This window comes from Salmo trutta, chromosome 38 (assembly GCF_901001165.1).
Source record: "Salmo trutta chromosome 38, fSalTru1.1, whole genome shotgun sequence".
Classification (NCBI taxonomy): domain Eukaryota; kingdom Metazoa; phylum Chordata; class Actinopteri; order Salmoniformes; family Salmonidae; genus Salmo; species Salmo trutta.
Window position 1 is genome coordinate 16,986,067 of NC_042994.1, and position 121,896 is coordinate 17,107,962.

At 43.6% G+C, this 121,896-nt stretch overlaps 4 protein-coding genes, 1 long non-coding RNA gene and 2 other non-coding genes across 14 annotated transcripts; 2 read left to right on the top strand and 5 right to left on the bottom strand.

The window, feature by feature from the left end:
• Positions 1-19,176: 19,176 nt before the first annotated feature.
• trnaa-ugc (transfer RNA alanine (anticodon UGC)) lies at positions 19,177-19,252 on the bottom strand. Its single transcript has one exon. It is a non-coding gene; the product is annotated as a tRNA-Ala (tRNA).
• Positions 19,253-20,000: 748 nt separating this feature from the next.
• On the top strand, positions 20,001-32,555 carry LOC115177786 (malate dehydrogenase, cytoplasmic). Of its 3 annotated transcripts, none has more exons than XM_029738745.1 (9): positions 20,001-20,054; positions 23,543-23,641; positions 23,857-23,953; positions 24,852-25,027; positions 26,759-26,881; positions 27,202-27,378; positions 28,088-28,201; positions 28,602-28,691; positions 32,111-32,555. In XM_029738745.1, exons 1-9 carry the CDS (start codon positions 20,001-20,003, stop codon positions 32,231-32,233), a joined length of 1,053 nt encoding a protein of 350 aa, XP_029594605.1. In that variant the 3' UTR covers positions 32,234-32,555. The 3 variants fall into 3 exon arrangements, with proteins under 3 accessions (XP_029594605.1, XP_029594608.1, XP_029594606.1); XM_029738748.1 differs by lacking the exon at positions 20,001-20,054 and adding an exon at positions 22,495-22,666 and having other exon boundaries at positions 32,111-32,268; XM_029738746.1 differs by lacking the exon at positions 20,001-20,054 and adding an exon at positions 22,926-22,964 and having other exon boundaries at positions 32,111-32,268.
• LOC115177787 (uncharacterized) lies at positions 23,260-38,082 on the bottom strand. 3 transcript variants are annotated; one of them, XR_003872500.1, is made up of 4 exons: positions 37,998-38,082; positions 24,828-25,097; positions 24,453-24,522; positions 23,260-24,283 (listed from the first exon to the last, which is right to left on the bottom strand). It is a non-coding gene; the product is annotated as an uncharacterized LOC115177787 (long non-coding RNA). The 3 variants fall into 3 exon arrangements; XR_003872501.1 differs by having other exon boundaries at positions 24,840-25,097; positions 37,998-38,078; XR_003872502.1 differs by having other exon boundaries at positions 37,867-38,035.
• LOC115177785 (UTP--glucose-1-phosphate uridylyltransferase-like) lies at positions 35,635-53,207 on the top strand. Of its 2 annotated transcripts, none has more exons than XM_029738744.1 (10): positions 35,635-35,810; positions 38,033-38,148; positions 42,587-42,694; positions 49,566-49,751; positions 50,412-50,545; positions 50,910-51,207; positions 51,541-51,738; positions 51,990-52,232; positions 52,399-52,503; positions 52,676-53,207. In XM_029738744.1, the coding sequence occupies exons 2-10, from the start codon at positions 38,050-38,052 to the stop codon at positions 52,781-52,783; spliced, it is 1,479 nt and encodes a 492-aa protein (XP_029594604.1). In that variant the 5' UTR covers positions 35,635-35,810; positions 38,033-38,049; the 3' UTR covers positions 52,784-53,207. The 2 variants fall into 2 exon arrangements, with proteins under 2 accessions (XP_029594604.1, XP_029594603.1); XM_029738743.1 differs by lacking the exon at positions 35,635-35,810 and adding an exon at positions 36,768-37,039.
• A 292-nt stretch (positions 53,208-53,499) lies between these two features.
• Positions 53,500-71,497, bottom strand: LOC115177783 (vacuolar protein sorting-associated protein 54). 2 transcript variants are annotated; one of them, XM_029738741.1, is made up of 24 exons: positions 71,362-71,497; positions 69,678-69,849; positions 68,642-68,886; positions 68,158-68,242; positions 67,932-67,966; positions 67,552-67,683; positions 67,057-67,442; positions 66,552-66,678; positions 66,253-66,300; positions 65,727-65,834; positions 65,429-65,484; positions 61,503-61,599; positions 60,645-61,000; positions 59,213-59,342; positions 58,828-59,009; positions 58,598-58,710; positions 57,647-57,710; positions 57,418-57,523; positions 57,201-57,288; positions 55,877-55,998; positions 55,675-55,755; positions 55,459-55,566; positions 55,166-55,260; positions 53,500-54,831 (listed from the first exon to the last, which is right to left on the bottom strand). In XM_029738741.1, exons 2-24 carry the CDS (start codon positions 69,817-69,819, stop codon positions 54,726-54,728), a joined length of 3,012 nt encoding a protein of 1,003 aa, XP_029594601.1. In that variant the 5' UTR covers positions 69,820-69,849; positions 71,362-71,497; the 3' UTR covers positions 53,500-54,725. The 2 variants fall into 2 exon arrangements, with proteins under 2 accessions (XP_029594601.1, XP_029594602.1); XM_029738742.1 differs by lacking the exon at positions 66,253-66,300.
• Positions 71,498-73,197: 1,700 nt separating this feature from the next.
• On the bottom strand, positions 73,198-118,947 carry LOC115177823 (E3 ubiquitin-protein ligase pellino homolog 1-like). 2 transcript variants are annotated; one of them, XM_029738808.1, is made up of 7 exons: positions 118,611-118,947; positions 92,291-92,519; positions 79,192-79,321; positions 78,908-79,009; positions 78,286-78,501; positions 77,865-78,053; positions 73,198-75,075 (listed from the first exon to the last, which is right to left on the bottom strand). In XM_029738808.1, the coding sequence occupies exons 2-7, from the start codon at positions 92,374-92,376 to the stop codon at positions 74,488-74,490; spliced, it is 1,311 nt and encodes a 436-aa protein (XP_029594668.1). In that variant the 5' UTR covers positions 92,377-92,519; positions 118,611-118,947; the 3' UTR covers positions 73,198-74,487. The 2 variants fall into 2 exon arrangements, with proteins under 2 accessions (XP_029594668.1, XP_029594667.1); XM_029738807.1 differs by lacking the exons at positions 92,291-92,519; positions 118,611-118,947 and adding exons at positions 88,045-88,332; positions 88,472-88,511.
• On the bottom strand, positions 97,982-98,056 carry trnaa-ugc (transfer RNA alanine (anticodon UGC)). The gene has a single exon. It is a non-coding gene; the product is annotated as a tRNA-Ala (tRNA).
• Positions 118,948-121,896: the final 2,949 nt, after the last annotated feature.

Below are 121,896 nucleotides of genomic sequence, written 5' to 3' on the forward strand. Positions count from 1 at the left end.
TTTAATTACTTGTCTCCATACAGCCCCAAGCAGAGTATTCTATCCAAGAACACAGCAAACAAATATGTCGTGCAGAGCAGTTGACAGGTGACAAAACTCATTCAATTCAAAATGTTGACGTGTACGAGTGTCTGTTTATGTGCCCTTTGGTCTAGTTGGCCTTCACACCTAGGTAGATCGCTGTATCACTGTGTTCCTTAGAGTCTAATGCGTGCCTGTACTTTCATCAACATAGGTGTTGATTGACTTGAAATAACTTATATGATCGTTTCAATTAAAGACTCTCTTCTCTGTATATATCAATGATGTCGCTCTTGCTGCTGGTGAGTCTCTGATCCACCTCTACGCAGACGACACCATTCTGTATACTTCTGGCCCGTCTTTGGACACTGTGTTAACAACCCTCCAGACGAACTTCAATGCCATACAACTCTCCTTCTGTGGCCTACAACTGCTCTTAAATACAAGTAAAACTAAATGCATGCTCTTCAACCGATCGCTGCCTGCACCTGCCCGCCCGTCCAGCATCACTACTCTGGACGGCTCTGACTTAGAATATGTGGACAACTACAAATACCTAGGTGTCTGGTTAGACTGTAAACTCTCCTTCCAGACTCACATAAAACATCTCCAATCCAAAGTTAAATCTAGAATTGGCTTCCTATTTCGCAACAAAGCATCATTCACTTATGCTGCCAAACATACCCTCGTAAAACTGACCACCTTACCGATCCTCGACTTTGGCAATGTCATTTACAAAATAGCCTCCAACACCCTACTCAACAAATTGGATGCAGTCTATCACAGTGCCATCCGTTTTGTCACCAAAGCCCCATATACTACCCACCACTGCGACCTGTACGCTCTCGTTGGCTGGCCCTCGCTTCATACTCGCCGCCAAACACACTGGCTCCAGGTCATCTACAAGACCCTGCTAGGTAAAGTCCCGCCTTATCTTAGCTCGCTGGTCACCATAGCTGCACCCACCCGTAGCACGCGTTCCAGCAGGTATATCTCACTTGTCACCCCCAAAGCCAATTCCTCCTTTGGCCGCCTCTCCTTCCAGTTCTCTGCTGCCAATGACTGGAACGAACTACAAAAATCTCTGAAACTGGAAACACTTATCTCCCTCACTAGCTTTAAGCACCAGCTGTCAGAGCAGCTCACAGATCACTGCACCTGTACATAGCCCATCTATAAATAGCCCAAACAACTACCTCTTCCCTTACTGTATTTATTTATTTTGCTCCTTTGCACCCCAGTATTTCTATTTTGCACACTCATCTACTGTCAAATCTACCATTCCAGTGTTTTAATTGCTATATTTTATTTACTTCGCCACCATGGCCTATTTATTGCCTTTACCGCCCTTATCTCACCTCATTTGCTCACATTGTATATAGACTTATTTTTCTACTGTATTATTGACTGTATGTTTGTTTTACTCCATGTGTAACTCTGTGTTGTTATATGTGTCGAACTGCTTTGCTTTATCTTGGCCAGGTCGCAGTTGTAAATGAGAACTCGTTCTCAACTTGCCTACCTGGTTAATTAAAGGTGAAATAAATACAATTTTAAAAATTGACAATGCCAGAGACAAATGTGCTGCGCTTCGCAAAGCCGTGTGATATACTTTTGGTCTATGGCAAACTCTTCAAAAAAAGGGTTATTAGGCTGTCCCCATAGGAGAGCCCTTTTTGGTTCCATGTAGAACCCTTTGGGGAAACGGTTCTACATTAAACCCAAAAGGGTTCTACCTGGAGCTAAAAAAGGTTTGTCAAAGGTTCGTTACCCATGGGGACAGCCGAAGAGCACTTTTAGATTCCAGATAGCACCTTTTTTCTAAGAGTGCAGAGAAGAAAACTGGCATCTAACCCCAATTTGCGTCACACTAATTCCAAGTTTTCATACTATCTTGCATTCTCTCTGTCATACTTTCTTGTCCTCTCTCTCTCTCTCTCTCTCTCTCCCCTCCCTTTTTGTCGGAGCCCTAAGGGTAGCCGCTCATTGAGAGAGGAGAAGAAAGGCGACATAAAGGAGAGAAAGTAAAGGCTGAGGAGGAGCAGAGGGGACACAATGCTCTCCAGAGGAGACAGTCACACGCTCCCAATTGAGGAGGGGACAGGGACAGAGTGGCGCCAGGGCTCGGGGCGGACACGTTCATAATCACACATGGCAAAAGAGAGAGAGAGACAAAGAGAGCTAGAAAGAGAAAGTGTGTGTGTGTTAGATTAAAGATCACACACTAAGGTGAGCTAAAAGTAATACATTACTGTGCACATGCGTGCATGCATTCTTGCACATCTGTGATATGTCCTCAGATTCATCACATTGAATACAACAGAAACTAGCATAAACCACAGGTCAGGAGGTGAGTGAGGTTGATTGGTGTTGGTGCGTGAGAGTGTGTGCACGTGTGTCAGTCTGTCCGTCACTCACGCAGTCGGACCCCAGTCTACTTCCAACATGGCTGCAGGGCTCTTCAACAGATAGGCATGAGGTGACATGATGGCATAGGCGTGAGAGACCGCCAGCCATCTTAAAAGGTCACTGAGGACCAATCCTCTAACCCATCTGATTGCTGTTGTCCCTTAGGACAGGTCCAGAGTTGAAAAGTTCACCCAGGGAGAAAGGTGAAGAAGCCAGTCATGCAAATATGAGAAGGTGACACAGGAGAGGATTAGTGAGACCAGGTGACCGAGAAAAAACCAAGACGAGCACAAAACCCTGCCCTAGGATAAGTGGCTACAGAGTAACTTAAGATGTTCTATGTTTTTTGTGTGAAGCTTATTATAATTTGTGAACCAAAGTAATCGGACGTGGAGTGTGGGTTGAGGGTCATTAAAGGCCAAATGCAGCCGTTTTATCTCAATTCAATCTCAATCAAGTCATTTCTTGGTAACATTTAAGTACCTTACTGTGATTGTTTTCAATTAAAATAGCTTCTTAGCAAAGAGCAATTTCTCTAGGACTGCTAGGGGAGTGTTCTGAGTGGGAAGGGTAAAACTGAAAACTAGCTGTTATTGGCAGAGAGGTTTGGAACTCTCTTTCTTATTGATATATAAACTAATTTACTGCCTGGTGTTGTCACCAAGCAGGCCAAAACTCCATCCCACCAAAACAGGCAGAAATTTCAGGTGATCTTTTCAAATAAGGGCATCACTATACTTTTTACAATTTAACAGTATTATTCCAATGTCATAGTGTGGGAATATATGCAAAACACGCCCGTTTATTCGTGGTACAAGTATATTTAATGTACCGCTGTATTGTTTCTATACAGGTGTTTTTTCGTGTATTAAATACCTTGTCCACACATCTCAACTCTCCTGCGCCTGACTCCTTTTCACCAGTTACCCAAAGCCTTGACAGAAACAGGCACCCGGAATGGAGTCAGCAGGAGCAGGTGCCCCTGCAGTAGGGGTCGAGGAGCGAGTCCAGCAGCACGCTACTATGCTCCAGCATCTCGGCAGCGCCATGGATCACGTGCTGCAAACCATGGAGCACTGGGAGAGAAGAAGAGTTCCTCCAGCTTCTCCACCAGCACCACCAGTTAATTACCACCCCATCGATGGGGGGATTGTGCGATAAATCTCCTGGTAGACGCAGCACTTCCCAGGAGTCACGTGTATCCCCTGTCGCAAGAGGAGACGGCGGCTATGGAAACATATGTCTCCGAATCTCTGGGGCAGGGGTACATTCGGCCCTCCACTTCACCTGCCTCCTCGAGTTTCTTTTTTGTGAAGAAGAAGGATGGAGGTCTGCGCCCATGTATTGACTATCGAGGCATCAACCAAATTACTGTGAGGTACAGTTACCCGCTGCCTCTCATAGCCAGTGCGATCGAGTCAATGCACGGGGCGTGCTTCTTCACAAAATTGGATCTCAGGAGCGCTTACAACCTGGTGCGTGTCCGGGAGGGGGACGAGTGGAAGACGGCATTTAGTACCACCTCAGGGCACTATGAGTCCCTTGTCATGCCGTACGGGTTGATGAATGCTCCATCAGTCTTCCAATCCTTTGTAGACAAGATTTTCCGGGACCTGCACGGGCAGGGTATAGTGGTGTATATCGACGACATTCTGATATACTCCGCTACACGCACCGAGCATGTGTCCCTGGTGCGCAAGGTGCTTGGTCGACTGTTGGAGCATGACCTGTACGTCAAGGCTGAGAAATGCCTGTTTTTCCAACAGTCCGTCTCCTTCCTAGTGTACCGCATTTCCACTTCAGGGGTGGAGATGGAGAGTAACCGCATTACAGCCGTGCATAATTGGCCGACTCCCACCACGGTTTCTAGGGTTTGCCAACTACTACCGGAGGTTTATCCGGGGCTTTGGTCAGGTAGCGGCTCCCATTACCTCACTGCTGAAGGGGAGACTGGTGTGTTTGCAGTGGTCAGCTGAGGCGGACAGGGCTTTTGGTCAGCCGAGGGCTCTGTTTACCTCGGCTCCCATGCTGGCCCATCCGGATCCCTCTTTAGCGTTCATAGTGGAGGTGGACGCGTCCAAGACTGGGATAGGAGCCGTGCTCTCTCAGCGCTCGGGTACGCCACCAAAGCTCTGCCCCTGTGCCTTCTTTTTGAAGAAGCTCAGCCCGGCGGAGCGAAACTATGACGTGGGGGACCGGGAGTTGTTGGCTGTCGTCAAGGCTTTGAAGGCGTGGAGACATTGGTTTGAGGGGGCTAAACACCCTTTTCTCATCTGGACGGACCACCGCAATCTGGAGTACATCCGGGCGGCGAGGAGACTGAACCCTTGCCAGGCAACGTGGGCCATGTTCTTTAGCCGTTTTGTTTTCACCCTGTCCTACAGACCAGGTTCCCAGAATGTGAAGGCAGACGCACTGTCCTGGATGTATGACACAGAGGAGCAGTCCATGGATCCCACTCCCATACTCCCGGCCTCTTACCTGGTGGCACCGGTAGTGTGGGAGCTGGACGTGGACATCGAGTGGGCATTACGTACAGAGCCCACTCCCCCCCAGTGTCCAGCTGGGCGTCTGTACGTTCCGTTTGATGTCCGCGACCGTTTGATCTATTGGGCCCACACGTCACCCTCCTCTGGTCATCCGGGCATCGGTCGGACAGTGCGCTGCCTTAGTGGGAAGTACTTGTGGTCCACCTTGGCTAAGGACGTGAGGGTTTATGTTTCCTGCTGCTCAGTGTGCGCCCAGTGCAAGGCCCCTAGGCACCTGCCCAGAGGGAAGTTACAACCCTTACCCGTTCCGCAACGGCCGTGGTCGCACCTAACGGTGGACTTCCTGACGGATCTGCCTCCCTCACAGGGTAACACCACGATCCTGGTCATTGTGGATCGGTTTTCTAAGTCCTGCCGTCTCCTCCCTTTGCCCGGTCTCCCTACAGCCCAACAGAATGCAGAGGCCCTGTTCACACACGTCTTCCCGGCACTACAGGGTGCCTGAGGACATATCTGATTGAGGTCCCCAGTTCGCGTCAAGGGTCTGGAGGGCATTCATGGAACGTCTGGGGGTCTCGGTCAGCCTTACCTCAGGTTTTCACCCTGAGAGTAATGGGCAGGTGGGTAGGTTTCTGTGGTCTTATTGCCAGGACCGGCCGGGGGAGTGGGCGGCGTTCATACCCTGGGCAGAGATGGCCCAGAACTCACTCCGCCACTCCTCTACCAACCTCTCCCCTTTCCAGTGCATACTGGGGTACCAGCCGGTTCTGGCGCCCAACCCAGCATCAGAGCCAGATCGAGGCTCCTACGGTGGACGACTGGTTTAGGTGCTCGGAGGAGACATGGGACGCCGCTCATGTGCACATTCAGTGGGCCGTGAGGCGTCAGAAGGCCAGCGCAGACCGCCATCGCAGTGAGGCACCGGTATTCGCACCGGGGGACCGGGTCTGGCTCTCGACCCGAAACCTGCCCCTCCGCCTGCCCTGCTGGAAGTTGGGTCCGCGGTTTGTGGGGCCATTCAAAGTCCTGAAGAGAGTGAACGAGGTATGTTACAGTTTACAGCTTCCCCCAGATTACCGTATTAACTCCTCGTCCCATGTGTCTCTCCTCAGGCCGGTGGTAGCTGGTCCACTCCAGGAGTCTGAGGTGCGGGAGGTTCCTCCGCCCCCTCTGGACATCGAGGGGGCCCCGGCGTATGCAGTCTGATCTATACTGGACTCGAGGCGTCGGGCGAGGGGCCTTCAGTACCTCGTGGAGTGGGAGGGGTACGGTCCGGAGGAGAGATGCTGGGTGCCGGTGGAGGACGTGTTGGACCCTTCGATGCTGTGGGATTTCCACCGTCTCCATCCGGAATGCCCTGCGCCTCGCCCTCCGGGTCGTCCCCGAGGCCGGTGTTGGCGCACAGCTGGAGCTGCGCGTCAAGGGGGGGGTACGGTCACGACTTCCGCCGGAGTCGGTCCCTCTCCTTGTTCGAGCGGCGTTCGGCGGTTGACGTCACCGGCCTTCTAGCCATCACCAATCTACTTTTTATTTTCCATTTGTTTTGTCTTTGGTTTTTACACACCTGGTTTCAATTCCCCCATTACATGTTCATTATTTAACCCTCTGGTTTCCCCCATGTTTGTGTGCATGTTTGTTCTATGTTGATGGCTGTATCTGACGGCTGGTATTTTGTTACCGGGTTTTGTATTTACGCCCGTTTATTCGTGGTACCGGTATATTTCACGCACCGTTGTATTGTTTCTATACTGGTGTTTTTTCGTGTATTAAATACCTTGTCCATACATCTCAACTCTCCTGCGCCTGACTCCTTTTCACCAGTTACCCAAAGCCTTGACATATGAACTGTAACTCAGTAAAATCTTTGAAATTGTTGCATGTTGCGTTTATATTTTGGTTCATTGTACAATCCAAGTGTGCAAAGCTTTTAGAGATTTACCCAGAAAGACTCAGTATTGACTCAGGGGTGTGAATACTTATGTAAATTAGATATTTATGTATTTCATTTTCAATAAATGTGCAAACATTTCTAAAAAAAAAAGTTTTCACTTTGTCATTATGGGGTAATTTCTGTAGATGGGTGAGACAAAAAATCTATGTAATCCATTTTGAATTCAGGCTGTAACACAACAAAATGTGGAATAAGTCAAGGGGTATGAATACTTTCTGAAGGCACTGTGTGTACATGCATAGCAATGCTTCAATACAATGAATTGATAGGACTCATTTGTTGTTCCAGTTTCTGATTTGTTGACTATTTCAAAAGTAATTTTCCATTGATGATTCTGTGTTCCATCATGTGGCCATTGAATCCATTCTCAAGGGTTAAGCAGTGACCTTAACTGACTCACAGATTTATCCAACGATCCTCACGCCCCAGCTAGCACGGCGAACTGATCAGGGCGGACAGAGCCCAAATTCTTCACATTGTTCAATTCATCTCAGGGAACATGACTTGTCTGTCAAAGATGCTCTCTGGAGAGAAAAGCCTTGGTTTAGAAGCTGGAATATGCCTTTCTCCAATCCCTTACACCAATCCCCAAACCTTATAGCCATCATACGCTATAGACAACAACCACCTTGGCTGGGAACCAGCACTTAAGGGCACTTTCTATCAGCAGCGTTCCAGGCAGATGGGGAAATGAGTGTGATTGGCAGAGAGGGGCAGAGGAAGACGAGGCGACTGACTGAGAGAATACTGTTGCCAAGGAGGCGAGGATTGGGGTGGGGGGTTGTGGGGCGTGACTGCTCTTAATTATCCGATATGGTTGCCAAGCGTTGGCACGGTGACAGGTTCAGAAATCGAGTGACAGCTCTGTGGGAGAAGAGCCAATAGGTGCGTTCTTTGGGTTTCGAATGACAAACAGCAAGTGACTAATGTTTTTGGAGCATCGGGTGGGGACCTATGCGCCATCAAGCACGCACCAATGGATCTCCCCACAGTCGTCAGTCATCATCACATGCAGTACAAAACAGCAGTTGAGCAACAACACCCGTCCCAGACCCGACCGATGCCAAACGTATCTGTTTGGTTGTGAGGCTTCCCTATCAGTCCGATCTGAATGGCCCCACACTTTTAATCCTTGGTTTAGATTAGTTTCCCGCTCCAATCCCTTAAATCCTTCTAGGAATGTTTCTGTTCTGCATGTCACTCTCACCGAGATATGGATCGACTGTTAGAGCGATCGGAGATTGGTCATTGACTGCAGTCACCTCATGGAATCAGTTTCAAAACAAAACAAATCCGGCCTCCATGTTGCATGAAAGATACTGCATGCGTGGCGCGACTATCAGGGGAGGCACCGAAATGGCAGATCAGTGTTGGGTTCATAGCGGGCAAAGAAGAGGCAGCAGTAGACACTGGCTAACCTGTCCTTTTTGCCGGCCTTCAGGAACTACTTTCTTTCAATCACTCAGGGATGGGGGATGGGGGATGGGATGGAGATAACCCGGCCATAGCAGGTGAGATCACCGACTCTGGGTTCAACTGCATGTCAGGTGAAACTCCCACAACGCCCTCTGTTTTCACAGTCCACACAAATATGGAACTCAGATCCAATCGCCCCCCTCTTTTGTTGTCTTTCAAATCTTTTCTTGTATTGTTGTGGCGTTTTGAGGCCTGAAAAGATTTATAATCCCCACATAGCAGACACACAAGACATAACAAACAACCGTCGAAAGACCGCACTTAATGCCAGTAGTGCCCTAAAAACAGTCATTGTTTGGATTGACTTGAAAACGACAATGTTGAGTCCATATAAGTTCAACTGGCGAGCGATTAAAGCTAGGCTAATATCCAAGCTCACTGGTTGGTCAGAAAACGGCATTCCGTACATTCCTCTCCCTGTTCTGTCAGCTTAAGCTCGGCGCTGAGAGACTTTTTCACTAGTGCCGTAATTACTGTGGATGGAAGGCAACAGGAAATTGTTATTCGCAAACTACTTTTTCTCTCTCTCCGTTGAAGTGTGCGGAGACGCAGCCGTGGTCGGTCAGTCATCCCCCTCCTCAGGCTTGTCTCTGTGACTGACAAGGGAAGCCATGTTTGGGATGGTAGACATTGTGTGGTCATGAGAGATGTGGTAAACAAGCTAGGCCATGCCTCTATCGCTGCTACACAGCCAGGCATTAGGTGTCAGTCATCGGGAATGACGCTTTGTTAGCACGTCAACACTTGAGAAGGGGGCCAGAGAGGAAAGAACGTCTTATTAAAAACTATTTGTGATTAATATTTCCATGTCGTTGCTGAGTGATTGGAGAAGTGTGTGTGCCCCTGTGTGTGTGCCAGTGCATAATGTGTTTGTGCATGTGTGTATGCACGCGTGTGTCTGTGCGTGATTGTGTGTGTGCATGCATCTGTGTTTGTGCATGTGTGTATGCACGCATGTGTGTCTGCGCGTGATTGTGTGTTTATGTGTATGTGTGTGTGTGCCTGTTTCAATCCGGAATGTGTAACATATTACACACACATATACACACACATACAGAGACTGACTGAAGCATGGCAGGCTGAAACCTGCTGAGCAAACTACTCAAGGCTGCCTAATCATGCGTAGTCTGTTGTAGATGATGACTTTGGAGAGGAATGAAAAAGTTCACCTCCCTGTCTAAAGAGTCACAGTCAGTGAGGCCTAGTGGATTCACTCAGACCCTATATGTGAAGACAAGTTGACGAGGTCACGACGACTACAGCTCCTCTTCTCTGTATGACCATCAATATCATGCCTAGTTTGTCTTTAAAAGTCATAAACACCAGGAGAAGTTTCTTCACTTCACTGTATCCCTTTTGATCTGCCGTCCAAGTGTCAAGGAATCTGTGTTCGGTCAGGATCGTTCACATATGGATGAAAAATTTAAATGTGAATTATACACATCCCACTTCTGACTCCAATGCGCTTCTGCCCAGTGTCAAGGCATTTACGCTTAAGTACGTAGGATAGGACTTAAACTTTTCTATATTTACCAATGGTAAGGTTATTGTGAAAGAAGAAGTAGTGGGAATAGCAGCACTTTCCACACTGCTACAGCCTATCGTTTTTCTCATGCAAGTGGCGACCTCTGCTGGTATAAGAACCAAACATCAACTTGTTTAGCTTTCTTGAAACCAACACTCTCTCGACATTTTGTTTACATTGCACCTTCCTGAATAGACCACTGGCTTCATGAAACATCCTTTCATCTGTAACCACAGGAGGTTGGTGGTGCCTTAATTGGGGAGGACGTGCTCATGGTAATGGCTGGAGCGGAATTAGTGGAATGGTATCAAATACATCAAACACATAGTTTCCATGTGTTTGGTGCCATTCCATTTGCTCCGTTCCAGCCATTATCATGAGCCGTCCTCCCCTCAGCAGCCTCCACTGTGTAACCATCAAACAATATAGACTTGTCTAGACTAGACTACTGTTTTCCTCTTCATGAGCTGTTATCTGGGCCCTAGCCTGTATTTTAATGTTGAAGATGAGTATGTCGCTCACTATATTGTGCAGGTAGTTAATGACAAAATAAACAGACACCTTTATGTTAATCGAGAATGTAAACAATCAGTGGTGATTTTAGCATGTAAATCTTGATAAGGCGAAAAAGAACGTGGGATGCATGCCAGCAAATCCACTACACTACACAACACTAAACAATAGATAAATTGCACTATAACGGTGACAAACGGTGCCCACAAACTGTTAGGGCCTGTCCCAACAGCAGAGTCCCAACAGCAGTCCCAACACTTTAACACTCATTTTGTTCGTCAAGCCTACTAGCGGTTTTCCCCTTGCTACTGTCTGTTTCTAGTTCCTGTTTTCTAGTTTTCCCTGTTTGGACCATTCTGCCTGCCCTGACCCTGAGCCTGCCTACCATTCTGTTTCTTGTCACATCTCACTGGATTACTGACCTCTGCCTGCCCTTGACATGTCGTTTTTCCTGCCCCCTGTTCTAGTAATAAACTTAAGTTACTTTGACACTGTCTGCATCTGGGTCTTCCCTAAAACGTGATAATATAACTATGTACAGTGACAGAATTCAGAACATGGGCCGTTCTTACAGTATTCTCCCTGTACACCAAGTTAGAACCGTAAGATAAATAAAAGGGACATATAAGCAGACAATGAAAGCTCTTACAATATTAAATGATTACATTTCTCAAAAACAGGTTATAGGCTACATGTGCACCACCAAGTCAGATCAGTGGACGAAATTAAGTGGTGAAAATAGACCAAATTATTAGGGTAAGGCACATGGGCTACTAAAAGCTTAATTCACACCATACACTTAGTATTACTTTCTTAGCTACAGTATACATATCTCCCTGGCATATTACATCATTTATGCAGCAGCATACAAGACATTTTTGGACTCACCTTGTTGTTCTGTGCTCACTTGAACAGGAAGTTTGTCATCAAACTTTGTCATCAAAGTCTGGCATTCTCTGGATTTATGGTGCTTTCAAGACAATTGGGAACTCGAAGAAAAAAAAAGGTTGAATCATGATGACTTCAGTGATCTTCAGGTCGTAGCTCTAGAAAGAGGCCTGACCCGAGTTCCCAGTTGTCTTGAAAGCACTAAAGTCAGATTTTGCAGTTCCGAGTTAAGTTGTTTGGAGCGCGTCACAAATCATGCGTCATTGACAGTATGGCCAATGTTTATAATTTTAAACTAGGAAAAGAGACCCTTAATCTTAGACTTGGGACCACAGAGACACTCCACTAAATAGCAGGCTAATGAGTGCTTTGCAATGCTTGCAGTTATCCACTGATTCCTTCCAAACCGCTCATTGTTGAATTTGCGATTTCCAACTTGTGTAATGTTTTTGGCCGATGAGCACCAATATGTTTTATCTATAATTTCGATTAATTATTTCTCTTCATATGACAAGGATTAAAAAGCATTTGCCAGTAGATTGTTGACTTGATTCATGACTGCTAGCTAAGATTCTGAAAGTATAATGTTGACATGATCAGTCCAATCAAAGCTACTGTTGATATGTGATTTGACGTCATTTTATCTGTGGCCAATGATCTTGAGCCTTCTTGGATGGGCACTTCTAATGTAATTTTTATTTGTATTTTTTTAATTTAACCTTTATATATCTAGGCTAACTAGGTAACTATTGCAGCACCCAAGGGGCTTGAATTTTCGAGCTCTACCCTTAAACTTAGCGGTGATGTAGTGTCCCCATGAGTGACAGAACACTGAGCCAATCACGGCGCAACGCTCTGTATTTTCTGCTGGCTTGCCCCACCACCACAGAAAGCACTGAGCTAGGCTGAAAAACCTGCATTTTGGAGCTCACTTACAAGAAAAACAAAGACTGTTTGTATGCGGCTTTATTAAATCAATTATATTTTTTTAAATGTACATTGTTTGCAAACTGATATGGGACACATATTTATTAAGTTCCCCAGTTTCTGTGTTGTGGTTTTGTAACGGCTGTCGTTGGGTAGAGAGGACCAAGGCGCAGCGGGTTGCATGTTCATCATACCCTCTGCCACGTCCTGACCAACCTACAAATACAAATAACCCCTATACTGGTCAGGACGTGACAGGTTTGTGTATTTGTATGTGTGTGTTTCAGGATGGCTTCCTGAAATTAACCCAAGCAGCTGATTGGTCGGCCCATTGCTAATTGGAGAGCTTACCCCGCCACCTCGTCAGGATACAGCTGTATCACATTAAAGACTCCTTCTCCAGCTATATAAGCCAGTGTTCCTTTGTAAGAAAGAGAGCTGAGGGTGGTGTCCCGTGTTGGTTGTTGCGGAGATAAGAAAGCGCAGGGTTATATCCTGTGTTGGATTTTTCTCAGATAGAGCTGATGGTTATGTCCTGTATTTTGGTTAGTGTTGCTGAGAGATGTGTGTGTCCTGTCTTGGTTGTGGCTGAGAGACAGGTTTTGTTAAGTATTTTTGTAGCCGCTGATTTGAGGTATATGTGTGCCAATAGAACTGTGTTTTTGATTCTTGAAATTGTTTAATTACGTTTGGATTATTCTGTTTCATTTGTTCCCAGGGGGGAAGGGGAAGGCACCTTGGGAGTGCTTAGGCAAGAGGCCTGCGGGCATACATATACCCGTAGTATATACTGTCTATGCACACTAGGTAAGACCTGGGCGGACCATCCCCTGTATTTTGGTTAGCGCACCAGGTGGTGCTAAGTTAGGTAAGTAGTTGGTAGGCAGGTAAAGTAGGAGAGGGGGCTTCGATATTTAATTTCTTTGCTTTGGTTCCGTCCAGCCCCTTTTCCCCAAAATTACCGTGTGATGGAATAAATTCTCTGTAAACGGTAAATTCTCTGCCTTTCATTCTTACTCGCACCTACAGTCCCATACCTCTTTCGCTCCACGGGGAGTTGAGTTGTAGCAGGGTGTTGCGTTCCCTCTTCCTAGAGGCGTACGTAACATAATTTATATTGCTTCAGGAGTCTGTAATTGAAGACAGCTGTTTCTGACGAGAGGGCGGGGTCAGCTCCAATTTGCAATGGGCCGACCAACCAGCTGCTTGGGGGAATTTCAGGAAATACCAAAACAGGCAAGCCCCATTTTTGGCTAAGAAAGTGGGGCTCAAAACAGGTGGGGCTCTGCATTATTATTTAATGCAGTAACATGAATTGTTATAACTGAAACACACGTGCAATTCATGCATCATACATGCAATATAGCCTACAGGCCAGTAGATGCATAGGCTAGCATATACGGCATAGCAGCAGCAAAAATGCATACTCCTGCTGTATACGGTTGGAGTCATTAAAACTTGTTTTTCAACCACTCCACAAATGTCTTGCTAACAAACTATAGTTTGGCAAATCAGTTACAACATCTACTTTCTACATGACATGAGTTATTTTTCCAACAATTCTTTACAGACAGATTATTTCACTTATCATTCACACATTTGAGCCAATTGGAGGTGTACCTGTGGATGTATTTCAAGGCCTACCTTCAAACTCAGTGCCTCTTTGCTTGACATAATGGAAAAATCTAAAGAAATCAGACCTCAAAAAAAGATTGTAGACCACAAGTCTGGTTCATCCTGGGGAGCAATTTCCAAACGCCTGAAGGTACCATGTTCATCTGTACAAACAATAGTACGCAAGTATAAACACCATGGGACCACGCAGCCATCATACCGCTCAGGAAGGAGATGCATTCTGTCTCCTAGAGATGAACGTACTTTGGTGCGAAAAGCACAAATCAATCCCAGAACAACAGCAAAGGACCTTGTGACGATGCTGGAGGAAACAGGGACAAAAGTATCTATATCCACAGTAAAACAAGTCCTATATCGACATAACCTGAAAGGCCGCTCAACAAGGAAGAAGTCACTGCTCCAAAACCGCCATAAAAAAGCCAGACCACGGTTTGCAACTGCACAAGGGGACAAAGATCGTACTTTTTGGAGAAATGTCCTCTGGTCTGATGAAACAAAAATAGAACTGTTTGGCCGTAATGACCATTGTTATGTTTGGAGGAAAATGCGGAAGCTTGCAAGCCGAAGAACACCATCCCAACCGTGAAGCACGGGGGTGGTAGCATCATGTTGTGGGGGTGCTTTGCTGCAGGAGGGACTGGTGCACTTCACAAAATAGATGGCACCATGAGGGATAAAATTATGTGGATATATTGAAGCAACATCTCAAGACATCAGTCAGGAAGTTAAAGCTTGGTCGCAAATGGGTCTTCCAAATTGACAATGACCCCAAGCATACTTCCAAAGTTGTGGCCAAATGGCTTAAGGACAACAAAGTCAAGGTATTGGAGTGGCCATCACAAAGCCCTGACCTCAATCCTATAGAAAATTTGTGGGAAGAACTGAAAAAGCGTGTGCGAGCAAGGAAGCCTACAAACCCGACTCAGTTACACCAGCTCTGTCAGGAGGAATGGGCCAAAATTCACCCTACTTATTGTGGGAAGCTTGTGGAAGGCTGAAACATTTGGCCCAAGTTAAACAATTTAAAGGCAATGCTACCAAATACTAATTGAGTGTATGTAAACTTCTGACCCACTGGGAATGTGATGAAAGAAATAAAGCTGAAATAAATCATTCTCTCTACTATTATTCTGACATTTCACATTCTTAAAATATAATGGTGATCCTAACTAACCTGAGAAAGGGAATCCTTATTACTAGGATTAAATGTCAGGAATTGTGAAAAACTGAGTTTAAATGTATTTGTCTAAGGTGTATGTAAACTTCCAACTATATACAGTGGGGGAAAAAAGTATTTGATCCCCTGCTGATTTTGTACGTTTGCCCACTGATAAAGAAAGGATCAGTCTATAATTTTAATGGTAGGTTTATTTGAACAGTGAGAGACAGAATAGCAACAAAAATATCCAGAAAAACGCATGTCAAAAATGTTATAAATTGATTTGCATTTTAATGAGGGAAATAAGTATTTGACCCCCTCTCAATCAGAAAGATTTCTGGCTCCCAGGTGTCTTTTATACAGGTAACGAGCTGAGATTAGGAGCACACTCTCAAAGGGAGTGCTCCTAACCGCAGCTTGTTACCTGTAAAAAAGACACCTGTCCACAGAAGCAATCAATCAATCAGATTCCAAACTCTTCACCATGACCAAGACCAAAGAGCTCTCCAAGGATGTCAGGGACAAGATTGTAGACCTACACAAGGCTGGAATGGGCTACAAGACCATCGCCAAGCAGCTTGGTGAGAAGGTGACAACATTTGGTGTGATTATTCGCAAATGGAAGAAACACAAAAGAACTGTCAATATCCCTCGGCATGGGGCTCCATGCAAGATCTCACCTCGTGGGGTTGCAATGATCATGAGAACGGTGAGGAATCAGCCCAGAACTACACGGGAGGATCTTGTCAATGATCTCAAGGTAGCTGGGACCATAGTCACCAAGAAAACAATTGGTAACACACTACGCCGTGAAGGACTTAAATCCTGCAGCGCCCGCAAGGTCCCCCTGCTCAAGAATACATATACATGCCCGTCTGAAGTTTGCCAATGAACATCTGAATGATTCAGAGGACAACTGGTGAAAGTGTTGTGGTCAGATGAGACCAAAATGGAGCTCTTTGGCATCAACTCAACTCGCCGTGTTTGGAGGAGGAGGAATGCTGCCTATGACCCCAAGAACACCGGGGGTGTTTTTCTGCTAAGGGGACAGGACAACTTCACCGCATCATTTGATGGGGCCATGTACTGTCAAATCCTGGGTGAGAACCTCCTTCCCTCAGCCAGGGCATTGAAAATGGGTCGTGGATGGATATTCCAGCATGACAATGACCCAAAACACACGGCTAAGGCAACAAAGGAGTGGCTCAAGAAGAAGCACATTAAGGTCCTGGAGTGGCCTAGCCAGTCTCCAGACCTTAATCCCATAGAAAATCTGTGGAGGGAGCTGAAGGTTCGAGTTTCCAAACGTCAGCCTCGAAACCTTAATGACTTGGAGAAGATCTGCAAAGAGGAGTGGGACAAAATCCCTCCTGAGATGTGTGCAAACCTGGTGGCCAACTACAAGAAACGTCTGACCTCTGTGATTGCCAACAAGGGTTTTGTCTCCAAGTACTAAGTCATGTTTTGCAGAGGGGTCAAATACTTACTTCCCTCATTAAAATGCAAATCATTTTATAACATTTTTGACATGCATTTTTCTGGATTTTTTTGTTGTTATTCTGTCTCTCACTGTTCAAATAAACCTACCATTAAAATTATAGACTGACCATTTCTTTGTAAGTGGGCAAACGTACAAAATCAGCAGGGGATCAAATACTTTTTCCCCCCACTGTACAGTACCAGTCAAAGGTTTCGGACATGTCACGGTTGTCGTTGGTAAAAGAGGACCAAAACGCAGCAGGTATGTGTATGCTCATCTTGATGTTTATTAAATTCAAAATGAACAACAAAAGAACGAACGATCAACAAAACAGTCTGGCAAGGCACAAGGCTAAACACAGAACAATCTCCCACAAATGACAAACACACCCTAATATATGGGACTCTCAATCAAAGGCAAATAGACAACACCTGCCTTCAACTGAGAGTCCCAACCCCAATTAACCAAACATAGAAACAGACTCACTAGACTAAACATAGAATACATGAATATCAAACAGTGCCCAAACACCCCGGAATACTTAAATCAAATGCCCCTTCAACAAACACACCACCCTGAACCACATAAAACGAATACCCTCTGCCATGTCCTGACCAAACTACAATAACAATTAACCCTTATACTGGCCAGGACGTGACAGTACCCCCCCCCCCCCCCCCCCCCCCCCCAAGGTGCTAACCCCGGAAGCACCTCAAGAATAACAAAACCCCAAACAACAACAAAAAATCCCCCTAAACTAAAGGGAGGGAAGGGAGGGTGGCTGCCGTCACCGACGGCACTTGTGCTACACCCCCCCTCCCCAACCCACCTATGCAGGTGGTGGTTCAGGCTCCGGCCTATTGTCCTCCAGAGTGCCGACCGACCCGATCAGCCTCGGACCGTAGGCAGACTCCCCCTGCTCCGGATCATGGGCAGACCTCCACCTCTCCACCCTGTATGCAGACTCAGCAATTAAACAGTTAATCTCTGTAAGTTCTACTCATTTCAGGGTTTTTCTTTATTTGTACTGTTTTCTACATTGTAGAATAATATTGAAGACATCAAAGCTATGATATAACACATATGGAATCATGTATTAAACAAAAAAGTGTTAAACAAATGAAAATATATTTATATTTGAGATTCTTCAAAGTATCCACCCTTACGCTTGATGACAGCGTTGCACACTCTTGGCATTCTCTCAACCAGCTTCATGAGGTAATCACCTGGAATGCATTTCAATTAATAGGTGTGCCTTGTTAATTTGTGAAATTTCTTTCTTTCTTAATGCGTTTGAGCCAATCAGTTGTGTTGTGACAAGGTAGGGGTGGTATACAGAATATAGCCCTATTTGGTAAAAGACCAAGTCCATATTATGGCAAGAACTACTCAAATAAGAAAAGAGAAGTGAGAGTCCATTATTATTTTAAGACATGAAAGTCAGTCAATCCGGAAAATGTCAAGAACTTTGAACGTTTCTTCAAGTGCAGTTGCAAAAACAATCAAGCGCTATGATGAAACCGGCTCTCATGAGAACCGCCACAGGAAAGGAAGGCCCAGAGTGACCTCTGCTGCAGAGGATAAGTTCAGTAGAGTTAACTGCACCTTAGATTGCAGCACAAATAAATGCTTTACAGAGTTCATGTAACAGACACATCTCAACATCAACTGTTCAGAGGAGACTGTGTGAATCAGGCCTTCATGGTCGAATTGCTGCAAAGAAACCACTACTAAAGAACAATTGAGAACCGCAGAGGTGTGGTATGTTTTGAGGGGATCACATAGGACGCCATAATGTACAGTACCAGTCAAAGGTTTGGACACACCTACTCATTCAAGGGTTTTTCTTTATGTTTGACTATTTTCTACATTGTAGAATAATAGTGAAGACATCAAAACTAAGAAATAACACATGGAATGATATATTAACCAAAAAAAGTGTTAAACAAATCAAAATCTATTTTATATTTGAGATTATTCAAAGTAGCCACCCTTTGCCTTGACGACAGCTTTGCACACTCTTGGCATTCTCTCAACCAGCTTCACCTGGAATGCTTTTCCAACAGTCTTGAAGGAGTTCCCACATATGTTGAGCACTTGTTGGCTGCTTTTATTTCACTCTCATCCCAAACCATCATAATTAGGTTGAGGTCAGGTGATTGTGGAGGCCAGGTCATCTGACGCAGCACTCCATCACTCTCCTTCTTGGTCAAATAGCTCTTACACAGCCTGGAGGTATGTTGGGTCATTGTCCTGTTGAAAACAAATGATAGTCCCACTAAGTGCAAACCAGATGGGATGGCGTATCGCTGCAGAATGCTGTGGTAGCCATGCTGGTTAAGTGTGCCTTGAATTCTAAATAAATCACTGACAGTGTCACCAGCAAAGCAACCCCACACCATTACACCTCCTCCTCCATGCTTCATGGTGGGAACCACACATGTGGAGATCATCCGTTCACCTACTCTGCGTCTCACCAAGACACGATGGTTGGAATCAAAAATCTCAAATTTGGACTCATCAGACCAAAGGACAGATTTCCACCAGTCTAATGTCCTTTGTTCATGTTTCTTGGCCCAAGTCTCTTCTTATTATTTGTGTCCTTAAGTACATTTACATTTGTCATTTAGCAGACGCTCTTATCCAGAGTGACTTACAGTAGTGAATGCATACATTTTCATACATTTTATTTTTCCTCCGTACTGGCCCCCCGTGGGAATCGAACCCACAACCTTGGCGTTGCAAACACCATGCTCTACCAACTGAGCCACAGGGAGCCAACAAGTGCTCAACATATGTGGGAACTCCTTCAAGACTGTTGGAAAAGCATTCCAGGTGAAGCTGGTTGAGAGAATGCCAAGTGTGCAAAGCTGTCATCAAGGCAAAGGGTGGCTACTTTGAATAATCTCAAATATAAAATAGATTTTGATTTGTTTAACACTTTTTTTGGTTAATATATCATTCCATGTGTTATTTCTTAGTTTTGATGTCTTCACTATTATTCTACAATGTAGAAAATAGTCAAACATAAAGAAAAACCCTTGAATGAGTAGGTGTGTCCAAACCTTTGACTGGTACTGTACATTATGGCGTCCTTATGTGATCCCCTCAAAACATACCACACCTCTGCGGTTCTCAATTGTAAGCTAGTGATGTCATCAACCAAACCCTCGTCTCAACCCAGACTTGATCATTAGGATAGGCTACACTTTATGCAACAGTGCTCATTAATGGGCAAAAGATTACGGCGCAGTCAATCTATTTTAGTCTACTAAAGCTTATTAGCGGACTAGACTGTAGTGCGAGAGAGAGTGGGGGTGACTCCTGGGTGAGACTGATAGATAGCGGATCCGAGTATAACTGCATAGCGGAGCGCGTTTCTGTCCTCGGGGCTCGCGTTTCCCTGAGGTTGTTGCACCACTCTCTTGGTCCTTCTCTCCCCGACTCGCCCTAAACTCTTTTCGGCTGGACTCGCAAAGACAGACGGGCTGACATACTGTAGCGAGGGGGACGGATCCGGGTTCACCATGTTGACTTTGTTGACAGCGATGTACATAGTGGTGCGCGCGGCATCGTCGGAGGTAAGACACTTACTTGTCCTTGACCGCACCAGCCACCAGCATACCAGAGGGGCTCGCAAACGAAAAATTAAGGCTACCTTTGAATAAACTACAGTTGCCAATTTGACATTGACTCTCCTCCCTATAGCCTATGTCTTGTTGAATTACCACGATAAGCTCTTACAAACCTAATCCTATAGGGTAGCCTAGTGAAATATTGGTTTATTCGGGTCCCGGTTAGTTTTTGCCGAAGCTTCATCTATTCTTTCTGGGTAGTAGACACTGTCGACTAGAAAATGATAGGCCCATAGGCTACTATTTGGGGGTATCTCTCCTCAGTCAACAAGACATTGGAATTGAGTACACTACTGTGAGGCCTACTCATTCATAATACCCTACAGACTTGAACAAAGTGTCTGTGGCTGGACAGTCCTGTCTGTGTGACCACATCATCATTAATTCACTGACTGCCTCCCCTCGGCAGCTTTGGTAAAGAACGCGAGCGGGTGTTCATTGCAGATTACAGCATAGCTCCTTGCCACCCGGTGCGACAGACAGGCGCTGCCTCCATAGGGAAGCCAACTATTTTCACCTGGCGATTATGTAACATTAATACCCCACTTCCCACAATCCTAATGAAACGGATCTAATTAAGCAATAAAGCACGAGGGGTGTGCTACATGGCCATATACCACGGCTAACGGCTGTTCTAATGCAAGGACGATGCAACGCGGAGTGCCTGGATACAGCCTTTAGCCGTGGTATATTGGTCATATACCACAAACCCCTGAGGAGCCTTATTGCTGTTATAAACTGGTTACCAACGTAATTAGAGCAGTAAAAATACATGTTTTGTCATACCCGTGGTATAGGTCTGATATATCACGGCTGTCAGCCAATCAGCATTCAGGGCTCGAACCACCCAGTTTACGATTCGTTTTTATATCCGTTTGCATAACAATAATCACATTTGTAGCCATGTAGCGTTTTGTTAGATGGTGTATACCGTGTATATCCTGTATATACGACTAATACAACTAAAGTAATGGTAAATAATAACTAAGTGACATGTTAAATCTGCTGTGGCAAATACTCGGCTGCATGTCTGTGTTAGGTCCTGGTTGCTTGATGTAATAGAGTGGACATTAATTATAGATAAAAGTCAACAGGCTTAGTTCTTGAAACGAGTTATTTTGAAACCTCTGAATGCATCCACAGAGGGACATGCCAGAAACGATGGAATTATGGTGCATCCAAACTAAATTGGATTCACTAAACCTAACCTTGTCCTTACCCCGCCCTAGAATAAAAAGCTCTTTAGTCTGTTCTATTGCCAAGCAGCTCGTGACTAGTCTACCAGAGCCACATCACTGCACTTGACTTCAAATGACCCCACTCGTGCCCCAGTGGAGGCTACAGACAGACATCTTGTTCCAATAGTCTTCAGTTAGAAAAAGTTAGGTGGACATTATATTTACTACTTGAGGATGAATCGTATTTTCTGTTTGAATTAGGCTACCAGTTGGCCTACTACCTATTTGATTTTACCCACCTACTAAATAAAGATGCAGGTAGTAAGGCTGGGAGAGGACAGTGGTATTCAAGTTAAACCAATATGGACAAATCTTGTCCAGCACTTTCACTTATCGGTGGTCATGAAGCAATGAGGCAATGAAAGAGAAGTGTCTCCATCTTACAGACAATGGCCATTAATAGTTGCTTAGTAGTAAGTCACAGAACCAACCTTTGACTCCGTCTAATCAGGCTTTTGTTGGGTGGTTGAATTAATCATTGCTTGAAATATTGTTAATCATGTCTTATCATGTCTTAGTCTTATTAACTTTAATTATAAGCCATTAATAGATCATTTATAAAGCATGTTTTTGATTTGCTAAACATTTATCCTGTCGGCAGGCTCAATCTTTATAGGAAAATGCTGTGTGGTGTAATGTAGGTGTGATGCATTTGTAAAAGCAGACATAGATTGATGTCAGGGTATAGGCAAGGGGTTAAATTCATTGGCTGAATTCAACTTGGCACAGGCTACCAAAAATCCACTAATAACATCCCAACGCAACTCTAATGTATATCTCTGAATAATGAAGTGTATATAGATGAAAATGTTGTGTTTTCTTAAAAATAGATACAAAAAAAAAGCTTGGCCAAGTGTTAATACTATGCTATCCTCCTTCATTCAATGATTAGGCTACAGTAAGAATGGCTGTGTACAGAAAATCCCTAGGATACTGTCTATCCAGTCCTTCTAGAGGAGTGATGAACGTCTGCTAATTTATTTTTTAAGCAAGGTATTTGTAAAAGGAGATATATGAACGCTGCCCACACTCAGGTTTTTTTTTAGATCTATGGTCCATGTAAGGTCATATGGGCCTGGCCTACGATAACAACGAGCTGGCGCTGCAGCGGTTTGTCATGGGGAATGTGTTCCTTTTCGTGACTTCAGCGGGTAAAAAGACCAGCATCAGCGAATATTCAACTACAGATCCCAGGACAGGAATCCAGTGCGCCACCGTCAGACATTTCAATACAAGCGCAGAGGTGACCCTTCTGTCTAGTCCTAGCGGGAGGAACAGTGTCTGCAGGCTTAACTAGATCCTCTATCTCGAGTGAATATGGTAAGGTGTATGTTTATTTAGTTGCTGCCAGTTATGGCTAACTGTTAGTTATATGAATGATGCATCGAAAGTGTTTTGCTAGGTAGGAAAACAGATGCTTGTCATTGTTGATGAGCAACTTGGTGTTTTGGGTCCACTTGTCATTGAAGCCGGGAGCTAGGATCAGCGGTTAATCTTATGTTTGATCAATAGATTAGTATGTTGTTTCAGCAAAGATTTCTGGCTAACGTTCACCATCTCTTTCTGAATTCATTCGCTAACGTTAGTCAGAAAGATGGCCAACCAGCCATCTTGTGAGGTAACCCCTGTATTAAAAGCCTAGCTATTGTTATTTTACTGCCGCTCTTTTTAATTAGTTGTAATTTTTAGTTCTTATTTTCTTTTAGGTATTGTTTTGTAGGTATTTTTTCTTAACTGCATTGTTGGTTAAGGGCTTGTAATTAAGCATTTCACTAAGGTTGTATTCGGCGCAGGTGACAAAACGTTTGATTTGATTTTAAGAAATGAGGATGCTGGATTTTTTTTATAGTCTCTAGACTACAATTCCGAAATGAAGAAGATAACGTAAAGTGCCCGATTAGGAAATTGTTTCCGCTTTTTCACTCTAGCAACAATGTAGCCGCGGTGTGGTCAGCATGTAAAGACTTTCGCGCGTGGCATTTAGTAGACAATTGCATCATCGTCTTTCTTTCATTCAATCCTCTGCCCGCAAATGCAAAGTGCGTTTCCATCTGTCGACACTGAGTTTTGTCATTTTAATCAACATAGCAGTCAGACGCGATCACTGCCGCTTCATTTGCTTATCCCTGCTATGTAGGTCATTACTGCTGTGTTGGAAGATTGCACAGAATGAGTATGGTGTGTGTTGTTTTGCAGGCCGACCCAATCCGTGTGCTGGTGACTGGCGCTGCTGGACAGATCGCCTACTCTCTGCTGTACAGCATCGCCAAGGGAGATGTCTTCGGCAAGGACCAGGTAACACGGCCAAGGCCTACTTCTTATCCGCACGCTCTCTCTTTCAAATCAGCTTTGTCCTCGAGCACAGGAGGCAGATGGATGTTGTAACATGTCGTTACATAAGCGCGTGTGAATTATACATGGGATGTGCATTGTTTGGCACGAGGTCGGGAGGGGCCGAGTGGCTTGAAGAAAGAAAGAAAAATCCCTCTTTGCATTCGTTTCTGTTCTAGCCCATCATCTTGGTCCTGTTGGACATCCCTCCCATGTTGCCGGTTCTGGATGGGGTTGTGATGGAGCTGCAGGACTGTGCTCTCCCACTCCTGAGGGGTGAGCAATGCTTTTCTATTCTGCCTGGGCTGGTGGTGAGAACATATGCACTTTTAATACATAGGTATGCTTTTTGGCATGATTTACATTGTGTCCTCCCAGTGTGGACTGTATTTGTGCCTCCCTGTCGCTGTGGTACTAACTTCACAGCAGCAGGAATGGTCCACAACAGACCGCTGTGGGAAGGAGTGTCAGAAAGTAGGCCTCCTATTAGTCGGTTCCCAAGGGCCTGTAGGAAATTCCAACCAATCCTGGGAGTGGTGGGGCAACAATAGGGGAGGTGGGGTACAAGACATCTCGTACACCAATGAGCCCTGACTGAAGTTCATCCTGATAAAACAGGGAAAGAGTTTTTCAGTAGTGGCCACAGAGCAAACATTATCTACAAAATCAGCACATTTGGCAGGGTTTCAAGAAAGGAGAGAATTTATCAGTAAGGTGGAGCCACTGAGTGCTAGACTATCTGTTTGGAAATAACCTGGTGTGTGTGCACAATTACCTACGGGCATTTTCCACACAGAGACTGTTTGTCCTTCCCTTATCTTGAATTCATGTACACCCAGATGAGCCTGAAATTATAAATACTGTCAATTTAAAAAGGTAAATAAAAGGTTTAGCTACCACCACAAACAGAAACTGCCACCACACCTACTATTTTACTAACTTTAGCAGACATTCTTTGCTTAATTTGTCTTATAGAAATTGTGTTTTTTAACGCATCTTAAAATCATAATTGTATTGCTTTTATGTAAAATCAGAATTTTATGTTCATTGCTGAATCCAATACAAACATGCATCTCTCTACAAATGGGACAGTAACAAAACGTTGACAACCACATCCACTCTATCCAACACAAGATCCATCGTAACTAACCGTCACCCCCACCTTCATCCACAGAGGTCATCCCCACCGACAAGGTGGAGCTGGGCTTCAAGGATCTGGACGCAGCCATCTTGGTGGGTTCTATGCCCAGGAAGGAGGGCATGGAGAGGAAGGACCTCCTGAAGGCCAACGTGGCCATCTTTAAGACCCAGGGGGCCGCCCTGGAGAAGTACGCCAAGAAATCCGTCAGGGTAAATGTCCCTCTGCGTGTCTATGACTCGGCATGTTTCAGGCCACTGCCACAGAGCAGCAGCAGCCTGGCTAGAGAGAGGGAGAGACACACACACACACACACCCCGCACCAAACAGATAGCTCTCATTGCTAACGATAATCAAAGGACATAAAGGCACAACAGTACTGCAAAGGCCAGGTTGTGGGGTGTTGAATGATGTTAAAGGGTGTTTTGGGGAAAGGTTCATTTGGTTTTACAGATGTAACATTTTAGTGAGATACATTTTTGATTCGTGTTAAAGACTTGATGCAATACCTCTAGGACATTTGACATGAACCAGATTTTACAACTTTCCTTCCTTTAAAGTCATACAAACCTTTTTGACAAATCAGACTATAGTTTGACCTTTTCACATTTAAAACGGGCCCGTTTGTTTTGGACAGCCTTATACTTCTATGGTATAGGCACAAGTTCACATCTTACAGGCTATTAATCCTGTGTGGAATGGGCTGGGTTCCAAAGCCAGGGATGAAAACTACTCCACGCTGTGTTGTGTGTGTACACACTGCAGTCACTGGTGTCACAAGGGGCCCTTTGGCCACTGCGGGTTTGCAGCAACAACTAGACATCAGTGTGACGAACAAAGCCTCACCTCTTCTATGGCCAAGGTCGACCACTTCTGATCCAGGAATGTGTGTGAATTTGAATGGGAAGGTTTCTATATTATCTATATAGCTACATAAGAACTGAATGCCCGTCCTCTAAAGTAAGTGTGTTTTTTAGAAGAAGAATACTTTATTGATCCATACCAGACGGAAATGTGGATTCTACTTTACCCAATCCCTCCTATATACGCACACACAAGTACCCACGTTAGCCAGAAACAGTACAGCGGCACGGTGGGTAGTTTAGGGGTTGAGTGCCTTGCTCAGGGTCATAATGGCGGGAGATGTTAACTTTCTAGGATTGGCGCTGGCAGCCGTAACACTCGTACACACAACAATCCCTTTAAATCGAGCTAATCCTTGACCTTCATTTAAAGGGGATGTATTCTGTGCGTGACATCTGTCTTATATTGATTTATAGGCCATTTAGAAAGTGTCAGCATTTCCCTTAGTCGTGACTCATGTTTCTCAGTTGCACTGCTACTCTTTATTTATATATATATATATATATATATATATATATATATATATATATATATTTGCATTTTTTAAATATATATTAATTTTGTGATATCCAATTGGTAGTTAGTCTTGTCCCATCGCTGCAACTCCCGTACGGACTCGGGAGAGGCGAAGGTCAAGAGCCGTGTGTCCTCCGAAACACAACCCAGTCGCGCTGCTTCTTGACACACTGCTCGCTTAACCCGGAAGCCAGTCGCACCAATGTGTCAGAGGAAACACCGTACAACTGGCGACCGTGTCAGCGCCACAGAAGTCGCTAGAGTGCGACGGGACAAGGACATCCCGGCCGTCCAATCCCCACTGCAGTGCCTTAGACCGCTGCGCCACTCGGGAGGTCTCTGCTACTCTTTCTGAGGATGTGCCATCTCTGCTTGCATAAACCATGTGTATTCTTTTAGATGTATAAATAGTCACATACAATGGCACAAATGAAGAGGACTTAAAATAGGACTTATTCTATTCTTGTTTCCTACTCTGAAATGGAGCTGTACTTGAATCTGTAGTTTGGGTGAGTGATGACTCTTTGATGTTTCTAACCTCTCGCTCTCTCTCTTTCTCTCAGGTCTTGGTGGTGGGAAACCCTGCTAACACCAACTGTCTGATTGCCTCCAAGTCTGCCCCCTCCATCCCCAAGGAGAACTTCTCCTGCCTGACCCGTCTAGACCACAACAGGGCCCGTTCCCAGGTAGGCCAAAGCCAAAAAGCTCCGTCCTGAAAAAGACACTAGTTCCTAGCCTCTAGGCACTTGATGTAATGTCCAATCCCAAATGGATCCCTATACCCTATGTACTTCTGGATATCTGAGAGGATTAAGTGTGAGCAATATGATTGGCTAGTTGGAAATTTTACCATATTGCTTAAACCTAGTCAATCGTCTTATCTCTAGAAGTGCATAAGGTGTAGGGGCTGTAAGTCAATTTGGAATTAGATTTGAAACAATTGAATGGGTATACCAATATGGTCAAAAATCCCATGAATTGCGTCACAGCCTGTGTCGGCCTCTAGGTGGCGATGCGTTGCGGCGTGCCCGCCGACGCAGTCAAGAACGTCATCATCTGGGGCAACCACTCATCCACCCAGTACCCCGACGTGCACCACGCCATGGTCAACGTGCACGGCAAAGAGGTGGAGGCGTACAACGCCGTGAAGGACGACAGCTGGCTCAAAGGAGACTTCATCTCTGTAAGTGAACTGTAGTTTTGGCTCTTCTGACCTAACCCATTTTGACATCATTTCCCATAAAACATGTACTATAGGGCGTTCTAACAATTTGCTTCAAAACCCATTATTCTGCCATTTTAAAAAAATAAAATTTTATGGCTTCATTTATGAAAATGTTCATGGCCTCAAACTGTACAATGTACCAAGTTTCATGCTTTTAGGAAAAAGTAAACAATTCGACACCCAAATCTGCACACATCGCTTGGACTACTGCTCACAATCAAATCAAATTTTATTAGTCACATGCGTCGAATACAACAGGTGTAGACCTTACAGTGAAACGCTTACTTACAAGCCCTTAACCAACAATGCAGTTTTAAGGAAAATAAGTCTTAAGTAAAAAAATAAATAATAATGCTTTATGAATGTAGTTATACATATTAAGGATCAGCTATTTGCACCTATGTTGCGTATGCATAGCTCATAGGTATTATAAATGTGCAATCCTTACCTGACTGAATCCCTATTCATGGAAAAGCGAGTGTAGGTTGTGGGTGTCATCTGGACCCCATATCTCATCTTTCAATAATATCTGATCTGAATACCAAGCATTTTCACTGAATCTATTAGTCTCTTTAGTCCAGTGTTGTTCCTTTAGTTGTAATGAAGCAGTCCTAAATCCCTCTCTTCCCCCCCCGCTCTCTCTTCCTCTCCTCTCTGTCTCCTGCAGACGGTGCAGCTGCGTGGTGCCGCCGTCATCAAGGCCAGGAAGCTCTCCAGTGCCATGTCTGCCGCCAAGGCCATCTGTGACCACATGAGGGACTGGTGGTTCGGCACTCTCGATGTAAGCCGTGTGTTTGGGAGGTGGGGTGGAATGACGTCAAGGGTCTGCAGCGAATCCTTTTTTTCCCCCCAAACACCATAAAACACTAACATTTAATGCTAAACAACTAACATTGTTCAAATGTTTATATTTTGAAAAGTGATATCTTGGAACAGAGCACTGGGACTCTTTATTTTCAATCAGGAAGAATCCACAAACGTGCAAAGCATTTTGTTTGGATGTCTCAGACAAATTCATTTTAATTGGCAGTACTCTTAAGTGGGACTCTAATATCATGGGGTTGCATAATTCTGCTAACTTTCCTAGGATTTCTGGGAATTTGGGGGGGAAGTTACCAAAATGTTGTGTTTTGTGAAGCTGAGTCCCTGGCCTGACTGTTTTGTCCTGTTGTTATTTTCAGGGTGAGTTCATGTCTATGGGTGTATACGCTGGTGGAAACTCCTACGGAATCCCCGAAGACCTAATTTACTCATTCCCTGTTCATATCAAGGTAAGGCATAACCATAGAGATGGATAGAGGGCTCTTGTGCCACAGTTTATTTATGAATTGCCAAAACTTGTCACTCATAGCCCTCAATGGCACTGCTCGTTCTGTCACAGAAGAGGCCATTGTATACATAGGAGATGGGTTGTCTAGCATCTCTATGGACATAACTAATCAACCCTGGCAAGGTGTATTAATATAACATATAAACTCAGCAAAAAAAGAAACTTCCCTTTTTCAGGACCCTGTCTTTCAAAGATAATTCACAAAAATCCAAATAACTTCACAGATCTTCATTGTAAAGGGTTTAAACACTGTTTCCCATGCTTGTTCAACTAACCACAAACAATTAATGAACATGCACCTGTGGAACAGTCGTTAACCTGTTGAGGACTCCCCCTCCTAAGCCCGGTATTGGGATTTATTGTCAAGAGACCATGGCGGGGAATTCAAAACTGCAAGAATCTAATAATTTCAAATACTCAAACAATCAACTATTTTTCACCATTTGAAAGATAAACATCTCCTAAATCCAACCACATTGTCCGATTTCAAAGAGGCTTTACGGCGAAAGCATAAAGTTAGGTTATGTTAGGAGAGTACATTGAAAATAGCTGTGTGTAATGTTTTGTCAATTCAAAGACAGGTGTCACCAAAAGCAGATAACCAGCTAAAATTATGCACTAACCTTTGACAATCTTCATCAAATGACACTCCTAGGACATTATGTTATACAATACATGCATTTTTTGTTCCATCAAGTTCATATTTATATCGAAAAACAGCATTTAACAGTCGCGGTGAAATTCAGAATTTTTTTCCCCTCAAATGTTTCCGGGGAATCAGCGTTACAATTTACAAAATTACTATTCGAAAACATTGGTAAATTATAATATTGTCATTCAAAGAATTATAGATTATCATCTCGTAAATGCTATCTCATTGCCAGATCTCAAAATAACTTTACTGGGAAATCACATTTTGCAATAAACGGGGTACAATGCTAAGAACAATAGGCTAGGATATACAGGTTAGCACCATCTAATATCGATAATAAAATTGTAAATATCCCCTTACCTTTGATTATCTCCATCAGAAGGCACTTCCAGGAATCCCAGGTCCACAACAAATGTGGTTTCTTTCGACAAAGTTCATAATTTATGTCCAAATAACTCCAACTTGTTAGCGTTCAGTAGGCTCCCACAAAACGTAGGGCGGGGGGGAGAAAAGTCACGACGAAAAGTAAAAAAAATCTAGTAAAAAATCTATTTACGTTCATTCAAACATGTCAAACGTTGTTTAGCATCAATCTTTTGCTCAATTTTTAACGTGAAACATCAGTAATATTTCAACCCGACCTCTACTGTGTCTTGAAAAACGTTTATGAAAAATGTATCGCCTCACATGCACGCGCAGGCGCGTGAAATAATGAAGTGACGACATCCCAGGGACGTCAACTTCCCTGCATCCTAATTCGGTCTCTGTTCATCATAGACACTTCAAACAACTTTATAAAGATCGTTGACATCTAGTGGAAGCCGTAGGAAGTGCAAAATGAATACTTTGTCACTGTGTGATCTATTAGCAATGACTCAAAATAGTACAGCCACAAAATTCAATTTTTTTTTGGTTCTATTTTTCTCAGGTTTTTGCCTGCCATATGAGTTTTGTTATACTTACAGACAACATTCAAACTGTTTTAGAAAATTCAGAGTTTTCTATCCAAATCTGTTAATAATATGCATATCCTAGCTTCTGAGTTGGTGTAGGAGGCAGTTAAAAATGGGCACATTTTTTTCAAAATTCTCAATACTGCCCCCTAGCCCGTAGAGGCTAAGACACTAACGGCTTACAGACGGTAGGCAATTAAGGTCACAGTTATGAAAACTTAGGACACAGAGGCCTTTCTACTGACTCTGGAAAAACACCAAAAGAAAGATGCCCAGGGTCCCTGCTCATCTGCGTGAACGTGCCTTTGGCATGCTGCAAGGAGGCATGAGGACTGCAGATGTGGCCAGGGCAATAAATTGCTATGTCCGTACTGTGAGACGCCTAAGACGGCACTAGAGGGAGACAGGACGGACTGATCGTCCTCGCAGTGGCAGATCACGTGTATCAACACCTGCACAGGATCGGTACATCCGAACATCATACCTGCGGGACGGGTACAGGATGGCAACAACAACTGCCCGTGTTACACCAGGAACGCACAATCCCTCCATCAGTGCTCAGATTGTCCGCAATAGGCTGAGAGAGGCTGGACTAAGGGCTTGTAGGCCTGTTGTAAGGCAGATCCTCACCAGACATCACTGACAACAACGTCGCCTATGGGCACAAACCCACCGTCGCTGGACCAGACAGGACTGGCAAAAAGTGCTCTTCAATGACAAGTCGCGGTTTTGTCTCACCGGGGGTGATGGTCAGATTCGCGTTTATCGTTGAAGGAATGAGCGCTATACCAAGGCCTGTACTCTGGAGCGGGATCGATTTGGAGGTGGAGGGTCCGTCATGGTCTGGGGTGGTGTGCCACAGCATCATTGGACTGAGCTTGTTGTCATTGCAGGCAGTCTCAACGCTGTGCGTTTACAAGGAAGACATCCTCCTCCCTCATGTGGTACCCTTCCTGCAGGCTCATCCTGACATGACCCTCCAGCATGACAATGCCACCAGCCATACTGCTCGTTCTGTGCGTGATTTTCTGCAAGACAGGAATGTCAGTGTTCTGCTATGGCCAGCGAAGAGCCCGGATCTCAATCCCATTGAGCGCGTCTGGGACCTGTTGGATCGGAGGGTGAGAGCTAGGGCCATTCCCCCCCAGAAATGTCCGGGAACTTGCAGGTGGCTTGGTGGAAGAGTGGGGTAACATCTCACAGCAAGAACTGGCAAATCTGGTTCAGTCCACGAGGAGGAGATGCACTAACAGTACTTAATGCAGCTGGTGGCCACATCAGATACTGACTTTTGATTTTGACCCCCCCCCTTTGTTCAGGGACACATTATTCCATTTCTGTTAGTCACATGTCTGTGGAACTTGTTCAGTTTATGTCTCAGTTGTTGAATCTTGTTATGTTCATACAAATATTTACACATGTTAAGTTTGCTGAAAATAAACGCAGTTGACAGTGAGAGGACGTTTCTTTTTTTGCTGAGTTTATATATCATTCACCGATGGGTGGTTATTGAAAGTCATTGTTACCCAACACCCGCTTTTCAGAGTTTAGGTTATACCAACATAGGCCTAATATTGCAAGCCTGCAGTTTACACAGACTTTTGCCGCATTCATTTGCAATTGGAAAATCGTGAGACAACTGTGTTACGCAGAGCATTATGGGTACTGTAGTCATGTACTGTAGTTGTAATCCTGGACTAGATGAGATGTGCTAAAGAGCCCCCCGTTTGATCCTCACCCATATTCTCCCCACAGAACAAGTCGTGGAATATCCATGACGGTCTGCCTATCAACGACTTCTCCCGCGCCAAGATGGACGCCACAGCCGCCGAGCTGGTGGAGGAGCGAGACACGGCCCTGTCCTTCCTGAGCCAGTGACTCGCAGTGCCACCTACAGGCACACCGCCACAACAGCAGCACTTAGAAGACCCCCAGAACCCTCCTGACTCACGTCTGTGACCAATACCCCCACTTGAGTCCCCTGCGCAATTGGCGTGTGTGTGTACCTCTCTGTATGTATGTGTGTGTTTAAGGTAACGGTTATTAATAATAAACCTGTAATAAAAAAATGCTATCTTAAACGTTGGCCTTTGTCGGAAGACACTGGAGGATTGTCCTTTGGGTAGATGGTAACGCACAATAGTTCTACTGTACTTGTACATGTTATCTAACAATAAAAACAGATACAACTGAAAACCCATTCTGTGGATTGTGGTTGGTTATTTGACTAAATATCTTTAAAGCTAGGGTTTTCTGTTATTTTTCCAGTTAATAGAAATATGAAAGTTGTATTTCTATATATATATATGGTAGTTATATCATGACTAGTGAAATGTTGAGTAATAATTTTTCTACCCCCTCTTTCCGTTGAGCCTTCAAACATGTTGAACTCAAAGTATTGTGATCAAAGAGGGTATTTCTGAAGTTAATTATCTTGTCAGTCAGAAAAAAGACAGACAATCACTAAATGTAGGATGTTGGTGATGTCAAGGATGGTGAGGTTCATTGCCCTTTGCAATGAAACGTTTGACCACATGGTGGCAGTGTGGACAGCGTTTTACTACCCAGGGACCCTTTCAAATCGATCAAATGGTAGTTTAACCATATTAGCAAGATTCAAGCAGTAAAAAGCCTAAGAGTTCTAGGGGATTTTAATTTCCCTGTTACCCAATAATTTCTTACCAGGAGTTATCAATGTTTCAAAAATAGCCGTTGCATGTAAAGTAATTTTTTTACAACCGTCCGAGAACCTAGTAATTTAATCAACCATCCTGGACTGCCTGGTGGAAGGCACTCTGCCCCTTTTGCAGTGCCTGACAAACTGCACAGCGGCCAGGGGCTGAACTTTGTCTACCGTTTGGTGAGCTGTGCTATGCAGGCAGAGGGTGGTCCGGAAGACCCATACACCCCAGTCCAGAGAAAAGGAGAAGAGGGACACAGTCTCTCGCATAGAGATCCAATTAAATTACATATTAATTGTTTTAAACATTTTATAATATTTTCTCAATTGCTGAAATGAAAGTGTTCCTTCACCAACACAGCGCGTGCGGCTGTCACTGGTGTCTGGTCTCTCTCAAGTCATTGATGTCCATCTTTCATTGAGTGTCAAATATTTGCAATCAAATTACAGAAAGCGATCAAAGACTATATAGGCTAGGTTTTTTGGAGCTATTTGAAGAGATCACATAGAGATCTTAGTTTATAGTATTTGATCAATTTCTGGAATGTATTTTCAGGCTTTTGGTCCCTCATCCCTCATCAGCTAACCACCAGAACCAGGGAGTCTGGTGGGCCAAAAAGGCATGGTACTGGGCCCAAAAACAGAAGGCCTCCACTGAGGTTTGGGGTGTATTTGGGGATTATTTGGAGGGGTGGATTAAGCCTCAAAGATGTTTGAGAAGAAAGGCTATTAAAGGGAAAAAGACTATCTGAGAATAAAATCATTTAGGCAATCTACTGAACAAAGTCATTCTTGACTAATACTCAGATTAGTCAGCAGAGTTGCCATCTGAAAGGCAGACCACCATAGTCCCTGTGCCCAAGGAAGCGAAGGTAACCTGCCTAAATGATTACAGCCCTGTAGCACTTACGTCGGTAGCCATGAAGTGCTTTGAAAGCCTGGTCATGGCTCACATCAACACCATCCTCCCGGACACCCTAAACCCACTCCAATTCGCTTACCGCCCCAACATATCCACAGATGACGCAATCTCAATCGCACTCCACACTGCCCTTTCCCACCTGGACAAAAGGAACACCTATGTGAGAATGCTGTTCATTGACTACAGCTCAGCTTTCAACACCATAGTGCCCACGAAGCTCATCACTAAGCAAAGGACCCTGGAACTAAACACCTCCCTCTGCAACTGGATCCTGGACTTCCTGACAGGCCACCCCCAGGTGGTAAAGGTAGGCAACAACACATCTGCCACACTGATCCTCCACTCTGGGGCCCCTCAGGGGTGTGTACTTAGTCCCCACCTGTACTCCCTGTTCACCCACGACTGTGTGGCCAAACACAACTCCAACACCATTAAGTTTGCTGATGACAACAGTGGCAGGCCTGATCACCGACAACAATGAGACAGCCTATAAGGAGGAGGTCAGAGAACTGGCAGTGTGGTGCCAGGACAACAACCTCTTCCTCAACATGAGCAAGACAAAGGGGCTGATCGTGGACTACAGGAAAAGATGGGCCGAACAGGCTCCCATTCAACATCGACGGGGCTGTAGTGGAGCGGGTCGGGAGTTTCAAGTTCCTTGGTGTCCACATCACCAATGAACTATCATGGTCCAAACACACCAAGACACACTATTCCCCCTCAGGAGACTGAAAAGATTTGGCATGGGTCCCCAGATCCTCAAAAAGTTTGATAGCTGCACCATCGAGAGCATCCCGACTGGTTGAATCACCGCTTGGTATGTCAACTTCTCGGCATCTAACCGTAAGGCGCTACAGAGGATAGTGCGTACGGCCCAGTTCATCACTGGGGCCAAGCTTCCTGCCATCCAGAACCTATATAATAGGCGGTGTCAGACACAAGCCCATAAAATTGTCAGACTCCAGTCACCCAAGTCATAGACTGTTTTCTCTGCTACCGCACGGCAAGCAGTACCGGAGCGCCAAGTCTAGGACCAAAAGGCTCCTTAACAGCTTCTACCCCCAAGCTGAACAATTAATCAAATGGCCACTGGACTATTTACATTGACACCCCCACTTCCCCTCCATTTGTTTTATACACTGCTGCTACTCGCTGTTTATTATCTATGCATAGGCACATCACCCCTACCTATGTGCAAATTACCTCAACTAACCTGTACCCCAGCACACTGACTCGGTACTGGTACCCCCTATATATAGCATCGTATATATAGCACTTTTTATTATTTTTTACTTTGGTTTATTTGGTAAATATTTTCTTAACTCTTCTTGAACTGGTTAAGGGCTTGTAAGTAAGCATTTCACCGTAAGGTCTATTCGGCGCATGTGACAAATAAAGTTTGATTTGATTAGGTAATTTGTCATTCATTTCATTTAAGAGTAATGCTTTTTATTTTGATGGAGAGCCTTTGTTAGAAAAATATTTTTAATAGATTAATAAACTGTAGAGACAAATTATCCACAGTCAGCGAGAAAGTCGGAAGCCCTCAGGTCCACCCTCGTGAACAAGATTCTGATTGGGGTAAGTGGATTTTCGCATGCTTTGATTGGCCACTGACTCACCAATCGTTTGCCCTCATTAACTGGCCTGTCAAGAAGTCAACTTCGACATTTCCGGTTTTAATTTGGCATCGCGTGGTGCAAGAAACCTGTCAAAAATAAATATTCTCCTCAGGACGGTGACAATGTACATTTTAAAGTGTTAATTTTTTCACAGGACGAAACCCAGCTCGCTAAAGTAGCCAAGCACCTTGGAGTTCTTTGGTGGATTGATATCAAAATAATTTTCATCAGGTGGGTAGCCAATGCAATGAACGACGTTTGAAACATTATGCTTGAAAACGTGGTGCTTGTGATGTAAAATGCACTACTAGAGCCTTTTAAACAAAAACATTGCCTGCTGGCATGGATATTTTAGTTGCTACCGCTGCTGCATAATGGCTAGCTTGCCCTTGCCACTTCGTCTCCCAAGTTTACCGGCGCATGTAGTCAAGATAGCGAATCGTGTGGCTAAAGTCAATCCAGGGTCAAATTAATCAATACAAATAATGTATGAACCATACTCCAGCGTGCCAAACAGCCGCCTGTTAACGGCGGGGTAGGTCCAGCCATGCTATTCAAGAAACTGCGTTATGGGGAAATGTGGACAAATCATGTATTTGCCTCTAACGTAACATATTTGGCCACGAGTATATGCGTGTTCCATAATAAATTAACTCCATATTCTATTTAATTCCTAGCTCTCTCGGCTGCTTGCTGTGCTATAGGTCTGCGTGTTGGTACTGTAGCCTACATATAAAAACATCGGACTTATCAAATAACGTCAGGCGGTCTAATGCAATGCATCTCAGTGCTAGAGGTGTCACTACAGACCCTGGTTCGAATCCAGGCTGTATCACAACCGGCCGCGATTGGGAGTCCGGGTTTGGCGCACAATTGCCCCAGCGTCGTCCGGGTTTGGCCGGGGTAGGCCGTCATTGTAAATAAGAATTCGTTCTTAACTGACTTCCCTAGTAGTTCCGTTGGTGAGATATTTTGCTATTGTTTCCTGCTAAAGAGCGGTCGTTACTCGCTACCACATCCACGAAGTCATAAACCCCGCCTATTTCTACAATTGTTCTTCTTAAATTAGGATTTTAAACCTAAACCACACTGCTAACCTTAAATTAACACACAAAAAAAAAACTTTTTTTTTTTCTTCAGGAATTTTGACGATGTAGCTTTGGGTTTGTGTGGCTGTGCTATCTAGTGGAAACCCAAAAGAGGTGGGAGAACTGAGAATGGGTGGTGTCGGGTGTACTGATGGATTGATACATTGTTTCTTGGGACTGTAGTTCATTTTCTCAAGCGCGAGTGGCTGGTGTCAAGCCATTGATGTTTATCTTTTATTGAACCGTGTCTAATATTTGCTGGCAAATTACAGAAGACTATCGAAGGCTATAGGCTAGGCTTTTGGGATCTTATTTGGAGAAATTTTCTTGGCACATATTTTGTCATACGTCCAAAGATGTCTGTTTTGGATGGTAAGTTTTCTGTACCTGTCTGTAATGAATCGGATAGCTACTTTCCCATTGCTATTGATTGGTCTTGACAGTTATCTTTTCCATGACTATAAGTCACTTCTTGACTTCTTTTTAGTTTGTAATGATTTCAACTTTTTCGAACGCAGTGCATTCTTTTTACTTATCTATATTTCTGATGTCTTGAATTTAGGCTACTGAGAATGTAGATTTCACCACATCGGTATTATGCAATACTGGGAATTGAAAAATTAGGCTACCAATCTCTTAGTGGGGGATATTTTCATCTTGAGTGATTTGCATGTCAATTGTACCCAGAGCTTGGTTGCAGCTATATTTATATTTTATAACATAATAAAACCTGTATAGAACACAGGGTGAACAAATCACAATTGACTGGTTCAATAATGGAGGGGCAGGTAGCCTAGCTGTTACCGAAAGGTCGCTGGTTCGAATCTCTGAGCCGACTAGGTGAAGAAATCTCTGTGCCCTTAGGCAAGGCACTTAACCCTAATTGCTCCTATAAGTCGCTCTGGACAGTACATCTGCTAAATGACTTTTAAAAAATATCTAATAATATTGACCCAATAGGCTTGACTTGGTCATGGCATAATGGATATAGGAAGAAAATTCTAGATGTCCATTAAAATAGATCAATAAGCCAACATGTGGGTAGACATTTGCATGGCATCATATGTAACGATGTTCCATTTCACCTATTGTAAAATAATGTGGTGCTTGCTTATTAATGACTAGAAGCTGCCTCGCTCATTAGAACACAGGCATGCAGTGGTTTCAAGAAGGCTATGACTGAACGTCTTTAAACTGACCTTATCCTCCGTCTGATAGTTTTGAATTGTTCCAGCAGAATGAACGAACTAGCCCTCTCCCTTTCATTCTCTCCTTTGGTCTCATACTCTGATTGTTTCGAATGGTTCAAGCGGACTGAATGATGAAATACCTCTGTCGCTTTCTTTTTCTCCTTTCTCCCGGGAGATATCAGCAAAGCCGGGATGGCAGAGTTTCAGGAGAAGCTGCGGCTGCAGCATGAGACCTCCATGCACAAAGAGCTGGAGAAGCTGCTGACCACAGCCAAGGGGGCTGAGCAGGAGGTGGGCCAGGGGTTTGGAGCGAGAGTACCTGGTGCATGTTTGTGGATCCAGGGTGGTTGTTTTGGAGGAGTGAGGAAATGTCTTGGCATGCTGGACTGAGTTCTGAGAGGGTAACAGGATGGTGAATGACCTGTGTGTCTCTCGATGGGTCAAACACAGATGCACACACTTCACGATTTCACAACATGGATTCACTCTTTCTACCTCTTTCTGCTCCTCTCCCCATTTTGTTCACCTCCCCACTCTTTGCCCCCCTGTTTACTTTAATCCCCAGCAGGCTTGATGTTAAACCCTTTCTCTATATATGATGTAGGCCATACATTCCCACAGAAATCATTGTCACTTTTCCTCACCACTGAGCCCTCACCATACAAAGCATCAGCTATTACCATGCCATCCAACAAGCACAGCGCACAACCCATCAAAACAACCCATTTGACCAGAAACTGGAAAGACAATTCTCCTCCCTGCTTAGCAAACAGTTTGTATGCAGTTAGCATTGCTACTGCTAACTACAGCATTGGCATGATGGCAAAAGCTTACAAGATAATAATTCCCACTCCTGGTTTCACTTCAAACACAACACATTAAAGTTAGATTGCGGAGGGGGGAGAAACGCAATTAAAACCCACTAAGGAGCCCGGAGGGTTGAGGAACGAACAGTGAGAGGGCTAGGTGGGAGATCTAATGATTTTCCCAATGGGGGCATTTAGAACACACTGAACCGAAATGTACATGAAAGCCATTAAGCAAAGGTCAGAAAGAAGGGTTGCAGGCAGAATGCTTTGATTATAGGGAGTGGGCAGGAGAGGATGAAAGTCTACGCTTCACCAAACAGACTTCATCAACAGACTAGATAAATAATGATGCATATCTTTTGGAATAGAAATATTGAGTTCAGATTAGAGGTCGACCGATTAATCGGAATGGCCGAATAATTAGGGCCGATTTCAAGTTTTCGAAATCGGTATTTTTGGATGCCGATTTGGGCGTGTTTTTTTATTGAATTATTTTTTTACACCTTTATTTAACTAGGCAAGTCAGTTAAGAACACATTCTTATTTTCAATGACGGCCTAGGAACGGTGGGTTAACTGCCTTGTTCAGGGGCAGAACGACAGATTTTTACCTTGTCTGCTCGGGGATTCAATCTTGCAACCTTACGGTTAGCTAGTCCAGCGTTCTAACCACCTGCTTTACATTGCACTCCACGAGGAGCCTGCCTGTTACGCGAATGCAGTAAGAAGCCAAGGTAAGTTTCTAGCTAGCATTAAACTTATCTTATAAAAAACAATCAATCAATCATAATCACTAGTTAACTACACATGGTTGATGATATTACTAGTTTATCTAGCCTGTCCTGCATTGCATATAATCGCTTAAGTACACGTTGCTCCAATGTGTACCTAACCATAAACATCAATGCCTTAAAATCAATACACAAGAATATATTTTCAAACCTGCCTATTTAGTTAATATTGCCTGCTAACATGAATTTATTTTAACTAGGGAAAATGTGTCACTTCTCTTGCAACAGAGTATATGCAGCAGTTTGGGCCGCCTGGCTCGTTGCGAACTGTGAAGACTATTTCTTCCTAACAAAGACAGCCGACTTCACCAAACGGGGGATGATTTAACAAAAGCGCATTTGCGAAAAAAGCACAATCATTGCACAACTGTACCTAACCATAAACATCAATGCCTTTCTTAAAATCAATACACAGAAGTGTATATTTTTAAACCTGCATATTTAGCTAAAAGAAATCCAGCAGGCAATATTAACCAGGTGAAATTGTGTCACTTCTCTTGCGTTCATTGCACCAGAGTCAGGGTATATGCAACAGTTTGGGCCGCCTGGCTCGTTGCGAACTAATTTGCCAGAATTCTACGTAATTATGACGTAACATTGAAGGTTGTGCAATGTAACAGGAATATTTAGACTTAGGGATGCCACCCGTTAGATAAAATACGTAACAGTTCTGTATTTCACTGAAAGGAAAAACGTTTTGTTTTCGAGATGATAGTTTCCGGATTCGTCCATATTAATGACCTAAGGCTCGTATTTCCGTGTGTTTTATAATTAAGTCTATGATCTGATAGAGCAGTCTGACTGAGCGGTGGTAGGCAGCAGCAGGCTCGTAAGCATTCATTCAAACAGCACTTTCGTGCGTTTTGCCAGCTGTGCTTCAAGCATTGTGCTGTTTATGACTTCAAGCCTATCAACTCCCAAGATTGGGCTGGTGTAACCGATGTGAAATGGCTAGCTAGTTAGCGGGTTGTGCGCTAAGAGCGTTTCAAACGTCACTCGCTCTGAGACTTGGGAGTGGTTGTTCCCCTTGCTCTACATGGGTAACGCTGCTTCGAGGGTGGCTGTTGTCGATGTGTGCCTGGTTCGAGCCCAGGTAGGAGCGAGGAGAGGGACGGAAGCTATACTGTTACACTGGCAATACTAAAGTGCCTATAAGAACATCCAATAGTCAAAGGTATATGAAATTCAAATCGTATAGAGAAATAGTCCTATAATTCCTATAAAAACTACAACCTAAAACTTCTTACCTGGGAATATTGAAGACTCATGTTAAAAGGAACCACCAGCTTTCATATGTTCTGAGCAAGGAACTTAAACATTAGCTTTTTTACATGGCACATATTGCACTTTTCATTTCTTCTCCAACACTTAGTTTTTGCATTATTTAAACCAAATTGAACATGTTTCATTATTTATTTGAGGCTAAATTGATTTTATTGATGTATTAAGTTAAAATAAGTGTTCATTCAGTATTGTTGTAATTGTCATTATTACAAATAAATGCCCAAAAAATCTGCCGGTTAATTGGTATCGGCTTTTTTTTTGAGGTCCTCCAATAATCGGTATCGGCATTGAAAAATCATAGTTGGTCGACCTCTAGTTCAGATGTAGCTTATATGGCACATCCACAACTGCGTATGCTGCTATAGGTTTGGTCAGGCCAGCGTTTTCTTGAATAACCTCCGCCAGCTCCATTTGATTTGGTCTAGGTGTCATAATACCCATAAAACCAGGGAAATGGTTCCAATTGTTTTTCTATTCATTTTTCCCATAGGGGATTTTAGAAGCACTTAAAATAAGGGATGTTTCATGTAGTCTTACACTGGTGTGACGCTTTGATACCAATGTAAATCTCTCTTGGACTTGGTGACTTCTCAATAAGTTCGGCTGGATTTACTCTCAAATTCGAAAATGCTAATTAGCATCAAAGTAGACATCATGCAAAACTACAAATCCCTGGAAGCTCCTGCACGTCATCGCTAGCTGACACCTTTGTTATTAACAGGTATTGTGTCAATTTTAAAACTTGCACAAGACGGTTCACAGAATTGTCCATTTAAAGAAATGTAGCCAATTTATTCATTACTACATTTAGCTAACATTAGATAACTAATCCACATTTTCTTACCTTTGCCTCAATTCAGCGGTCTCGTCCAGATCATGTCATTTGTAGTTCTTTATGACAGCCACATTGGCAGCTAATTAGCGTTTCATTGGGGGGGGGTAAATACAGGTGAATATATTGATAAGTCACCTTGTCTTAGATGTTTTACATGGTTATCAAAACCATTTCCCTGTTTGACCACTAGGTTTTATGGCTCATACTGTGGTACTATATTCCAGTATAAGCACACCTGATTCAAATGTTTTACTAATCATCAGACTTTTTGGAGCCGACTGGAGGTGTGGCTCAGGGAACTCTTCTGGGCCCTCATCTCCCTTTCAGTCATTGACAGCGCAGGCCGGGATGTCGACAGTAGGTGGAAATTTGTTGAAGATCTAAATCTGGTCCCGTGCCCTCTCCTGATTGAGGGCCAGGAGCTCCAAGTGTGTGAAGATTTTAGGGGTAATGGTACAGAAAGACTTACAATGGGGCGAGCAGGTTGCTACTATGGTAACCAAGATCAACAGGAAACCCTTTGTCTTTCGCTGTCAGCCTCCTAAAAAATCTCAATTCAGAGTCTGGTTAACCCCTGACTGAATCACAGTGACAGGCAGGAACACCTGCAGCCAAAACAAACTGACTATACCAAAGTCTAGTTTACCAATCCTATATTTCTGCTCATTGGTTAATTATTCTCTTTGGGACGTTACTGATTTAGATTTTTGTAAAAAATATATATATATAAATAAATGTTGCTCATATCCATTAATATTTTGTATGCTCATGGATTTGTATTGAATTAGTTGAATCAGGTGTGCTGATTCTGGAATACATCAAATAAATGGAGATGGCTGAAGTTACTAGAGGTTTGGGAGATACTGTTTTAGGCTTTAGTAATGTTCTGATTTCAACAGGGTGTCTTATCAAGCTATGTTTTGTGAGAGGATTGGATGCCATTATGAATAAATTAGGATTTTGATCATTTGCTTCCATTCAGAGTCTGATCCTTGGCACTTTCTGTTTCAGATTTCCAAAAAGGACTTTGAGGGTTTTAAGAACCTCTTCCACAGATTCCTCCAGGTAAAAGGACCCTCTGTGAAATGGGACAAGATCCACAAGCCCCCAGAGGATCTGGTGAGTAGTTCGGTTTTAACCCTGGTTGTCTACACGCCACAAGCTGAAAGCTCAGGCATTTGTTATTTGCATAAGAAATTACAAGATATTGTCATACTGATCAGCCTATGTCTAAAAATGGTTCCCTTCCTTACCATTGGAAATCCATTGTTTCTGCAGGTGCAGACCTATTTTCATGTTGCCCCTCTTGTACAAGGGATTATCTGACCTGTAGTTTCTTTTGTTTTTAAATCAACTTTGTTGCATGTTTAGTGCTAGTCCACAAACTAAGGTCTCAGAAACACTGTTTTGAGTGTAGCATCTCTGTGTATGTTGGATGAGATTGGATCTCTAGGCCAAAGCCCTCTTCTACAATGAACATCCACACCCCCATCTGAGCAGATAGATGCCAACGCGGCTCCTTTCAACTGAACATGAGAGCTGTGGAGTTAGTGGCTGTCAAGTGACACTGGCTCTATGGGGGCAGAATGCTGTGGTCCTGTCGTCCTGCAGCAGACCAGGGGAGAGTCCGGGACAGAAAGCCCAGCCAAGCGCCAGTACACCGCCCCCATCCTCTCCCAGCTGACTGGAACATGTGAGGCTCCAGTCAGAGAGGGAGTGTTAGATCTGAAGGGTCACTGGGGTGTGGGCTTTTCCCAAGTCTAAACGTCTAAGAACTTAGCGGTTTTGAGTAGTGCTGGACAAGAGACTGCGCCTATGGTGACAGGAGGTAGACTCCGTTTAAAGGAAGGAGGGGAGAGTTTCAGGGAGACCTGGGCTGGAACCACTGACCCATGGAACACTTAGGCCACATGCAGAAAGGCTACATCCAGTTGGTATATAGTTGCACACGCTTGTTTGTGAGTCGATACATTCCCAAGCGCGTGAAGCCCACAGATCTTAATGAGTACGTAGTAAAGGATGGAAACAAGCACCCCACACCAACAGAACTGAAACGAGGTAACCAGATCCAAGAACACGGTGTGTAGCTATGGGCCAAAGCAAGCCAGCTATTTATCACCTGGGTGACATTTCAGTATCTCAGAGCCTGCCCCCCCCCTTCCCAAAATAACCTCTAGCTCATAGGTTACCTATAAATAGCCTGGCCTTTACAGCATTTGAAAGCACAGCCTTGAGGGAGCAGGATTCTGGCCTGGGGAGATATTTGGCTTACCCTGCCCCAAGCCCAAGTTCACTCTTTCTACCCATGTGCATGGGTGGGTGTGTAGGCCAATCTGCTCTAGCAGCCTCACTGTAGGACTGTCTTTGGACAGTCTTGTTTTGGGACGTGGTTCATGGTCACGACCATAAGGAGGGAATTTGAAACCGTATCTGGACTCGTTCCACACTTGTGACACAGAGACAGGTCACCTTGGAGACCTTGAGGTTAAGTTCAAACAACTCAGTTCTAAGTTCTTATGAGTTAAATCTCATGTTGTATTTCTTGTTATCGACAGAAGCTGTATGGCTCTGAAAGGGTTAATCGTTTATCTTATATAACAGTAATGTCAGTCTTGTGCAATAAATCTGCATAATATTGACTTGTGAGTTAATGTACCTAATTGAGTGAATCTCACAAACAGTCTATGCAAAGTAAAGTGGCTTTCTATTATTCGATGGATACTGTCTACTTCTCTACCAGATTCCCACAGATTCCCCATTCCCTCCCAGTTATGTAATTGCTCATAGGTCAATATTGCTTGTTCTGCAGAGATTGACTGTTTGAATGGTTGAAGTCCATGGCTGCTAATACGCACCTCGAGTTTGCAGTCACAATATTTAGTAGTTCTAATGCTCCATCAGCTAGCTAAGTGCATGGAAAGAACCCTACATTTTGAGTAGCCTAGTGAATAATACCGGCCCAAGAATGGAACCTTGGGGCACTACAGTATTTATTGGAAGCATTTCAGACATTGTACAATCAACCTGTACACATTTTTATTTGGTCGTTTTCCACATTCTAAAGGGATTATTCAGGTTCTTTGCTGTTTTACTCTAGTAAAACTCTAACTAATGAATAAGTGAGATATGCGTTTCCCCTTCTCTAAATCTAGTCCAGCTTGGACTGTCTTACTTTGGCCCAAACCACATTTCTTCCATGAATTAACTCGGTTAGATCCCCAGAAAACCATGGATTATCTGAACCCTTATGACTTTGAGCGACTGAAATTCTCTTGTATGATCACACAGGAAGCCAAATCAAATGTTCAAAAATTCTGTTTCCTAATAATGGGTGGATTTGCCTTTTTGTAAAGAGAACTACATAGCTCACAATGAAAGTAACCTGTGTCACCGAGAGTAATGGCACCTCACCTCAATAGCCCAGACTTGGGTAAACGCATCTTATTGCACTGTGTTATGACGGACGTTGGAGAACCCACACCTTCAAACGCTGTGGTCTTGGCTCCAACACAGCCATGAGACTGTTGTGTGTTGGGAAGGATCCCCATAAGGTAAGAAACATTTGGTATGTCTTCGAGAGCAAAATGTTCATGGTGATCATGGCAAGGAAACAAAACACGAAGCGTATTTAAATGATTTAGGAAAACAGCCTTAATGTTGTACACAAACGTCATTATGGTGTCATCCAGAGTCACGTTTATTTATTTTTCAAGCCATGGCACACAACATTGTACATATAGCAGGTTTTAAAAGACCAAAGTTTTTGTTCGGCTTCGTGTTTTCATGTTTGCCATGGAAAAATATCCCAATGCTGGTATCATCCCCAGTGGTGTGTATTCATGATGCCAAGGGAAGCCAGGCTTACCCCAAAAATGTACCAACATTTCCATCAATTCGCAAGACGCTGAATGTATCTCACCAGAGAAAGCATACGAGCGAGTGAAACAGTGCCCCTCTGTGTAGACCATCTATCTGATGCTGTCTGGTCAAAAAGAGTATGACATTGTTGCCACCCGTAGCATTGAATGCAAGGGAAGCCAGCGAGCATTTGGCCTCCCTTGATCAAAAAAGAAAAAAGTATGGCTATTTTAATCAGCGAACTGAACTATGAATGGTCCTGGCACACCAACAAAAAGTGTCAAGGGAAGTCTATTTGGATTTGGCTTCACTCCAATCACATCAAGAGCAATACATCATTGACAGAAACTTGATTTGTTTAATCTTGTGTTGTCCTCCAGTGGCTAGCTAGCTAAAATTGACCCTTTCCTATACTGAACAAAAATATAAATGCAACATGCAACAATTTTACTGAGTTACAGTTCATATAAGGAAATCAGTCAGTTGAAATAAATTCATTAGGCCCTAATCTATGGATTTCACATGACTGGGCAGGGGCGCAAATACTCCTCAGTTTCATCAGATGGCTGGTCTCAGACAATCACGCAGGTGAAGAAGTCGAATGAGGTCCTGGGCTGACATGCTTAATGTGGTCTGCAGTTGTGAGGCCGGTTGGAAGTAATGCCAAATTCTAAAATAATGACGTTGGAGGTGGCTTATGGTAGAGAAATGAACATTCAATTCCCTGGCAACAGCTCTGGTGGACATGCCTGCAGCCAGCATGCCAATTTCACACTCCCTCAACTTGAGACATCTGTGGCATTGTTGTGTGACAAAACTGCACATTTTAGTGGCTTAGCAAAAGGTGCACGGTGTAATGATCATGCTGTTTAATCAGCTTCTTGATATGCCACACCTGTCAGGTGGATGGATTATCTTGGTAAAGGAGAAATTCTCACTAACAGGAATGTAAACACATTTGTCCAACATTTTAAGAGAAATAAGCTTTTTGTGCATATGGAAAATGTCTGGAAGGTTTTATTTCAGCTCATGAAACCAACACTTTACATGTTCCATTTATATTTTTGTTCAGTGTAAATTAGCCATGGATGGAGAAGGATTTGGACTTGTGGTTTTAATTAATTCTCCGTACTGGCCAATGATTATAACGCTAATTCTGATCGAACCATAAATTCATACATTGTGCCCCATGTGCTCGATTTTTATACACCTGTCAGCAACGGGTGTGGCTGAAATAGCCGAATCCACTCATTTGAAGGGGTGTCCACTTGAAGGGGTGTCCATTTACTTTTGTGTGTATCACAAGGCGTATGAACGAACAGGTTATAGAGCAAACAAGGCAATTATCAGAAAATGTTGTAATGTGGCATTTATTTTCTGGTTTGGCTTCCCTAGTGATCTTACGCCGCTAATGATTGGACCGGCCCTAATCTTGATGTGACTTTCTGACATTAAACAGTTGTGAGGTCTTGGATATTGTAGAGCTTGGGCCAGTCTTTGGTAATGTCAAATGGGGACCAACATGAAGATTTAGCCTAAATGTTGTTTGTTAAATCCTTATTGAAGATTATTATAGCCTGTATGTCTTGAGGGAAGTATAATTGTAGAAAGATACGGCTCTCCAGACTCCTATTCATTTAAAAGGGGGCTATGTTTGTGGTGATAGTCAGTCTAATAGTAGTTGAGCTATAAAAGTGTTCTGAACCCTCTGCCACCTAACTCAGGTGAGCTTGTAGCTTCTGTCAATGGACCAATACGTGTCTTTTTAGTTTTTTCTTAAGGAGTTCCCTATTCCTGTGTCTTACACGTTGCTTCGTGTATTTTCCAATAGTCCATACACACTGAATACAGTACACACTGTCAAACAACAAATTGGGTTTGTTGGGAGAGTGCGTACAGTCTGCCTCTGTAGCCTATAGAGCCGTTTTCCCAGACAGTAGGCCTAGTCAGACTATTTATTTAATTTAACTAGGCCGTTAAGAACAAATTATTATTTACAATGATGGCCTACCCCGGCCTAACCCTAACCCGGACGACGCTGAGCCAATTGTGCGCTGCCCTATGGGACTCCCAATCACGACCGGTTGTGATACAGCCTGGAATTGAACCAGGGTCTGTAGGGACGCCTCTAGCACTGAGATGCAGTGCCTTAGACCGCTGTGCCACTCAGGAGTGACTAGTAAGAAGTAGCCCACCACTTTCAATGGTGAGTCTCAATTGAACATGTTTTTTAGTGCAGGACTAGGAATTCTCCTAATATGTCTGGTCCTGGAGAACACTGCCCACAGCATTGGGAAATCACATTTATAAGGTAGATTTGAAATGGCCTATCTGTGGGAAGACATTGTCAAGATACTGCGAGGCAGTTTGAGTTCCTTCATGGTCGCTCTCTCATCTCGATGGCTCGTCTCATGAAGGTGTGAGCGGTAAGGAAGAGGCCTGGCTGCCTGTTACCATGCCAACTCTGAAACTGTAGCCTCCCTCCGACGGTGCAGGAAGTGTGTGTGGAAAGGTAGTGCAGGAAGTGTCATCATACTCTCCTGCGTCTGTCTATGCATTTGAGGATGATGGGGTGTATGTAAGTTGAGAGTTGAAGGCAGAGTGTAACGGATTGTGTAAAAGTTAAGGTCTTGAGTGTGATACCACACACACACACAGTCTATAATTACTCCCTGTCCTTTTTTGTCCTCTTGTGTTGTACATCTGTCATCTTTCCATTTGCCAACAGCAGGGCCAGTAAAGGCCAGAGGGCATGTTCCTTCTCCCTGGGAATTATTCTAAATGGCTGGAAGTACAGGAAAGGAAATGGAAGTGAATAATACCCACAGTCTGACTATACCACATCTAGCTTACACTGTATTCAGTTCACAGTAAAACATACCATATTAAGTTTGCCCTTTTCTATTATGTAGGCTACCGCTGTACCTTGATGTAGGCCTACAATAATTAAATATAGTAGGCCTATTGTTTTTTCCTATTGGACAAATGTATGTCTATAGTTACTCCAGGCTTTCAGTTACTGCATGTGGAAGTTCACCCAGTGTGGTAACACACTAAAACTTGGCAAGAAATGCATTTTCTCTGCTTTTCTCTAACAAGTCGTTGCTTTGTATTTCGCCCCCGTGTGGTGTTAATAAAGCTCAGCTAGCCAATTTTACCCGTAAGTGACAAAATTGTATTTGAAAATGTATTCTGTCTGTTGTAGGCCTAAATGTTTTGTGGGTTTGTTGCATTTATAGGACAAGTGGGAGCATGGACACAAGCCACGCATTGCGAAGCTCTTTACCTTGACATATGCCTATTGATAGTTGGTCCACAGCAATGGCTTTTTCTGGACCCTTCAAGAGGCTCTGTGTTTTTAATTTGGCATGAAGATACCATATGTCATATTGATACACAAATAAAACGCTGACCAGATACATAGTTAACACCAGCGTCATCCTTTACCACTGATAACACTTTGTTACAGCCTTTGTGGCTGTCCCTCCTTTGTCGGGGGGGGGCATTTTCTGTAGGGGTGTTTTGTTCTCCCCTCAGTCCCTGTGTGAGGATGTACTTTATCTCCACCGCTCTGGGTTTTGACAGCTGTCGCCATGGCTTCACTGAACAGCACTGTTACATAATAGGAGTCTGGAGTGATGCCAGCTCCCCCCTCTCCACCCCTCCTATGCTCCAAAACAGAGCACACAACCCCCCCTCACCCTACCTTGAGCAACCCCAATACTGCCCCCCAGCTGTCACATGCTGAACTGAAGATCCAACTTTCACAGGGATTGATATAGAAGGTGGCTCTATTGCCCGGGGCAAGTGAACTGAGCAGTCGGCAAGTTGAGTCTTCTCTGTGGTTACCCCATTGGACAGGTGAATTATTTTATTGAAAATGACCAAACTGCAAAGCATTGTTGTAGCCTAAACAGAGTTCTTGATCCTCCCAATTGTTTAATTGAAAATCGGTCAATGTATCATTTCTGTGTAACTTAGTACTTTGTTAATGGAGGAACGTAGGGCCTGCACTGAAGCGTTGTAACATTGCCAGTCTGTGTGTAAACATCTATACATTTTTGGGCAAGTGACCATACTCTTCAGGCTACTCACAGTATCTGACCTGCACCTCTTTCCCTCCCTGTTGCAGATCCACCCCTATGACAAGATCAAGGCCCAGGGGCTGCCGGACAGCGTGGCGGCCAGCCTCAACAAGCTGGTGGTGGTCAAGCTCAACGGAGGCCTGGGCACCAGCATGGGCTGCAAGGGCCCCAAGAGTGTCATCAGTGTCCGCAATGAGAACACCTTCCTGGACCTCACCGTCCATCAGATAGAGGTAGAGGATAGGATATTATATTGTACTGTAGGATACAATTTTTGGTCTGAGAGAACATAACACTCAAAACAAAACATATACAAATATTCAGTATGAGACAATGTTAACTAGAGCTAGTTATTGTAGTACTAGATATTAATTTCTACATTAAACATAATTTAGGATGAAATGACAGTATGATAAGAAACTATTTGGGAGCCAAACTCCAGTCATAAAAATGCCTCCTGAGTGGTGCAGCGGTCTAAAGCACTGCAATGCTAGCTGCGTTACTACAGATCCTGGTTCGATACCAGGCTGTGTCACAGCTGGCTGCGACCGGGAAGAACCATGAGGTGACGCACAATTGGCCCAGGGTCGTCCGGGTTAGGGGAGGGTTTGGCCGGCCGGGGTGTCCTTGTCCCATCGCGCTCTAGCGACTTCTTCCTCCGACACATTGGTGCGGGTGGCTTCCGTGTTAAGTGTGCAGTGTGTCAAGAAGCAGTGTGGCTTGGCGGGGTTGTGTTTCGGAGGATGCACGGGTCTCGACCTTCGCCTCTCCCGAGTCCGTACGGGAGTTGCAGCGATGGGACAAGACTGTAACTACTATTTGGATATGACAAAATTGGGAAGAAAAAGGGGTTAAAAATAATAATACAAAAAAACAAATGCCTTCCCTCTCAGCACTTAAACAAGACATTCAACGTGGATGTGCCTCTTGTTCTCATGAACTCCTTCAACACCGACGAGGACACCAAGAAAATCCTGCAGAAGTACACACACCACCGGGTGCACATCCACACTTTCAACCAGAGCAGGTAACACACGCACACAGATGTCCGCACCTACACACCTGGGTTGTGTCCAGCAGGGCACACTGTTTTACAATGTAAAATCCTAATGAGCATTGCTCTTGGACAAGTTCAGGTACATTCCTGTTTCGAAACATTTTCTCTGTACTGGACATGATCCTGTTCTATTACGATCCTCCTTGACTCTTTCCTGAACATCCTCTCCCTCTTTTTACACTCATCCATCTCTCCTCCATCTCTCCATTTCACTCTCTTCTCACCTCTACCTCACTTGACAGGTTGTCATTGTAAATAAGAATCAGTTCTCATTGACTTACCTGTGTAGATAAAGGTAAATAACGTTATTAAAACTCTCCTCCTGCCCCTCTAGATACCCGAGGATCAACAAGGAGTCTCTGCTGCCCGTGGCAAAGGACCTGGGAATGCACGGCGACCACGCCGACGCCTGGTACCCGCCCGGCCACGGAGACATCTACGCCAGTTTCTACAACTCCGGCCTGCTGGACCAGCTGATCGCCGCGGGCAAGGAGTACATCTTCGTGTCCAACATAGACAACCTGGGCGCCACCGTGGACCTGTTCATCCTCAACCACCTGATGACGCAGCCCAAAGACAAGCGCTGCGAGTTCATCATGGAGGTCACGGACAAGACCCGTGCAGACGTCAAGGTGAGCAGAGGTTTGTGTGCTAGCTAGAAGCAGGCAAGGGGCACTGCAGCCCAGAGTACTGCTGGTTTTCCATTCTCCCTGGTGGTTCATTAAATTGTTAATGTCGCTGATGGTCAGAGTCCACCCACCTCGGCAGTATTTGGGGACCTTGGGGCTAAAGATATAAGACCGTTAAAAAGAGTGATAAAATGATCATGATGAAAGGGAATTCCCTACAATTGTATGATCCATTTTGCGATGTATTATACCTCAATGTAAAATGGCATACAGCCTACCATTTTTTAAATTTCCCGACTGCTCATGGTTCTGCCACGCCTCTCAATCTCTCCACAGGGTGGCACGCTGATCCAGTATGACGACAAGCTGCGTCTGCTGGAGATTGCCCAGGTGCCCAAAGCCCACGTGGACGAGTTCAAGTCGGTCACCAAGTTCAAGATCTTCAACACCAACAACCTTTGGATCTCCCTGGCCGCCATTAAGAGGCTGCACGAGAAGAACACCATGGACATGGAGATCATTGTCAACCCGAAGGTGAGGACAGGGGAAAGGCGAGTCTTTTAAATGAAAACTGGTATCTGTATCTAGAGTGGGTTTAGTTCGTAGCCTTGTGTTTTTAGGGTTTCCTTTGCTTTTACTCTTAACCATCCCATATGAATTCATATTTTTCGGATGGCTGTCACCCATGGCAACTCAACTACGATTAGATTTGCATAACGTTGAAATAGCCGCCACAAGCTCACTGAACGTTAGCGTCAATTACCCCTCAACTACCTCCTCCCCAGACGCTGGACGGTGGTCTGAACGTGATCCAGCTGGAAACAGCGGTGGGCGCCGCTATCAAGGCCTTCGACAACGCCCTGGGCGTCAACGTGCCCCGTAGCCGCTTCCTGCCCGTCAAGACCTCGTCGGACCTGCTGCTGGTCATGTCCAACCTCTACAGCCTGGACGCCGGCTCGCTCACCATGAGCAAGAAGAGGGAGTTCCCCTCCACGCCACACGTCAAGCTGGGCAGCTCTTTCACCAAGGTAATGGAACCAAAATTTAGATTAATGCATGTTGAGTCATTATGGCAGACATTTTGATTTTCTATACATTTGTGGGTCTTTTATTGAAGGAGGTAGTCATTCATATTTTATGGTTTGAATTGTTATAGGTTCTTGACAGTATATAAGTGACCTGTTATGGTTGCAGGTCCATGACTTCCTGACGAGGTTTGAGAGCATCCCAGACATGCTAGAACTGGATCACCTCACAGTGTCAGGAGACGTCACCTTTGGAAAGAATGTCTCTCTCAAGGTAAAGGCTTCATACCCAAAATGGTACCTCATTCCTATTGCATAGTATCTACTTAGAATAGAGAAAATTGATTTTGGGCTACTTTTGCTTGACATCTCTATCCAACTGTCGATGTTTTGTTGTATTTTGGGTTACATTTGTCTACGTCCCCTCCTCACTATCCATTCCACAGGGAACTGTCATCATTATTGCCAATCACGGAGATAGGATTGATATTCCTGCCGGAGCAGTGCTGGAAAACAAGATTGTATCTGGCAACCTGCGCATCCTCGACCACTAAGGCCTTCAGGACACAAGCCAGTTGCACAGACAAGAGACTCAAGGACAAACTATACCTAGGACTGTTTTAGAGCAAGAAAGGTTTTTTATCACTGTGATCGATCATTTATCTGCAGCTTACAAAGAAAGACTTGACCACAATCAGGGTAATTTTAATCAGATTAAAATGAGTGGGATGGTCCTCCTAATGAGCGTTGTGGTTCAGCACACCGTGCAAACACAAGGCTTCTGTTGGAAGCGAAAGCTGTTACAGGCTTCTAAGGCTGTGTTTACACAAGCAGCCCAATTCTGACAAAAGAGCTGAGCTAATTGGTGACAAGGCATATTAGTGGAAAAAGATCAGAATTGGGCTGCCTGTGTAAAAACAGCCTCTGTTGCAAATTCTGAGCCAACTTTGACCTGAATAAAGTGCAATATTGATTCAACGTGTCAGACCGGTCTTGATTTTAAAACTATTCTAGTTTAGTGGCAAATCACAATCATATAAAGGTGCGGCCTCTGAAGTGCCCATCTCAACACTCCAATGTAGGGCTCTCCAACCCTGTTCCTGTAGGTTTTTGCTCCAACCCTCAACTAGCGCACCTGGATGATAAACTGAATCGGAAACCTACAGGAGGGTAGCTCTCCAGGAACAGGGTTGGAGAGTAATAGTTCTTGTCTGGATGATTCCATCTCGGGCAGCAGATGGACAGAGAGAAAAGGCCAAAGTAGAAATGCTTCCATATTGTCCCATGTTTTATTCAGTTTCCTGGGATTCAAGACAAACACTAAGGCATGAGGTCAGATTTTCAGTTTGCCACACTTCCTTACCCATCTTAACCAGAGCAGCAATGAGTGCCCAACAGTCATACGCTCACAGACAAACATACACAGGCACTCAAACAGTATACTATTGTAAAGTCTGTCTGATATTTATCAAAAGTAGGCACTTTTGAAGTAGACCACTTTTTACTGGATGGTGCTTTTTGTTATATACACCATTAGATCCTCTTGCATAAGGTGTAATGCTCACAGTGTAGACAGGCAGTGAATAGAACTAGGAAACAAGACTTTTGGTTGGAGCTTGACTACTTTAAAAAATACAAACTAATCAGAGGCTAATGTTCGTTCATGCTTTAAATAGAATGACTTCGCTCGGGCATTAGGGAACAATTGTGCATATAGTCGCTCAAAGTGGCATTGTACAGTAAAGGTTTAATTTAGGGCCATGGAAGGGAACGCTATAACAATTGAGGATTGAAAGGAATTTGTATGCAAATTATGCTCCATCTGAAGCTCTCTTTAAAGAACAATGTTTTAGTCAACTTAAATGCCATTTAGCTTAAACACAGGTCTGAATCCGTGAGTGTGTCGAAGTGGCCTTGTTATTCCTTACTTTGTTGACCGACGCAAGAAAAACTATGCTTTCAACCTGAAAAATAAAATGATTCTCCAGTAAGTGACATGTTCTGAACCATGTCAGCATTTCAGTCCAATCAAAGTCCATTTATTCATCTGTTTTTAATAAACCAACTATAGTTGAATTACAGTGTGATGAGGTAACGGCAGCAGTTGCATCCTAAAAGTCTCTTGTAGCCCCCCCAGAGAGCTGCTCTTTAAAAAAAAAAGCCCATGTCAGTGTCTGAAATGGCACCCTATTCCCTATATCATGCACTAGTGGTACACTGTATAGGGAATAGGGTGCCATGTTATGTAGCCTGTCCTACACAATGGCCGCTTCAGTGTTTGGTCCCACACCGTTGCTGCCTGGGACAGTTTCTCCCTTGAGGAAGCACCACTACCAGACCTCCGCCACTCTCTTTCTGTACCCAGACAGTGTGGGCTTCAGTGAGATCCCTGGGCAGGCTGGCTGCTGGAGGTGCAGTCTCTTTACAACAAGAATCTGATTAGAGTTAGTTTCTCCCCTCCCTCCAGGGTGGGTTAACATGGCGTTACTACCCCCATCACCTCTTCTGCTCCCAGATCTCAGCCATGTTCAAGTCTAGCTTTTCAAGTGTCCTCAGTGATTGAACGTTCTCAGTGTAAAACGCGACATCCACCGTCACCAGCCTGGAGCGGGGTGAGAGTCATTATGTGGGGGGGAGAGAAGAAATCAGAGAAGTGCTTTCAAGTCATCAACAAGTCCATTGAAATTGTCCTTTAGCTTTAGTGACAAGAAGCTGTTTTATCAGACACATTAAGCCTAGTTCTGGAAAAATGACTTTCATTAGAGATTCTCCATTGAGCATGCTTTTTAGTCCAGGAGTAGGTTAAATCTGTGTCGTGTAAATACATGTTTATTACTCTATTTTTGGTATGGTCAAGCAGAGATAATAACTGTAGGACAAATTTTGGGGGCAATATTACAGAAATGCTCTCTCTCAACCCCCACAGAAACACTCACCCGTGTTGAGGTCCACCGTCGTGGTGCACCCCGAGACGGGCCAGCTGCCTTTTAAGGTGAATTTTAAGGCTGGCGTTGATCCTCAGGAACAACATCTAGGCCCAGAGAAAACAAACAGACAACGTTACCCTCAAAACTCTACATATCTAGTCAGCTGCGAATGCAATGAAGACAACCTGGACCATGCCCAGTATGTTGTAAAAGCGCATGAGAATAGTACATTTCATTATTACACATTTGAATAATTAGAAGTCATTGAATAGGATCTCTGTGGTATTATTGGCATATATTACCTGTGCCTGTTCCTCAGGTAGCAGCTCGTAGAGGGCTTCATGCATTTTGGCCATTTGTTTACAGACGTTGCGAAAGCAGGCCGAAGGCATGGGGGCCTTGACCTCATACTGGCGGGAGACGAAGTAGATATATGTTGATACACTGATTGACATTGGCTACAGCGATCTTATAAAGTGGTATTGTAGGTTAGAGTGGTTTGGACCTGTAGAACTCACCTTAGACAGCACCTTCTCAAACATGCTGTCCATGATCGACACCAGTTTAGCGGAGATCTCTGCTATGTGATCGCTGTAGTCCTGGTAAAAAATAAAAAAGATTCTTAAAACTCAAAAAAGGCCTACACGTCATGTCACTCACGGCTTACAAGTGAATCTCCGAACTAGAGTACTGTCGTCGCGCGCGGAGGTCTGTGCTCACCTTAGTGATGTGGTCAAAGTGCCTGAGGACGCTGTACTGCTTGGGCGTCAGCTTGGTCTCAAAGTGGGCCCTGATGACGGGAATGTAGTGAACCACCAGCTGAAGACAGCGAGAGGCCAGGGCTGAGGAAAGACGCACACTATGGTTATTTCTACACGGACAACACAGACAGGAACAAACAGCTATACTAATGTAGAGGTAACCCTGTAGTGGGGCAAAGCCCTACGGTTCATAGCAAAGCACTGGGTTGTGTTAAGTAGGGCACACTCCATAGCGAGACGTTCTGAAATGGAAAATGAAATTGCTTGTCTTATTGGACACGCCCAAGTAGTACATAGCAGAGTATGTGAGTGGAGTTGAGCCAACTCCTTTCTAACCGCTCCACTAAAAACTGCCACTCCTCACTCACAGAAAAAACTGCTGGTAAAAATTCACTCCGTTCATTAAAAATCACAATTTAACCAACACCCGTCGATTTGTGAGACTACCGGGACCTACCATTTGGCTTTGAAGTACTGAAAACAAACCATGTGATTGAAATAAAGGTGAATGTAAGAAGCGCACATTTCAAATAGGCTACATGTTATATTAAACATCAAATAGGTCAGGAGCCAAACAGGGAGCCTAAGAAGGAACGAAAATTAATGATTTATATTATTTCAAGGCTATAGCCTACAAAGAAATACATGGTGAAGCATTTGCGAGTGCGACACAATTGGCTGGTAGGGACATAAAGCACTCAGCATTTAAACATTTTGTTGTATTAAATCATTATAGTCTATAAATTGCGCCTACCAGGGAACAGTGGGTTAAAGGCCTTGTTCAGGGCAAGAACGAATGATTTTTACATTGTCAGCTCGGGGATTCGATCCAGCAACCTTTCGGTTACTGGTCCAACTCTCTAAGGTTAGAGATCTGATTTTTAGTTTAGAAATACTTTTCTACAATGACACACTTAGTTATCTACCCACATCGTTCCTTTCTTTAAGCATGTGCATGTAGTAAGTCTACCATCATGCTTTAGGGATACGTATCTTTTCAGATTCCACAATGATTCTTTAGTTGTGGGGACTACATCACCACACTCCCTCGCTTGCTCTTTGTAAGTCACCTTGATTCAGCATCTGTGTTCTCAGTTTCTTTATTAAAATATTTACCGAATTAAAGCAAGGGGCTCTAGATAGCGTCGCACAAGTAGACTACAAATGCATGCTGGGCCGGGCATGCCCTGAGCTCGTGACGTGAGCGCTACTGACGCTCCGGCCTTTGGGAATCGCACGCTCCACTCCTCGCTCCAGCGCCGCTCACATACTCTGGTACATACCCAGGTTTTTAGTGGTGATGGTCTTGAGTCCCACCACTTGTAGTGCTCCTGCCCCCAGGACCAGCTGGCAGCTCCGCGAGTTGAAGTGCTGTCAGAGAGAGAGTCAGGGACCATTCAATAAAACATGGCAGTTTGTTAGTGGGATGCTTGCCAGGTAAATGTAGCCAACTCTCAGACCATCCTTCTAGACTGTTGCCATACAGTGGTGTGTTGTTACCTTGAGTAGGTCTGAGAGGCGGGTGAGCATGTCTGTGGAGATGGAAGGGATGTCGTTGACACACTGACAGTACTCCAGGAAGATCCGGATCAGTAGTAACACCGTGCTGATGAGGAGGACACAGAGGTCACCAGTCAATATGGGTCCTATCATTTTTCCCTACATGCATTCTGTTTTGAATGTGGGAGTGGAAAGGCGCATTTATCGTAGTTAGTAAATCAAAACTCACCCGACAACAGCATATTTCTGGCCATCAATGTGTAAATAATCACTTGGTTTCCTTTCTTCTGTGCCTGGTGTTGAGAAGACAGAAAATAAACTCAGTCAGTCTAGGGACAGCCAAATATTTTTGGGGGACTGACCATCGGGAACCTGGACTGACAGTTGTGCAGAGCGTGGGTCAGTGACAGACTAAAATTCACTTTATGATCCACCAGACACTGTGGCAGGTAGATGAAAATATCTACCAGCCACTCAGGTCTTTTACCAGCCAAAATATTTTTGCCATAATTACATTAAAAAAAAAATGTAAACGCTTTGTAATGTTTCTAAAAACCAGAAATGTATTAGTACGAAGTAATGTGGTATATTGCTGAATTTCATTTCATTTTTTTGTGACCTGAGTCCAAAATATCATAGACAAAATGTTCAGCTGCCCCTTTAAGTGTCTCTGAGATTTGGGATCTCTCTCTTTGCTATCAGTCTAAGCAGCAGACTCAAACTAACGTTGAAAAACAACCACGCAATGTAAATAACCAAAAAACACGAGGACAGAGTTTCACTTTGTAAACTTGAGTAAATTAGACCAACTTTCATACCTGTGCACAGCGCCTCCAAAAATGAATCTATCAGCACTTAATTCAGTGTGCACAGCTCACCTGCCAGGCAGTGTTACAGCGAGAGGTGGGATATAGGATTCCTATATATTTGAGCGATTAGCAGCTATGAAACAGAACAGCAGAAATACTTCATAAACAGATATCGCAGCATTTTTCAAACCCTAACTGTGCTCATACTTGACTTTTGACCATTTTTATTCGCGAATGTAATGCTCGCACTGTAGAGCCCTGCAAATTGACCACCCGCCAACATGGCTGGTGAAATAGACATTCTTACCTGCCAATATCTAAATCTACACGTGGCTGGCGGGTGTTCATTTTATGCTCAAATGGTATATTACCTTGGGGTTTGCGTTCGGGTAGTGTGATCCTGCCATCTGCTATGGAGTTAACCAGGTCCTGGAATTCTGCAGGAACCTCTGCCTGTTTCCACCGCTCATTGTCCAGCAGCAGACTGGAGAGAACCCACACACAAAGTTAAGATAGACGGTTTTCAAGTTCCTGAAGTATTGCACATCTATTCCCTACTAAGGTGTGTGTGTGTGTGTGTGTATACTCTCCAGTCTAATACCTAAGCTTGGTCTTGCGCTCCTCGTGGAAGCGGTGGACAAAGCGATTGGCCTGGCTCTGTAGCGCCCCCCTTAGGGACACGCTGCGTCTGCAGCACAGCTCCTCCGTGTCCTTCACAAAGCCTTCCACCGCCTGGGACAGAAACACAAACTCAGCCGAGCTCAGACGCTCCAGGGAGCCATCCTGGCGGAGAGAGAAAGTGATTATTCAAGGTTACAAACTACTACCAGCAGGGTTGGAGTTATTCCAATGTTACATTGTCAATTCAGAACATCAATGGAAATTCAAACCCTGCCTGTACAGTCACACATTAGCCATCCGAGAGTGCATTGGTCATGCTGTGTGTTGTTCATCCTGTCATGGCATGCATTAAGCTAGCTAGCTACCTTGGCTCTGGCCATGAGGACTTTGACACAGCGGTCGTGGCTGACGTCTGAGGCGGTGTAGAGCAGCTCCTGGATGTTATTGGCCACGCGGCCCAGCTCCAGGTCACTGGGCATCATGTCCTCACTGGACCTGCAGCCGGACAGACAACATAGAAATACAATTACTAGAAAGACAATTTTTTTTTACATTCTATTTCTATTGTACAGAATACAGATGGCACTGAGGAAGGGACACTCCATTTATGTATTGTCTACTACAGAGTATAAAAAGGTCCCAGCTGGTCCCAACCCTCAAACATGTATACACTCATTGGGCAGTTTATTCGGTACAGCCATCTAGTACCAGGATTTGCATTGTCTAGTACCAGAATTTGTTTGAACTCGTACTGGGCTACCTTGAGACGAGTCTTGTGAGGCATCATATAGTCTCACCTTTCCACAGAGGGGTCATATTAGTGTGTAGCCCAAACTGTTCGGATGCTACAGACAGAAGTTGGCATATCGGCAGTACCGACTTTAGACGAGTCCCGTGACGCTTGTGGGGGGGTCGTAGGGGAAAATGGAGCTTGTGAGTCTTTATATAAAAAAGGGGTTATTATAGTTTTGTAGGCCAACCTGTTTGGACGCTACAGACGTTTGTGAGGAACCGATTTTCGGGATGTCTCCTGGTCTAACAAACACTGCTGTAGCTCGGCCAGCTTCCGCCTTCAGAAGCAGAAGGCTGACATCAGTGGGTGCGGTGGATATCTCTAGCTTAAACAGGGGGATTTTTTTATTATGCCAACTTGATTTCCAAAGGGGAGCGGACATCGACTCTAGGGTTAACCATGGCAAAATGCATAGAATTGACGGAAACTTGCTTTAAAACGGCTAAATGTTCTCTCAGCTCCATGGGAGAATATGTAGAATTGCAGGAAATTAGCTATAAAAAAAACACAAATATTTCACTCAGTCAATTGAGAAATGTGTAGAATTTCAGGAAATTGGCTTAATTTAAAAAATGTCTTTGCACCACCAAAATGGGGGCCAAAAATGTTGCCACGCCAACAGACCAACTGTGCCCACTGCCACGCCCACCACCTAAGCCCCTTTTTGAATAACCCTGTATTCTCTGGTTGGGGTATGCTCACACCATTCAAACACAGAAAAGCGGCTTTTTAACATACTTCCTTAAAACATATGGGAAGAAAAACTTTCACTTATATTGTAATTAATTATAGGCCATATTTGATAGAAATCTGGAAACACTGGACAGTTACTTTGATTTCCTGAGTGTATACAGCTGTGCAGCATGTACTGAATCTTTTTCACATTGCCTTGCCAACCCAAACTTTACTTTGGTGGCAAAAATAACCAGGCCAGCACAGTATAGCCTGACTCAGTAGTGTTAACAGTGTGTGTTTGTGGTTGGTGAAGGTGGTGAGTGACTCACGAGATGCCGGCGGCCCCTCCTGGCTGGAAAGCGTGTTCCCTGCTGGAGGACGACTCGGTGGTCCCTGAGGCGGAGTCACTACCACAACCATCCAAACGTGACAGGGCCTGCCTGGGCCCCACCGTGGAGCTCTGCTCCTGGCCACCGCCTGCCCCCAGGTGCAGCTGGGCATCATTTAGAGCGTCGCTGATGAACAGGCCCTCGTGGGTGAGGTAGGCCAGTTCTGCTTCCCCCTGATTGAGAGGGGTCCCTGGGGCCTCAGCCAGGCCCCCCGCTGCAGCCCGCTCTAGCAGACGGCTCTTCTGGTTGCTGTCCAGCGCCTCCAGCACCACATTCCTCACCACACTGAGCGTTGCCTGGATGAGGACATATGGTCAACGTATAGGACAGAGGAACCAACTACCAGGGTTGGGGTCACTTCCATTTAATTCAGAAAGTAAACAATTCCAACTAGAAATGTCCCTTACTGAAAAGCCTTGAAGAGAATTGGTATTTCAGTGTACTTCTTGAATTTAAATGGAATTGACCCCAACCTTGCTAACTACAGCAGATAAATTAAAAGGCACAGATCATCAACTTCGAGTCCTACAACGGGCCAGTAAAGTAATGCACTTTAAACAGCTGGTTTGCATGTCAACCAAAGAAAAATGTGTAGACACCGCCAAAATAACAAATGCTAAAGTGTTATTCTATTCTTTTATGCCAATTTATATAGCAAGACATCTAACTACCTTTCATTTTGTTTACCTCTTAAAACTTTCTTCAAGTATTCTATTCCGCAAGAGGACAATTCCATAAATCCCATTTTGATTAAATCTAACCGACCGGGATTGTATTTTAATAAAGTATGATCCTCACCTTGATCCTCTTCAGGAAGAGAATGAAGTTCTCAAAGACGGACTTCAGCAGCTCAAACCACTGGGGGAAGGTCATCAGACGCATCTGGTCTGCCAGCCTGACCAACCAGAAGCAGAGAGAAGGGTCGTATTCATTAATGCAAACCATATCAAAACGTTTTGCAACAGATTTGGATCTCTTTTAGTCCCCATTTGGACTAATCTTCCAAGAGTCCTTAAACATTCAAATACATTTTATATTACGAACGCATTTTCACATATAACACACTATTACAAACATAATGACCCAATAAATACTCAAATCTAAAAAATATTGATTCTTCATCTACTATAGTCCCACAACATTTCTATGTATTATATTTAAATCGTTTTAAAATAATGTTTAAATGTATATATTGAAAGGTTTCTGGTTTGCTCAGTTCATTTATTCCATTTCTTTATTGCTCTAAATAGAAATGTTCTTTTGCCTATTTCTCTTTTCTGTCTGGATAACGCAGATGGTGGACAATCTATTCCTAGTATTTACGGAATGTCTGTCTCTTACCAACTGAATACCATTGTGAATAGAACTTGGCCGTTTTAAATTATATATAATATGAAATAAAATAAGCATGTTTTTTTCAATTATCAGAAAGAGGAGGTTCTTCATCCTTCATCCTTTAAATGGTCTCTTGAAAAACATCTAGAAAAAAATGTCGCCTTAAATTCCTATTAGTAACAACAAACAAGAATGTTTTTTTTTCTTTGCCAGCTTGATGTTTATTTTGGAAATAACAGAGCTCTACCAGGAGGGTCATACCAGCAATGCCATATCAGAATGGTAATTTGCATAGCATTTTTACTCATGTGAAAAATATATATATTTTTTACTTCAGGTCTGCTTCAATGGCTTTCATAGGTAGGTAAAGCATTGTTTTATGCGGACTGTTACAAATTATGGTAATTGTGTATGTCCAAAATATTAATATTCAATTACATTCAAATTAATGTATTTTCAAGTGGTGTATGTCCCTCAAAATTATTCTTACATTTCTAAATGATCCAGGTTTTTCCACATGTTTGGACTACATTGAGAAAATATAATGACAACGTGCAGTTTTTTTTATTATTATTATATACACAACTTTAAGTCTGAATATTGATGAATTGAACCCATGGGTCATGAAATGTGGTTTAACCAATTTATGTTGCCCAGTAGTGTTGTCAATTGAAATCATATTTTTCACCAAAATAAGTATTTTTTTATTTAAAAAAGAAATGTACCCTATTCTTAGTCCGAAGTGCCTACATAAAGCCCTCACTGTGAATCAGAAACAGGGTCAGCCTGCCAGCTGAAAATAGTTGCCTGTGTGTGTGTAGGCTACATGCCTACACACACCTGTACTAAATGTCTTCAATAAAAAATGTAAAAGTACAACTGTTTGTGTGTTATTAGTTTAGTCAGATTGTGTCTATTATTGTGACTTAGATGATCAGACCACATTATGAGTAATCAATGCAGAAATCCAGGTAATTCCAAAGGGTTCAAACTTCTTCTTGCGACTGTATATGCATGTACGTACGCATGCACACACGGGAAAATCCAATGTTTGGCTTTAAATGATGCAGGAGGGCTGGGAGTTGAACAATCAAGTTTAATTTAAATGTTTTGTTCATATCCACTTCTAAATCCATTGTCAAAAAATACTCTACCAGCAGGCTGAGAATAGGGTTAATCGGTTATTGGACATATTCAGGTCCTTCCAGTTGGTGTCTAGTGAATATGACCCAGGGGTATTGTGATGACAAACTTTAAGAACATAGCAGATAGAAAAGTACAAATATACAAACGGACCAAATTCCAAGATTTAATTTCAAACCTTGATTAAATTGGGATACGATCAAGTGCATTTGGAAAATATTCAAACCTCGACTTTTTCCACGTTTTTTTAACGTTACAGCCTTACTCTAAAATTGAATAAATTGTTCCCCCCCTCATCAATCTACACACAATACCCCATAATGATCAAGCAAAAACTAGTTTAGACATTTTTGCAAATGTATTAAAAATAAACTGAAATATCACATTTACATAAGTATTCAGACCCTTTACTCAGTATTTTGTTGAAGCAGCTTTGGCAGCGATTACAGCCTCAAGTCTTCTTGGGTATGATACTACAAGCTTGGCACACCTGTATTTGGGGAGATTCTCACATTTTCTGCAGATCCTCTCAAGCTCTGTCAGGTTGGATGGGGAGCGTTGCTGCACAGCTATTTTCAGGTCTCTCCAGAGATGTTCGATCAGTTACAAGTTCGGGCTCTGGCTGGGCCACTCAAGGACATTGAGACTTTTCCTGAAGCTATTCCTGCATTGTCTTGGCTGTGTGCTTAATGTTATTGTCCTGTTAGAAGGTAAACCTTCGCCCCATTCTGAGGTCCTGCACGCTTTGGAGCAGGTTTTCATCAAGGATCTCTCTGTACTTTGCTCCTTTCATCTTTCCCTTGATCCTGACTAGTCTCCCAGTCCCTGTCCCACAGCATGATGCTGCCACCACCATGCTTCACCGTAGGGATGGTGCCAGGTTTCCTCCAGGCGTGACGCTTGGCATTCAGGCGTGAATCTTGGTTTCAACAGACCAGAGAATTTTGGCATTCAGGCCAAAGAGTTGAATCTTGATTTCATCAGACCAGATAATCTTGTTTCTCATGGTCAGAGTCTTTAGGTGCCTTTTGGCAAACTCCAAGCGGGCTGTCATGTGCCTTTTACTGAGGAGAGGCTTCCGTCTGGCCACTCTACCATAAAGCCCTGATTGGTGGAGTGCTGCAAGATGGTTGTCCTTCTGAAAGGTTCTCCCATCTCCACAGAGGAACTCTAGAGCTGTCAGAGTGACCATCAGGTTCTTGGTCACCTCCCTGACCAAGGCTCTTCTCCCCCGATTGCTCAGTTTGGCCGGGCAACCAGCTCTAGGAAGAGTCTTGGTGGTTCCAAACTTCTTCCATTTAAGAATGATGGAGGCCACTGTGTTCCTGGGGACCTTCAATGCTGCAGACATTTTTTGGTACCCCAGATCTGTGCCTTGACAATCCTGTCTCAGAGCTCTACGGACAATTCCTTTGACCTCATGGCTTGGTTTGTGCTCTAACATGCACTGTCAAATATAGGACCTTTATATTGACAGGTGTGTGCCTTTCCAAATCATGTCCACTCTATTGAATTTACCACAGGTGGACTCCAATCAAGTTGTAAAAACATCAAGGATGATCAATGGAAACAGGATGCACCTGAGCACAATTTCGAGTCTCATAACAAAGGGTCTGATAACATGTAAATAAGTTATTACATTAGCAAAATTTTCTAAAAACCTGTTTTTGCTTTGTCATTATGGGGTATTGTGTGTAGATTGCTGAGGATTTGTATTTATTGAATACATTTTTGAATAAGGCTGTAACGTAACAAAATGTGGAAAAAGTCAAGGGGTCTGAATACTTTCCGAAGGCACCGTCTTTCTCTCTATTTATGCAACAATGAAAATTCAATAACAAAAAAAGAAAACTTACGGGGCCAAATCAAATGATCTGAAGGCAGAATTTGGCCAGCGGGCCGACTGTTGAAGAGCCCTGTGCTAAACAATAAGTTTATCTGACAATCTACCGTTACGCCCTCATAATTAGATTTCCACACCCAGATTGGTTTCACAGCCCTCGCGTCATATTCCAAGCGCTCCTTTCAATGGCAGGATGACAGATGAACGCAGTCGAACTCATTGTTGTTGTTAACACGACCATAACCAACTGGTTTAGCTTCCTTTCCTTTGTTGAGGAAGGATTCTCAGAACACCAGGCCATATTTTGACAACACCTCCAGTGCATTCGGTAGATATTACCAGCAGCTCAATGTGCTCAAGCAAATACAAACGCATTCAATGTATAGCTAGCTGTACTACTCACTTTGTGACGATGTCAGTGTCGATTTCTTCAATCTGCGACACCGAGTCGACAACAGACTGTGGGATAAGAGTATGTTACTTTCCATATCTGTTTTACCAACTCAAAATGTATTTCTCGTTTGATACAGGTTTGCTAGTTCAGGAATAGACCAAAAAAGTGGAACTCGGAGGGGGTGCTGGAGGAGAGGTTTGGGAAATACTCTTAACATGTCAAAACCTTTTTCCTAATTTCACCATAAATGTTTATGATCATGAAGTATAAGTCTGCTCTCTGATGCTTTTTATGTGTGGTCTTTTACCTGTGTGACGATGCTCTTGGCTGCTAGGATCATCTCGTCGCTGTAGATGTCCAGAAAATCCAGCTTCCGCTGCCTGAGCAAGCCAAACACCAGAGACTCCAGCCTGTCCTGTCTCCCCCCACACACACACCCACACACACAGAGAGAGTGAGCAATACTATAAAACCCAATAACTCCAATCAGAGTAACTCTTCACTTCAAGAGATCAATTATGATAAGACACCAATTCATCAATTAAATTACAATAAACAAAGAGATTCATATTTCAAACCAATTAAGACAACGATTTCCGCATAACGGGGATAATTAAAATCCCCTTCAGAGTCATTCAAAGTTACCATACCCATAATAACAAAAAGGCAATTGCCAATTGTGCTACTGAAATGTAAATTAGGTTGATGATTGAAGAGATCGACACATTGATGTTTTCCTCTGATCTGAACAATCTATACAAGAGTACCCAAAATGTGCCATTTTTATCCACTTGATTCCAAGTAGCAAACTTGTTCGGAAGAGTCAGACCCACCTTTATTGAGACTGAACGTTTGTATTGCATCTGTGAGAACAGTGACCACTGTGACAAAACACAACCTTAGTTTGATGCTCCGACTACGTCTACACATTCTCAACATTTTCCATTTATGGTTGAACTCAACCTATAGAGTTCAAACCATAACTTATTTTTCGCTGTCTTCTGACAGTGGATTTAGTACATTTAAACCTTTGTGTAGCCAGGTAAGTCATTTGAGAATCTATGAGTTAAATATAACGACCACAGAATTAAAATGTAAACATTGTTTATATTTTTATCTCAATGGTACAAACCTTCTCCATGACCTGTCCGTCGTCCTCCAGACTCCTGCTGAGGTCACTCCTGGAGTACATGCTAAAGTCCTCCACCATCATCTTGTCTATCAGCTTCTCCATCTCACACAGCTGCGAGCCCAGATGTCTGGGGGGGGGGGGGAGACAGGAGACGTCACAGGGTCCAAAGGCCACACTCTGAATACACAGTATTTCACTATGGGACTCTTGTGTAAAATGACTTATATTGACATGAAACTCTGTGAAAAGTATTCTGACTAGAAGTGGTGTGTATTTTAAACTTACAGCATGATACAGTTCTGCAACCACGCTGTATGTGCTTCAATCTTACTCACAATAAATAGTTGGCGTGGAGTGCTGCTTACTATGATTTGATGTTGTTTGTCTCATGAGTGTCAGCGCATTTAATCAGACAAGTGTCACCACCGTGTGCGTCGATATATCTATGTAACACAAACATGCTACACACCCATCCCCCCCCCCCCCCCCCCCCCCACCCCCCCACCTGAAGCTGTGTATCCCCTGCAGCTCCTGCTGCAGCACCTCCTTGGTGGTGGCGATGAGCTCCAGGGCCCCAACGAACTCCGAGGTGGAGAGCAGCAGCTGCACAGTGGGCTGGCTCTGATGCACCGCCGCCATCAGCTTCAGCTTGTTGTGCAGCCGCGCGCAGTTGGAGCGCGTCAACGCCTGCCGCAGTGCCCGCAGCGGGCCTTCGCACATGATGCGTTCGATGGCGGCCGTGCGGCCCCGGAGGACAGCCACGGCGCGGGCGGTTTCGGTGAGGCGGTCCTGGAGCTCGTGCTGGGACGACATGGCGTGGAAGAAAGCCTCGGAGCGCAGGGAGATCTGGCGCGCGATGCTCACCTCCACCACGTCGAGGTAGTGACTCAGCTGAAAAAGAGAGGGATGGAGAGAGGGAGAAGCCAACAACAGGAAACATGACTGTGAAGCAATGAAACAACGCAGGACATGACAACTGTTCAAATTTTAGCCGGCTCACCTTTTCCTGTAGTAACCGTGACGATGCCATGTCCCTGCTGCTCTTCCGCCCAGCGCTGTTGAAGTGGGACCATGGTAGGACCGCGTTAAAGGTCGTTGGGTCGTCTAGTGCAAAGTCAGGCTTCATGAAGATCTGTTTAAGCCAGACATTAGGCAGATATTCATTTTGGAATCCAGAACGAAATATTATGTGTGCTGCTCTGTCTAGACATGGGAGATATTAATACAATTAAAAATGTATTATATAAAAACGTTTACGGTATTAATGTTTGAGGATCATGAAAGCATACAGTCAAATCAAGGGGACAAAACGGTTCAATAGGGCTCTAGAAATCCCCACAACTCACACGGATACAACACAAAACAAGAGGAAGTAATTACCTTGGGCACCTGCTCCAACTCTGTTCTTGATTTGTCTACGAAGAAGAGAAAGTGAAAGAGCACAATAGTTGAATCAACTCACTTCAACACTGAAAGGAAATTTGATATTTGACAAAACAAAATAAGATTGTTTAAATCCAGAGACTGATTTGATTTGTCCATATGGTCCAGAATAGATACTGTAGGCCCCAGTCATTATGGTGCAGAGCTGTTTAATATTGCATACCGTGGTTGTTTGTGATGCTGGAGACAGCATCCAGCTCATCCTTGTTGGGACAGATATTCTTGCATCGCTCATGGATTTTCTCCCTCTACAGAGAAACACAGACACAATGTAGTTTAGGCCTAATAGCTTATACAGTTGAATTATAGTGGATACATTTTCTTAGTGCTATTTCGACCATGAGTAAAGGGAAGAGGACAAAGTCTTAGAAATAGCTTAAAATGCCATGTTCATTACATTCAAACAATAGAGTGTATTTGACACCTGGACTGTGTTCATCAGGCACCAAACAGACAAACTGGAAGGGACTATCTGGACTTGCCCAATAAGAAATGCAATGTTTTCTTTTCCATTGCAACATGTTTTTAAATGTTTTCTGTTGCATGCCCTAACGAACAAAACCCAGGCCAGACAGTGGCCTCTACTTCTGTCCAATCTACTGAATAATTCAAACTGAATGACAGGGGCAGCAGGGTGTGTTTGTTACCTGAGCTGTTTCCTGCAGGTAGGGGCCAAAGTGTTCCTTTGTGATGTTGGGGAGGTAGAAGGAGGGCATGACTTCTGTCTCGGCAAAGTCCAGGCCCCAGGATTTGGTGAAGAAGTCAGACTCCCTCTTGGCCAGCCGTGGGTCGTTCAGCGCGGCTGGAAGGTTCACCTTGGAGTTGTACACCGTCCACCTGTGCTGGTCGGCCACCACCGACGGGCCCTCGCATAGCCCCCGGGTTGCCTCGCCTGCAAGGGCACGTGGGAAATGTAGTCAGTAGAAACCTTCAGCAGTAATAAAACATGTAATGCATCTTGAGATGCATTCCATGGTTGCGCTCCAATTCTCTAGCCTGACCCACCATCCTCACCGATGCGCTCTTACCGAGGCTACCAATTCTCTAGCCTGACCCACCATCCTCACCGATGCGCTCTTACCGAGGCTACCAATTCTCTAGCCTGACCCACCATCCTCACCGATGCGCTCTTACCGAGGCTACCAATTCTCTAGCCTGACCCACCATCCTCACCGATGCACTCTTACTGAGGCTACCAATTCTCTACTACCCTTCACCAAGAAGTGTGCACCCTGTAGCTCAGTTGGTAGAGCATGGTGTTTGCAACACCAGGGTTGTGGGTTCGATTCCCACGGGGGGCCAGCACAGAAAAAAAAAAAACATGTATGAAATGTATGCATTCACTAAGTAGTGAATGCATACATTTCATACATTTTTTGGGGGGGATGGTGGTGTAAGTCGCTCTGGATAAGAGCGTCTGCTAAATGACGTAAATGTAAATGTATTTCACTTCCACTAATGCATTTAAAAGCTTTGGATTGGTGCAAGAATGGCTGGACGGAGTGCCTTACAACAATCCATTTCTTTTAAGTCCATGAGGGAGAGTGTACAAGTGCAAACTTTGGGAAGGGGTAGAAAATAGGACTGCAAGTAGGAATATGATTGATCAACAATGAAACAGGATGAAGTTTTATATATATTCATCTTGTAAGACTGCTGGCCAACTGTAGGCTAGTTCTTTACCCGTGGGCTCCTTGGGGCAGACGTCGGGCAGGGAGTGGACGGGCCTGTATTGTCGTGAGGAAGGGTCCCTGTCCTTCCGGAAGATCCCCTCGCTGCCACCACTGCTGGGATGAGGCACTGGGGAGGAGCTGTGGGAGGCCATGGCATCGGTGCACCTCTCCAAGGAGGCTAGCTGAGTTAGCAAACATAGCACTGAGTCAGAGAGTATCAATACAAAACAAAGACATAGCCTAAACATTCATGTTTGCGGTAACATAATAACTAAACCGGACCATCTGCAGAGTTGTTAGTCCAATGGCATTGAAAATAGGGCCATAGAAAACGTGTGTCAGTAGTCAATCCATTCAGTCAATCCATTCAAAAGTCAGCCCATTTTTCTGTGCAAGGCAATGACTTTCAGTTATTGTCACAAGTCACTAGTGTGAAGCAGAAGTGAAAGTGCTGATTTATTGATGCTCAGAGGTGCAGATGTTAGGCTATAATCTGAACAGTGAGGAAAGCAATGCCTTGACTCACTTCCTCTGTGTATTGATTCAGTTATTGCTTTGTCTGCATAACTTGCCCAGTCTAACGAAACTGAATGATCAAATTCAAAGTAATTCATCATTGGTGGTTAGGATAGTGGTTGCCTAGAACAGGGCCTATGTTAACCAATATGATCAGACTAGAAGACAGTGTTGTGTAAGCAACTGAGACCATGATAAACTGCCTACAGGAGCGAAGATCCTTTGTTGTCTAATCAGTCTGTTGAAAAGATTAGGGTGAAAGGTGGCTACAATCAGCTCCTGTCAATATGGATGTGTTGTCTGTTACTGAAACGTACATTATCGAATGCAGGGTGAAATGAGAAAACAAAATGATTTACACCAGAGACATATATTACGTCTGTCATATGACTGATTTACACCAACGCCACGTGCATCACGAGACACTGCACACGTCATTGGGCAATGACGTCGTCGCTGCTTATATCAACAACGTCAAATGTTAATGCATGTAGCTTGCTAACTAACTAAATGGACAGCTAGTCAGCCTAAATTCGCTAGCTTAGTGCTATATGGATCAAAACTCTATGCAAAATGTCAAGAAAATATAATCAGCTATTTCTGCGATTCAGATAATGTTCCAACTCCACCAGGGATGACGATATGGTCAATTAACTAACGTTAGCTGGGTAACTTATCTGATCAGATGACAGTTTTTACTTACATTAATCTAGTTGGCTACTTAACGTTAGCCATTTCACTTTTTTTAATAGCTAGATAACTGAGTAGAGAGGTGTTTGCCTCACCACACTGCTGGACAACTGCAGCGCCTTAACTATCTCAGGTGGGGAAAAAGATAGCAGTAGGTAACGTTAGCTAGTTAGCTACCATAGCTAAATATGAAACACCGCCGTCCACATTCACATTTCCCCGTCATGCGGCAACATTAACCGTCATTGACCATTTTTCTAATTACTCTTTACAGACAAGATACGATGAACTCTTCGAGCATCGATATTCGGGTAGCTCCCCACGACTGCAGCGGCCTGAAGAGACCAGCTGGTTACACGTAGACTGATAATCGAAGCTAGCAGAATGCTAGCCAAACAGACGGAAGCAGTCCACACAAATACATGACCGCTGAGCTTTTTGTGGTTGTTGAAGAGCAGACAAAAAAGAAGGTGCGTCATGTCTGGTACCTGTTGTTAGAAACACATTCGTTCTTGATTCTTCTTTCCACCATCACGTTAACATTCGACGAACCAGGAGAAAACATCAAGTAAACCACCGCCGCCGGTACCGTAACCATAATGCACTGCGCGAACAATCTTTGCGTTCTTTCGTGCTTAACGATGCAGTCACAGCACACCGCTTCAACATAGTTTACTGCAGGGAAGGGCGTGAGGGGCCATAGTGGCTCTGCGTACCCACATCCATACACCCCCTCCCCACCTTGTGAGCAAAACATTTTAGTGGCCCCCCAACATGTGAGTGAAAAGATACAAAAATGGCAAGTTAATTTCCTGCAATTTTACACATTTTGCTATGGGGTGTAGAGAAAATGTTGCAGTTTTAAAGCAAGTTTGCTGCAGTTCTACACATTTTAAACTTTATTTGTCACATTTTTTATTTAACTAGGCAAATCAGTTAAGAACAATTTCTTATTTACAATGACAGTGGGTTAACTGCCTTGTTCAGGAGCAGAATGACAGGTGTTTACCTTGTCAGCTCGTGGTTTCGATCTAGCAATCTAGCAACCTCTCGGTTAACCACTAGGCTAACCACTAGGATACCTGTCGCCCCACTAGTAACCTCTCGGGTACTGGCTCTAACCACTAGGCTACCTGCCACCCCCACATGCGCTGAATACAACATGTGTAGGACTTACCGTGAAATGCTTACTTACAAGCCCTTAACCAACAGTGCAGTTCAAGAAAGAGTGCTCCGGTACCGCTTGCCGTGCGGTAGAAGAGAAAACAGTCTATGCCTTTGGTGATTGGAGTCTTTGACAATTTTTTGGGCTTTCCTCTGACACCATCTAGTATATAGGTCCTGGATGGTAGGAGGCTTGGTCTCAGTGATGTACTGGGCCGTAAGCACTACCCTCTGTAGCGCCTTATGGTCAGATGCCGAGCAGTTACTATACCTGGCGTTGATGCAACCGGTCAGGATGCTCTTGATGGTGCAGCTGTAGAACTTTTTGAGGATCTGGGGACTCATGCCAAATCTTTTCAGTCTCCTGAGGGGGAAAAGGTGTTGTCGTGCCTTCTTCACGACTGTCTTGGTGTGTTTGAACCATGATAGTTGAAACTCCCGACCCGCTCCCTGTTGATGTTAATGGGGGCCTGTTCGGCCCACCTTTTCTTGTAGTCCACGATCAGCTCCTTTGTCTTGCTCACATTGAGGAAGAGGTTGTTGTCCTGGCACCACATCGCCAGGTCTCTGACCTCCTCCCTATAGGCTGTCTCGTCATTGTTAGTGATCAGGCCTGCCACTGTTGTCATTTTGCCATAGGATGAAGGCAAATGTTTGCAGTTTTTAATATGATAACTGATGATCAATGGGCCCCACACCGGTTGGTAATTTGACCATGCTTATTACAAGTTTAGATAGCTGGCCGCTAGACTAACTTACCAATCAAAAAAACGTTTAGCTAACTTGGGCTATTTGAGTGACTGCTGATGCGCAACCAAATTTTGAAATTGCACCTTGTGTATTCTATTATTAAGTAAGTTGAGACCCCGACTGAGTTCCTAAAAAAAAAATACAAATATAGTTGCTCATCTCCTACCTACTGCTTACAACTGACAATTTTCACATTCTCATAAGTGGCAAAAGTCATTTTTATGTGAACTAGCTAGTACTGTCAATCCAAAGGAATACTGTGTATAATAGGGTGAATGTTATTGCATATCTTGTTTATTTTTGCTAAATAAACCAAATATCTAGTATACATAAGTTCTGTCCAGTGTGGATTTGATGATCTTGGATTCCAACAGTGGACTGGAAAAAGAGAGAGCACTCACACAAACGTGAACAATTTAAAAGCATTTAACTTTTATTGTTTCCAGTTGGTAAAAAAAATGTGTTGTCTGCAACAGCAACCCTCTTTGCAGAAATAATACTCAACATCCTGTATAAAGGCATCATGCGATCAAGAGGATATAAAGCAGAACAAACTGGTAAAACATGAATGTAAGTTGGTTGAACGGTAAAGAAAATAAGCTCTCACACATTACTTAAATTGGGGTACAAATCACTGGGTAAATTAACATACACACAAACATAAACATAAATATTATATACACACTGAATGCAGGTACATATGGAAGATGAGAGAGGAAAACTTTCATACCATCTGAAAAGTCAATGTGTTTAGGGCCACACTTCAATTGAAAAAAAAATGATGCTTGCTTGAATACATTCTGGACATTCAGATATGTGTCATTGTCAACAAGTTTCCATCAGTCAATTCATAGATCTGTTTCTCCAGTCCTTGTTCAGAAGGGCAGAAGGGTACACAGATTGAAAAGTGATATTATTTTGTATTATGTAATTCTTCCCCTTCTAATACCACCTTATACCTACGTGTTGATGTGGTGATTGATAACATTAAGATAGGGTACATGTTGGGATTCATGGTAAAAAAAGGTACAAGGCCATAAACACTTTTTTTATGCAATCGCCAAATATTGATTTAATAGGCCTAGTTTAACAACATGGGTCTTCATGTCTAAGAAAAAGGAGGTCATTCCAAAACAGTAGCTAGCATTACAAAGTATGCTTGTTTCTGCTACAATTGCCTCATAAGTTTCAGATAGAAAAAGAAATGACTATTAAGGTCAAGCCACACACACACACAGCCTCACAATGGATTTTGCATCAGAACATTACAAATCTGCACCTGTGGAAGAGTTTTCTGTGTTAGCATATACTGTAGGGCTTTTTTACTGTTAACATAAAAATAGAATTATAGTATCGAAAACAGCACTGCTAGAAAAAAGGTCACTTGGAAAAAAAGCAAAAAAGTATTCTGTAGCTCTCCAAAATATTTAAGTTAAGAAATGTTTAACAGTCCTTTAAGCTGTTTTTCCACCATTCACTTGGTTATTGAATGGCCCTTGGGTCATGTTCATTAGCCACCAAACAGAAGAAAACTGTCTGAAACAGTGAGGGACTACCTGGATTTGTCCAATAAGAAACTACAATTTTCATTTTCTGTTGCAAAACGTTTTAAGATGTTTTCGGTTGTGTGCCCTAATGATCACAACCCTGGTAGTTGTGAAGCGTCAGTTGGGGTTTGGGAGGAGACCGCTGTCCATTATCTAGTCCAGGGGCCCTTGGAAGATGAGTCTGAGATAGCCGCTCTCGCCGGCCAGCTGCTGCACGCAGAACGGACACGCGGCGTGGAAAGTGTGCGTGCCGTGTGGCAGCGGGATCTGGCTCCAGAACGCCGCCGTCTTCTCCGAGCACACATGACCGCATGGACTAAAGGCGTGTGTGGGCGGTGCCGCGTCCAAGTAAAACCCCGCCTCACACCCCAGCCATAACGGTACATACGGCCCCCTGGTTCGGCACATGGGGCACTCCCTCTCACGGCCCACCTCCACCACCTCATCCTCGGGCTCCCGTCCTTGGCCTCCCCAGGCGTGGTAGCCGTGCACATGGCCGCATCGGAGGTAGGCCCAGGGCTGTTTCTCATCCAGGATCTCCTTGCGGCGGAGGCTGGGGAAGGCCAAGGTGTTGAAACCTACGGGGCACTGGGGCCGCCCGGCATTCAGCTCCTGCCTCAAGGCCTCCAGGTGCTTCACGGTGGGAGTGCGCGAGAGGCCCTCGGCCGTGCGCCACAGGAGGGTGGCGCCGCACAGGTCGATCAGCGAGCCATCCACCAGTTCCTGGCTCTCGCTCTCCACCTGCAATGGGAGAGAGGTGAGGACAAGAGACACAGAAATATTAGGAAAGAGATGGCAAGATACTAACAGACACAATACACAAACATGCTCCACATGGAGTTGCTCTGCAGTCTGCCTTGATTAAATGTGTCAACGGTCCAATAGACGGCAACCTATGGTTGCCAAATTTAATAGCTGTAGGGTGAAGGTGGGATCCTGGGTTTTCCATTATTGGACTTAATGTAGTGCTTTTCATTTGTTTGGAGTGAGGAGAGATACTGTAAGTACACTGCTCAAAAAAATAAAGGGAACACTTAAACAACACAATGTAACTCCAAGTCAATCACACTTCTGTGAAATCAAACTGTCCACTTAGGAAGCAACACTGATTGACAATAAATTTCACATGCTGTTGTGCAAATGGAATAGACAACAGGTGGAAATTATAGGCAATTAGCAAGACACCCCCAATAAAGGAGTGGTTCTGCAGGTGGTGACCACAGACCACTTCTCAGTTCCTATGCTTCCTGGCTGATGTTTTGGTCACTTTTGAATGCTGCCGGTGCTTTCACTCTAGTGGTAGCATGAGACGGAGTCTACAACCCACACAAGTGGCTCAGGTAGTGCAGCTCATCCAGGATGGCACATCAATGTGAGCTGTGGCAAGAAGGTTTGCTGTGTCTGTCAGCGTAGTGTCCAGAGCATGGAGGCGCTACCAGGAGACAGGCCAGTACATCAGGAGACGTGGAGGAGGCCGTAGGAGGGCAACAACCCAGCAGCAGGACCGCTACCTCCGCCTTTGTGCAAGGAGGAGCACTGCCAGAGCCCTGCAAAATGACCTCCAGCAGGCCACAAATGTGCATGTGTCTGCTCAAACGGTCAGAAACAGACTCCATGAGGGTGGTATGAGGGCCCGACGTCCACAGGTGGGGGTTGTGCTTACAGCCCAACACCGTGCAGGATGTTTGGCATTTGCCAGAGAACACCAAGATTGGCAAATTCGCCACTGGCGCCCTGTGCTCTTCACAGATGAAAGCAGGTTCACACTGAGCACATGTGACAGACGTGACAGAGTCTGGAGACGCCGTGGAGAACGTTCTGCTGCCTGCAACATCCTCCAGCATGACCGGTTTGGCGGTGGGTCAGTCATGGTGTGGGGTGGTATTTCTTTGGGGGGCCGCACAGCCCTCCATGTGCTCGCCAGAGGTAGCCTGACTGCCATTAGGTACCGAGATGAGATCCTCAGACCCCTTGTGAGACCATATGCTGGTGCGGTTGGCCCTGGGTTCCTCCTAATGCAAGACAATGCTAGACCTCATGTGGCTGGAGTGTGTCAGCAGTTCCTGCAAGAGGAAGGCACTGATGCTATGGACTGGCCCGCCCGTTTCCCAGACCTGAATCCAATTGAGCACATCTGGGACATCATGTCTCGCTCCATCCACCAACGCCACGTTGCACCACAGACTGTCCAGGAGTTGGCGGATGCTTTAGTCCAGGTCTGGGAGGAGATCCCTCAGGAGACCATCCACCACCTCATCAGGAGCATGCCCAGGCATTGTAGGGAGGTCATACAGGCACGTGGAGGCCACACACACTACTGAGCCTCATTTTGACTTGTTTTAAGGACATTACATCAAAGTTGGATCAGCCTGTAGTGTGGTTTTCCACTTTAATTTTGAGTGTGACTCCAAATCCAGACCTCCATGGGTTGATAAAATGGATTTCCATTGATTATTTTTGCGTGATTTTGTTGTCACCACATTTAACTATGTAAAGAAAAAAGTATTTAATAAGATTATTTTATTCATTCAGATCTAGGATGTGTTATTTTAGTGTTCCCTTTATTTTTTTGAGCAGTGTATATTATATTGAGCATTGTCCTGTATTATTGGCCTTCAGTATGTACCTCAATAATAGAGCAGAAAGAAGAAATCTTGGTTTTGTTTCCGACAGAGTGCAGACCTGCTGTGACTAAACCCATTGAACCAGCATCCCTTCCTCTCATCAGCTCTCTGGATCCCCCCCCCCCCCCCGGCCATTCTCGTGCCTCAGTTTTAAAGTCTAAAGGCCAAACCACATCATAATCATAATAACAGCATGTCTCAGACTCTCAGTCATTCCTCCCAAAATGACGGTGAGGAAGGGGGGAGGGGTATTCCTATGAGAATTCCTCTGACACACTGAAATCTTCCAAACTGACTGTGTGGTCTCTGGGAGGAAGGGATGGAACTTAAAAGTCTAGAGTCAGGGTTTTCCAGGGGAGGTTATTTCCGGTGACATAACAGACCTACTGTATCACATAATAAATCAGAGGCCGATTTCTGTGCTTGAGAAACAGAGACCTCAAAAAGCTAGAGCCCATCCAACCAGACTATTCTGTACAACTGAGATAACTAATTCATTTGTTAAGATGTCCCATCTGCTCATATCACAGAGCTGTTGTTCAATGGCTTAATGAAGTTACACAAAAATAACATTTTGGAGAACGGTAGAGTCTATGTTCTGAAAAATTGTTCCAGAGATACATTTTTCCAAGTTAGTGTGAGAATTGGGGATATTAGCTGGTGGCTTCCATTCAGTTAGTACAGTATTAAGGCTTCAGAAACAGCTTCTTAAAACAATGTCCCTGCAAAATAATGGCAAAGCACGGCTGACAGGGAGGAGAATCACTCAATGCGACTGCACAGGAGTGTGTGTGTGAACATCTGCACATGTTAGTGCTTGTTACTTCATGTGTGCGCACGCATCTGTGTGTGTACGTGTGCTTGTGTGCATGCTTGTGTCTGTGTATGTATCTACTAGCTACCCACCATCTTGCCCCGTTGCTGGGCAGAGCGGGTCTCTCTGAGGGTGAAGACATTGCCACAGACAGAGATCTCTCTCCACACGCCCGGCTTGGAGTCCTGCGTGAAGCCGTGGCGAGGGTGCATCACCAGCACGCCATTAGTGGTCAGCCCGTCCATCTGTCCTTCCTGTATCCTCCACTTGGCTGCCTTCTCCTGGGGGAAAGAAGGGATAGAAAATAGAAAAGGAGAGTTTCAGAAATATGCGTGTAATACTTTTAGTTCTAATAGTTCATAGTTATTTCAAGGTGACATTATGACTTCTAAACATCATTGCATCATGCATGCTAATTGCAAATGCTTACAGAGAAACAGTATATCATATTAGTAGTATTTCTATCCTAATTATATGGCAGCTATTTTGTTTTCACCACAATCACCAACTCACCCCCAGGAAGATGTTCTTGGAGGAGTCGAAGCCGGCGGCGTAGATGTGAGCGGTGTACGGCGGGCTCCGCTGGCAGATGATGCGGCAGGCAAAGCGCGAGATGGTGCTCTGGATAGACTGGGTCTGGGTCTGGCCCTCCCCCCCGTGGCTCTGCTGGCTGCCAGGCACCGTGTCCGTCACCACAAAGTCTATGGGGCTCTCTGTGGAACGCCCAATCTGGGATCGAAGGGAAGAGGTATATGAATGATCAGTGTATACTCCTTTTAGCTTTAGTAATGTTCTTGCAAAAAAACTTTTGGAGAGGCATATATAGTAACTAAACTGATTCAGTTCTTTATTTAGATTAGCTTTAGGAATCCCAGATATGTATTCTATGTCTCAGTACTCAAATGGCTTCCTTTCCTTGTCTCCTTTTTATGTGGTCTCTCAACCATTAGTGCTTTCACTAAGACTGTTCCCTGTTAGCCAAGTCTTCTATCGTTTTCATGCCATTTATTAGTTAGAGTTATATAAGGTCTTACTCACATCGGCTACGGAGAGCGTGATCACACAGTCGACCATGAGTTGGCAAGACAGCACAACAGATCTGGGACCAGTGAGGACAGGCTGAGGACACACTCACCTGGAACATGTCTGTATTGCTGTCATGAGTGTACTCCACCACCACCGTCTGGGCCCGGGACAGAGTGTAGGAGATACTGTGCTGGTCCTTGTTGCTGATGGCCTGCAGGTGGTGGGGGAAAAGTTTGATGTTAGGAGTAGCCGGATGATGTCGTTACCAATTACATTTACTTCAGGCGCCCTCGTTCTGAGTGGAGATATAATGCCTCTTATAGAGAGAAGCGTGTGTTTTTATCAAGCATACGTTACATTATATATTTCTACTGACTGTTTCCTAGCTCCTACCTTGGCTGCCTGAGGTGTACACGCCACGTGCACTGTGCTGGGTTTCACCCCGCTGGCCTTGGGTCTCCGGCACAGTGCAAAGCGGCTTTTCCGCCTCCCCCTGTCTCCGCTGGGTAGGGAGCCATTGTACCTGTGTAGACAAGAACACACCCCATATAAATGAACCATTTTAATCAAGACATCCTGGCAGTGGGATCCTAGACTGGTGTTCCAGTCTGTTTCGTGCTTTAGCAAACTCCTCTCCGTATTTATTTGGTGTCATACCAGTATGAGACCAGGCTAGGGGGAACCATCAAAAGTTACAGTACAAAATAAGCTGTTGATTGTTTGTTTCATCATATAGGATATAGACAGTGCATTCGGAATGTATTCACACCCCTTGACTTTTTCCACATTTTGTTACATTACAGCCTTATTCTAAAAAACATTTCTTATTTTTATTTGGCCAAATAGCTTATTTACATAAGTATTCAGACCCTTTAAAATCAGACTCAAAATCGAGCTCAGGTGCATCTTGTTACCATTGATCATCCTGTTTCTACATGTTTCTACAACTTGATTGGAGTCCACCTGTGGAAAATTCACTTGATTGGACATGATTTGGAAAAGTACACATCTGTCTATATAAGGTCCCACAGTTGACAGTGCATGTCAACGCAAAAACTAAGCCATGAGGTCAAAGGAACTGTCCGTAGAGCTCCAAGACAGGATTGTGTCGAAGCACAGATCTGGGGATGGGTAACAAAAAATGTCTGCAGTATTGAAGGTCCCCAAGAACACAGTGGCTCCTTGGAACCACCAAGACTCTTCCTAGAGCTGGCCACCCGGCCAAACTGAGCAATCGAGGGAGAAGGGCCTTGGTCAGGGAGGTGACCAAGAAACCGATTGTCACTCTGACATGGCTTCAGAGTTCCTCTGTGGAGATGGGAGAATCGTCCAGAAGGAAAACCGTCTCTGCAGCACTCCACCAATCAAGCCTTTATGGTAGAGTGGCCAGATGAACAAAAGGCACATGACAGCCCTTGGAGTTTGTCAAAAGGCACCGAAAGACTCTCAGACAATGAGAAACAAGATTCTCTGGTCTGATGAAACCAAGATTGAACTCTTTGCCCTGAATGCCAAGTGTCATGTGTGTCTGGAGGAAACCTGGCACCATCCCTACAGTGAAGCGTGATGGTGGCAGCATCATGCGGTGGGGATGCTTTTCAGTGGCAGGTACTGGGAGACTAGTCAGTATTGAGGGAAAGATGAATGGAGAAAAGTACAGAGAGATCCTTGATGAAAACCTGCTGCAGAGCACTCAGGACCTCAAGACTGGGGCGAAGGTTCACCTTCCAACAGGACAACGACCCTAGTCTCTGAATGTTCTTGAGTGGCCCAGCCAGACCCCGGACTTTAACCCGATCAAACATCTCTGGAGAGACCTGAAAATAGCTGTACACCTTTGGGATGAATTGGAATGCCAACTGCGAACCAGGCCTAATCGCCCAACATCAGTCCCCGACCTCACTAATGCTCTTGTGGCTGAATGGAAGCATGTCCCCGCAGCATTGTTCCAACATCTAGTGGAAAGCCTTTCCATCGGAGTGGATGCTTTTATTGCAGCAAACGGGGGACCAACTCCACATTAATGCCCATGATTTTGGAACGAGATGGAGCAGGTGTCCACATACTTTTGGCCACAGTGTACATTTTTATTTAGAATTATTTTTTATATGTGAAAATAAGACTATGCTAACTAAGACTCTTAACACAACTAAAACAAATAGTTTAACCACTGTAAACCCATTTAAAAGGGAAATGAATGAGAACTGTTGATGTGCCCTTGAGCAAGGCACTTAACCCTAATTGCTCCTGTAAGTCGCTCTGGATAAAAGTGTCTGCTAAATGACTAAAATGTAAATGTAATGAAGTCATTCAACCCACTTCTAAAAGAAAGTGACAATTGAGAGGGGACCTCTACTTTACAGTAACTCCTTGGTGGAATAGGGTCACACTCGCCGTCAGCTTTGGGTTTGTTTCAGTCAGATCTCCATTAAAACAATCCTCTTTCGTCCAATCAGAGGAGCTAAGCTATGAGGTTATCTTTTGGTCGCTTACCCCTGCCAGCATCTGCTGTGTAAACATTCAACTTTCAGACCGCACGAGTGCAAAGATTTCATTGGGAAATGAGGGCTTTCCTGTTACTTCATCAAACGTAATCAGCTACCTACTTTTCCTGGACAAGCTGAAGAATAAAGAGTGCATTCACTCATTTCACATCTTAATTAGTAGCATTAAATCCAGTGCTAACTGAGACAACCAATGCATTTGTTAACTATTTGGATCTGAAAAAAGAAAGTAGTCTATGAACTCTTAATTGTCAGTTGAACATTGTTTTCTTTTCAGTTGAATTCTATTGCTGAATACAATGTGAACGTGACATAATACTTTTGAAGCCATAACAACCTTCCAACAACTCAGCTCACATCCTCCCTCACTCTGCGCCACATAGGCTACATTCTCCTATGTCCGAAAAAACGTCCTACACAGGAAGCCAGCAGCGTTCTTTGTTTACCCTCACTGTGGCTGAGTTGCAGTGTGCATTTAACTGGATTTAGATTGAACCACCCTGCTCCCCCTTTTTTAGAAGAAACAAAACTGCCCAGTTCAAATGTCGTAAATGAACATGTACAATTGTGTCTGTTGGAAGTTGGAACAATGTGGTTCACATTTAGAGCATAAGGGCTGACTGGCATTTATTTCAAAGAACCTCCACGTAGCACAGTTGAAGCATACCACAGTTGGCAATAATTTAACATGTACAGTGCCTTCAGAAAGTATTCAAATCCCTTGACTTTTTCCACATTTGTTTGTGTTACATCCTGAATTGTTTGATTACTGGTGTAAACACAACACCCCATAATGTGAAAGTGGAATTGTTCTACAAATTAATAAAAAAAAATGAAAAGCTGAAATGTCTTGTGTCAATAACTACTTAACGTCTTTTTTTTTATGGCAAGCCTAAATAAATTCAGAAGTAAAAAAATAGGTTAACAAGTCACATAACTAGTGTTTAACATGATTTTTGAATGACTACCTCATCTCTGTACACACATATAATTATCTGTAAGGCCCATCAGTCAAGCTGTGATTTTCAAACACACACAGGTCTTCCAATGCCTCGCAAAGAAGGGCACCTATTGGTAGGGATTTCACCATGAGGCCAATAGGGACTTTAAAACAGTAACAGAGTTTTAATGGCTGTGATAGGAGAAAACATTGCAGTTACTCCACAACAAACCTAAATGACAGAGTGGAAAGAAGGAAGCCTGTACAGAATAAAAATTATTCCAAAACAAGCATCCTGTTTGCAACAAGGCACTAAGTAACTAACAACTAACAAGTGTAAGGCTTGGGCGTAGTGGGTGAGGAGGCAGGCGCAGGAAGCAGAGAATAAAGGGTAGTGTTTTTAATGAACACAACGGCGAACACAAGCCACCCCAACAGCGATCCAGAGCGCACACAAAACCAAAGTGCCCCAAACACAGGGGACAGAAAATAGTCGGCGCAAAACATGCACTAGCACCATAAACACAATGAGCGTGTACATAAGCAACACACAGAATATAATGCCGCACACAGAGCAGGCGGGCCTACTGGCTAAATAGCCCAGCGAATCAGCCCAATACAAAAACAGGTGCAAACAATAAACGGAAAGGGGGAAAAAGGGGAATCAGTGGCAGCTAGTAGGCCGGTGACGACGACCGCGGAGCGCCACCCGAGCAGGAGGGGGAGCTACCTTCGGTAGGAGTCGTGACAACAAGGCACTGTAAAAAATGTGACAAAGCAATTCACCTTTTGTCCTGAATACAAAGTGTTACGTTTGGGGCAAATCCACTACAACACATTACTGAGAACCACTCTCCATGTTTTCAAGAATAGTGGTGACTGCATAATGTTATGGGTATACTTGTAATCGTTAAGGACTGGGGAGTTTTTCAGGATAAAAAAGATGCGGAATTGAGCTAAGCACAGGCAACATCTTAGAGGAAAGCCTGGTTTAATCTGCTTTCCATCAGACACTGGGAGATGAATTCACCTTTCAGCAGGACAATAACCTAAAACACAAGGCCTAATCTAGACTAGAGTTACTTACCAAGAAGACAGTGAATGTTCCTGAGTAGCCGAGTTACAGTTTTGACTTAAATCTGCTTGAAAATCTATGGAAAGACCTGAAAATGGTTGTCTAGCAATGATCAACAACCAATTTAACAGAACTTGAAAAGAATAATGGGCAAACATTGCACAATCCAGGTGTGGAAAGCTCTTAGAGACTTACCCAGAAAGACTCACAGCTGTAATCGCTGCCAAAGGTGATTCTAACATGTATTGGCTCAGGCGGTTGAATACTTATCTAATCAAGATATATTAGTGTTTTATTTTTTATGAATTTTTGACACATTTTAGATTTTTCTTCCACTTTGACATTACAAAGTATTTTGTGTAGATCGTTGACAAAAAATGCATATTAAATACATTTTAATCCCACTTTGTAACACAAAAAAATGTGGAATAAGGGGTGTGAATACTTTGGGAAGGCACTGCATGTTGCTATGCATTGAACAGGACTGTTTCAAACCTCAAAAAAATGATTGCACCACATGACTATGGCTGTTCAATCCAGGAAATGGTCCTGGAGATTTACTTGGGTGCTTTCATTCCAGCCCTGAGTAACACACCCAATTTCTTTAATCGTGTCCAGACTGCTTCAAGATCCTCCATTGTTCCTGTACCCAAGAAAGTGAATGTAACTGAACTAAATGACCATTTCCCCCTAGCACTCACTTCTTTCATCGTGAAGTGCTTTGAAAGGCTAGTTAAGGGCCATATCACCTCCACCTTACCCGACAACCTAGAACCCATACAATTTACATACCGCCCCAACAGATCCACGGACGAAGCATTCACCATTGTACTGCACACTGCCCTATCAAGAGACACACAAGAGAAATAATGATGTGAGAATGCTGTTCATCGACAACAGCTCAGCCTTCAACACCATAGTGCCCTCCAAGCTCATCACTAAGCTCAAGGCCCTGGGTCTGAACCCTGCCCTGTGCAACTCCAGACTGGCCGACCCCAAGCAGTGAAGGTAAGCGACAACACCACAGTGGTGTGTGCTCAGCCCTCTCATGTACTCTCTGTTCATCCATGCGTGGCTATGCAAGTCTCCAACTAAATCATCAAGTTTGCTGATGACACAACAGTGGTCGGCCTGATAACCAACAATGACGAGACAGCCTACAGGAAGGAGGTGAGAGCCCTGGCGGAGTGGTGCCAGGAGAATAACCTCTCCCTCAATGTCAACAAAACAAAAGAGCTGATCGTGGACTACAGGAGACAGCAGAGAGAGCACGCCCCCATCCACATCGACAGGGCCGCAGGCAAGAAGGCCAAAAGCTTCAAATTCCTTGGCGTGCACATCACTGACGACCTGAAATGGTCCCTTCACACAGACAGTGTGGTGAAAAAGGCGCTACAGCGCTTCTTCAACCTCAGGAGGCGGAAGAGATTCGGCTTGGCCACTAGGATCCTCAGAAACTTCTACAGATGCACCATTGCTGTATCACCGTCTGGTACAGCAATTGCACTGATGCTCTCCAGAGGGTGGTGTGGTCGGCCCAACGCATCATCGGGGGCACACTGCCTGCCATCCAGGATGTCTACAGCACCCGGTGTCACAGGAAGGCCAAGATGATCATCAAGGATCTCAGCCACCCAAGCCATGGCCCGTTCACCCCGCTACCGTCTAGAAGGTGGAAACAGTACAGGTGCATCAAAGCTGGGACCGAGACACTGTTAATTAAACAGCTTCTATCTCCAGGCCATCAGAATGTTAAACTAGCTGGCCTCCTCCCAGTACCCTGCCCTGAACCTTAGTCACTGTTACTAGCTAGCTACCACCAGGTACTCTACCCTGTACCTTAGAGACTACTTTGCCCTATGTACGTAGAGTCATTGAACACTGGTTACTTTAATAATGTTTACATGGTCTGTCAGTGATAAAGAGATGCTCTGCTTTTTTGACACCAAACTCCTGCAGAGTCTAGTTTTATCTTATCTTGATTATTGCCCAGTCATATGGTCAGGTGTTGCAAAGAAGGACCTAGAAAACTACAGCTGGCCCATAGAGCAGCACGTCTTGCTCTTCACTATAATCAGAGGGCTAATATCAATACTATGCATGCCAGTTTCTCTTAGCTAAAAGTAGAGGAGAGACTGACTGCATTACTTCTTCTTTTCATGAGACAATTCCAGATGGTTTGCATAGTCAACTTACACACAGCTCTGACACACACACTTACCCCACCAGACATGTTACCAGGGGTCTTTTCACAGTCCCCAAATCCAGAACATATTCAAGAAAAAGTACAGTATTATTTAGAGCCATGATTGCATGGAACTCCCTTCCATATCAGATTACTCAAATGAACAGCAAACCTGGTTTAAAAAAAACAGAAAAGGCAACACATCACGGCACAATGCCTCTCCCCTACTTGACCTAGATATTTCGTGTGTATGTGCTGAAATGTAGATTATGTGTGATGTTTTAAATTTATGTAGTTCTGTTCTTGTCTATTCATATTGTGTATTATGTAATGTTTCATGTTTTGTGTGGACCCCAGGAAGAGTACCTGCTTCCTATATAACTACTGCTGTACACATCTTTTCTATTCATACACTACCCATACTGTTTATATATTATATATATATATATATATATTTATATATATATATATTAGTACCAGTCAAAAGTTTGAACACACCTACTCATTCAAGGGTTTTTCTTAATTTTTTGCATTTTTCTACATTGTAGAATAATAGTGAAAACATCAAAACTATGAAATAACACATATGGAATCATGCGGTAGCTAAAAGTGTTAAACAAATGAAATACATGTTATATTTGAGATTCTTCAAAGTAGTCACCCTTTGCCTTGATGACAGCTTTGCACACTCTTGGCATTCTCTCAACCAGCTTCATGAGGTAGTCACCTGGAATGCATTTCAATTAACAGGTGTGCCTTGTTAAAAGTTCATTTCTGGAATTTCTTTCCTTCTTAATGAGTTTGAGCCAATCAGTTGTGTTGTGACAAGGTATGGGTATTATACAGAAGATAGCCCTATTTGGTAAAATACTAAGTCCATATTATGGCAAGAACAGCTCAAATAAGCAAAGAGAAATGACAGTCCATCATTACTTTAAGACATGAAGAAGAAATCTGAAAGTTTCTTCAAGTGCAGTCGCAAAAACCATCAATGATGAAACTGGCTCTCATGAAGACCGCCACAGGAAAGGAAGACCCAGAGTTAGCTCTGCTGCAGAGATAAGTTCATTAGAGTTAACTGAACCTCAGATTGCAGCCCAAATAAATGCTTCGCAGAGTTCAAGTAACAGACACATCTCAACATCAGCTGTTCAGAGAAGACTACGTGAATCAGGCCTTCATGGTCATATTGCTGAAAAGAAACCACTACTAAAGGACACCAATAATAAGAAGAGACTTGCTTGGGCCAAGAAACACAAGCAATGGACATTAGACCTGTGGAAATCTGTCCTTTGGTCTGATGAGTCCAAATTTGAGATTTTTGGTTCCAACCACTGTCTTTGTGAGACGCAGAGTAGGTGAACGGATGATCTCTGCATGTGTGGTTCCCACCAATAAGTATGGAGGAGGAGGTGTGATGGTTTGGGGTGCTTTGCTGGTGACACTGTCAGTGATTTATTTAGAACTCAAGGCACACTTAACCAGCATGGCTACCACGGCATTCTGCAGTGATACGCCATCCCATCTGGTTTGTGCTCAGTTGGTTTTCAACAGGACAATGACCCAAAACACACCTCCAGGCTGTGTAAGGGCTATTTGACCAAGTAGAGTGATGGAGTGCTGCATCAGATGACCTGGCGTCTACAATCACCCGACCTCAAACCAACTGAGTTGGTTTGGGATGAGTTGAACCACAGAGTGATAGAAAAGCAGCCAACATGTGCTCAGCATATGATTCAGCCTTGATTCTATCTTCTGTAGCAAATTGTATTTTTACATTTGATAAAAGTAGAAACTCAGAGCTACAAAATGGTATATCATACACTGCATTTGCGGAACAATGGGAAAGTCATTCTGCTTTGAACATTGATAAACTTATAACTCCACTTTTTAAGAAAATGGCCCTAGAATATTTTGGTTCACCTACTGGACAGCTCTTTTGTCTACACCCATTCAGCATTGTTCACACCCTCTTAAGCCTTAGCCCCACCCATCTCTTTAAGGATTCACATGTGAGGTCATGTGCTAAAGGTCATGTAGTGTGATAAAGATTAAGACTAAAAGTGGTAGAAGTAGTATTCCAGGTAAACAGAACGTGTCCAGATAAAAATATTTCATCAATATTAGTTGACGCTTACCCAGACACACTTGTCTAAATTGATGGGTCATGTGAAAGAAATGCTATAACCCCCAGCCACATCTTGCTAAATGGATGGGTATCTACAGAAGGTGTAAACAGTACAGCCAAATGGTTACTTGCAAAAATAGATAGTGTCAATATAAAGAAAAAATAACAAGTGTCAATGCCAGTAGAGAAAGAACAAAATAATATACAGTATATACAAGAACAATATTAATAACAATATCAGTGATACTGGTGATAGATGAGGTAGTTATATGCATACAGTGAGGGGTAAAGTGGCTGAGCAGCAGGATAAAAAAAAAATAGTAGCAGCAACACATGGCGTGTGTGTTATAGGACAAAGTGATGTGAATGTCTATAGAGGCACTGCAGATAGCGCTGATGACTGGGAACTCTCACCCAGTGATGAACTGGTCCGTCCGAACCACGAATGAACAAAGGAATCTATATTCGGACAGCCCGTTGCTGTCCTGCCCTTGCCTTTGGTGCAGGGCATGTGATGTACATAGCCTCTTGGTCGCAAAACTCCCTGATCTTCTCAGAAAGATGAGTTGGTCTAGCTGTGTCCAGTCCAGGTGGTGCTTGTACAGGCAGATCATCTATGGGAGGGAGGATGTCAGTGTTGTGCAGCAGCTGAAACCTGGTCCAGACTGAGTCCAAACGCTCCTTGCCGACAACAACACCAGGCTTCAGAGCATCGAAGATGTAAAACAGGAAATAAAAAAATAAAAATGGGAAGACATTACAACCTTGCATAACATCAATTCACCTCCCAAGTTTAGATAAGAAGAATAACCTCATACAATGCAATGAAAATGATATTCACCTGAAGTGCTGGTACTGCTTGATCTGTGGCAGCGGCCTGAAGTACAGAGCCAGGTGTTGTTGCCAGCCATAGCTTTCCACCAGCACCGTACCATCCTCCAGTCCAACCAGCTGTGGGATGTTGACCACTGTCACAGTACTGTCCTTCACAACACCAGCAATCTCAGACAAAGTGTTCAATCTGTTCTTGAGATGGCAGCAGCTTTCCACCAAAGTATTTGTGTACTGGGTGGAGTCCTGGTAATGCTATTGCATTATCCTCTGCGTAGTTGTTGATGAAGTTCACATCTCGCTGCAAGTCCTCATGATTCAGGTGTAAGCTGTTCTTGCTTGGGCCAGCTCTCTTTTTGATGGGAGGCATTCTCCTTGTATGACTGGTGGAGGAGAGTCAGACGTGTTCTACTGATGCTGAAAGACAAATTCCAGACACAAATATGTTAGCATTATTATACAGTAGGTAGCCGTAATCACCATCAGACAAACCTGGCTAACTTCATGGATCATGTAATCATCTGGCGAAGTGGATACTTAGCTAGCTAGCTAAACAATTAACCATAATCCCAATCCATAGAGTACTAGCAATACAAACCGATTGTCATAGCTAACTAAAGGTAACCAAATAGGTTCAATGTTAGCTAGTTAGCTAGCTAACATTAGGCTATAACTAGCAATGCAAATGGCTTGCTGAGATAATATTACTACACAGATCATACACGTAATGTTAGCTACCGATCCAGCCATCTAACATCAGCTAGCTAGCTAACAGTACGCTTTAACTTGGAGTCTTTTGTTTAGACATGTAGCTAGCTAAACAATGAACCATAATCCCAATCCATAGAGTACTAGCAATACAAACCGATCATCATAGCTAGCACAAGTCAACCAAATAGGTTCAATGTTGGCTAGCTAACATTAGGCTATAATTAGCAATGCAAATGGCTTTCTGAGATAATATTACTACACAGATCATACACTAGCTAACAGTAAGCTTTGAATTGCAATGAAAACAACTTTCTGACAAAATTAAAAACGTATAATATCTGAAACTGTAGCTGGACTCTTACCTGTATGCATGGATGAATGCTTCACGCCAGACTGCAACCCCTTTCATTAAATAAGACGTCCTGTGTCGTTTCCGTTTTATTTGTACAGCTTGCTTGGCCCGTTGTGTCAAGTCACTCTGGTTCACACTGACCATGTGCAATGCCATAAGAATCATCAGATCTTTCTCCCTCTCTGTCACGGATGCCATGGTTGCCCTTAGTTTGAAGATGTCATCCGGAGGCAGGTGTTTTATACAACAGCCACCTGTCTTCTCTTTTCGACTCCCTCTGCATTTGCAATCAAACGACAGAATTGTATTCATCTCCTTATCATACTCTGCTTCTACCAGACATTCCACTGATTTCAAAACTCGGTCAACTTCTTCCGTGACAACAACAATGTTGATCGCCGTTTCTTCCCCATCACTGTCATCAGAAGACTCTACAATGTCTATTTCAATGAAAATGTTTTTACCTAAATCAGGGATATCCTCAACGTCTGATTCATTTTCAGAGTCAGAGAGAGTCAGCATGGTACTATCGCCCTCCTGAAAGTAGTCCATCACAACTTTTTCCCACTGCCTTTGTCGATAGCGCCTGATAAATTCAAGGCGGCAATGTTATTGAGAGCATTAGTAACACATTTGCAGTTCTCCATGGTTAATGTTATATCTTTCGAAAAAAACTGCAGTAGAAAGGATTATCTACACATAACGAGCAGCTCATTTTATAGACAGAAGATTCTACACGGCAGACCAATCCGAAACTCATCTCTCGGCATGTACAGCCCATTCATTATCTCAGCCAATCATGGCTAGTGGGAAGGTTCCTGACTTTTTCTGTGGCTAAACCAACTAGGCTCGTAATTTAACAACTTTATTCGTATTTTTAGATGGCATACAAGTTTGTTATTAAGGCACATGAAAGTTCAAATGTTCCAGAAGGCATTTTTGCCAAAAAATTCATTTTGATAAAAAATATAAATAAACATTCAAATAGGTCTCCTGTGAAGTCGTGACTTGCGACATACACCAAGTTTCCTGAAACTAGTCACATATGTGGGAACTCCTTCAAGACTGTTGGAAAAGTATTCCTCATGAAGGTGGTTGAGAGAAGGCCAAGAGTGTGCAAAGTTGTCATCAAGGCAAAGGGAATCTAAAATCTAAAATCTATTCTGATTTGTTTAACACTATCTACACTGAAAAACTTCCCCACAGCATGATGCTGCCACCACCATGCTTCACCGTAGGGATGGTGCCAGGTTTCCTACAGATGTGACGCTTGGCATTCAGGCCAAAGAGTTCAATTGTGGTTTCATCAGACCAGAGAATCTTGTTTCTCATGGTCTGAGAGTCCTTTAGGTGCCTTTCGGCAAACTCCAAACGGGCTGTCAAGTGCCTTTTACTGAGGAGTGGCTTCCGTCTGGCCACTACCATAAAGGTCTGATTGGTGCAGTGCTGCAGAGATGGTTGTCCCTCTGGACAATTCTCTCATCGCCACAGAGGAACTCTGGAGCTCTGTCAGAGTGACCATCGGGTTCTTGGTCACCTCCCTGACCAAGGCCCTTCTCCCCCGATTGCTCAGTTTGGCCGGGCAGCCAGCTCTAGGAAGAGTCTTGGTGGTTCCAAACTTCTTCCATTTATGACGGAGGCCACTGTTTTCTTGGGTACCGTCAATGCTGCAGACATTTTTTGTTACCCTTCCCCAGATCTGTGCCTCGACACAATCCTGTCTCGGAGTTCTACAGACAATTCCTTCGACCTCATGGCTTGGTTTTTGCGCTGACATGCACTGTCAACTTTGGGACCTTAAGTAGACAGCCTTTCTGAATCATTTCCAAACAACTGAATTTACCACAGGTGGACTCCAATCAAGTTGTAGAAACATTTCAGGGATGATCAATGGAAACAGTATGCACCTGAGCTCTAATAGCAAAGGGTCTGAATACTTATGTAAATAAGGTATTTATGTGTGTCGATTGATGAGAAAAAAATCATATTTAATCTATTTTATAATAAGCCTGTAACGTAACAAAATGTGAAAAAGGGAAGGGGTCTGAATACTTTCAGAATGCACTGTATATATATATATATATATATATATATATATATAGCGGAGGCTGGTCGGCGGAGATATAGGAGGACGGGCTCATTGTAATGGCTGGAATGGAATCAATGGAATGGTATCAAACACATCACACATATGGAAACCACGTTTCACTCCGTTCCATTTATTCCATTAAAGGCATTACAATGACCCCGTCCTCCTATAGCTCCTCCCACCAGCCTCCACTGATATATTTATATTCCGGACTCTGACATTGCTCGTTCTGATATTTCTTAATTTCTTTATTTTTTACTTTTGGAATGTGCGTATTGTTTTGCATAGTTTTCTAGGTATTAGTACTTCACTGTGCTTGCGATACAAGACCATGGTACTTGCATACGGAGCAGCAAGAGGAACTGCCCCTCCCTACCTTCAGGCTATGCTACACCCCAACCGAGCACTCCGTTCTGCCACCTTTGGTCTCTTGGCCCAGTCCAGGCTCTATTCTGTCCTGGCACCCCAATGGTGGAACTAGCATCCCCCTGAAGCTAGGACAGCAGAGTCCCTGCACATCTTCCGAAAGCACCTGAAATCCTACTTCTTCAAAGAGTATCTTAAATAATCCCCCTCCTCATCTCACCCCACCCCCCACCCTCAGTAATATCAGATTGGGATAACCCTGGCCTATGTACTGTACATAAGCAACAAAATGCAATTAAACCCCCTCTTACCCCAGAACAATGAGCTCTCCGTATTTGACTGGCACTTTGGTGGAGGCTGGGGTGGTGGAGATGTTTTCCTGGTCGGGAGAGAACATTGGTGCAGCTGTCAGGGGGGGGGGTAGAGTGATGAAGAGCTCTCCCACGGTGAACACTCACTCCTCTGTCTCCTTTTTCCTCAGAGTCTGCTCCTTTTTCCTCAGAGACTGGTCATCCTGTCGCTCACAACACCACACTCAACCTGCAGACAAAACAGAAAAACAGCAGAGGAGAACTTTTGTCAGGGTCAAACAGCCACGCAGAGCAGACACAACAGACCTAACAGGTGCGTCTAGAACCGTTATATTAGTCAATAAGAGACTGTAAGCGAGACTTAACAAACAACAGACACAACAGCTGAGATTGCTGTGTCTCCAAAGCACATGATACAACACATCGATTACTCACACTCACGTTGAGATTATCGAACAGCGTGCTACAGGTACCATAGGTGGATAATAGTCAGTAAGAGAGAGAGATAGACTAAACGAACAAACAGACACAACAACCAAGATTGATGGGTCTCCAAAGAGCACATGACAAACCACATTGATTACTCACTCTGTGACCTGTGGCGCCTATCGAGCGCGAAAGCTGCTATCCTGGCTTTGCTTGCCAGTCATACACTGTAACTTTCTTAAGACTTGCAACTGAAAAAACAAGACTAATACAATAATAGTAATACTGTAGAACGCATGTTAGCTTCGGTTACATAGTGCAGCAGGACGCTAAAGTGACCGGTCACACAAATCCGTCAGGCGGAGAGTAAAAAGCTCAACTCTCCACAGCTAGACAGGCTCGGCACTAATCTTCAGCTTTGCTGCTACTGCAGGGAGAGTTCAGAGAGCAAGCTCTTAGCATCGCAACGACAGGGGACTTAGTGGGGCGCAAACAAAGCTAATTAGACCAGACACATGTCACACCCTTCCATTTTCCGTCGACTACCGCGGGCCATAGTTATCAATGTTGACCTTGGCTGGCTCTCTTTATGCTGTGTGCATGGCATAGCCTGAGCTTATTTTATAAGTGTCTTATAAGCAAGAATGGAGTCACACAATTTGTTTGTTCGTCTGACGGCCAACAAATCCAAGAACTCTAGCTGAAAATGAACTCACATATTCTAAATGGAAAATTCAATGGTGTCATCTTGCACTACAGTCGACTCCTGATAAGTGCACTTTAGATAAACTGTTCAAAAAGTGCAATATAGCTCCTCGTCCCAATTCAATTACTTAATTTTTAATTGCCTCTGATAACTAACTGCGTGTTCCGGTTAAGTGCAAACTGTCACAACTGTCCCAAGCCATTGCATTTATCAGTTATCAGAGTTGACTGTAAACTGGGAAATGTCCCTGCCCTCACTTATGTTAGTTGATGATCTCAACCTTTGGTAACCTTTTGTACACTAGTACTCATTACTACAATATTACTACAATAGAGCCTGGGGCTGGCTTAGCGCACAAAAAACACATTTGGTGTGTTTGTCCGATTTGACAAGTATTTCGATGCATGATTGGAACTGTCTATGATAGAGGGGAGAGATACACTTAGTAGCGCTGTGTGGTTGATAATGCTACTGAGTGAGAGAGATGAGAAAGGAATTAAAGGAGTTTTTAGGACAGTAGGGCCCAATAGAATCCGCGTTGCGGAAAACACATACGGAGTCACAGAATCCAGACATTAAAACGGAATTCAACAATATTCTAAAATGTATTGAACTTATTTGAAAATTCATTAATTTGCCCAATATTAGGGGAGTGGCATAAATTACCGTAAATTCCAGACTATAAGCCGCAACTTTTTTCCCACGCTTTGAACATCGCGGCTTAAACAATGACGTGGCTAATATATGGATTTTTCCCGCTTTCACATTTGTTTTCTCCAAAAAAACACATTCTGTGACGTGCTCAGTTTTTTGCCAGCATTCAGCTTTCATTGGACCAATGAAATTGCCGAACGGGTTAAGGTCAAACAACTTTTTTGTTTACTGTTTAGATTAAATCGAGCGCTCTCAAACTTCCCATCATTCTGATTACGGTAGTCATTTTGTCACCCTCATCGTGGCAAAGACACGGAGAAATGCATATGATGACAGCTTTCAAGTTGAAGGCGATTGATCTGGCTGTTGGAAAAGGAAATAGAGCTGCTGCACGGGAGCTTGGTCTTAATGAGTCGATGATAAGACGTTGGAAACAGCAGCGTGAGGAATTGACTCAGTGCAAAAAGACAACTAAAGCTTACTGCAATTTTTTTATTTTTTGTTACAAGCTGTGTTTCGTTAAAGCCTATTTATTTTTGTTCAAGCCGTGTTTCGTTAAAGCCTATTTATTTTTGTTGTTTCGTTAAAGCCTGTGTAAAGTTCATTTGTTTCAATGTACTGGTAGGCACCTGCGGCTTATAGACATGTGCGGCTTATTTATGTTTATGTATGTTTATGTATGTTTATGTTTTTAAATTCAGTGGGTGCGGCTTATATTCAGGTGAGCCTAATAGTCCGGAAATTACGGTAAGCTAAAGAGGTAAGTTGAGCCACACTTGTTTCTAGGAAACCATACACAAAATTTATAATTTGACCAAATATTTAGGAAGAGCTCATCATTTTATGGTCTGTGAAGAAAGAAATGACATGGAAAAAGTGGTAAGCAAGTTAGGTCCAAAAAACTGATTTTCACCAAGTCAAATTAATTTGTGTTAGAGGTTTCATGATGCTTGTATCTAAACCAAAGTAGATACTTTTAAAATTGTTCTATGCATCTGTTGGGGTCTCTATAAGCTTCAATATGAGGTCCTGAACCTAGCATGAAAGAGCATCCCTGTAGCTGTGTGGCCTAATATAGTCAAAATGTTTGAGCCAATGGCCATGGGGTAAGCTGAGTCAATGGTTGAGCCAATGGAAAGTTGAGCAAATTGAAGTGTTTTCTTCCCAGGCATAATGCCATGCATTATCGCTGAGAAATGAGGTAACAATAGGGCCTGGCCTATGTTAAAAAAGTGTTTAAAAAAGCACAAAGGTGTTAGGCCCGTGTTAAAAGACCAAAAAGTGACTGTGATTGTGTTGAATTGTGTTTGGGAAATAGAGATATAAACTCAGCAAAAATAGAAACGTCCCTTTTTCAGGACCCTGTCTTGCAAAGATAATTCGCAAAAATCCAAATAACTTCACAGATCTTCATTGTAAAGGGTTTAAACATTGTTTCCCATGCTTGTTCAATGAACCATAAACAAGTATTGAACATGCACCTGTGGAACTCTCGTTAGGATACAAACAGCTTACAGACGGTAGGCAATTAAGGTCACAGTTATGAAAACTTAGGACACTAAAGAGGCCTTTCTACTGACTCAGGGTCCCTGCTCATCTGCGTGAACGTGCCTTAGACATGCTGCAAGGAGGCATGAGGACTGCAGATGTGGCCAGGGCAATAAATTGCAATGTCCGTACTGTGAGACGCCTAAGACAGCGCTACAGGGAAACAGGACGGACAGCTGATCGTCCTCGCAGTGGCAGACCACGTGTAACAACACCTGCACAGGATCGGTACATCCGAACATCACACCTGCGGGACAGGTACAGGAAGGCAACAACAGCTGCCCGAGTTACACCAGGAACTCACAATCCCTCCATTAGTGCTCAGACTGTCCGCAATAGGCTGAGAGAGGCTGGACTGAGGGCTTGTAGGCCTGTTGTAAGGCAGGTCCTCACCAGACATCACCGGAAACAACGTTGCCTATGGGCACAAACCCACCGTCGCTGGAACTGACAGGACTGGCAAAAAGTGCTCTTCACTGACGAGTCGCGGTTTTGTCACCAAGGGTGATGGTCGGATTCACGTTTATCGTTGAAGGAATGAGCGTTACACTGAGGCCTGTACTCTGGAGCGGGATCGATTTGGAGGTGGAGGGTCCGTCATGGTCTGGGGCGGTGTGTCACAGCATCATCGAACTGAGCTTGTTGTCATTGCAGGCAATCTCAACGCTGTGCGTTACAGGGAAGACATCCTCCTCCCTCATGTGGTACCCTTCCTGCAGGCTCATCCTGACATGACCCTCCAGCATGACAATGCCACCAGCCATACGGCTCGTTCTGTGTGTGATTTCCTGCAAGACAGGAATGTCAGTGTTCTGCCATGGCCAGCGAAGAGCCCGGATCTCAATCCCATTGAGCACGTCTGGGACCTGTTGGATCGGAGGGTGAGGGCTAGGGCCATTCCCCCTAGAAATGTCCGGGAACTTGCAGGTGGGGTAACATCTCACAGCAAGAACTGGCAAATCTGGTGCAGTCCATGAGGAGACGCACTGCAGTACTTAATGCAGCTGGTGGCCACACCAGATACTGACTGTTACTTTTGATTTTGACCCTCCCCTTTGTTCAGGGACACATTATTCCATTTCTGTTAGTCACATGTCTGTGGAACTTGTTCAGTTTATGTCTCAGTTGTTAAATCTTGTTACGTTCCTACAAATATTTATACATGTTAAGTTTGCTGAAAATAAACACAGTTGACAGTGAGGACATTTCTTTTTTTGCTGAGTTTATATATTTCTTTAACCTTCATTTAACTAGGCAAGTCAGATAACCCTTTCATGCATGAGTTCCAAATATCTCTAACGGTTGCCCCAGCGTGAGTTTTTTATGCACGTGATGTTAGAATGTTCTCTCCATTCCAGAATGTGATTGTTACGCAACAGGACATTTAATCCGCGCTGCCCTCAAACCAAGGCACGCAGCCTGTTTTTATTTATAGGCTGATTTCAACTTATCAATTTCAAATAATTTTCTAACAAGTTTTTTTTTTTTCTAAGAACAGTTTGAATTGAGGTGTGTTCCGCCTCATTCATTCACATAAAATAAGTCATTTTTACTTTTGCGGTCCAATTAATTTTTTGGACATTTCTGACCCGGACAAAATTCCCCAAACACTTCCCAATTGTTTGTGCAGTTCAAGTCTGCAGACATTTGCTCATCTCCCGTCCTGCACATACGTGTTCATATTTTCCATCTGTTGCCTGCATCGCAGTCATAGTTGTTTTCGTTACCAATAATAACTTTCGAGATGTGTGCGTTTCTATCAAAGTAAGTGCCTTATTACGTTATAATAGTTTATGCATGTCTGTTATGTCGTTTCTACTGTAGCATAATATATTTGTGTTTATTCCTTATAACTGCGGACACGCGAGGTAACGTTACTCATTTCATAACCTTTATGGTGTTATACTCAATGCTTAGGTAGCTAGCTACATTCTTCTATCAGCTCTGGAAAACAATGCAAATTGCGTCAGAGAAGTATTAGCATGTGTTGTATTTTGAAGCTACCCTGGCCTTATAACTCCCAAGTAGCGCAGCTGTCTAAGGCACAGCGTCTCAGTGCTAGAGGCGTCACTACAGACACCCAGGTTCAAATCCACACTGCATTTCTAGCAAAGTAAGTACCGTATTACGTTATAATAGTTTCTGTATGTTGTGTTATACCGTTTCTACTGTAGCTCATTGTGTGTATGGAGCATAATATATTTGTGTATAGTCCTTATAACCGCGGACGTTACTCATGTCATAACCTTACATTTGAGTCATTTAGCAGACGCTCTTATCCAGAGCGACTTACAGTAGTGAATGCATACATTTCGATTCATTTCATACATTTTTTTGTCAATATTTTTTCCCGTGCTGGCCCCCCATGGGAATCGAACCCACAACCCTGGCGTTGCAAACACCATGCTCTACCAACTGAGCCACAGGGAGGCTATATAACACCTTTATGGTGTTATATTCAATCGTGCTTATGTAGCTAGTTACATTCTTCTATTAGCTCTGTAAAACAATGCTAATTGAGTCAGAGAAGTATTGGCTTGTTGTATTTTGAAGCTACCCTGGAAATATTGAAAAATATCTTCTTATACCACTTGATCGTTTTCTGAGTGCATTCCACAAAGCTGTTTATCATGTCCGCCTTATCCACTGCCCCATTTTGAGGTTATAGTCAAGCTCACAGTCTGGTTTGATTTTTCTCTCTCCCGTCAGGTGGTCCACATTCCCTGTAGCCAACATGGTTGCTGTATGGACAGTGGAGAGGACATGGATGTCTCGTTTGTCATGCCACTTTACTGCCAGCTGTTGACATTTCTTATTTTGTATAACAGGTCATTTAGGATGGAAGTAGCATTGTTGATGAAATGCAGTCATCGAAGCAGAACTAGGAAGCAGTCTTGGGAAAAGAGGGTGACAAAGAAGGGAGTTGCAAACATAGGATCTGTGTTTCAGTATTCTCTTAGGGAGTTCTTCTTTGCTATCCCCATGAGAAGGACTGTCACCAGGAAGGTATACATTTCACTAATTGTGATTGTCCCCCCCACTCCTGGCTCTCTCTTCTCCTGTAGCTCCAAGGCATTGTGATTGGTCTCTGCTATGTCTCCCACCAGCTCCTCTGTCAGAAACAACTTGAAGCACTCTGCCTCAGATGGAAATGGCAAGGGGCATTGCACTCCAGACTGGGACTCATCAAAGCAAACAGCAGGGCCAGAAGGGGTGAAATGGCTGGCAGCCTTCCAGCTACCACAGAACTCCTGTACTTCATCCACTGTCGGTTTGCCTCCATCACCACCAGCATCTTCAAAGGGAACTGGGACTTTGTCAGTGGACAAGGGGTCCTCAGATTCAGGGTTCTCAATGGCTGGGGGGCAGCTCCTCACTGTCACTGTCAGAATCTGATTCCTGACTTTCAGGATCATTGTCAGAATTTTAAACAATATCCAGAATTTTCGCATTTGTGAGTTGTCTCCTGTTGAAAGACATTGCCAGTACTACAGCTTAGCTCACTAGCTACATACATAAACAACAACACTGAATGGCTCAGAGTGGGAGTGAGAGGTTACGTGATTGACTGCCTGCACACGCCATTTGTATCAATAAATCACTATCAGAAAATGTTTTGTGTGGTAATTATTGATATATTTACTGTTCTATTCACATGTTTTTCAAGTACCGGTGATAAATCATGCATTCCGATTCTTGCATAGATTGTAATGGGCACATAGTATGTGTGTAAAATACTTTTTTGAAGGTTGTACTGATTATGATGAGCTAAGCTAATTCCAGCTATGTGTGGAGCCATGTTTGTTGATATACAGTGCATTCTGGGTTTCACGTAATCGTCTGTCGGACCAAAAATGCTATAACAAAATGAGGTGAGTAAGGGTTCACTCGTTTTTTGAGAACTTCAGGAAGTGAATGGTGGGATGTGAACGATGGTAGAAGACACACACCTTCAACATGCATACTATAAACAGACCAAACTCATCTTGTCTTCTCTTATTATCTTTGGTTTCTGTAAGGAAATAAAGTATGGCTGTGAGCTGAAACTAATCATCGTCGGATTACTTTCGATTTATAGAAAGTGTTTAACTTAATTATTTCGATCAATGGTGAGCTCACCCGTGATGTGATTAATTATAAATAGTAATTGCTATTAGCTAATTAATATTGTAGTTTATGTCAGCTGAGAGTTAGAAAATATGACCGCTTGTTTTGCGTCAATCTTTCCTCAGTTAGCGCTAGGACAAAAGTAGCCTACATTTTTCCGGTTTGGATGATTGTGTTATGCTATAGATACTTCTGTGAATATCTGAACATTGCATCCAAAATTAAACTGCTCACATTCTGGACATAACTTTTAGAGGACTGTGTTTGTGTAAATAGTTTCTGAAAAAAGTGTGGCCAGCTCAAATGCTGACTGTTGCGTAATTTGAAACTGGCTGTTCTAAATAAGCGTTCTAATCACAAGGGTGTGATCGTACGCTTCAGGGACCACTGTAGAACGATCATACCCTTGTGATGGTACGTGTGAAAGGGTAAATTGTCAGTCATTGTTACCATTAATGCTAGTTAGTGCTAGTTTGACCACTATCTTTGAGAAGCATTTGATAACCTTCAATAGTGGCTGTACTAGAGAATTTAAAATATATTTTTTTGTAAGAACATAGTATATGGGATTGATTTTAAGAAATGTTGCTTAATTAATTTGATTAATATTATAGTGTTTCTATTCCAAGAAAAACGAAAAACGAAACTTTCAGGGTTTCCATTAGGAAAATATGGAGCTGTATAACATGACAGTCGGGAGTAGGCTACAGTACTAAGAGCATAACATTTCCACACCCTAATTGTAGTCTAACCAATACCCAAACGGAGATTCAGTGAAAATAAAAATCTCATTGATTTATCAAGACCAGTCCCCATGACAGCAGTGTGAAACGGTGCTGAAATAGTTGACCACAGCGGATAGGCTATTGCTTCAAATCCTACTGCTTCTAACTTCAGTATGCTTTTTAAATCAATAAGACCTACACCACCGTTAACAGCACATTACTCAACAATAGTGAGACTCATGTCGCCTACGATAAGCCTACAGTATATCGGAAAAATATATATTCTATGACATCACTCTCCGCCAATAATTCGATTTAGAGGGTTGGAGGATTCTAAATGAATAACTAAGGGGCATTTTTCGTTAGGATCTGTGAAAATATCTATGAGGTTTTTATATAATTCTAAATGAATTAATATTAATAATAATCGCTTTGTTTAAAAAATAACGATATTTTGGAGATTTTGTTTTCAAATAACCTAAAGTGAGTGAGAAAAAGGCCATTCTTGAACATGGGGTGAGATATTCTTACTAATTTGTAAATAAAGCCAGTTTGTTATTTAGAATTATTTATTTCTGTTTTTAGAGGGAGAGAAACCAAAAGCCCACCGTCGCCTCATAGGTCTCCAGGTCGCGGCCAACACGAGTATCGAACCAGCATCTGTAGCAACGCAGTTTGAACTGCGTAGCAGTGTCTTAGACCGCTGCGCCACTCGGGAGGCCCCATCCACAAAGTTTTTAATGCTGATCAATTGCCTTGCACAAAGTATCAAAATACAGAGAGGTGTTGGCAAGATTCTATTGTCCTGCTAATAGCCCATAACGGGCTATTAATATACATGGTATCTAGGTCAGGATAACCAAAACATTTATTTATTAAAGACTATCAGAAAGAATGTTGGTACTTATTTATATTGATCCAAAGCTATGAATGAGTGAGTCACTCAGCGTTATGTAGGTGCCGAGGCTAAATGACTGAGTCACTCAGCGTTATGTAGGTGCCGAGGCTAAATGACTGCGCCATCAACTTGATTATTTAGCAGACATCACTTGCTTATATTCAGTCAACACATATATCTGAAGAATATCATGGAATATAATTTAACATTTTAGTTTCTCTTAGAATAAAAATCTTAGTGTAACAACAGTTTTAGAAAGTAATACTGACGAGTAGAAACAAAAAAATAAGTGTATTTTTCAGGGTGTGCGTGCAGGACAGAGGAATAGCAATTCTTACACTATTGTTCTAAATTCAATCACCTTCTTCACCCTCATCATTCATTTCATTGAATTTCAATTTTGAAGTCGTGCACAATTATCAGTTTCTATTTGGTTTATGTTGCCCATTCATTGTCAGTTAGAGACACATTAGCCCCATGGGACCCAAAAGCATAATCAGTGCTCTAACTCCCGCTTGCGCTGGTCTGGAGCAATGAAGCTGTGACGCAGGATACAGTCCTAAACCACAAAATACCTCGGTAAGTCGCGCAGCATAATCGCAAAACTTTTAGTTGAGAAACCACTGTACGAGGAATTTGAGGTAGACACTGTATGTGCAAGAAGGCAGGGTAAAGTGACTAGGCATCAGGATAGATAATAATACAAGTCAAATAAAGAACAGAGCAGCAGCAAATGATGAGTGTAAAATTGTGTGTGTGAGTGTGTGTGTGTGTGTAATGTGTATGTATGTGTGTTTGGGTTGTGGCGGTCTGCGTGTGTGTGTGTGTGTGTGTGTGTGTGTGTGTGTGTGTGTGTGTGTGTGTGTGTGTGTGTGTGTGTGTATATGTAGTGTACAGTATGTGAATGTGTGTTGGTTTTGTGTGGGAGTGTCAATGTAGTGTGTGTGAGTGCGTATGTATACGTATATATATAGTCTAGTGCGTCTAGTAGGGTCAGTGCAAGATAGAGTCAGTGCAGGTAGTTTGGGTACCCTTAATTTACTATTTAGCAGTCTGGCTATTTAGCAGTCTTATGGCTTGCGGGTAGAAGCTGTCTCGGAGCCTGTTGGTCCGAGAGCCGATGCTTCGGTGCAGCTGATGGTGCAGCTGTAGAACTTTTTGAGGATCCGAGGGCCCATGCCAAATCTTTTCAGCCTGCTGAGGGGGAAGAGGCAATGCCATGCCCTCTTCACAACAGTGTGGGTGTGTGAGGACCATGTTAGGTCCTTAGTGATGTGGACATCAAGGAACTTGAAGTCAAGGAACTTGGCTCATCAATGTCGGTGATCATGCCTACCAACTTCGTGTCGTCAGCAAACTTGATGATGGTGTTGGAGTCATGCATGGCCACGCAGTCGTGGGTGAAAAGGGAGTACAGGAGGGGACTAAGTACACACCTCAGAGGGGCCCCCGTATTAAGGGTCAGTGTGGCAGAGGTGTTGTTGCATACCCTCACCATCTGGGGCCGGCGCATCGGGAAGTCCAGGATCCAGTTGCAGAGGTAGGGGTTTAGTCCCAGGGTCCCTAGCTTGGTGATGAGCTTGGAGGGGACTATGGTGTTGAACACTGAGCTGTAGTCCATGAACGGAATTCTCACAGTTATTTCCCCTCTTGTCCAGGTGGGAGAAGGCAGTGTGAAGTGCACTTAAGATTGCATCATCTGAAGATCTGTTGGGGCGGTATGCGAATTGGAGCATAAAAGGCATTTAACACGTTTGGGAGTTCTGCATCGCTGGGCAATTCATGGCTGGGTTTCCCTTTGTAATCCGTTATCACCTGCAACCCCTGCCACATACAATGAACATCGGCACCAATGTAATAGGATTCCAACTTCCTCCTATATTGATGTCTCGTCGGAGGTCGTAGTGGGCTTTCTTGTATGCGTGCGTCCATGTCCATGTCCCGTTCCTTGTAAGCAGAAGCTCTAGCCTTTAGCACAGTGCGGATTTTGGCTTGTAATCCGTGGTTTTTGGTTTGGATACGTTCTTATAGTCACTGTGGAGACAACATCGTCCTTGCACTTATTGATGAAGCCTGTGACTGTTGTGGTAAACTCCTCAATACTATCGGAGGAATCCCAGAACATATCCCAGTCTGTACTAGCAAAACAGTCTGTAGCCTCTTGTCTGCTTCATCCGACCACTTCCGTATTGAGCACATCACTGGTACTTCTTGTTTGAGCTTCTGTTAGTAAACAGGAAGCAGGTGAATTGAGTCATGGTCAGATTTGCCAAAGGGAGGACGAGGGAGGGCCTTGTGTGCATTTCTGTGGGTAGAACAAAAGTGGTCTAGCGTTTTTGCGCCCCTGGTCGCTCTCCCGAGTTAGTCTTCGACCACCAGAAACGCTGCCTCCGGGTGAGTGGTTTCTTGTTTATCAGGGAGAATTCAACATTTCCAAACAATTAATTTAGAGGTATAGATTTCGTTGTAAAATGCAGCCGCGCCGACTGGCCAACCGTACCCAGTGCCACTCCCCTTGCCACACCCACTACCTAAACCCTTTAGATCCAGAAAAAAACCTGTAAAGTATTAAGTGTTTGAAGACCCAACACCCAGGGCAAACACAGAGTATGTTCTTTGAACAGCAGTGAAATCTGATGAATGATTTAAGCATCAATGGGGAAACAACAAGAACAGAGAAAAAGATGAGCACAAGATTCAAAAAACCTAACCCGTCCCAATAATAAGTCATAAACCACCTATCCTGTGCCCACAACTAGCTATCTCTCGATTTCATCAAAACATCAGGCAGGCTTTTTTCTCATCATTCCGTTCTCACAGATCACTCTTTAAAGGTCTGTCTGTCTGTTAGATTTAATCAGTAACTACCATCTGGTGGCTGCAGAAGCACTCAGATCTCATCCAAGGAAAGGTAACATACTTTTTCTGTCCCTTACTAGTGTGAGAACGGAAAAACTCACAGTACTTTCTTACATACTTCATAACGGTAATAGCGCTTGATTTAGAAATCAGTCTAGGGCCACAATTAAATAGCTGACCCTGGATGGCAGTGATGTGCAGTGAGGTCTGAGGCTGACTATTGAGCCCCACAGTAGACATGTCATAATACCCATAAAACCTAGCAAGTCAAACACGGAAATGGTTCCAATCATTTTCCCATAGGAGATTTTAGAAACATTTCAAATTAATTGAGTTAACGGCGGTGGACGAATGACATGACAATCGGCCTCAGGATCTCGTCACGGTATCTCTGTGCATTCAAATTGTCATCGATAAAATTAAATTGTTTCATTGTCCGTAGCTTATGCCTAACCATACCATAACCCCACGCTACCATAGGGCATTCTGTTCACAACGTTGACCACAGAAAACTGCTCGCCCACACGACGCCATACACGTGATCTGTGGTTGTAAGGCTGGTTGGACGTACTGCCAAATTCTCTAAAACAACGTTGGCGGCGGCTTATGGCAGAAATGAACATTTAATTCTCTGGCAGCAGCTCTGTTAGACATTCCTGCACACAGCATGCCAATTGGACGATCCCTCAAAACTTGAGACATCTGTGGCATTGTGTTGTGCACAAAATTTGATATAAATACGTCTTTTTTTTTGCGTATGGAACATTTCTGGGATCTTTTATATCAGCTCATGAAACTTGGGACCAACACATGTTGCGTTTATATTTTTGTTCAGTGTACTTAAAAAGTAGCTACAAATATTCAAATGTATTAAAACAACTTAAAAGACATTGTTTCAACGGTATTGACGGTATTGAAAAACCATCCTGTGGCTTTTTACAAATACCCCGGGATACGGTATATACGGTATAGCGCCCAAGCCTGTTGACTATGCACTTTTTTGGCATCATGCTGTTGCTGCAGATTGGAAGGTGGTACATTCATGCTGCCAACAGCCCGTTCCATCTCATGCTGTATTGGGTTAAGGTCTGGGGACTGTGCAGGCCACTCAAGTAAAGTGAACTCGCTGTCATGTTCCAAGCAATGTTTTTCCACTCCTTTGTTCAGTGTTGGTGATTGCGTGCCCACTGGAACCGTTTCTTGTATTTAGCTGATAGGAGTGGAACCCGGTGTGGTCGTCTGCTGAAATAGCCCATCCGTGACAAGGATCAAAAAGTTGTGCGTTCTGAGATGCTGTTCGGCACACCACTGTTGTACTGCACCGTTATTTGTCTGTTTGTGGCCTGCCTGTCAGCGTGCACGATATTTGCCATTCTCTTTCGACCTCTCTGTTTTCGTCCACAGGACCGCAGCTGACTGTATGTTTTTTGTTTGTCGCACCATTCTTGGTAAACCCTAGACAATGTCATGCGTGAAAAGCCCTGGAGGGCGCCTGTTTCTGAGATACTGAATCCGGCACACCTGGCACCGACAATCATACCACACGCAAAGTCGTTTAGGTCACTCATTTTACTCATTCTAACTTTCAATCGAACAGTAACTGGATGCCTCGATGCCTGTCTGCCTGATATATATAGCAAGCAAAAGTCAGGTGACTCACTGTCTGTAGGAGGAATCAATTTTCGTGAACGGGGTGGTGTACCAAATCAATTGGCCAGTGAGTGTACAGTATACTTACACAATAGACATGTAATATAATAATAGTAGACGGCGCTACTGTAAATAAACACTTGCATTTACTGTACTTTTACTTGTAAACGAAATCCATGCGTCTATCCTTCTGGGTAAAGACATCAGTGACTGAACTGTAAAACTCCTCCCTGTTGGCCCACAGTTTTAAAAGTCTCTCTGTCTCGATGCGATGGAGATGATGGCAAGGGATGAGAGTTGTCCTTGATTGGTCCGGTTTCTACTGTTTGTCTTTATCTGTTTCAGTGCAGAAAATGCCCTCTCAACGGATGCTGATGTGGCTGGTATAGTGAGGACCAGCTGCAGTTACTTTGTCGTCTTGGGGACAGTCTGTGTCAGGTCATGCTGGAACAAAAAGCTGAGGAGCTATCCAGGTGATTTGTCTCATACCATTTGTGAACTGTACAATCGGACAAGATCAGCCTTAAGTCTAACGGAATCAAATTACTTAAAATATTTTGACAGGCTCTCGTTTCTGGTGTTGAAGTGATATTGTTTTACATTTTTTTAAGTCCACTAAGCCAAAGAAATGAAGTTCACCAAAGTGGTCAAATCTGAACATTTATATTGTCCAGTATGTTGTAGTAGATTTGCCCCCTCTCTATTCTATTATTGGGCTACTATGAGTTTCGCTTTCTGCCAGGCCCAGTTCATTGCATTTCTGCTCAAATCGCTCATAGAAACTAAATCAAATCAACTACCACTAAGTCTTGTTGCTGCCGTTCCAGTGCTTTCATTGTGTCGCTGATACAGGTACGGTAGACACCCATATCCATCACTTTCTTCTGCAGAACACGGAAGAGCACGTGAGTCCTGATCAACTTATTTTAACTAACAGTAAAACGAACGTGACCGCCAAAAGGCAACAGATGACGTGTGACGTCCATAGGCAGGAGCGAGCTGTACCAGATCACAGCAAATTTGGGAAGAATTAGTTCAGAAATCGATTTTATCATAAAGAAAAAACATGAAGATGACAAAATTATTATTGATAAAATGTATACTTATTTATTGTGGCCTGCCTGTTTATTGTGGCATGCCTGTTACAGTAATTTTTTCTGCACGTCACTGCTGGTTGGCATCAGTAAGGTGGGCCACATCCTGGCCCTTAGCCTGGATCTTCTGGCAACTGATCTACTTCTCTTCCATCTCATAGTCCCCCACAGGGAGAGACAGTGTTCTGGCTCATGGAGGATGTGGAGGACAAAGACATATATTTACATAGACGGCTCTCCTGGAGGAAGCTGCTTCTCTCCTCTTGGGTGGGAGTCTGCAGGTCAGGGCTAGATGAACGGGCCATCTCCATATCTCTCCACATGCTGGAGGCTCTCCTCTGCACACGGGGTGAAGGAGGCACGATCTGCCATGGGAAGTAAGGCCAGGATGTGTCTGCTGAGTACGCCTGTATCTCATCGATGGACATCCATGGTTTCTTGGGGTAGTAGGGTTGAGGCTTCCAAGAGTCAACAGGATCAGTGGTCAGGTCATCTTTGCAACTATTCATGAACAAGGTGGACATTGACACCCTCAGGTTCGCCAGTCCAAGGAGGTTGTGCATTGGTCCATCGCCAAAAGATTTGTAACCTGATTTGGCTTCTTCTTTAGTCTGTCTCACATAGCTGACATTGTCAAAATGTTGGACATGGTCTGGTTTTGGGTGGGTGGTCTTCTTTCTTTTGCTGTAAAGGTGGGTAGAATCCACTATGTCTGTAGAGCCACCACACATGAAAACGCTGAAGAACCACCACAAACCATTGCTCACACCTTTTCTCTTCATGATAAAATGTTTTAAATGAGGTTCTTGTCTTCAGAATCCAGGAATTTGAATTGTGTTGCCTGGGCAACTGACCACAACAATGTTTAATGACATATTTGGAATGCCAGTAATATCATTCATTGTTATGATGCAATGAAATCATACTGTTCTAAATTAGAATGTTCAATGCAATGGCCTTCTGTGGACTCTGCAATGGACAGGATTGACATCTCAAAAGTGTTCAATATTCTAACCAATTCAATATTTATTGGCTATCTGTTTGAGAGCTCCACTATTAATGACCAGTGCAACGATTGATCTTCTGATTCCACTGACTGGATCTTCATTTTATCACTCTTTTGTTGCTGAGTGTATTTGTAGTGTATTTGAGATTTAACCTTTTCACGTGTGAGTTCCAAATATCTCTAACCGTTGCCCCTGCGAGTTTTTTCATGCTCGTGATGTCAGAATGCTCTCACTGTTCTAAAATGTGATTGTTACGCAACTGCCCTCAAACCAAGGCACGCTGCCTGCTAATTATCAATAGGCTATATTTCAACTTGTCAATTTCTAATTATTTTCTAACAAGTTTTATTTTCTAACAACAGTTTGAATTGAGGTGTGTTCCGCCTCCTCGTTAATTTGCATAAGAAGTAGCCCATTTCACTCTTGTGGATAATTTATGTATGAGGCTTTACTGAGCGGACAAACGTCTCTCTTCAACTTCAACGTGAGCCCATGTACTTCCCGAGTGTTTCCCCCACTCAAGGATGAAGACATTGCACATCTCTAGTCAGAACAGGCCTTGCACAAACGTTTTCCCCCAAAACATTTTCTGGCTGGCGCCCGCATTGCCTTCTTGGTTGTTTGTCTTTGAAATTGGGCATGTATGCATTCCTATCAAAGTAAGTGGCTTATTTTCTGTATATCGTGTTGTCGTTTCTGCTGTAGCACACCGTATGTACAGTTGAAGTCGGAAGTATACATACACCTTAGCCAAATACATTTAAACTCAGTTTTTCACAATTCCTGACATTTAATCCTAGTAAAAATTCCCTGTTTTAGGATCTGTTAGGATCACCACTTTATTTTAAGAATGTGAAATGTCAGAAAAATAGTAGAGAATTATTTATTTCCAGACTTGTGGAGGTCTGCAATTTATTTTCTGAGGTCTTGGCTGATTTGTTTTGATTTTCCCATGATGTCAAGCAAAGAGGCACTGACTTTGAAGGTAGGCGTTGAAATACATCCACAGGTACACCTCCAATTGACTCAAATGATGTCAATTAGCCTATCAGAAGCTTCTAAAGCCATGACATCGTTTTCTGGAATTTTCCAAGCTGTTTAAAGGCACAGTCAACTTAGCGTATGTAAACTTCTGACCCACTGGAATTGTGATACAGTGAATTATAAGTGAAATATTCTGTCTGTAAACAATTGTTGGAAAAATGACTTGTGTCATGCACAAAGTAGATGTCCTAACCGACTTGCCAAAACTAGAGTTTGTTAACAAGAAATTTGTGGAGTGGTTGAAAAACGAGTTTTAATGACTCCAACCTAAGTGTATGTAAACTTCCGACTTCAACTGTATTTATGGATCATAATGTATTTACTGCTTTATTAACATGTTTTCAAGTACTGGTGACAAATCATGCATTCCGAATCTTGCATAGATTGTAATGGACACATATGATGTGTGTAAAATACTTGAATGTTGTACTGATTATGATGAGCTAATGCTAAGCTATTTGCTGGCTACAGTTGAAGTCTTAAACAAACATGGCTGCCATCATAAACAATTTAGCTGCTGGTAGCTTAGCTGACATACATTTATTTTCTAAACAGCATTACATTATTCTCTTGTGCTCACCAGAGATGTGATACATTGTAAACTAGTCTAGCTGTTAGGTCGCTAACTTATGTTTTGTTTTTTGTCAGCGCAACCTGTTATTTAGACTGGTTTGTGGAATCTGGCTGTGGATGTGAGTTTGGCTGTGGATGTGTTCCGTGTGATGCTTGGATGATGTTCGCATTTATCTATTACAAAAGAAGGTGAAATTGAGGAATAAAGTTTAAGACCTTTATTTTCCATCAGTACAAAAAAACTATTTAGATGCTGTTCAGACAACAATGGTGTTTTGATGCGTTTGTTGCATCATACGTTCTGTTGCTACTGTTCCAATCACGTATTTGAGATCGTACGCTGCAGGGACCACTCAACAATGATCACAAATACGGGATTGTAGCGTCAATGGGTTAAATAGGCTTCTAAAGTTTAATTTCCATGCAGAAATTTCAGACTTGATTTGCCCTAACAAAAATGTTATCAACCCCTACAAAAATGTCCATTGATTATCATCCACATAATAATTCACATTTCCTGTTGCTGCAGGATTATTTTCCTTCTGTAGTAAGCTGGCTCAAATTAAGATCCTACATCTGTACCTGTACTCCACTGTGTGCAGAAAGGAACACAATAAACCAAACATACCTACAGTAGACATGTCCCAGGTCACGACAACTCATTCAGTTTCACTTTTACTTATTTCAAGCCCAAAACAAGTGACCCACCCAGTCATCATTGACAAAGGAAACCCAGGTATTTAAACATTGGCCACTAACTTCTCCCCTGGTCTTCTCTGTCTGACCCTGGCCAGGATTGGAGAGGCCAATATCATTGGCCTTTCCATGTCGCTCTCCCGCTAAGTCGGCCAATAGATCAATAAATAATGAGAGTCTGATGACGCGGTGCCCGCCCGTGGCTGCCGGGCAGAGCTGGCACAGAGCTGGCACCCGCTGAATGCCACTCCTTGTGCCAATGGGGACAGCCGACACCTCAAAGGGCCAGATAATACCCCCATTGTTGTGGGGGTGCCATGTCCACAGCTCCACCCCTTTCATTGCCGGTGCCAGAATCACACTGGCAGTGAGTGGAGATAATATAAACATGTCAAGGCGAGGTTCTGAGAAGAGAAGAAGAGTGGGAATGACATACATCTCCATATTTGGTTATTTTCTTTAGACAACAACAGAGGACCACCAGAACAACAGAGTACACAGGTACAGTACCATCAGAAAGTTTTCATACCCCTTGACTTACTCCACAGTTTGTTGTGTTACAGCCCGAATTTAAAATGCATTACATTTAGATTTTGTGTCACTGGCCTATACAAACAATACACCATAATGTCAAATAACTTTTTACAAATGAAAACCTGAAATGTCTTGAGTCAATTACGATATAACCCCTTTGTTAGGGCATGCCTAAATGAGTTAATGAGTCAAATTTGCTTAACAAGTCACTTAAGTTGCATGGACTCACTCTGTGATTTTTGGAATGACTACCTCATCTCCGTACCTCACACATACAATTATCGGTAAGGTCCCTCAGATGAGCAGGGAATTTCTAACACAGATTCAACCAGAAAGTCCACGGATGTTTTCCAATGCCTCGCAAAGAAGGGCACATATTGGTAGATGGGTAAAAAAAAAGCAGATAGTGCATATCCCTTTGAGCATGGTGAAGTTATTCATTACACGTTGGATGGTGTATCTGTCACGTCTGCTCCCGCTCTCCCCCCTGGCGCTTGAGGGCGCCAGGCTGCCCTGCATCACACACTCCTTCCATCCATTACGCACGCCTGCCTTCCCTCGTCACGCGCATCAGCGATATTGGACTCACCTAGACTCACTCATCTGTTTATTTCCTCCCCTATATTTGTCAGTTCCCTGCTCTGTTCCCGCGGCTGTATTAATTGTCTTTTGTTTGTGTTACCTGTTTGCTGACGCTGTTCCTGTCTCGTTCCATGTCCGTTGTTTATTAAATGTTTTACTCCCCGTACCTGCTTCGTCTCTCCAGCGTCAACGAAAGTGACAGTATCAATACACCCAGTCACTACAAAGATACAGGCATCCATCCTAACTCAGTTGCCGGAGAGGCCGCTCAGGGATTTCATCATGAGGCCAATGGTGACTTTAAAACTGTTAGAGTTTACTGGCTGTGATAGGAGAAAACTAAGGATGGATCAACAACATTGTAGTTACTCCACACAACTAACATAAATGACAGTGAAAAGAAGGAAGCCTGAAGAGAATAAAAATATTCCAAAACATGCATCCTGTAAAGGCACTAAAGGAAAACTGAAAAACTTTGGTTAAGAAATTAACTTTATGTCCTGAATACAAAGCCTTATAGTTGAGGCAAATGGGAGACAGATTTACCTTTCAGCAGGACAATTGCCTAAAACACAAGGCCAAATATACACTGGAGCTGCTTACCAAGACGGCATTGAATGATCCTGAGAGGTCTAGTTACAGTTTTGACTTAAATCGGCTTGAAAATCTATGGCAAGACTTGAAAATGGCTGTCTAGCAATGATCAACAACCAACTTGACAGAGCTTGACATTTTTTTTAAAGAATAATGTGCACATTTTGTACAATCCAGGTGTATGAAACTCTTAGACTTCACCAGAAAGACTCACAGCTGTAATCGCTGCCAAAGATGATTCCAACATGTATTGACTCAAGTGTGTAAATACTTATGTAAATGTGACATTTCTGTATTTAAATTTCAATAAAAGTGCTAAAAATTCTAAAAACATGTTTTCACTTTGTCATTTTGGGGTATTGTGTGTAGATGGGTGAGAAAAAAAAATATTTAATTCAATTTGAATTCAGGCTGTGACAAAACAACCTGTGGAGTAAGTCAAGGGGTATGAAAACTTTCTGATGGTACTGTACCTGTGTACTCTGTTGTTCTGGTGGTCCTCTGTTGTTGTCTAAAGAAAATAACCAAATATGGAGATGTATGTCATTCCCACTCTTCTTCTCTTCTCAGAACCTCGCCTTGACATGTTTATATTATCTCCACTCACTGCCAGTGTGATTCTGGCACCGGCAATGAAAGGGGTGGAGCTGTGGACATGACACCCCCACAACAATGGTGGTATTCTCTGGCCCTTTGAGGTGTCGGCTGTTCCCATTGTGGAGTTATACCTAGGCTAAATATAAGCCTTCCACAACCATAAGCCCCACAAATAATTTCATTATTTTATCAAAATAGTTTCAACTGCTGTTTTTTGCAATCATCTCTGATCTGGCTTTCAAGTCTGTCTATGAAAATGCCATTTTATGTTACAAATGTACCTAGAACCGTGCATAATGCACATTCACTAATAATGACTAACTTCTTGCAGCAGGCATCAGGCTATAGAAAATGAACACAGGTCTCATCGACAATCTCTCTGGTCCACGTGCTAGTGATTAGCCAGCTAATCTTTATATTTCAAGTTTAGCCAACTTGGATCTATCTGTTAGCTAACAAGGTTGAACAGTTGAATTGTTATGAACACACCCATCTGTCTGTCTTCAGCTGTTTGAAAAGCATGTTGGCCTGTCCACTTTGTTCAGATGTTGAAATCAAGTGGCCTACCTTATTTCTCAGAAGTAGAACGAGTTGCCAATCCCTTATATAATTGTGTTTTATGCTTATTGCACATTTATAAAACACAGACTAGACAGCTAGTATAACAGTCTTTGGCTAAAATGCTGCTAGCAGAACGTGGTACCCCAATGCCATGCGGGACAAACAGAGCATTCATTTTCCAGAATCAATGTTCATTGATACTCTTGTTTTAGTATTGTCTGCTCTGCGGGCAATTTGAGTAGTTGAGACATAAAATGGGTCTCTGTAATGAGTGCGCTGAGAGTCGGGAAGCAAGTTCAGGGAGTGAGTGTTTTAATAAATAAACGTAACATAATACAAAACAAGAAACACAAACAACGCACAGACATGACACAGAAACAGAAACAATGACACCTGGGGAAGAAACCAAAGGGAGTGACATATATATAGGGAAGGTAATCAGGGAAGTGATGGAGTCCAGGTGAGTCTGATGACGCGTAACGCTGGTGACAGGTGTGCGCCATAACAAGCAGCCTGGTGACCTAGAAGCCGGAGAGGGAGCACACGTGACAGTATCGCTAGAAAAGTTCACGTCTCCTCTATTACAGTAAAATAATGTCTCAATGTGTTTTTGGAGTCAATATGACCGATTCTTTTGGACCAAACCTCAAATGCAAATAGCGAGTTGAAACCGCTTGTCAGAGAAGAAGATGTGATCTCTCAACTTTGTTGTCGTGAGAGGCAGGGGGAGGGGCTTGGTGTGTGCGTAAACCATAGAGGAAGAGGCGAAGCAAGAGGTTTCACTCTCGCTAAAATCTGTCCAAAAATAAGGCCATAAGCTTGCCTTTGGGCCAACAACTCCCATTTCTAGGGCGGAGACGTGCATCTCGTCATTATATACAGATCTCTGGTGTAAATGGGAAGGTGCACACAGCACAGAGGAGCAAAGGAGACGAGACCAAAAATACATGAGAACACGCGGACATAAACACTCATAAAACAAACAAATATTACAAAACCTTGATTCTAGCGTAAAGGCATTTTAAATATCCTGCAAAAACATACATTCAAATGAATTCGATATACTGTACCTACCACCAAGGCAATGAGCCATAGCTCAGCTGGCTCTGTAAGTAGATTACATCAGCCTACAGATTGTGTGTTGCAGCGACCATACTACTCTTAGTCAGCCGGAACTGGGAACAATCATACACCTTTGCACCCTACAAAGACTCCCTTAGAGTAGGCTTTCAATATCATTTCGAAAGACAGAGAACACACACATCTCTGACAACATGTATTTTTTAAGGTCCCAACAGGTTAGCAGATAAAATAGAGCAGAGGCCAAGTCTTCTTGAAAAGAAAAACACCCTGCAATTCAGTCACATTTCTATATTCCCTGTCCATGAATAAAGACAGTTAACTGCAGAGGACAGAGGCCCATTCACTGGCCTGTAACTGGATAATGGAGGAGCTTTGCAGCTATAGCACAGAGACCCACCCTCTCCCAAGACAAGGAGGACGACTTTTAAAGGGACTTCACTCCTCTGCAGCAACAAGGACACTGTTGTTGCACCCCTTTCGTTCCACTCCTGACAAACGTAACAGCCTCCGGTCTTGACTGGGCGGTGAATCGTTTTTAACCGCACGACAGGGAGTCGGGGGGGGGGGGGGGGTGTCTGATTTGGTGTCAGACTAGCATCACACAGAGAAAACACGAAACAGCTTCTGTGCTTGGTGGTAGTACAGAGAGAGAGACATTATGCGCGGTCCGGGTAGGACATGTCATGGCAATATAGAATACTAACTGCACATCGACAAGTACTGTAGCTAACTCTGCGAAGCCTTGATTAGCTTTGAGAAAGCAAATGATGTAATCAGTACTGTATTGTGCTTTTCACCAAGGAGAAGCTGGGAGATTAAAGGAGTAAAGACAGGAGTTCAAAACCCAGCTAACGTTAGAGCTGGTACAATTATTGTGTAATCGTGTAACCAACAATTATGGCCAATAACAGTGAACTAAAAATAATCGGCATAACCGTCTTAACGCATTCATTTTAGGAGAAGGGCGATTAAACTTTATATTCAAGTAGATATAGTTTACCCAATAGCATTTTCTTTTACATGACGTGGGCAAAGTTGGTAATCATTTTACGAGCAGAACGGCACGGTCAGGATGAGAAACTTCACTTCCACGCGGTGAAAACCATTCGTTTTTGAGACCGGGCTGTCACCAAAGCTGTGTTGTATTTATTAGGTATGTCGTAGCTAATTTCCAAAGAGGCATTATTACATTTAATGCATTTTTGTACTATTTTTGTCATTGTTATGATGGTTAATTACAAAATACCCAGTACATACTGTGCAAGCCAAACAAGGCTCTTAGGACTTTTACCGTAACCCTGTTCACAGAGGTCATAGGTGCCAATAAAGAGGGTTGCTATTGGCTGTAGGTGGCCATTTCATAGGCACGCGTCTCTATAAAGAGATTATCAGGGGAGGGACAAAGTCTGATCCAAACACGACACCTCATAAAAAGGGTTAGACTGCAGGCTAATATGCTTATGGCTGGCTTTGAGAGAGAGAAAGACAGAGAGACAGAGATACTGACTTTCCAGATCATTTAATACAGTCAAAGTTGATTCTTCTTTATTAACGCCTCTTTATTAACGTCATTAACATGTCATCGTGTCAGTTTAAAATGGAGTCCAACGGTGACATAACCTCAGCGGTCTGACTTTTGAGGTAGCAGATGGAGGGTGGCAGTTTACATTTCAAACCCTTTGAATTATTCATCGAGGTAGAACACAGACTACCCTGAAAGGCAAATAAATAATAGTTTTTAGAAAAAAAGTAAACTATGTTCTGCCTAGTGGATGCAGCGGTTTAGGGCACTGCATCTCAGTGCTAGAGGTGTCACTACAGACCATGGTTCGCTTCCAGGCTGTATCACAACCGGCTGTGATTAGGAGTCCCACAGGGCGGCGCACAATTGGTCCAGCGTCGTCCGGGTTAGCGTTTGGCCGGGGAAGGCCGTCATAAATAAGATTTTTTTTTATTATGAATCTTCCTCAGAGAGTGAAGATTGTCTTCTGAAATGAAAACTAAAAAAGATTGGTTACATTTTTCAACTACTGGTGTCATCCTCATACAAGGCACCAATTTAGCTATAGGTAAGGATAACGTCCATTTGCTTATGAGTAGCAATGTCACAGAGAACACATCTCATTATACTATCATACAAATTCAGGAGAGAAAGATACCACTTTTATTTGTTTTTCCACATTCTCCAATCATCAGTCAGAAGAACGGTGAAAAGTTGGGAGGTAACCACGGGCAAAACAAAGTTCCCAAATGTGTTTTCCCTATAGCGTTGAAGCGAAATCGGCCAGGTAGACAACCTCTCCATTTTCCAAGTTGATGGAGAATAAGAAAATTAGGTTGCATCCTATTCACTATATAGGTTACTACTTTTGATCTGAACCCTATGTGCCCCGGTCAAAAGTAGTGCACTACATAGGGAATAGGGTGCCATTTCGGACGTAACCGGAGAGAGATAAGAGGCGGTAGCTTGTAGGTGCCCATGAATGGACCTTTCCAACACATCAAGTCGACCTTGATAACATGAGAGAAATGAAGGAGTGGGGTAAGCAGAGGAAGGAACGTGGAGAGGAGAGGAGTGGAGTGGATCAATTAAAATAGCCGTTGTATCTTTCTGTCCAGTTGGGGAAAAGGGAAAAAAGGCATATTTCCAGGAATGACTTTCATTAATTGACTTTACCACAGAAGCAGATCTCCAAGTTAGACGGATGTACAGCATTCGCTGACACAGAGCTATGACAGACAGCTGATTTATCAAGTTGAACAGAAAAAGGTTGTTTAATGAATGTTTTGTCTGCTCATTCGCTCGGTTCAAAAGAGATGTGCCACACAAGTTATAACCTAAACATGAACCAAAGTCATGAGAATGGTGAGCATGTAAAGGCCCTTGACAGGGAATGTAGGCTAAAATACACTTATAAGCGATGCATGCACAACACTACACAAACATAGGCCTAAATGTGGGTCATCATGGCACACCCAACGTTGCTGTTGTTAACATGATATAGCCTATGAATGACTTAGTAACTTGTAGTAGGCTATGTGTAATACACCATAGGCCACACGTTTTCAGTATGTGCCCCAGGGTTGATGTTAACTAATTGAGTTTGCTACCCCTTTTGCCCCTTTGCCACGGAATCCTAACGTGATCCTCACAAATGGCAGCCTCTGTAAAGCTCCATTCGTGTTCAGCCTCAGCAACCTTCGGTGACCCCACGTTTGTTTTAATTCCCTAATCAAGGCATGAAAAATAACACTTTTCGCCCCAAAACAAACGGACTTGCATAACTGATCCCAGCACAACCCGGTGACATACCAGGGGTGAGTCGGTAAGAGCATCTTATCCGGGAGGTCGGAGTCGAGTAGGGAGACCGGGCCTGATTAAATAAAGGAAACAGATCCAGCCCATTTCAGGAATGGAAACTCTCGTGGTGTTATTTTTAAACTCTCCCAAGCATCCACAGATGATGTAGTCCACTACTGAGGAGTATAGTCAGATGACAGTATGATGATACCTAGCCAGTTTTCTATGACAGCACAATCGTGAATCAACGGTGCTTATAATAGACTAGCGGGAGCAAAGTATTGACAGTAGGCTACTAACAGCCCTCCATACTCAGATAACAGTTTGATACGAAGCCAGTTTCTCTTCAAATAGGCCTAACCCTACATAGAGAAGGGTCAAAGGGTATTTCAAAGTAAAGACAGCATGTGCTACACACAAACACAGCTCTACTATGATAGGGACAGCAATGAATACGACTGGACAGTTGAGCAGATGAGCCGAATTTGGGGGAACAAAAGAGGGACTCACGAGGCCAGATGCTCAAGCGAGATGATGCATGCAAATCAGTTTATGTTGTGGGAACAATAGCCCCCAGCTGGGCTTTCTCCGTGCGGGCCAAACCAGCTTGTCAACCACACAAGGGAAAGAGAGACCCTTCATTGTGCACAACCAGTAACGTCATATATATATACTTCAAAAGTGCCATAGGCACATTTCAAGTCCACATACTTACCTCTCTCTTAATAGTTAAATAGGTAGGTAGGCTACTTGGTTTCAATGTGTGAATGATGACAATGGGCAATAAAAGCAACCTCAGTTGAGGTATTTTTCACTGCTGGAAAATGTTGTCATTGTTTGGTTTCTGTGCCATGAATAGACTAACTTGAAAGTGAAAAGTCATACATTGTAGGCTAGGCCTACTGTGGGTAATAGTCGACAACAACAAAAAAGTGTAAAGGTGTGCAACAATTAGGCTACAATTTTATATTTTACTGATGATGACAATAACTTTCCCCTTGGTAGCCAAGCAAATTGCAGTAAAATAACACTTTAGCTACATAAAATACAGCACGTTGTATGTGTTTCAAACTCCCCTTACCTAATGACAATCCGACAGCGTCATCTGGACTTTCCCGATATTCGCTCGAAATCCAATTTGAATGCTCCAGCTGAGAAAAACGCACACAGAAGATTGAAAGGAAAGCAATTCTGTCCGCGCTGACCTAAACACCGAATTGTCGAGTTCTTTTTTTTTTTTACATTCACCTGCTAAGATATGTTTATAACGTTGTTATATGCTGTCCAACTATTTTTCCCTCTAATGTACTAGCAAACGGACTCAGTGTAGGACAATACTAGAGTGAGTAATCTGTACAATCCGGTCTTTGCTCCGGTCTGCTCGTGCTCACATGAAGTTACGTCATGAGACGCGTCGAAACGTACCATGGGCCTTGTAGTTGTAGCCTGGTCTACTGGAACTACCACACACACACACACACACACGCACACACACACACACACACACACACACACACACACACACACACACACACACACACACACACGCACGCACACACACGCACACACACACGCCTAACGCCAACCAGTTTATTTTTTTATTTTATTTAACCGTTATTTTACCAGGTAAGTTGACTGAGAACACGTTCTCATTTACAGCAACGACCTGGGGAATAGTTACAGGGGAGAGGAGATGAATGAGCCAATTGTAAGCTGGGGATTATTAGGTGACCGTGATGGTATGAGGGCCAGCTTGGGAATTTAGTGCCATGGGATCTTTAATGACCTCAGAGAGTCAGGACACCCGTTTTAACATCCGAAAGACGGCACCCTACACAGGGCAGTGCCCTGGGGCATTGGGATATTTTTTTTTAGACCAGAGGAAAGAGTGCCTCCTACTGGCCCTCCAACACCACCCTAACCTTAACCCGAAAACCTAACCCTATCCCTGACACTAACCATAGCTCCTAACCCTAAACCTAATTCTAACGGTAATACTAATTCTAACCTTAACCCTAAACCCCCTAGAGATAACATTTAACCTTGTGGGGACCAACAAAATGTCCCCAGTTGGTCAAATGTTTGTCTGTCAATGTGTGTGTGTGAGAGAGAGGGTGAGAAACACTAAAATAATCACACTTCTGCCAGACAGGACTCCTCCATACAGTGACTTTTGAATATCCTCTTAGTTGACAATTTATTGGTTTGCCTCTGCATTTGATTGGAAAAAATGGTCTTCTTCACTCTTGCTTGCTTGTCTTTGCACAGACATAATTCATGTATTCCTGCTTCAATATCTGGCATTTGTCCCACACTTTCAAAGAGCTCTTCACACCATACTGCCGAAAACCTGAGGGCCATTTTTTTCCTCCAGCAATGAAACACACATCAACATAGCAACAGCGCTGCATTTGGTTCTTGAGAGTTCAGTAGGAGCATAGGGTGCAGCGAATGCTGTGCTAATACTAGCAAATATTACGTTTCCAAACCACTAAACGTTTGTACGGCTGACCTGTAAGCTGTTGTTATGCAGTCATGGAGACTGTAACCATGAACACTGATATGTTTACGTAGTGTTTTAAACACCAAAAACTTGGAAGACGCAGAAGTTCTTCTTCTCTGGATTCGTGTGTGTGTGTATGGGGGGGAGGGTGCATTTGTGTGTGTGTGTGTATGGGGGGGGGGGGGCATTTGGCAAGTCAGGACATTTGGCCGATACTCACAAGGAAAAAGGCTATTTTAGGCTTAGGGGTTAGGTTTAGGGTTAGAATTAGGGTAAAAATTAGGTTTAGTGTTAGGGGTTAGGTTTAGGGTAAGGAGTTAGGGTTAAGGTAAAGAGTAAAGAAAAGTAGAATTTTGAATGGAAATCAATTGTTGGTCGGTCCCCAAAAAGTCTTCACAAGTATAGTAATACCATGCTGTGTGTGTGTGTGTGTGTGTGTGTGTGTGTGTGTGTGTGTGTGTGTGTGTGTGTGTGTGTGTGTGTGTGTGTGTGTGTGTGTGTGTGTGTGTGTGTGTGTGTGTGTGTGTGTGTGTGTGTGTGTGTGTGTATGCGTGTGTGCGTGTGCGTGCATTTGAGAGAGAGAGAGAAAGGAAGAGAGCGAAACCAGGATAAATACATTATCCTTGTGCTTGAGCACATAGGTAATAGCAGTACATGTATATAATAACAGCATATGTAAAATGAGGTGAAATAAGTGAATCCATTCTAAAATAAAACCATTGAGTGAATAGGGGTGGGAGATGACAAGCTGAGCCACTACATAAGCGCGAGCGTCGGTTTCCGCATTGTCATTGCCAATGAATCAATGCCCGCCCTCTCAATAACCTCTTCATCAGGGTGTGTGTGTTGGTTGGAGCTTTAATAAGTAGGCGATGATAGCTGAATCATGGTTGGCTGTGGTGTGTGAATAAGTCTCTGTATTGTACTTGAACTGAATGACACTTAGGTTTCATTATCTGTTCCGGATGTCCAATACCTTTTGTTTTTCCTCTAACACTCATTTCATTGTTGGGTAGGGAGGTTACAATAATGTTCCCAATACTCCATTTTACCAGACAAGAACAAGGCCGTCTGTAGGCATTTGCCTTAAGAAATGTGTCAAACAGTGTAGTAAATACAATACACTGTATTCCTATTACCTAGCAATAACAGTAAAAACATCACAACCTATAACAGTAATATCATCACTACATGTACAATGATAGTGTTTACATAATTTCTCAGAAAATTCATTCCATTTTATTTAACAAAGAACCAAAGGGCTATATTGACCAAATAAGGTAAAATGCTGGGAATATCTCAATAACATCACTTTTCATCCAGATGTTTTCTCACACCTCTCTTATTCTTTTTCTGATCTTGTTCTCTTCTACATCCCTCCTCTTTCTCCTTATCTTTCCATCTCTCTCTCTACCAGCCAGGTGCTAGTGTAATCGGATACATTCTCCGAGCGTGGTAACGATGACATGGCTGTTTCAAGGTCACTGTGGGACCAGAGGCCATGGACAATGTGATGTGAGGAGAAAAAGGGTGGGTGCGGGTACTGTAGCAGTTGTAGTGGTAGTGTGTCAAATAAGATCCCTACAAGAGCAAATAGTGGAGAGTGCAGATTAGAGATTTGGCTGTTTGTCTATCTGTCTTGTGTCCATATGTCTGTGCAATCCCTGATTGGTGTGCTTTTTCATTAGAGACCAACTCTTAACCCCAAACGTTTTGTCACACGGCGTGGTCGCATTTCCTGGACTGAACAGGATCTATTGAAATGCAAAGAAATACACATACAGTAAGTACATGATTCATGGGCTCCATGTGTGAACCCAGATGGCAGACCCACACTGAGCAAGTTGTGCCATCTAGTGTTCAT

What these genes read in the sequence shown, in the direction of transcription:
- LOC115177786 (XM_029738745.1), top strand. Translation starts at nt 20,001, where the DNA reads ATGTTGACTTTGTTGACAGCGATGTACATAGTGGTGCGCGCGGCATCG. An exon ending in ATGTCTTCGGCAAGGACCAG is followed by an intron (nt 23,642 to 23,856) that starts GTAACACGGCCA and finishes TTTCTGTTCTAG; the next exon opens with CCCATCATCTTGGTCCTGTT. An exon ending in GGTGGTTCGGCACTCTCGAT is followed by an intron (nt 28,202 to 28,601) that starts GTAAGCCGTGTG and finishes TGTTATTTTCAG; the next exon opens with GGTGAGTTCATGTCTATGGG.
- LOC115177785 (XM_029738743.1), top strand. An exon ending in CCAAGGGGGCTGAGCAGGAG is followed by an intron (nt 38,149 to 42,586) that starts GTGGGCCAGGGG and finishes TTTCTGTTTCAG; the next exon opens with ATTTCCAAAAAGGACTTTGA. An exon ending in TGGGCAGCTCTTTCACCAAG is followed by an intron (nt 52,233 to 52,398) that starts GTAATGGAACCA and finishes TTATGGTTGCAG; the next exon opens with GTCCATGACTTCCTGACGAG.
- LOC115177783 (XM_029738741.1), bottom strand. Translation starts at nt 69,819, where the DNA reads ATGGCCTCCCACAGCTCCTCCCCAGTGCCTCATCCCAGCAGTGGTGGC. An exon ending in AGTTGGAGCAGGTGCCCAAG is followed by an intron (nt 67,684 to 67,931) that starts GTAATTACTTCC and finishes TGGCTTAAACAG; the next exon opens with ATCTTCATGAAGCCTGACTT. An exon ending in GCCTCTCAGACCTACTCAAG is followed by an intron (nt 57,289 to 57,417) that starts GTAACAACACAC and finishes TCTCTCTGACAG; the next exon opens with CACTTCAACTCGCGGAGCTG.
- LOC115177823 (XM_029738807.1), bottom strand. Translation starts at nt 88,244, where the DNA reads ATGATCTGCCTGTACAAGCACCACCTGGACTGGACACAGCTAGACCAA. An exon ending in GTACACCTCAGGCAGCCAAG is followed by an intron (nt 79,010 to 79,191) that starts GTAGGAGCTAGG and finishes CACCACCTGCAG; the next exon opens with GCCATCAGCAACAAGGACCA. An exon ending in CCAAGAACATCTTCCTGGGG is followed by an intron (nt 78,054 to 78,285) that starts GTGAGTTGGTGA and finishes TCTTTCCCCCAG; the next exon opens with GAGAAGGCAGCCAAGTGGAG.